This window comes from Urocitellus parryii, chromosome 1 (assembly GCF_045843805.1).
Source record: "Urocitellus parryii isolate mUroPar1 chromosome 1, mUroPar1.hap1, whole genome shotgun sequence".
Classification (NCBI taxonomy): Eukaryota; Metazoa; Chordata; class Mammalia; order Rodentia; family Sciuridae; genus Urocitellus; species Urocitellus parryii.
The window spans coordinates 90,903,876-91,048,054 of NC_135531.1; the positions used below are offsets into that span (position 1 = coordinate 90,903,876).

Sequence of the window (144,179 nt, forward strand, 5' to 3'; positions counted from 1 at the left end):
TATGTTTGAATGTACGTATGTCCATATATCATATATGGTGAGCGCTCATGAAAAAATGGATCCAAATATTTTTTTTTTATTCACGTGATTTAAACGGTTTAATTTAAATTGGGTAAATAACTATTAAGAATTGTTTTAATATGTAAACAAAAAAGGAGGTTAACAGATCTGTTTGTTTACTTTCACCTTTCCTTTTCATTATATTTAATAATTCTCTTCAAGATAATGTAAATTGTTAAGAAAATTGTTTTCTTTTAGTGCCTTCTGGAATGTTACACATTTTTTTCTTTAGCCATTATTGCCAGAATTCCTATCTTCATCCCAGTGCCAGTGAAGACAATGTAAATTGTTAAGAAAATTTTTTTCTTTTAGTGCCTTCTGGAATGTTACACAATTTTTTCTTTAGCCATTATTGCCAGAATTCCTATCTTCGGTGCCGGTGAAGACAAAGATAAAACTAATCTACAGTTTCTGCAATAGCCATCACTGAACTGCTTGCAGAACTTGCCTAAACTATGTGTCACTTGTATGCATTGTGAACTCACTTTTATGCATTGTGAACTATCTGTTGGTGCAGCGACTTGTGGTAGTGTTGGGGTATTTTTGCTGATGATGTCATCGGTGGTACAATTTTTCCAACAAGAGCCGTCACTTGGCTTGGTGTATCTTCCTCCCTTCTGCTTGTCATGACAAAGACCTATCCACAGGTGTGCTGTATACTGGACTGGTAGTCAATGACGGGTAAGATCCAATTACAATGGTACCAACCTAAGACAGGAGGCTGACGCTCTGAGGTCAGCTCATCCGAAGATGGGTAAGGACCATATGTAGTATTGGACAACCTAACACAGGCACGGTCCCTAAGCCACATGCTTGTTGTTTAAACAGAGAGGGGGAGATGTTGAGAGCCACAGCCAAAGGGGCCCCAGCAAACTTCCAGCTGCCAGCAAACTTCCAGCTGCCAGCTGATGATTGGCTCACAGCGGCCCCAGCAATATCTAGCTGATTGGCTCCTCTGCGGTGATGTTCATTGGGCTGTTTCCCTGCCCTTTCAGACCACGGAGCTGCTCATTGGGGGACTTCTTTGGCTCCGCCCACGCGACCCAGCCAATCGGCCTCAAGAGCAAGAGGATTGTGGGAGGTGGTGAGGTTTGTGTGGGTGAGAGGCTTGTGGGAAGCTAGTGGTGGCAGTTGGGCTCTGAGGGTTTTTCCTGAGGAGCTGTTTTGTTTGGCATTTGTAGTTCTAAAAATAAAGTTAGTTTCTTTTGACAAGTGGCTCCTGAATTGTGCCCAGCCAGACTGCAGCAACTGGAGTGAAGTTTTAGCACCTCTTTGATAAAGAAGACCTTATTTTTGTTTACATTAAAGATCTGTTAAATTGAACAAGATATCTATCATCTTAGGTTTATAGATGTTCCCCATAATAAAAAAAAATCTAATTTTTGCCCTACATATTATTCAAGGTATTTAAATTGCATCATAGAGAGTTTATGGTTCATATGGTTCACAACTGTATGAGGAAACTGCTCCAGAAAATTATTACCTCAGAAAACCAAGTCACAGGGAATGAAGAACTATATCACAAGTAATAATAAACACAGTCATTATAGAGTGCTCACCAAATACTGTGCCTATTATTTTCTCATTTATCTATTATATGATAGAGATACTACTGTTGCCACATATACACAAGGGAATGAGCTTGTAGAGATAAAACAAGTCTCAACATTGCACAGCTAATAAGCAACAGAGCCAGCATTCAAACCCCAGTTTGTGAACTTCAGTGCCTACATCCTTAACCCAGTGTGATCCTACTGTTCCATGCAGCATCCTCTAATTATCCTCTAAATAATTCCTTGGGAATCAGTCCAACTCACCACTATCACTTAATAATATTTTATGTTAAAATCCTGTGATTTTGAAATTGGAGCTCTTACAGAACCACTGGTTTAAATTCAAATGGTCCAGAGCAGCCTCAATGTCACTGATCTGAAATGGACCCAAATTTGTCTATTGTCCTTTGTGCCCTTGGTGGTGAGTGGGTAAATTCTCAAAAGATATCATTTAGATCCTCCCATTAGTGGCTCGTCCTTACAACACATGAAAATCATCAGGGGTGCTTTAAAGAAATACCCATTTCTACAGCCCAGTGTCAGAGCTTTCAATTTAATTGCTGTAGGTTTATGGTAAAGTTCCCTGAGTGATTCTAATTTCTCACCTTATTTCAGAACCATATCTTAGAGCATTTCTCTAGATGGACACAGAGGTGGGGTTGTGAAGATTCTCTCCATCTCTCAGAATCCTGGAGGTTGAATAAACACATTGCCTCTCCCAAGACTCGAAAGTAGCCTGAGACTTGAGAACATTGAGCCCTACCCATTAGGTGATATTTAAAGGATAATCAGTGTCAGTCCCCATTGCTTGTTTGTGTGCACACAAGATTCATGCAGTGAAATCATCACCTCTAAGGTAATGGTGATAGGATACAGGATTCGGGGGGAAATGATAAGATAATCATGGTGGATCTTTGATGAAGGCATCCAGTGTCCTTATAACACAGTGACAAGGGAGTTCATTTACCCCTTCCTTCATGTGAGGAACCAGCAATAAGGTGCCATCTATGAGAAAGTGGGCCCTCATCAGATACCAACCAGACAGCTTCCTAACCCTCCCTCATGGACTTCCAAGACTATCAGAAATAAATTTATATTGTTAATAAGCTACCTAGTCTAAGATATTTTGTTATAGCAGCCAAATGGACTAATACAGGAATAATAGGCACCTGTTTTTCCTTTTTTCATTTTCTATTTCCTGGCCATGCTCTCACCCCTTCTTTCTTCATCTTGCTTGTCACACTCTCCCAGCCTACCCCTTAGGTCTACCATTGTCAATCATGGCTTTAGACATTCTAAAGGGAAAACCCAGAAAGCCGAGATTGTTACCCAGGTCTAGAGCTCATGCCCTGGATCAATTGTCACTGACTTAAACTCCTCAAATCTGAATTTGTGCTCAATCAGAAAGAGAAGTACTTAAGAATCACTTTAGCTATAATAGGGTTTGCTAAACATGTGAGGAGTTAAAACATAATGATGGATGGTTTCCAGGTTGCATAAGCTTTAGGAGAACTCACTTTTTGGCAAGATTTTTGTTTTCTGAATTATTTGTCATCTGGCCCTATTTATTATATCAAAATATCAAAAACAGTCCTCTAAAATCTAACATAACAAAAAATTCAGCTATTCTTCCCCTTCCCCTTCCCCACATCTCCCTGCTGTTAACCATTTATTCTGCTCACTTTGCACCATCACAGTAGATCATGACCAGTATTGGAGAGATGGGTGGGTAAAAATGATACTGTAGTTACATAGGTTTGGAAAATTCTAGTTCAAACAAATAAAAGAGGCATTTTATTGCAAAATTTATCAGACATAAAGTTAGTATGCATCATAATTCTCCAAAAATGAAATACTTTCTAATAAGGAGATATTTTTGCAAATTTCATTGGCTACACAGGGTAAAAAAAAAATTAAAGATTTCCTTGTTAGGCTGATATTCCCCAAAAGGCACTTGAGAAGTGCTGCATATGGTTTTATCATTTGTGATAATAATCATATGAGTTCCAAAATGTCTCCCTAGAGAACACAGGGAATGTGTGCAAATTGCCCTTGAATTAAAGAAAATTATTTGTTATTTTCAGTTATACATGACAGTAGAATGCCCTTCACTTTTATTGTCCTACCCTCTTTGTAGCTCTAGGCTTCGTCTAGGGTAAATTGTTTACTTTTTTATCATCAAGAGTCAGGAAGGTAATAGAGACTTATGTGATCCTGCAGTTTTTGTCTTAAGGAGCTGAATGTTGTTTTAGGTTCCAAGAACCAAGACAGGAAGAAAATTCCAGGAAATAACAGAGATAGGGCTAAGAGAGGATACTTGCAAGGAGGCAGGGGTAAAAAGAGGATAAGTGAAGTGATGCTTTTTTATGTACCATTTAAATTTATTCATTTATTTTTGAACAGGTTCATTCTTGCAAGTAGTACCAGATTCAAAATATACAAAGACTATACAGTTAAAAGTAAACTCTTAATTCCCCCTATTTTCTTATTTCCTATTTAGTTTGTAAGCTTTACCTACAGTTACTAGTTTGTTGTGTACCATTCCAGAGAAACTCTGTAATTTAGAAAGTGAATATAAAATTAGATAGTGATAGATGGATTGATAGATCTGGATAGATAATTATTCTGGTTCGCTCAGGATAGTTCCAAGTGATGCCCGTTGTCACAGAGTAACTATTAACAATGCCTTTTTTGATTTTGAAAAAATGTCCTGTTTGTACTAATTTACTTATAAATATGCATATTGTTTATTTACACAAGTTACAATATCTAAGATATGAAAATAGTGCAAGTGTCAATGCACAGGTGAATGTATAAAAAACATGGTGTAGAAATACAAAAGAAACTTTGAAATATGCTACAACGTGAATGAACTTTGAGGATATTATGCTAAGAAAATAAGCAACTCACAAAATGATAAATACTACAAGATTCCACTTACATAGGGCACTTAGAATGGTCAGATTTATAGAAACAGAAAATAGAGGAGTGGTTCCCAGCAGCTGAGGTGAGAGGGAAATGCAGAGTTGTTGTTTAATGGGTGTGGATTTTTCTTTTTACATGATGAAAAAGCTGTGAAGATTGCTTTCACAACATTGTAAATATACAAAAAAAATGGTTAAAGTGGTAAATTTTATGTTGTATGCATTTTACTCTAATTAAAAATAAAAATGAAACAATTCTATCAGGTATATATTAAGCTGACAAAAATAAAGACTTGAAGAATGCCCCTTGACATTCTAAATTGTTAGATTACTTCACCTAGATGAAACTTTTTTTTTTACATAGATAAAGGTGGTGAAGGAAAATACACACTCTCTGTTGACATGAGTATAAATTTCTGCATTCATTTAAGTAGGATAATTTTATAATATCAATCAAAATTATAAATGCATACACCCTTTGCCTTGAAATTCTGCATTTTAGATATTTTGCCTAGAGAAACATAGTAATTCCAATTCCCAATGATATATATGTAAATATATAAATATATGTATATGTTTTATTCATTCAGTATTGTTTGTTAGAATCAATTTCTAATCAAAGACTAAGAACAAATTACAAACAAACCAACATATCTATAGTCATCTGATCCTTGACAAAGTTGTCAAAAAAATACATTGGAGAAAAGACAAGTTTTTCAACAAATGATACTGGGAAAACTGGTTATCCAAGTGTAGAAGACTGAGACTAGACCCTTATCTCTCACCTTGCACAAAAAAAAAAAAATCAACTCAAAATGGATCAAAGACCTCAGAAATTATGCAACTCCTAGAAGAAAACACAAAGTCAACACTCCAGCATATAGGTACAGGCAATGACTTTTTCAATAGGACCCCTAAAGCTCAGGAAATAATGCCAAGAGTAAATAAATAAGATCAAGTTAAATGGTTTCTGCACAGCAAAGAAAACAATTAGGAATGTGAAGAGAGAACCTGCACAATAGAAGAAAACCTGTCCTGGCTACTCTTCTGACAGAGGGTTAATATCTAGAATATATAAAGAATTCAAAAAGCTTAACACCAAAATTTAAATAACCAATTAACAAATGGGCAAAATAATTAAATTAACCATTCTTGAAAGAAGAAATACAAATGGCTAACATATATATGAAACAATGTTCAACATCATTAATGATTAGGGAAAAGCAAATTAAAATTGGGCTGAAGTTTTACCTTACTCCAGTCAGAATAGCAGTCATCAAGAACATAGGCAATGATAAATGCTGGAAATGATGTGGGGAAAAAGGCACACTTTTACACTGTTGGACTATAAATTAGTACAACTACTATGGAAATTCCTCAAAAGATTAGGCATGGAACCATCATATGACCCAGATATACCATTCCTCGGTATTTATCCCAAAGAATTGCAATCATTGTATTACAGCGATACATGCATATCCATGTTTATAGTACACCATTCACTATAGCCAAACTATGAAACCAGTCTGTGTAGCCACCAATGGATGAACAGATTAAGAAAATGCATATTTACACACACACACACACACACACACACACACACACACACACACGGAGTTTTATTCAGCCATAAAGAGAATTTTTTCTTGCAAATTATGTCTATTGCAGGGAAATGAATGGAACTAGAGACCATTATGTTAAGCAAAATAAGCCAGATTCAGAAGAGCAACAGTCAAATGTTTTCTTTCATATGTGGAAGCTAGAGTGAAAAAAGTAAAGAAAGGTTGGAGAAAGGCAAGGAATCTCATGAAAATCAAAGCAAGATCAGTAGAAGAAAGGGGGATAGATGAGGTGGAGAGTGGAGGTGGGGAGGGAAAGGGAAATTGCTGGTGAGAGTTATTGGTCAAATAATGTTATATTTTGTGCATATGTGAATATTCAACAATAAATCCCATTGTTATGTACAACTATAAAACATCAATAAAATGTGGAAATAAAAAATTAAGTGTATGAAAAAGAAATACAAATTCACCTAAAAAATATTGTGCATATATGAGATATATAACATGATGCTATGGGATCCATAGAAGCAATAAAATATCTATTACAATGAAGTAAATGAATATATATACATTTACATATATATATATATATATATATATATATATATATATATATATATATATATTTCCACCATCCCACGCAGTTACCCACGGTTTTGTGGAAAGAGCAGCTAAAGTTTACTTATTTGGTAGAAATCTCTAATATATTTTAAAAATTGTAACTTCCTAACACTATGTTAGGAAAATAGGGAATAACTCCTAGTACAAAAATGGGTCTGCAGAGACAGAACAATCTTTTTATTCTATGTTAATTTTAACCTAAATACATATTATTAGGCACGTTTGCATTATGAATATTATGTTAGATAATACCATATTAAAATGCCCAGCATAAGGCTGGGGCTGGGGCTCAGTGGCAGAACACTTGCTTGACATTTGTGAGGCACTGGACTTAACTCTCAGCACCGCATATAAATAAATTAAATAAAGGTCTATTAACAACTAAAAAAATAATTCTTTTAAATACCTAGCATAGCTCTGACATAGGATAGGCGCCCAAGAATACATTTTGGAATTTATCAAATGCTGCCTGTTTTATGTACATATAAGCCGGCCTTTGGCAAACATTACAGAAAAACTTGGTTACTTGATTTTGTTTTGCAAAACTTGGTATTTCTTGTTGTGTCCTCTACTGAATTTAACATCTCAGACTTCCCAATGGGAGCAGGGGAAGGATCATGTATACATTCTAAAATTATTCTAAAATCAAGACGCTGATAAAATAAACTTAGTGCATCTATGCAATGACTCACAATGCAGTCACTAAAAATATTTATATAGACCTATGTACTGAAGTCAAGAAAAAGGTTCAAGATATATTTCTAAGGGAAAAAGTAAAGTTGCTGGAGAGTGTTTAGTAGAGTTCCACGTGTTTTCAATTTAGATCCTATCCCTGAACACTCATTTATGTAGACATTTTTCTGAAAAGTATACACAAAAACGTTTATGGGGAATAGAAGAGACATGAAATAGACTAAGTAAAAGGAGAGACACTGGTTTTCTGTATCTTTGTGTCCTGTTTCAATTTTTTTACCATAAGATGAATGATTTTTATAACTTTAAAAAAAAGTTAATTTAAAGTAAAACTTAATCTTTTAAAGTAGATAGCTATACTATAGCTCACAAATTAGAAGACAATATGATAATTAGCAAATCCTAGAGCAAGCAGAAGACAACACAGGGTGTTTCAAAGGCTAGACCTGGAGATGAAAACAGAATTTTTACTTACTTTATGCTAGTTACATGAACTAGTTTCATGGCTTCTCTTAATGCAAGGGAGTTGGGAAATATAGTCTAGTCCTCTGCAAGAAAGGAGAGGACAGAAATAGGAGAGAAAACACAAACCAGCATTTGCCACATATGACAGGATTCTGAAGCTTCACCAGAGTCTCAGATTGATGAAAATGTAATCATATTTAACCTCTTCTGCAATGATATAATACAGCCTAGAAGAAAAGGGTATCAATTTATTTGAGTCCCTTTCTTTACCTGTATGTTCTTCTTGGGTCCTGTCCAAGCTTTACTGGTGCTTAGCCTTTAACTAGTGAAAAGATGAAGAAAAATAAACAAGTGTTCATTTCCCATCATACTTAAGGAGATTGTGGTGGAAGAACCACAGTAATATTTTGTGTAAGTTGTAGACATCTGTGAAGGCAACATGACAATATGTACAAAAATTGTGAATGCGGAACTGGGGTTGTGGCTCAGGGGTAGAGTGCTTGCCTAGCATGTGTGAGGCACTGGGTTCGATTCTCAGCACCACATAAAAACAAATAAAGGTTCACCAACAACTAATAAAAAAAGATTTGAAAAACAAAAGAATTGTGAATGCATACACTTACTGACCAGAGATTCCACTTGTAGACATCTCTTCTAACAGTACTTCAAGTAAAAGCACCCTTATGTATTGCTTACCATGTGTCAGGAGGAACAAAGGTGCTTTTGTTTTTCACACAGTAATGATTTGCAGAGATGGGATTTAAGCCCATGTAATTCATCTCCAGAGCCTCTGCTCTTAACCAGATGTTGTCTTTTTTGTACACATAGGCATGTTCAGCAAAGGACTGAAAACAATCTAAATGTCCATCAATAGAGGAATAACTAAGTAAGTATCTTAATATCTAAACCTCCAACAGAACAATACAAAGCTACCAAAAATAATAAAGCAAGATATATATATGAAACACTCCCCAAGGTATATGGTTTATCAAAGACTTGAATGCAAAACAATGTTTACTGTAAGCTATCATTGTATAAATAATTTTGAAGTAGAAAAGAGCACATAAAGTTGTAAGATTGATTATGAATTTCTCCTTAAGGGAGAAACTAAGAATTTGGTGAGAAAGTTTCTCCAAATGCCATTTAGAACTATTTGAAATTTTAAACAGGTGCTGATAATGCCCATTTGAAGTAAAAATAATTAGTTCACTAATGTAAAAACATAAAGAGGAGACTGGAATGATGAAAATTCAATATGTATTGGTTTAATCTTTTCTATCCCATAAGCTTTATTTGCCTAATCCAGCTAGAATCGGACTTGATGAACTGATCGTCTTTACCTTTGCCTTCCTCCCATAGCTGTGAAGAAGCAATTCACAGCTAAATTCAATTACAATTATTATATCAGCACGTTACACAGATCTGATCTATTGCTTAAGTATATTTATTTTATTTTCACACTGGCCATTTTTGTTATTCTGGTACTATACTGGACCACAGTCCTAGCTGGTTCATTTCAAAGCTCTTCATTCTAGCTCCTGGGATTTCCCTGGGCCTGATTCATATTCTACTTAATTTAAAAAAATATATTTTCTTCCTGTGAGTTCATTATCAGTATAGATGCAGGCTTTTCCCTGGAGTTAATAGGATATGAATCAGAACTGGGTAAATCCCTCTAGATTAACAGAGTAAGCTTTTTATTTACATGCTTTTGAGTATGTTGTTTTTTAAATTACACAAAATTAGAAAAATAATTTTTACCAGCATTTTCAGGACTGAAGCTTGGTTTTAGTGGGAATAGAGCAAACAGAAGGTCAATGTGAGGGAGAGAAGATTAGGAAGTCTCATAGGATTGACCTATTGAACAAAACCTCATGGCAGCATTTCTCTCTTTCAGCAAGTATTCCAGCCTTTGAACTTTCTGAACAACTCTTCAGACTCTTCTCGTCACTTCCAACTATCTGATTGCACAAGCATCATTCATATGTGATAGGATGCATTTCTTTCCCATTTTTTCATATAGTATTTTACTAACTTTCCTCACAAGATGAAAATCTCCAGTACTTTATGCTCTAGTCTTTTGAATGCTGTAGCAACACTCATGAAGCTTTTTGTGTAATTTTATGTACATTTCGTTGAAATGCAGGTTCTGATTCAATAGACATGGGAATGGGAATGGGTAGGCCTGAGATCCTGCATTTCTAACAAGCAGTGCCAATACTGCTGATCCACAGACCAGACTTTAATGAGAAAGGCCCTAGCTGATCTTAACATTAAGGAGCCACAGCAAGCAGTACCATTATGAGTATGTGCAAAGGTGCACATGACCTAGGGAATAAAGGTGTACAGCAATATAATAAAAAGTTGTTTGGAACATCACATACAGAAGCAGATAGCATTTTGGTTGAAAACATGAGATCTGGAGACTGAAAACTTTATTTCAAGCTACCAGCACCATCACTCACAATCTCCATAACCTTAAAAAAATAACCTAACCACACTAAGCTTCTGGTCTTTCAGCAGGTAAGAGTAACAATAATAGGTGACATTGACATTTTTGTGAGTTTAAAGGGGTTAACTATGGGCAATTTTATACAGTTTGACCTAATAATAGCATTTCTAGAATGGTAGTATACATTAAAATGCAAACACGTATGATAATCATAGCACAGTCCTAGGCACAAAATGAATTCTTGTATTTATTACTTTATTCTAAATCATGTTTGTGTGCACACAAGATACTAATTTTAAGAAAAAAACTGTAAGTAAATAGCAGAAAGATCAGTTCAGTAGAAGAAGGAAACAGGGGGAAGGAAGTGGAGAGAGAAAGGGGAATACTAGGGCTGAATTAGAGCAAATTATATGCCATGCTTTTATAATAATGTCAAATAAATTTGAATGTTATGTATAACTAAAAAGAACCAATTTAAAAAAAAGAGAGAATGAAGGTGGGAAGCAAGTTGATATTCTTGTCCTTTACCATCTGGGAAATTTCTTGTATTATTTTCTTTCTTCTTTAATTTCCCCTATCACACCAAAAATGTACCTAAAATCCCTAACCCTAGTGTCAGATTGCTTGAATTCCATCAGTCAGTATGACTTTTGAAAAGCTATTTAGCTTCCCAGTGCTTCTGCTTTGTCATCTTTAAAATGGGGACATAATAGTTTGCCTCATAGGATTGTTGTAATAGTATATGAGCCAGTATTTGTAAAGTAAATGCAGCAGAATCTGGCACAAAAATATGTTATATGAACCGATAGAGATATAGGTAGATACATACACACATACTCTGACTACTCTTGCTTGAATAACCTTTTGATAATAGGCTAGTTCCAATGAAATAATTTTTACTCACTCATGAAACAGTTGGTTTATGATCAATAAAAACAATGAAGGTTTCATGTATTCTCTCTTTTCTCTTGTCCATTTTAACACTGGTGAAAGCAAAAAAAAAATAGCTACAGAAATAAAGAAACTGAAATCTGGGAGAGACCTTAGAGACAATCACTTTGTATCTTTCATTTTATAGCTAAGAAATTTAATACGTGGGAAAATAAAGTTTTTTCAACTACTTGACTTCAAATACATTACATGGGTATGGGAACAGACCAGGAAACTACCCTGACATCCTGAAGCCTATCATTTCTACCTATCACTCTCAGTTTCCTTTCCTAGGAAACCTTCCACTAGGTGTTATCAAGTAATAGAAATTACTAGTCTCAATTTTACTTTTTTCTCTACTTATCACATTTGGGAAACACAGATTAAACTAGTTGCAGCCTGCAAGATGTATCTACTGTAGTTGTATTTCAGTTGCTCATATGACTTATATCCATGAACCTAAAAGTAGTTCTGAGACTCCAAAAGACCAGCGGAGAACATTAGAATCAATGTGTGTAAGCTTAGGGATAGTCTGGACTGGACCCAGTATTGAAATTTGGAGAGATGATCCTAGCCATTCAACACAAGCGCCACTTAAGATATGGGTCAGAACTATTATCTTTCCCTAAATGTTTTGTAATACACAATTGGCTTAGAGAAAAGTAATAGAAAACACAATTATAGGAAGGAAAAGTTAAAGGTAAGGAGGTAAGTTATTCAGTATTTGGTTTCCTTGGAGATCTTGAATTGACTGAGATCAACATAGTAGCATACATGATTCAAATTCATAAGACTTGAGAGAAACAGCTTGGATCAATGGTTCTGCAAATAAAACACAACTCATGAAATTGTAACAAAACCTTTCAGTCTTACTCAATACAGAGCTAAAGGGTTTAACCTTTACTTTTACACTGCTTTTGGTAGAATGTTGTTATGTTAATTAAAATAAACACAGCTGAGGAATCCCCTTCCAGTAATAATTCTACTAATGCTAAGAGAAAAGGTACAGGTTTTGGAAGATAGCTAGCAGCCTCCACTACATCCACAAATAGCATTTAATTAAATAATACCCCAGTGAATCATGCTGAGACTTAAACATCATCTGAAAGATAAATTTATTTTAAGATTTATATCTTCTAAGTTTTTTGGAAATTGATTTATGTCATATTTCATATAATTACTTTGCATCCAGCGAAGCTAATTCCTATAATCCTACCATTTTTCAACCATCAAATGTGGTTTTGTTGTTGTTGTTGATGGTGGTAGTAGTACTGGGGATTGAACCCAGAGCACTGTACCACTGAATTATAATCCCGGTCCTTTTTTGTTTTTGAGACAAGGTTTGGCTAAATTGCTGAGGCTATCTCGAACTTGGAATCACCCTACTTCAGTCTCCAGAGCCACAGGGATTAATTATAGTCAAGCACTACCACACGCAGCTTTGAAAATGGGGTTCTTAATGAGTAGTTCCAGACCACATTGTTCATTTTTTTCTATGTCTTATAATATTTATTCATACCAGTATCTCTAGCATGTCACACTATATTTATATTCTGTGCATAATCTGAAATACCATAATCCTCTGAAAGATGCTTTAATGTCAATAGTACTCAGCACAAAACTTAGAAGGTACTTAATAAGTACGTGCTTTGGAGCAAATGCATCTGAGTCAGAAGCTGTATGCTATAAAACAGATGGAATAGCTGCTAGCATTCTATTAGATAGAAGGTTAACAATTTACTGCTAATACTGCACATTCCTATGTCACAAAACAGGAGTGGAAGTAAAATAAAGATCAATACCATATAAGACCACAAAGCAGGAGCTGGTCCAGGAAAGAAGCAAAGTCAAAGCAGAAAAGGTAGCAAAAACCAAGAAAAGAAGAAAATAGACACAGAACTGAAATAGCAAATGATAATGGTTCAACTCGATGTGAATTTTGTGTAACCTGAAACTAATGTTAGCTGAGTCAATCTTAAAGTTAATAAAATTGCAAGAAAACAAATCATATTTCAAGGAATAGTAGGTTTTGGCTAGATTATCAGTTTGGGTAGTAATTTTCCTTGACTGTTATCTGTCTTTTTGGCAGGAACTAACCCTCAGAATAATCCAGAAAGCAAGAGGGAGATGGAGGGAAGGATGAGTGCAGTTTGATCTCCATGGAGACAGGACAGAAAGGCAGATAGACAAAAGGGTGGAGGAAAATGTTTGGGTCACACACATTAAAGCAGTTTGAATCCAAAGTGACAAAGGGCCCAACAATCAGATGCAGCCTGTTCCATTTTTGTCTACATAGTACTAAAGCAATGTCTGCCTATAGCAGAAACGTAGCCAACATTTGAAATGAAATGAAACATAGGGGGAAAAAAACAGCAGCAACTCAATAGTCAGCATTAGGATGAAAACCAAACTGAAGAAAAGAAACTTTTACAACCAAGTAAAGTAAGATAATATCACACAATGAGATAGAATTTGTGATTCCAAATATGGCAAAATAACCAAAGAAAACTTCAATGACAAGCGTAATACAATACCTCACCAATGCTTTTGGGTAATAATATTAATAGATTACAGAAAAATGTATTCTGTTATCTTCAAGAAAAATATATTTCCATTTTATCTAGGCAGGCTGCCTGGAGATGAGGAAAGATACCTAAATTCTAATTCTAGCTTAGCTATTGAGAATTTTTGGTCAACAATAAGTTTAGTCTTCCATATACATGTATATGTGTGTACATATGTGTGTGTATACATATATATGTTTTTGAAAAATATGAAATTGAAAAAAATCATATTTATTCAGAGTAAAGTGTGACACTGAAGTTTAACAAATATTATTTTTAAAAAATTAGTTGTAGATGGATGCAATATCTTTATTTATTTATTTTTATGTGGTGCTGAGTCTAACCCAGTGCCTCACATGTGCTAGGCAAGCACTCTACCCCTGAACTACAAACCCAGCCCTCAACAAATATTCTAAGTGAAAGAGTGATTTTCTATTTGGCTCATCTTAGCAGAAAGCTGAATTGGAAGGAGAAATCATGTTTATATGATCAAATACATATGATATATTTCTGAAAATCTTTGTTTACAAATTTTGAACAGTGTTCTTCCCTTTTTAAATTATATTTTATGAACATTATCCAATAGCTCCACTTAGTTTGACAGTGACATTTAAAACTTACCACGTTCCAGAAACTGTGCTATGCCCAAGCAACAGCTACTATCTCAGACATCCTGCACAATCATTGTTATTATTTCCATTTCACACAAATTATTATTATTCTCGTTTAACAATGAGAACTCTGAGGTTAACAAATTTTAAGTAAATTGACCAAAATCACACAGCTAGGACAGAGGTGAAATTGGAAAGAAGGTTGTGTTAACTCCAAAGCCTGTTGTCTTTATTTGATACTATTCTGGCCCTCAAGAACTTTTATCTGAGTATTGATCAGAGCATGTATATAAGGGTGCTACCAAGAAGATAATCACTCCAAAAGAACAGTGGGAACAAACACCAGAGCTCCCATAAGGCCAGGATTAATATGTGACCAAGGTGGAAAAAAACTCATAATTGGTGGATCATCAGATAGAGTACACCTAAAAATTAACCCTAGACTACTCTGAATCTGCCTAACAAAACTTAAATACAAGCCTCAACACATGAAAACTTTCCTATTAACTGTCTCCTAGAAAAATATTGATGTGAAACATTTGATTTTGTATCAATCACAAGAATATTGATGCAAATCATGACAAGATAAAATCCACAATCTAACATCCAATCCAAAAGTATCAGGAATGCAAGAAAGAAGAAAAATATCACCCATAATGAGGGGGGAATCAAAGAAATAATCCAGAAATGAAACAGATGATAAAATTAGTGGAAAGGACATTAGTTGATGTAACTCTATTCCAGATGTTTAATAAGATTAGAGAAAAGAGTAATTCAGGCATGGTGGTGCACACCTGTAATTCCAGTGACTCAGAAGGCTGAGGCAGGAGGATCTCAAGTTCAAGGCCAAATTAGTGAGACCCCCTTTCAAAATAAAAATTAAGAAAGGCTAGGCTGAGATGTAACTCAGCAGTGGAGCATGCCTGTGTTCAGTACCCATTATCCCCTGCCCCTGCCCAAAAGATAGAGGGGGAAAAAATATGGATCTTGTTAAATGGAAACAATGGAAGATATAAAAACAGTTGCAAATCAGACTTATAGAAACGAAAACTAAAATATCTGAAATTATAGATACCCTATATGATATAACTAGAAGGATAAAAATTGAACATATTCTATATGCTATTAGCACTGGGGAAAAATGGTGCACTTGAGGATATAGCAATAAAAGAAATGCAAAATGAAATATATAAAGAGAAATATTGAAAAAACACTGCATAAGAAATCAATGAGCTGTGGGAAAACTTCAAGATGCCAAATATGCATTAATTGGCATTCTCATAGAAGGAGGAATAGAAAAAATAGTTGAAGAAATAATGGCCAAACATTTTCAAAATCTGATGATAGTTACAAACCCAGAGATTAACAAACCATAACACACACACACACACACACACACACATACACACACACACACACTCAACACATAATAAAAACTGCACTTTGGCCCATCATAATAAAATTGTTTAGAAAAGTTTGAAGAAATATATGAAGTGATTTAAAAAATATTAAGAGCAGGAACAAGAAGACACCTTTATACTCTGGTTTGGATAAGTGACACTAAAAGACCCACGTGTTAAAGGCTTGGTTGCCAGGCTGTGACCCCAGAAGAAAGAAGGTAGATCATTTGGGACATCTTGGTGCTTCACATCTGCCATGAGGTGAGCAGCTTCCTTCACCACGTGCTCCTGCTGTGAGGTGCTGCCTCACCTTAGACCCAAAAGCAGCAGGCCAATTGACATGGACTGAAACCCCCTAAACTGTGAGTCAAAATAAACCTTTTCTCTTTTTAAGTTGGTTATCTCAGTATTTTGTTAGTGATTTTAAAATGACTGACATACCTTATGTACACTCACTCATGCCACTGTACAACAGCAAATTTCTTTTTGAAATAATAGAAGCCACTGAATAGTAGAACAAGATTATTAAAGCACCAAAATAAACTATACCTGGTAAAGGGTTTTGAAAATTGAAGGGGGAAAAAATAAAAATAACTTTTTTCAGACATGCAAAAGTAAAAACAATTGACTACCACCAGACCAGTTCTAAATATACATATATATATATATGCATATATATATATATGCACACACATATATATGTGTGTATTAAAGAAAACATTAGGAAAATGATTGCTAGAGGGGAATATTAATTTATACACAAAACAATGTAGAACACAGAAAATAATGACCACATAGGTAAATATATAATGTAATTTTAATCTTTAAAAAATCTATTTAGAAAATAATTTACTATTTAAACAAAATAATGTATTGTGGAGTTTATAAAATACATAGAAATAAAATATATGACAACAATTGCAGAGAAGCCAGGTGGGAGGAAATAGATGAAAATACTTATGCTGTACATTAAAGGGCATAACATTACTTGATCAGAGCCTATGATGCCTCAAAGGTAAATACTTACTATCAACTCTAAAGCAGACACACACACACACACACACACACACACACACACTTATAGCTAATAAGCAAATAAAGAAATAAAATGGAGTCTTAAAAATACTGAAATAGTTAAAAATAAAACAGGAAATAAAAGGTGGGAAGAAAAAGAAAAGATGTGAAAATAGAAATACCAAATGGTAGATTTAAAATCCATTCTTAACAATCACATTAAACAGAAATAATCTAAATACCTCAATTAAAAGGCAAAGTTGGGGCTGGAGTTGTGGCTCAGTGGTAGAGCATTCACCTAGCATACATACGGCACTAGGTTTGATCCTCAGCACTACATAAAAATAAAATAAAGGCATTGTGTCCACCTACAGCTAAAAATGCATGTTAAAAAAAGGGCAAAGGCTGCCAGATTATGTAAAAAAGCTAACCTATGAGAAATTAACCTTAAATATAAGGTATACATAAGTGAAAAATAAAAGTATTGTTAATTTCAATGTATGATAAGTACCATTTCAAAATGGATTATCAAAAAATTAAGAGGTAACATCTGTTTTAATAAAGAAAGGTAGATGCCTGTCTTATACCTTATCTTAGAGTAAATTCAAGAAAGATCAAGGATTTAAATATAAAAAGTGAAATATCAATAGTACTAGGATGAACAAAAATTGCTCCTTTTTTTTGTAAACTTAAAGCCTTTTTAACTACACTAAAAAAGAAGCCAGAAGAAAAATACTGATGAATTTTATTAGATTTATTTTTAAATCTTCATAGCAGAAACTATCGTACATAGGCAGGGTCAAAGACAAATCACAAATAAAGTATTTGTAATTCATATGAAAAACAAAGTGATATTTCCCTAATTTGCAAAGTTCCTTTCAAATTAGTAAGTAAATCATCAACAACGCTTTACAACATACATCCAGCAAAGCATTTAAGCAGAAGCTCACTTATAAGTAAATACCGATCATCCTTATGAATAAACATATTTATTATAGATTTCAAAGCAACTGCAAATGTCAACTCATAATTTTAAAAGTCAAATTAAAATGACATTGAAATACAATTTTCACCTTTTAATTGGCAAATTTTAGTTAACTTGATAACTTATTTTGTTGAGAGGAAGCTTTTATACATTACCTGTGTTAGACTATTTTACTGGTATCTCTATAGGTAATGAAGATAGATACATGGATGATAGATAGATAGATAGATAGATAGATAGATAGATAGATAGATAGATAGATAGATAATATCTCACCAAATTGCAAATGAACATACCATTTAACCTAGGCATTTTACTTTTAGAAATTTATCTTACAAATAATTCACATATGGATAAGATGTGCTAAAATTTGAATGCGCAAAGTTATTTACTAAAGCATTACTTTGAAGAGCAAAGATTAAAAATAGTTTTATAAAAGTAGAAAATTTTAAATTTTGACTTCATACAAATGGATACTATGAAGCAAATAAAATTCTGAAAAATTTCTTATGAAATAAAATGAAGCAATATCTAAGATACTTTGTTATTTGAAGAAAGAGAACTCAGAATAGTATATAGCAATTAACTATTTGTGTGAAAATAGTATATAAATAGATTTATGTGTATATATATATATAATTTGCTTATATATATATATAACATTTATGAGTATGCATACATACGTGTACATAATATATCTGGAAGAGTACATAATGGATAGAATTTTAAGGTACATTTTCTAAACACATTTGAATAAAAATCACAGAGACATGTGTGGAAATGATAAACATTAAATTTACATCAATAATAACATTTGGAAAGGAATAGACCATGAAATGATACACAGATGCTTCAACTATATCTATAATTAATTTGTAAATAGTTCTTTTTCCTTTTCATATAACTTCAAACTTAAAAATATTTATGGCTTAAACAAAGAACTCCTATATACCCTTTGCCTATTTTTTATATCCCCCACACTTCCCCTCTTTCTCACACACATATTTTACCCCTAAATAATGACGATAGTATAATGACTAAATCAGAAAAGTTAACATGAATATGATTAGCTAATCCACAGTCCATTACATCTTTTTAAAAAATCTGAAGAAAATATGGCCAAATATTTAAAGTATTAGAGTTGGTTAGTAGGGATATAGAAATTTTACCATTCTTTAAAATTTTGGTATCGTTAAAATAGTTCCCATTTCTTAGAAGATCATAAACGTTATTTAGGGTAGTATAATTATTTAGCATCTAGCCCATGTTTTTTATCAGTTATCAATATATATGCATTGTTTGTCTAACATGAAGAAAAATTTTATGGTCTCTAGAATCTGGACTCTAGTTTCTACCTAAGGAAATGCTTCTCTCTCTTTTTTCTTTCCTTTTAATTTTTTTTAAGTTATAGAACATTGGGGTTCATTTTGACATAATTATAAAAGAATGGAGTATAATGTGATCTAAAAATTCAGTTACAGTATTGGTGAGATTCACTGTGGTATATTCACGTACATACACAGGACAGTTAGGCAAGATTCATTCCACTGTTCTTCCCTTACCCATTCCCTTCTCCCTCCCCATCAATCTCCTTCATATAGTCCACCTATTTTTCTTCTATTCTAATGGAATTCCCCCATCTACCCCCCCAATATTTTGATAAAATGCTTCTTTTTTACAGTACATCAGATACATTCAAATGCTATGAATTGAGTACCTGTGTTCCTTTCCTCAAAATTTGTATGTTGAAACCTGATTTCCAGTGTGATAATGTTTGGAAGTGGGGCCTTTGACATGTAGGTTCTCGGGGTGAAGGCTTCCTGATAAGATTAGTACCCCTAAAAGAAGAAATACCAGAGCTAGATGAACTCTCCTTTTTCCATCATTTGAAGATATGGCAAAAATAAGGACATTTTAGTGGAGTTGTGCAGCACCTTGATCTTGAATTTCCCAGCCTTCTGAACTATGAGAAATAAATATCTTCTGTTTAAGGGACCCAGTTTATGGTATTCCATCATGGCAGCCTGAAATAAACAAGACACTTAGTCTCACTCTACAACTGAAGAATGATGATCCATAAAATCTGTTACTTCAAGTCCTTTGCAAAAGAAGGTTAAAATGCCCAAGTTTCTGCATAATTACTTAGGACAACTGTTTCTCAGGGGCATTTGTACCACATACTCCTTGAGACATCTTGTGGTGAGCAGTTTCCTCTATCTACACATGAAGGAAAACTATATACTCAGATTTTTATGTTTTAATTCATAAAGTGCACAATCAGTCCTCTCCTAAATACTGAAGAGCTTTTCTGTATGCTAATCCTTCTAACTCTTCTCAGTAGGGAAAACAGATGGTCAAAAGTCAGGATAAAAATCTTCTTATCCTATACTAACTACTACTGTTTCATTCACCACTTTGTTTTAATTGTTAGCTCTCATGGTTCTTTTTTGTAAAAATCAAGTATTTATAAAACAAAATGACATAGGCTACTGTCTGATTTTTTATTTCACTATAACTAATAGTTGCTCAAAAAGTATTAAATAGTTTTACGTTACATAATATAAAGTATAAACAATGTGCTATACCCTAAGCAGAATGCAGATATAAATATCAAAATATGATTTCAAATTCCTAAGTCTGAAATTATCATGATAATTTAAAAACTGTTGTCCTCTATAAGAAATTCTATAAAGAAAAGTAACCAATAAGAATGTTTTCACTTCGACACAAGAATACACCAGAACCATAAATGTAATTCATTGTATCAGAGAAATTTAGGGGTTTAAAGGAAAAGTAATTATTTTTTATTAAAATTATAAATTGGTACATAATAGGAATAACACCCACACTACAACAAATCCTTTCTTTCATACAAGTTAAGCATAGCTCATATTTTCTGAAATTCCTGGTTTTGCAAAATAAAGCATAACATATTTATTGTATAACTGTTTTTAAATGACATATCATGTTTTCAAATGCAGTTTTACAATGAGATTTAAGCCTCTGAAACTTCTAGAAGCACATGAAGAAAGACTTGGGAAAATGAATATAATTAATGTCATTAGTGGCATTTGATGTGAATTAGGAGTTTATACTACATATGTTGATGTACAATGGCTAATAAAAAGGGGTTAATTCATTTGATTGAATGACTATAGGAATGAAAAATGTAGAGGTTTGGAGTCACAGAACGCTTACATGATGTTAACCTTTTTAAATAAATGATTGTAAACAGTGTAGGTGTCAACAGCCAAACTAGACCAAAGTTCTGTAAACTTTTTCCATAAAAGACCCAATAGTGAGTACTTTAGGCTTTGCTGTCCAGGTGGTTTCTGTCACAACTACACAATTCTGTCTTTGCACTGTGAAAGCAGCCAAAAATTATTTTTAAGAAATAATTCTTAAAAAGGACATAGATGCATGCCAGTAAGTCATTATTTATTAAGACACACAGGTGGACAGCATTTAGCTTATTTATAGGCCATGGTTTAATAAGCCCCTTCTCCATACTCTCAGCATGTTTTCTGAGGGTGAGACTCCTACCTAGGATAGGCCTCAGGTCAAACTCTTAGACCCCCAGATTCTTTTCTGTCCATTTTTCCTCTTTCCAACTTTCCACATATTCCCCCTTCTTCTCTGTTTCTTCCTCCCTCTAACTGCATCATCAGTTGGATTTCTTGGCAGCCCTTTCTCAGAAGCATTCATTGACTCCATGGGAAGAGAGCAGACCTTAACGAGGCTCATGAAAATGGTCTTTAAGGGAATGTTGCACTTGAGAGAGGAAATTGCTTAACCCAAAGATTATTAGTGATAGTGGGATCTGCATATGGGAGATACTTAGCCTGACACACACCAGAGAAATGAGAAATAAGCCAGTGGCAGTCACCTGACTCACGTATTAGTCACTTTTCTTAATATCCTTTTATAAACAAACAAGGAGGACTAAACTATGAAACAAATAACACAGTGGAGTCCCATAGGTATGTAAATTTCTTGTAAATCCTGACAAATGTTTTTACTAGGAAGAGATGTCATTTGGATAAAAGAGAAAAAAAAAGTGCAGAATTTCTTTTTTTAAATGTTTTTATTAGTTCACTCTAGTTATACATAATATTGAGTTTATTTTAACATAATCATACATTTATGGAATATAATTTGCTTCACTTCAGTCCCCAGTACTTCCTCTCTTCCATGTTGCCTTTTCTCTACTCAACTGGTCTTTCTTCTATTTATTTATAGCTTTTAAATTAGTGCTTTATAGATATACATAAAGGTAGAATGCACTTTGGGATAGTCATATATATACATAGCATAATTTGGTCAATTGCTTTCCACCATTCCTTCCTTATAACTCTCACTTCACAGTTATGATAAAAAAGCTTTCCTAAAAATTAAAATTTAATTATGCATCCAGAGCCTCTGTTTCCTATGCAAAAGTTACAGATTTAGTAAAAGCTACAAGGTAGACATAAGAGATGAGGAAAAGAATGTTAGATGACAACTTCCTGTGATGAAACACTGATTAACTATTATAAGTAGCACTATCAGTCAGGAGAACAAAGAAAAGAATACAGTCTAACTGGATAATTGTAGTGGAATTTAATAAATGGACTATTTTTTACAATGGATATATGAAGTGAAATAAACAATAATCATATAATTTACCATAGAAGTTGTACAACTTTTGAAGGTAAAGGGAAACTTTATTAACAAATTATTTTAGGCCAATGTTCTGACCCAGTGAATATAATTCTTGGAATAATACAGGAGCTGTTATCACCCCCAGACCTAAAATGATAAAGAGAGGGAATTGTTACCAGAATCTGGCATATAGCAAGATGAAAAGGGCAACTAATTGTAACTGTGGTTCTTCATGGAAGAATGTATCCAGTCTACAGTGAGCCACCAGGAGCAAGAGAGTGAACTAAAATCTCGATTTTATTGTCCTCCTTCCCTCTGATCTTTTTCCAGTGTCTCCTGTTAGCTGATCCCAACCAGATAATGGAGGTGAAGACAGCCTGCCCATGCAGTCCTTGGGGCAACTTCCCAGAGTATAAAACAGGACGGGAAAAGAGAGTATAATACAAAGGAGAAAATAGGAGATATCCAGTATAATAAATATCTTCGCAAAATATCCAAAACTGGAACTACCTTTATCTCTGACCTTTTCTACAGCTCCTTTAGGGCATTCTAAATAAGCTCTACTCTTATATTCTTCTTGAACAAACTTCTCTCTATTCATGCTATTATATTGTAGGAAAAAGTAAAGTAGGCAAGATCTTCTTTTAACCCCTACTAGCTAAGGAGAAGACTCTTTCTTTTCAGAGAAATGAATGCAAGCTCTGGATTTGCATGAAGAATTATTTAGCCTCCTTCACTCCCTAATTCAAAAAGATCTGCCAACATTTCTCAGCAATAGGTTGATTATGAAGTCATCATCAGTCTTAGAATAAAACAAAATGAAAGAGATGTTTTTCACATTTGTCATAGGAGATTCTCTGACTTTACTTTCTGGTCCACCAATGTCCCTGAAGAATCTAGAAGGAAATATGGGGTTTGTTGAACCAAATCAATAATTCATGTCAACATCAAAGCTTCTTAGATCTAAATGTATAATGCAAAAAAATGAGAAAAATCAATATGCACTGTAGTCATCAAAAACTACACACAGGCCCCTTATCCCTGCATGTTACATTAATACCATGACAAACTATGAACATTTATGGTACACTAATAAGAAGGAAACGATGTTCTCTTTTATAAAGTGTGGCCAAGTGGTAGAGTGACATATTACTAGTATCCTGGAGTATCTATAACAAAACACTTTATTTCCAAGCTCAGAAGACCGATCTGCTGAGAAAAATCCGTTGTTACATTGCCTAAAACATAACCAAACCAAGACTGGTGTCATTGACTTTTCTTACTACATAGGAGATCTCTCCCATCTCATAGACAACCTGTCTGCTATCCCTTCCATTTCTAAATCCATTAATTCTATGATTTATTAGGGTTCTTTAAAAAGTTCCAAGTTTCTTGGAAACTTGGAGCTACTTCTTTTAACCTAAAATGAGTTTTGCATGAGGAATATACTACTCTAAATATGCAGGAGAATTCAAAAAAGTAAATTTTGTTTTAAAAAGGGGACGGAAAGAATGGAGGAATAATATAAATATGGAAACAATTATTAAAATAAGAAACAAAAATGATAAGAAAGTAAATGAATGATAGATCTTCCTAGGAAAGGTAGGAAAAAGGAGAGTTACATCATGGATCATTTTCATAGGTAAGAGTATTGCCTAAGCTCCCTGAGAAATCAGAGTGCTACAAATATGTCACTTTTATTTCCCAACATATGAAAGAGAAACCATTCTTAATCAAACCTAGGATTTCCCAAGCTACACATATAGATACTGTTCACACCTTCAGCATTTGAGAAAATGAAATAAATAAAAAACTCTGGGCTGGGGATGTGGCTCAAGCAGTAGCGCACTCGCCTGGCATGCGTGGGGCGCTGGGTTCATTCCTCAGCACCACATAAAAATAAAATAAAGATGTTGTGTCCACCGAAAACTAAAAAATAAATGTTAAAAAATTCTCTCTCTCTCCCTCTCTCTCTCTCTCTCGAAAAAAAAAAAAAAAAAAAAAACTCTTTAGCTCACCAGTAATTTTCACAAAGGTACCTTGGCCTGAAAGTTTGCTCCAAGTGAGGCATAAATGGACTCCAGGAAGATGGTAACAAAGAGATTTTTTAAAAAGAAATCTTGGGGCTGGGGATGTGGCTCAAGTGATAGCTCGCTCACCTGGCATGCGTGCGGCTCGGGTTCGATCCTCAGCACCACATACAAACAAAGATGTTGTGTCCGCTGAAAACTAAAAAATAAATATTAAAAAAATTCCCCCCCCCTCTCTCCCTCTCTTTAAAAAAAAATCAGTCCTAATATGGGCTGAGAAAAAAACTATTTAAAAAAAAGAAATCTTTATAGAGAAGTCCTTTCAATAGGAAAAACTTTTTTGCTTCCTGACAGTAATTCCCCATAGGAGATTAATATGCTTTGACCTATCAAGTATCTATTACATAGAGCACAAAAGACTGAACCTTGTGGTTATGATGACAACCACAAGCTTACAAAAAAATTAGTTTCTCCTAGTGAATTTGTATGCTGTAGACTGTCATAGTCTGCCCTTTGTCATGACTGTGTGAAAGCTCAGAACTCACTTTTGAGCTCAATTGTCTCAACTTTCCAGTTCTTCATACTTTTCTATGGTCTTCCCTGTACCGGATCTTCATCTCCTTCATTCCTTGATTCCATTCTTCTTGTTGTTATCTGTTTTGTTGTGGTTGGTTTGGTTTGGTTTGTTTGCTTTTACCTTATAGCACCTACACATTTATTGCAGGTCACTTCGAATATTTTTGGAAAAAGTAAGTCAATACTGATCAATGATTATAAAATATTTCCTGATTTTAAAGAGCTCACAATCTAATAAAAATAGAAGGTTGGGAAACATTATTGAAATATTACTATGCAGTCTATAGACACTGTAAAGGGAAGCCCAAAATAAATATAGTTTTATGAAGAGTGAAGTCACATTCAGATAAGTGACCACTTTGAGAGAAAATATTAAATGAGATGAGCTTTGAATGACATGAGTCAACATCTGAGGATGTGAAGTTAGGAAGAAGAAAGCTCAAGACATGTTTAGAACACATTACCTCCAGATAACATTTGGCAGAAATGTAAGAAAACGTAGGAGATAATGCTGCAAAGACATTGGAACCAGCAGGTGAAGGATGATTGAAAATTTTAAAGCAACTGTGAGTCTGCAAAATGTTTCTGAGCAGAAAATTATAAAATTGACGTGATTAATAAAAGGTCAGAAAACTACATATAAGCAATGCCTTCCAGGGTACCTGAAGAGGAGGCACCTGACTACCATATCTCTACAAAGACCTATATAGATCATGGACACAATTTCTTAAAGGAGAGACAAAATAAGGGAGGCAGCCCAATTATACCTCCAGAAAAATGCAAGTCCAACCTCAGCATGAGCTGCTTTCTGTCTACCGTGCCCCATCAGCAATCAAGAGATGCAGCTGGAGATTCTAGTGGAGACTGACACTCTCTGGCCCTGAGATGAGGGTGGCACAAGCAGTCTCCAGGCCCTTTCCTTTGTTCCTTGGAATATCCCAAGTTAGTGAAAAAAATCTGGGTCTCTCACTCTTGTCTGTCTCTTCAGTATCCGGCTGCCACTGCAGGGCAGAATCATCTCTGATGTCACAACAGATGAATCAGGCTTTGGCATCATCTCACAACACTCTGAGAAGTTGGTGATGATGGATAGGGATAGGACGATGCATTCCAAAGGATGCTACCGTGATGTAAGATTAATACTTGTAGGGTTCCAGAAAAGTCAGTCTTTGAAATCATCAACGAATCAAAGGCTTTCCAACACTCCTGACATTGTTACAATCTGTATTACCCAGTTCTAATACCAGTGACTGTGACCAGCTATATCTGTATAGCAGTTGAATGCCGCCTTCTATTTAAAAAGAAATGAGTGGGGAGGAGGGAGGGAAGGAGGAAGGGAAAGAAAGAAAGCATTCACCTCCCGCTAGCATTTTCCCGGATTCTGTGCTTTTGCTGCATCGTTTGCCATTCCGGGCTCTTGTCTATTCCCTATGGTCTGTGACATTTGCAGAGACTCACGTGGAGTGGCCAACCTCAGCTGCTCAGGGCGATGACGCCTAGGAACTTCCCATGGACCAGGACGTTGCAAGCTCTGACACGCAAGGGAAGGGGGAGCGAGCTGGCTGTTAGGAGGGCCCGGGGCAGCTCAGGCTGAGTGGGGTTCATCTCAAGGGCTGGATCGGTGTCAGCCTTTTCCTCCCTTCAACCCTGTACTGGCGCCTCTCCAACCCAGAGGCTGGCTGATAGATATCTTCTTGGGCGCTCTCTGAGTCACTTGGCTGCGCTTAGGCTCTTTCCTGGATGTCTTTGCGAGTACAAATCCAAGCCCGCCGTCCCGCTGCTTCTCCTGTTCCTAAAACCAGTGCCGAACTCCCGCCGGAGGTGACCAAAATTGTGCTGCTTTGCTAGAGCAAAGTGCCTAAGACGCAGGGAATCCGAAAGCTTGCGCCGCCTCTGGGAGAGCTGCGCGCTGGACAGCATCTTGGCGATCTCAGGGCTTCGAACCCTGCTGTGTGGTCTGACCTCACTACTTGTGTGGTATCCACACTCTGGCCGGCCCAAGAATGGAGCTGTGAAGGTGGCTGGGCACTGGAACTTGGTTTCAAAAATTTCTGACGAAGAATATGATCGAAGAGACCCGAGCCCATAAGGCATTCCCAGTCGCCAACTATAAGCGCCTTTTCCCAAAATTGATAAAGAGTTTTTGAAGAGGAGACCCATTATACCTTTCCCCCCATTATTTCAGCCTCCCTCCCATAGTTCCTGCCCCTAAGATTCTGGTCAGGATTCCACATTTAATGCCTTCAGGTAGAAGCACTATCCCAGGCTGAGGCTGCACCCACTCTCCAAAGCATTCCCCCAAGAAAGCACTTGAGTTTCCCAGTAGCCAAGAAAGAGGAAAACCAGTAATTGAAACTGGCCAAAGGAAATGCTCAGAGGTGTACAGGATTTGTGGACATTGGTATCAAGTCCTTAGAGTGGCTGCTGGTTTCAGAAAGTCTTTTTCCCAAAGAGAAAATGTCAGTCATAAAAACCATCCTGTAAGACAAAGATGAGTGTATCAATTTCTTAAAGAACATTCAAGCAAACATCAAGTTAAAAGGAGTAAGGTGAGGGAAATTCCTGATGATTTTACTAATGTTAAAATTCCATAGATTTGGCTAGTACTTTTATTTCACATCATCAATTCAGAATTCTATAAAGGAACAGAATGACATCAAAGAAAATCATTGGCCTAGGAGAAAAGAGCCCGTAGGCGTTTAGGTGTTATATATGTGGAGCCAGAAAGCTCTGGAGCATCAGGGAGACTCCAACTTAAGGCAACAGCATGGGTGAATATGGGCTTCACGTGGACGGGGAAAGAGAGGGGAAGACTAGTGACTGAGCACTGGCCCCTAAGTCAGGCCTTGCAGATCTAAGGCAGTTCAGTCTTGATTGGGAGAGTTCAGTGTGATACTGGGGTGGAATTGGGTCTTCAAGTACATTTCCTGATGTATTATTGTTTGTTCTACCAGCTTTTTTTAGGAAAATCTTCATCTTGCATTTGGTAGGGCTGGTGCTAACTTACAACTTCACTAACTGTGACTACGAGAAGATCAGACAGGCATATACGCATATCATTTTCTGTGACCTGAAGGAATATATGAATGGGGTAAGTGAAAAAATAATTTTTAAACAAATATATTCTTATCAGAAGGGTAAGTATACATACATGAAAACTACAACTTAACTTTCAAAGAAAGAAAAATGCTTTAAAAATTATTTCATCAAAATTTTTTTGTGAGTGATTTTCAAATATATTGGCATCTAAAATGACTATCTATAAATTAGTGTGTTCTAAGTGTGCAGAGGCTGATGAAGAACAGATACTGATAGATAGGTAACATTATGCATCACAAATGCCTTCTGCAGAAGTGCTGCTCTGATTTGCAGTAAAAAAAAAAAAAAAAGACAATGGATAAGGGCTTGAGAAAGAAGAGTAAAAGAGAGGAAATTCTTGAGATAAGCCTAAGGAGTGAGAATACCAAGGCATTAAGCTGTGCATCAGGGCTTTCTAGTGTTCTAGATGTTTCAGGATCTTATTATGGGACATGATGCACTTTGGGTTTTTTAAGTGTCTGGTAGGAATCATTTTCTTGATAACCCAAGTTTCTGGATAGAGTGCATGTATAAAATACAGGAATGACTACAGGGCAGATGTGGACATCCTAAGAATGATGTTATCATTCAAGCAGATAGTGCTGAGTGCAGATGTGTCTGCTTTGGTGTGTGTTTGGTGGGGGAGGTATCTCGGAACCTCTGATTCCAGGACCCTTTGATGTCCCTTTTCAAACACTGACAAGTAGCATCTGAAGACTCAATGTTTGATTGTTTTGTCAATGATATGACAAGCAAGTACCAGACAGAAACTTCTTCCAGAGTACCTTTAAAGCCTGGCAACAAGGGACTGGAAAATGATTTTTCCTTTGGGCTTAAAGTTTTGCCCTCTTCTTATTTTTCTTCTCTTTCTTCCAGACCAAAAGTACCAGCTTCGAAAAAATCGAATCCTGTTACAACCCAGTGAGTAGAACCATCAGTGCTTCTGGCTTTCTCCCAGAAAGACGCCAGGCGTTCCAGGGAGGGAGTATCTTGCGGAGTGCAGATCCCCGGGCAGTGGCGGAGCTCCACAGTTAGTCCGCCGGCCAGTAGGGGACAATTTGGGCTATCAAAGGGAGGCTGCGCCCAGCATGGGAATCCACTTCGGTGCCAATTCAGGGAGAGGAAGTTTCTTTCCGAGCGAGCGAGCGGGATTCCGGGAGAGAGTGCTCCTTTTCTCACTGGGAGAAAAAGCACATTGGAAACTGGGACCGGGAATGAAGTTAGCGACACCTCTGCCTGAGGTCCTGGCGCTTCTGCTCTCAAGTGCTCTTGGCAGCGAACTCTAGGGGAAAGGGGCGGAGTGAACGTGGGTGACCTTTCCTTCTACTCCAGCGCCTTTTGCTGCGCTCTCAAAGTCCCTCCTTCCTGTGGGGTGGTCCCCTTTCCCTCTCCTCCACCACGACCTCTTCCTTCTTATTCAAGACATCTTTGTTGTGTCTTCCGTTCCTCCCCCACCTTCCTCGCAGCCCCTTTCATTCAATTTATACTAACTCTCCCCCCTCCTTTTTTTTTTTTTTCCTTCTTCTTTCTTTCTGGTGTTTTCTCCCTTGTTCCTAACGTCGCGGCCGGTGAGCAGTCAGATTGTCTCATTAAAATCGAGCACCATACCTTCAATCCCACCAGTGACTGCCTGTCACTCTCCGAGTCCTCCTTCGCCTTGAAAACGAATGCTACCCTCGTTCTCCATTGCTCAGGCTACTCAGGAATTCAGGTAAGCGTTAGGCATGGGGCACTAGCCTTTTTAATACCTGGGGACTAACTTTAATTCAACCGGGGCGTTAGTGATTTTCATTCAGGTTTTATCTTTTGAAGAGCAAAGAAGTCAGGTAAAAGTTGTGGGTTGTCAATTAATCTCACACTGACTGACTGGGTTGAATTATGGTTCTAAGCTGTTCCTGGGTGGTTTCAAGGTGTGATCAGTGAGCCTCCTACATCAGAATGTCCTGGCTGCTGTTCAAAATGTCAATTCTCAGCGACACAATCCAGACCTTTAAAAATCAAAATTTCAGCCTTATGCCAGGCTCCTTAAGGAAATTCTTGTCCATTTCAAAGTTCAGCAACCCTGCTTGGATTTATAACTTAGCAATTGTATGCTTCTTTCTTAAAATGTTACATTATATATTAAATCTCTACCCTATGTTTTGCTTGATTGCTTGCTTGAGTGGGACTGCAGTCTCTTTAACATAATAAATTTTTGCAATACAGTCACATGCATTTGAATGAATGTGTAATTTTAAAGATGGAGACATTATAGTGGAGAGTTAGGAGTAGGAACTCTGGAGTCAGCCTGCCCGACTTTGAATCCTAGCCCTTTAACTTAGCTTTTAACTGAAGATCTGGACAAGTTTTTAGCGTCTATGTGCCTCAGCAAAATAAGTAATCTGTTCTTAAGTCCTACATAGGCTGTCTGTAAGAACTAAATGAGTCACCATATATAAAAGCACTTGGAAAGATGCCTGGTACGTAACAGGTACTCAAAAAATATTTCAGTTGGTGAATAAAGTAGAAAATTTATATTCTTGAGATAATTTTAAGAAAGACAAAGATAGACAATGTAGATATGCATGATTGATGTTGATTAACCCAGTAGACTTAACAAATCTGCTATCCAAATGTCTAAGTAGCCAAGACTGTCATTTTTTTATGTCTCAAGGATTGAATCATAGGTTTCAACCAAGCTAGGAGTTGAAACCACCTGTATTGAGCTTAAGTGAAAAACTCAAGACCAAGCAGTCATATGAGAAATCTGTTTGGCTCTATGTCTTCCTTCAAAGGGAACTCTGACAAGCCTACAAGTCTACAGATGGTCACAATAAAATTCACTCATATAAGAAGAGCACAAAGGACAGACTTGATCAAGTTCTTGAACAGAATATTTTTGAAAAAGGGAGAGTCTGGAGAAAATTATTTCACCCCCACCCTAGCTCAAACAGAAAGTCTGAGACCAATAATAATTAATTAGGATTTAGCAGAATTAGACTGTAAGATTCTTGCTTGGTAACCCAGGATTCTCTATCAATCTGTGTGTGCCCAGGAAGGAGGCTCAGCCTGTCATTACTCAAGGGTTAAGAAATGCACCAAAATCTTGTGCAGAATAAGTCTTCAGGGTGTCTGTGGCACATGTAAGGAGTGGTAGGGATGGGGAGCAGGAATAATTTGGTTTCAAATAATAGACTAGTTTTCCTGAATTCTAGTAAGACACAGAAGTCCTATCCTTTGAGAATTTGTGCTCTTGTCAGAGAGATCATGACATCATCAATTTATTTATTCACTTAATCATGCAAAAAGTATCCAGTGTTTCCTATGTATAAGTCACTGTACTCAGTGCTGTGGGGAAATACCAATGATGCAACCATAAGAAGAGTAGGTGAAAGCCAAGTGAAATGACACATACTCTTAAGCATTAGAAGTTTCAAAAAGAAAGATCTGAGCAATTTGCAGAGGTTTTGTGGAGGAGGTGCCGCTTGGTCTTTTAGCAAGATTATGTGGGTGGAGAGAGAGAGAAGGGCTTTCCTCTGCAGAAAGCGCTCACACACTCAAGCAGTTGAGAGGTGGATTTTCTGGGAGAAGATGACATAATCTGCCACTCAAAAGTTGTTAAAGATAGTGAAAATTAATTTTTTTTTTACTATTGATTCTCCTATTCAACAGAAAAACAATACCCAGGAAATGAAACAAGAAGGAGTCAACAGTAACTGCCTCAACCAAACCTCACAAATACTAGGATGGTGGCGTCGTTTCTCTCGACTTTTAGGAAAACAAAACTATTTTAATTCCTGTCCTAATTTATAGCACCAAAAGAAATAATTTTTATTAAATATATAAAATGTTAACTCTGTGACATTTAAAAGAGCACTAATAGTTATTCTTTAACTACAGAAAGGTTTCTTAACTTATTTTGGGGTCAGTCTGTATTGTTTAATGTGGGTTATTTAATGTGGGAAGTATTGATCCTCTAATGTCAGGGGACACTTCTGTAACATTGGTGACTGGCTTCATGGCACTAATTCTCATCTGAAACTGTACAAGCCCTCCACGGGGGGGAAACAAATAAGTATAGTAGAAAGAAACTTAAAAAAGAAAAGTGTTGGATTCAATGACAGCATCTAACCCTCTGTTTTAAAAACAGGCATTTATTTTACATGTTATGATTCTTTTCCTGTTCTCATACTAAAACTCTATAGAAGAAGAAAAGCAAAGCAAATGAGAATGTACAAATCATGGAAAGTATAACGAAGCAATTTGAAAGAAGTTTCAAGCGAAGTGTTATGAAAGTATTCTAAGCCAAGTTTTAAAAATTATCTAACAGACCAGAGTAGGATATGCAAGTAGATTCTGAAGACGTACCTTTGTTACAGCTATTATATATATAATAAATCTTAAATTTTATATAATGTATTTTTAATTTATTTTGTGAGCACTTTTGAAAATGTACATGTTGCTTTATAACTGACATTACATGTTTCTTAATAAAATAATTTTTGAATTAATTTTGTCTGAATATTCTTTTAAATTTAGTTACAGGCCAATTTTCACACAGTTTTCTAAGAGACACCACTTTTCTTCAGGTCTTTACCTCCCCTCATGCTGAGACCCTATTGATCACACACCCCTTTGTGCTATGCCTGTTGGTCCTGCTTATAAGAGAAAATATCTATAGAGAGGTACCTAAAAGTATTTAGAGACAGATGATTTTCCTCAGTTGTGTCATTAATCCTTCCTTCTTTCTCTTGTTGAGCTTTTCTCACACCTGGAAGAGACAAAACAAGAAAAAGTTAACTGAAGATGATAAGTTCATTCTTGAATACCTGATGCAAGCTGGGCCATAGACACCCCTTCATTCATCCTCAACTCAGAATCTTCCAACACTGATTGGAGATAAAACCGTAGCCATAGAGTCTAGGCATAATAGAGCACATGGGAATACACTGACTTTTTTCTTTTGAGTAGAAATGTTCCCCTGAGCACTGCCCTAGTGTTGGGGCTAAGCCACAATAGAAGAGGGGAAGTTCAATGTCCCTAAATACATCTTTCCCACCAACAAGTTAAGAGGAAGCTCATATTATGTATCCAATCAGCATTTAAGGACACTTGCTGAGGGTCAAGGTTTCAGCTGAATACTCAGAATATGGAAGGAAATAAAACACAGTCTTTGCTAGAGAAACTCGAAATGTAGATGAATAGGCAGTTTTCTTCTCTCAGAGGAAAATCGGGACATGCTCATTTCCCAAAAATCTTCCTCCAAATTAGCCTTGGACCAGGACCTTAACTGCCATCAGAAAAGAAACTCCTTAGAGTAATCTTTAATTTTCTGGGCAAAAGGTTGAGAGAGGGATGGCACTTTAAATCTATGAACTCCATCTTAGTAGGGATTCATTGACTCCAATTTTTTTTTTAATGTGAAAAACATTACTGTCACAAATTTTCTCTAATTTTGGGCCTAATACCTCTAAAAGAAGAGAAGAAAGAAAGATTGAGGAGAAAGAAGATTATTCAAAGTCATTCCATTAAATGCAATTTCTTTGTGTCTTCTGCTTTCTCTTTAAAACTTTTGGTAATTTATGTATTTTATTCTGTTATGTATTCCATAGGTATTTTAAAATAAAAACAATCATTTGAATTGCTTATATCATTATGTAAATATCATGTAAAATACCATATACCATATTAATCTAGTAAGAACTTTCACAAATGTTGCAAAAATATGGATAATACATTCCTATTTTTTGAAATATATTAAGGTCTTCAAGGTAGAAGAGTATATAGTCAATGTTATCAGTGTTCTATGGTCATGAAAAGAAAACTGCACATTCTGGAATAACTATAAGTTACACACAGTTGAATATATACCTATTGGGACTGACTTATTAAATATGCTGTTTACATAATTTATGTCTGTACTTTTTTGTCTACTCCACTCAGAGGCTGAGAGAGCTGTGTTAAAGTCTCCTCCTGCCATTATTGTTTCTTATTTACTCATGTCCCTAAAGTTTTGCTTTTTAATTGAGACCACTTTTTATTTCATTCCTGAAAATCCACAAGAGCTGTTTATTGAAAATTGTACTCTCTACCACATAATATTTCCACATTTTGGTGTTTCTGGATCCCTTTGTTATAGATGTCTCTTGTATTAAAAAAAAATCTAGTATGTCTGTGGTGGAGGAAGAGGTTGGGAGGAGAAGGAAGGAGGAAATCCAAATTGAGACATATTTACTTTAGCACTGTCATTGTATTGATATGTCTTCTGTTTTCATATATCTGTACTATTGGCATAATTTTGACCTACAAACAAGTCTTTACACTGAACATTTCTTATGAATTTTGTGCTATCATTTCTGCATATTGGGATTCTGAGAATTGAACGTTGATTCTATTATTTATCATATAACTCTCTCCTAGTTGTCTATAGCTTAATTCAAGTTATTGAAAAAAAAAATTGATCAAGACCCAACTCTGCTCACTTCAAAGGAGGTAACTTCATGGGTTGTTAAAGCATTTGTCCTTGCTCTTTGTTTTAAAGTTTTTCTTGAACTTTGCAGAACCCAATTTCCATTTCTTCATTATATCCATATAAAAATAAAGGTCAAGAAAAATTTGTCAAATTATTTCCTGATGTCAAAACATACTAAGCCCATGTTATCCCCCAAATCTATAAATCAAGTGAACTTACCCTCAAAACAAATGTTTATATATCAGTTGTATTCCTCTCTAAATCTTACAAACCAACTCTGAGAATTATACCAGAGAATGACATCAAGTTGATCTGGGTCTTTTTGTGTTTCTTCCTTTCCATTATTCAAAAGTACTAACTTTTCTCACGTTTTATTTCTAGCTATAGTTTTAAGAATATTTTCTGGCTAGTGTTGCAATTTCTAAATACAGCTGTGCTTTTTGACATCCAGTATTTATAGTATATCAATTAAAATGTTTCATTTATTATTATGTCTAACACAATAGTTTATATATGAGGATAATAAATGCTAATTAGCTTCCTTGAATATCAGGTTCTTCGTGGGCTGTTAAAGAATTTGTCCTTGCTGTTTGTTTTAAAAATTTCCTTGAACTTTGCAGAACCCAATTTCCATTTCCACCTCTAAAATAAAGATGAGGCTTATGGCATTGTAAGTGTTATTATGAGAATAAAATACATAATAAATATAAAACCTCTGGAAAATGGGCAAGAAAAATATTTTAAATTTACCTACTTGAATGTTCATTTCATTATAAAGTTGAAAGATGGGAACTGCACATTAGTCAGCTTTCTGTCACTGAGATAACCTACTTAAAGAGGAAAGACTGATTTTTGTCTCATAGTTTCAGATGTTTCAGTCCATAGTGATTGGCATGTTGCTTTTGGGCTGTGGTGAGGCAGAGCATCATGGTGGGAGCATGTGGCCAAGCAAAGCTGTTCATCTCATGGTGGGTGAGAAAGTGAAGAGAGAAGAAGGGCGGGGATCCCACTATTTCCTTAAAGAACACCCTATGACCTAACTGCCTTCTATTAGGCTCTTCCTTCTAAAAGTTCCAACACCTCCCAATAGCCCCACACTCCAGACCTTGGGTAACACTTATCCAAACTATAACAGACTGTTACAGAGCCTCGAAAAACTCTTCTTACTTTTTGGTTTAGGATTGCTTTGCAGCAATGGAAAAAATGGTTGAAATATTTAAGCACACAATTATTGACAGTTTTTCAATTTTGAACTCTACCAAATTGGACAGAGTAGCAAAAGAGAGAGGTGCACAGAGAAAGAAAACTGGGAATCTGTAGAGGGCATCTCATGAGGGTTTATTCAGCTGAGTACTTCTCAGAACACACACAGGAGAAAAATACCCAAGAAAGAGGAAACACACACACACACACACACACACACACACACACACACATCAAAACTATTAGAGGGAATGCTGCCCATTGCTCACTCAAGGGCAGGAAGATTGTCTATTCCCTTTTTTTCCTCACTAGGCATCAGGTAGGGCACTCTTAGAAGAGTCTTACCTCAGTAATGGAGAATAATTAATCCAAGACTAATTGCTGCAATGATCCCACCCAACAAATCTTAAAGGCAAGACTTGAAAGGATCAGTTTCCAAGTCACTTAGCTGCATTCCACAACAAATCTCAAGAATATTTGTAGAAATAAAAAATAATTAGGACACAACAAGGAAAAGTGCACAATGTGATGTACAATGAAAAGTTATCAGATATGAAACCAGTAGGAAAATATATCCCATGATGGGGGAGAAAATGACACTGACTTATAGCTAACACGTGTCAGAATTAACAGGTGAGGACGTTAAAATGATTAACAACCGTATTCAAGAGGTTAGAGACATACAAGATATTAAGAAGATTCAAATCTAACTTCTAGAAATGAAATATACGGTGGATGATATTAATGGGAGATTAGATATTTTAAAATATTAGTAAAATAGAAGATATGCCAGGAAAAACTGTCCTTAATAAAACAGAGGGGGAAATAAATTACACAGGACTGTGAAACAAGCAAGTGCCTGATATATGTAAAATAAAAGTACCTTAGGGAATGAAGTAGAGAGGTGCAGGAAAAATGTAGAAACAAACAATAACTTCAGGTTTCCAAATTTGATGAAAGCTCCAAACTCACAGTTCCAAGAAGCTCAATAGAACAAAAGAAATAAAGGAAACTTCAGTAATGCTTATTATATTCTAATTGCTCATAATGAGAAACCTTAAATGCAGCCAATGGGTTATGAGTGCCTTTGTGATATCCTTTTCAGGATATCCTCTCCAAGGCACTTTGGTGTTTTTTCTTTGACTCTTTCCCCTATACCATTTATACATTCTTTCATGATAATAGCATTATATCATATATTAAACAATTGAATTTAACATCCGACAGCTTTGCTGACTAATTTCTACCTGTGACCTTGCAAGTAGTATGGTTGCAAGAATATTTGTTTATATTTTCTGCCATTACTGAAATAAAGGTAAAAGGTTGTCATTAATAAAACTCACATTTGTTGTGTAGCATTGCCATTTAATTATTTTGTGCTATCTTATTGAATCTTCGCAATGATCCTGTGAGTTAGTTCTGTTCCCATTTTAGGGATACAAGAGAAAGCTCTGTGAGTACAACATCCAGTTGTACTTAACCAGTAAGTGCAATATCTGACCATTTCAAAATCTGTGCAGTTTTCATTACCCGGGGTTAAAACTTAAGATTTTTGAATAAGAAACGCTGCCAAGTGGCATTTGGGCCCATTGTATAATAGACAATAGTCATAACCTCAATACACTTCACCCTAACTCTCAATTATTCATCCATTTTCCCTCCCCCATAAGGAAGAGGAAAACTTCAGTAATGCTTATTATATTCTAATCACTCATAATGAGAAATCTTAAATGCAGCCAAGAATTGATCCCAGATCCTGCAGGACCTTGATTAGTTGAAGTTAGTCTGGGCCATCCTAATTTTCTTGCTGGGCAGAATGGAATTCTTGAGCAGGGTAAGCACATAACCACTTTTATTTAAGTGTAAAAAATTTTTTGAAACTCTGCATTTTTTTTTCACTTCTAAGAAGAGCCCAACAATGACAGGTTTCCCCTTTTGCAGGGTGTGAAAAAAATTTACAGAGTACCATTTTCCTTAAGTATTGAGATGAAGTTATGAATGTCAGAGAAATAAGAACCTGAGGCTTTAATTTATAATAGAGGGATTAATCTATGTTGAGTCACCCTATCTCTTGATTTTCCATTCTGTAAGCTAGTTAAGCAAAGGGTTGGCTTGCTTGTTGTCTTTCTGTGTATAGTTATTGTTACTTACTGTTGAAAGTTGCAAATCAAGAAAAGGTAAATCAAACTTGATTTAAGGAATAATATAAGGTCAGGCTCTGATTTCATGGAAAACAAGCTTGAAATCATGAACTGGAATGATGGGGGTGCAGGGGAAGAGAGCATGTGAAGAAGATGTCATTCTGGCCTATTTTTCATTGTTTCCTGTATGGTTTGAATGTGTGCACCCTCCAAAATTCATGTTGGAACCTAATCCATATGGTGGGGTATTAAGAGGTAGGATGTTTAGGGGTATTCAGAGTAGGATGTTTGGGGAAAGTTATTAAATTAATGAGGCTCACTTTCATAAATGAAACTGTGCCTTAGAAATAAGGACTGGAAAGAACTAGCCTAGGCTTTTTTGCTCATTTTCTTGTGCCATGTGAAGACATAACATTTATTCCCTTTTATTTTTTGTCCCTTCTCCCATGGGAGGACACGTACTATCATCTATGAGGAAGAGGGCTTCACCAGACACGGGCACTGCAGGGACCTTGCTCTGGTCTTCTCAGCCTCCAGAACTGTGAGAAATAAAGTTCTGTTGTTTATAAATAAAGCAGTCTCAGGTATTTGCTTTAACAGTGCAAACAAACTAAGAGTCAACCTATAAGCAATTCTCATGTCCATAGATTATTGCCTGGGCAATTGGAGCTGAAGCACTCCTTTCAATGATATGCTTATGGATGAACTGCTATTTCCCTTTTACTAGCCAGTCTTATTATGAGGAAGAGATGGCAAAGGATATCCCATTATGTTGATTATAAACTTAGAATCGGTTTGGAGCAGATACTCAGATACAAGGATATATGAAATAATTTGGGGTGAATAGATCAAATGGATATGGCGTTTGAGGATGCTCTGGTGATATCTTGTTTTGCTTATGTGGCACTGGAGATTGAAACCCAAGCTTTGTGCACAGGACAAGTGCTCTACTGCTGAACTACATCCCCACCTCTGCTAATATCTTTTGAGTACAGCCCATATTTCATTCTGGTACAATATCTTACACAGAATTAATTCTGGATAAATATGCTGAGAAAATGAATAGATGAATTAAAATGAAATCAAAAGTTAAATACATTTTTCTCTCAAATAAAACTTTTCCTTAAAGGCCTTCTGAGTAAAAAACCAAGTTGGCAGAAGCCACAAACAGATAAACTATCTGATGTTACCTGATTTCCTCTCTCATTATTTCTGTAAATATGCAAAAGGAAAGGAAAATGATTGGGTTCCCAAATTAATCAGTGTCATTGCAGTCTGTCACCAGCTTCTTTTCCAACAACCTGCCAACTCCTCCCCTCAAAAAAATTAAACTTATATAGAAAGAATCAAACATACACTGAGACTTTATTTTGTGTTATCTCTGGGCACCCAGATGAGAACGTGAATAATTTGAAAAATCTTAAAATCCTGTGATAGGATATTTATCATTTGTGAACCTTGTAGCCCAGTTCTTACTTTTAGTAATGCAACCCCTACATTTTGTAAGAAAAATTTATTTTTATAATCTTTCACATGGTCCTCCAGAATTCACATATGTTTTAGCTAGATTAGGATGAAATGGCAAGCAACTAGTCAGTCCCATTGGCTTGCCACCACAGGAGTTAATTCTCACATTACAAATTGGCAGCTGCAAGCCAGACCTAGGTCTTTCCTACATACCCTCTTATTCCAGGATCCAGACTAAAGAAGCAGTCATTATCTGGGGTATGCCTTTCTCATGTAACAGAGGCTAAGAATGATGAAGAGGATTGGCAGTAACATGCAATGACTCTGAAAGTTTCTGTTAAGACATGCTACATGTTCGTTCATGTACACCGACCAAGTCAAAGGCATGTCAAAGCCTCCCTATCCCCACCTCACCACAAATTTACTGATAGTATCCGGACAAAGGATAGAAACATGAAATCTTACACGGGAGAGCATAAATAGTGGGGACTCTAAAGTACACAACTCCTCACCCTGGAAGGGAATATGATTAATATAGAAACAGCCCACATTTTTAGCATTTTGTTACTTAAATGTAGCTTTTTTGTTGAATATTTACCAAGTACCTCTTTTGTTCCAGACAGTGTTCTGGTTGCTTGTTATATGTATCGATGAACAAATAGAAACAACAACAACAACAATAACAAAAACCTCCCCTCATGGAGCTAACCCATACTGAAATAAAATAAATATTGAAATAAAATAAATCTAATAAACAAGTTAATAATGCAGTAAGACATTATTCTCTTTTTAAGTTTGAATAAATATTTGCAGATACTTAGCATTTTGTTTACTTCTGAAGTACATCCCAAACATGGGTAGAAATGTGCACTGCTATTGAGAAACTCAGGGTGAAAATGAAAGTACAAATGAGTACAACATATCATGGACCCAAACAACAAGCTATCATTCTGTTAGTATCTGCTCTTTAATTATCTGAACATTCCAAGTGTTCAAGACTTTTATGTGCCAAGTGTTATAAAATACATCAAGATTTTCTTGTTCAAGAATGTACGGGTCAGATGTTCAAATTAGTTGACCAGTTACTCTCATTTTGTAATAAAATAATAACATTTTAGAACTGGAAGAAACATAAGAGATTATTTACTTCTGCCTGTGTTTATTAGATGTTGTTGATAACACCCTTTTCATCATGGTCAAGTATAAATATGATCACAAACATTAGTCACTTAATCCAAACCTTATTAAGGTGCCAGAAAGAATTTTTCATAAATGAAAGGCATATGAAAATAAAATAACAAGAAGTTATTTTATATGTTGAATTTTGCTCCTGGGTTCTAAGGTCACCATACTTTTAGTTCATGTTCTAAAGCTCAGAATCTGAAAATCTTCCTTTCATTCGGGCAGCTGGTGGCTGAAGGGTGGAATCTGATATTCACCACAGCAGAATCATGCTTCTTCAGCGTTCCAAGGCCCTTAGCACAATCATCTGCCTAGACAACCATTTCCAAGATGACGAGATTTGTCTGCTTTTGATAGCAGACCTCAGGGTATTAACCCAATCCTAGTAAAACTTACCTTAATCATTTTTTCCAGGCATCTGTACTTATTCAAATTACCCAGATAATCACAATCCTAGTAAAACTTACCTTAAGTAAGGCACCTGCACTTATTCAAATTACCCAGGTAATCAGTTCTACTTCCCAATGAGTCTAAGAGTATTCTTCTTTGTCACCTGTAAATGTCCCATTGAAGTTGTCACCCAAGGAAATCAAACATATGGGCCTCCCCACTGTATTATTGAGCTACCTCTATTCAGGTTTTCAAAATCATGATGATAAAATCTGCTCCAAACATATCTGTTGTCTCTGCAGAGAAGCAAGTCATAAGCACCAGTGCCAGAAGAAAACCAGGCCCAGACAGATACAGTGATATCCTGCATCAGATGGTCAACACCTAACTTCAGTATTCTTTCTATTACTCTGTTCTTTCTTTTACTCTCTCTTTCTCATTTGATTAGGATGCTGTCTTATAACCACATCTGTTTGAGGAGGATACCCCATATGACTTGGAATAAGACAAAGTTAGTATGTAGGGTTCTCCTTGGCTGCTGTCATGGAGAATCACCACCTTTCCCACACCTGTGGCACCCAGCTGGGCCACACTGATGTGCTGGTGCAACACACCATATAGGTACAGTCTGCCCACTGTCAATTTACCTACTCTACTCTGAGGCTGGCATGCTACTTCCAAGAAAGATCATTCTCTGCTTAGTCCTCTGCTCCCTGAGATGTCTGGATCCTGGTATGAGAATCTTTATTCAACATAGGCTATTCCCTAAAAATATTCTATCTCTGTAAAATGGCTAGTAAGAATAACAACTTGACATACTTGTCCACTTTCCTACTAATGCTTCCATTAATTTATGTCAACAAATGCAAGCATAATGCAGACTATTTTACTTCTCACATACTCTCTTTATTACTGAATATGGATAAAACTTCTGGGATTTCTTAAAGTTTGCTTCCACTTGTTTCCTACCTTTGCATACTAATTCAGAACTAGAATCCTCAGTTATATACTCTAGGCCAAGGCAGAATAATATTAAAATGATTATGACACTACATCATCCATTTTCATAATTAGGAAACAAATTCTGATAAAATCAAGACTATTATACTTTATGTAGTAAGTCAAGAGAAAAACCATGATAATTTTGTGTTGCACAAAAATAGTTTTTACATAGAAACACATAAAGAGGAACAGCTGAAATTGATAGACTAGAATGGAGTTGACTTAGAATTTTTTAATATATGCCAAAGAATATATGTAAATATATTAACCTTTCATCTAGGTTTTGAAGTTGCCAAGCATTCCATAGCTCATAGTTACATTGTTGGGACATTGGGGTGATTTTCTCTCCTGTTTTTTTTTCCCCCAAGATATCTATTTAAGATCAGAAAACTGATTTCTAGACAGGATCAAACATGTAGATTTAACTCCATATTCAAGCTGACTTTTTGTAAAGATAGTCAATTCATATGAATGAAAGCCTGCTTCCAAAATTAAATGTGCAATTATGTTTTCTTTATTTGTCCTCAGTAAGAAGGAATTCTACATTCATTTACTCTCAACCCTGTCATTTTTCCCTAACATCTTGTTTTTTTTTCTTTTTCTACTCTAACTGCACCTTAATTTTTGCTATAATTTCATATTGTGTGCATCTTCATAAATTTCCTTTAAAATGCTCTGTAATAAATTAGAGTAACAATGTGAATATTCTATGTGGTAAATAAAACAGTAATATACTTATTCCTTTCCTTTTAGGATTAGGAATACTTCCAAGCAGAAGTCACCAACAGAGTTTCCTCGCCATGTGCCTCTCCCACCACTGCCCCCATCAACACCAGTATGTATAAAATAGCATATTAAGCCAACTACAGTTTCTAACATGCAGTGTGGTTGCTCATTTGGAAGATGAACCACACAGATGCTGCAGTGATAACATGCTTCTTAGTATTCAAGAGATTTAACAAAATACATAAATACACATGGAACAAGAAAAACTGTGACAATTATAGGCCTGAGTGCTCATCTGTAAGATACCTCTATTAATAATATCCTTATTTGTATTTATTATGAACATAAAATATGCTTGAAGTGTTTTGACAACAAAGCATGACAGCACCTGCCCTCTTCTATTATGAAGATCAAATACACGGTAAAGAAATATATAAATTCTCAGGCAAATTTTTCATAAATTCCTTGCTTTTTTCTCACATGCTTAGTCTCTAAGTGGCAGAAAGGCCTGATAGTGAATGGAGAAGAAAAATCTCTACTGTCATCCATATAACATAGCATAGTTTTTTGAATGAAGGTGAAAGAAACACAGTGACTTTATTGGTACTAATTTCATACCAGATATTCTGCTCAGGGAAAATACCTTGTGGAATATTTAAATTAACACATGAGAGACCATGTCCTCCAGAGAAATAACCTTTTAAAAATCATTGGGAGCCTAAAGTTTTGGTATCCAAGTCAGAGAAGTTCTCAAGAGCATAGAATGTTAAGGAATATTTCTACTATATTGTCTTCTGACACAATGTCCTATTACCCCAGCTTATTTCTGTGGAATGCTCAGCTATGAGTTCCCAGTATTATTAAGAAAAATGTAATTTTTTTAGAACAAAGACAATTGTTCAAGCCTTACTACAGAATAGGATAATGTTACATGGGAAGGTGCTATTGAAAAACTATTTCATTTGTTGTTGTCTAATAAGATAAAATTTCTAAAATGGATTTTTTTGAAAGGCATCACCATCTATTTCCATGGCAAACTTCCATAAAGGCAGCAACATTGATAATTTTTTTGCACTGTGTCTGCAGCTAGTGTAAAATAGGCAATTAGAGAAGAAGCCAATCTCCTGTTGGCCAAAGGCAAAACTGTGAAGTAAAATGAGTATTTTTTTTTAATTAAAACAGATAGTAGTATTTGGTATATTAAAAAGAGGATTTCTATAAAAAGTTGAAATAAATAGTTTGTTGCTTAAAAAGTTTCTATATCCTGTGATACTTAAGTAACAATTCTCAAAGAGTTTGGCTAGCACAAGCATTTTCTATAGTTTCCAGATTTGAGATTGAAGTTGCTATTAAGTAAATCTCTCATTTATGCCCTAGATAACAATATTTTTTTTTTGCTGATTCTCTTTTTCTTTTTTTTATTGGTTGTTCACAACATTACAAAGCTCTTGACATATCAAATTTCATACATTAGATTGAAGTGGGTTATGAACTCCCAATTTTTACCCCAAATACAGATTGCAGAATCACGTCGGTTACACATCCACAATTTTACATAATGCCCTTAGTAATTGTTGTATTCTACTACTTTTCCTATCCCCTACTATCCCCCCTCCCCTTCCCTCACATCTTCTCTCTCCTTGTTAGATAACAATATTATTGCAAAATGTTTAAGTGGTATTATTGAATCAGTGACAGCCAGATGTTCTCATACATTTTCCACAACCAGAGGGGAAATGGACAGTCAGGAAGAATTGCTTCCAGAAAAATTTAAGACTCAGTCTTGGACCGTCAGTAGGAGAATTGATACGTAGCACCTTCTCTTCCACTAACCAGTTTCAGAATTATAGTCCATAGTAGTTTACTCATCAATGAAATGAGGGGGTGGGCTAAAAAATCTTGAAACATCTTTGGATTTCTAATGTAGTCAATCAATACAATGAGAATGAAGTACAAATTTCAAATTTTGTTAGAAAGATAAGCAAAAGAATACTGGGCACATATTAATGTGTAACAAATTACTCTAAAACTTGGTAACTTAAAACAGTGATAAACATTGTCATACAATTGGACTCAGGTATTCAGGAGTGGTTTAATGGGGTGGTTCTGGCTCACATTTCTTTGTGAGGTTACAGTAGATATGAAGCCAAGTCTATAGTCATCTGAAGGCTTGAGCAGGGTTGGAGAATTTGCTTCCGATCACTTTAGGATCACTCACTTGTCTGCAGGGTAGTGTTGGTGGTTGGTGGGAGGCCCTCAGTTTCTTGTTGTGTAAGCCACAACATAGCAGTTGACTTCCTTCAGAGTTAGTAACCCTGCTATAGGCCAGAAGTTTTGATGTGTTTTATGATTCAACCTGGTTACATAGGGACAACCCTTTTCAGTGTGAGAGGAACTTCACAAAGGGATGGAGCTAAGAATTACTAAGGACCAACTTGGTGATGGCTCATTATCATAATAAACAAAGTGAGTAACAAAAAAGAAATGTAATGCCAGATTCGTGGGACCCCAATAGACCTCCAGGAGCCGAATCCGATGCAGTCACACAAGAGTCTTTATTGCAAGCTCAAGCCTGGACTCACAACCATTCCCGACGAAGCGGTCCCAGGGAGTGAGTCCCAGTTCAGTGAGATTTTATAGGTTTTGGGGGGATACTCTATGTGTCACAACATCATACAGCAAAACATTCCATACTGAAGGAAAATCAAACAATTCTTAACGTTGATTAGCTCATTCACTGGCAGGAACAAGTTGGGTAGGGGTGATTGGCTAGTAAAAGAGGGGGGTTCATTTGAACTGATTGGTTTAGGCCACAAGGGGTGTACGTGCTAAAATACATGGTTTCCCAACATGATATCAACCACCATAAACTACTTGGGGGTCATCTGGCATCCCAGGTATTTTCCCCTGTCTTATGCTGATTGGAGGTTGCTAGGGGGTTTGCTATGGGTCCTCACCTAGCCTAACTGAGTCAGGGACACCTGGCGCCACAGACCTCTCCTGTTATTTACAGACAAATAACTCAGCAGGGTGGGTTTGTACTTAAGAGTGCTCTGTGAGTTTTTCCAAGGACAAGGGTCGGGCCCCCTTCCTTAGGACAGGACTTGAGGTAGAAGCTGGTGTTATTTATTTATTTTTTAAAAATGGAGCCACATTAATTTCTCAGAAACTGCCTGTATTATATAAAGGTTTAGAAACAGTCATATATGACTTTTTTAAAAGAAAGTTCAAAATAACATGACATAGCTATTTATTTGCCCCAATATTCTGAAGCACTAATTCATTAAATGGAATTGAAAATGATCATTTGTCAGTTATATAGTACCTCTACCACAGTATCCTAGACCTTTATTCTCACCTTTTCAAATTCTAAATTTGTGATAGTGTCTTTGGGGTTTGTATAAGTAAAAAATGATAACAGCTAGTTTCCTTTTTTTTTATCACACATTCTCATGCCTAGCTGGCAACTTAATAGCAACTAACTAAAGTAACACAAGTGGTGAAATGAACTCTGACTGAATGCTAAAACTAGAAACCCACAATGAGCCCATAATACCTGTCTTTCAAATTATCATAGTGGAACAGCTAACATGCATATTTACTGCTACCATACTACTAGATTTTCCATTTCAGGTTTGATCCTAAAACTTTTGTTTCACTATCTGTAAGTCAAAAAGCATAGATGGATCTGTTTGTCAAACCTAAATTCCAACTGTTATACTGAAGCCAGAATTAAATAGGCAGTCAGTATAGACAGGTAAATCGAGTCAGGCCAATTTTGAGTGAGTCCAACAAGTTGGAGACTGTCCAAGGATTGAAATGTTAGTTCCCTCAGAGCCCTTCCTCCACCCTTATCAAGAACCTGCTCCTGCTCCAACCTGTTGCCAAGGTAACCTGTCCCAGGAGTTGCCCCTCCCTACAGGGAGCTATAAGGTTGTTAATGTGTCCTTGGCTACTCCATCCTGCCCTTCCCCCTTCAGCCTACAGGTTTCCCACCTTTGGGCTGTCCCACCTAGCATTCCTGGGCCTAGTCCTGAGCCTAGTCAAGTATGCAGGAAGGAGAAAGATAAGGGGGGAAAGGCAGGAGACCAGAGGAAGCCTAGGACATATAAAAAGGGCAGAAGACCTCACTTCTTGGGATACCAGAATACCCCCTATGGCCTATGGCCCCCTTCTCCCTCCAGGGAGAAGTCTGTTACTCCTTTTTAAATAAACCTTTTAAAATATGTTTGCCTGGGCATGCTTCTCTAATGTTCAAATTTAAACATTTGAGGGAGCAGAACTAGTCACTGGTAACTGGCAGTATCAATACTACCATCGTTTAAGTGACTTTGGGAAAGTTAGGTAAACTATGGGAACTTCAGGATCTTTATCCAAGGTGAACATACACCCATTACGTGGCCCAGTGTTTGATCTTGATCTCTAAACCTGTTAGTCAGGCTTTGGGCACCAAATAGTTCTGGAACTTTGGGAAGTCATCCAATGAACCCATTTCCTCATATACAAAGCAGCAATATAAATTTTGTTCCTTCACAACCTTATTTTGAACATATGAAAATAATAGACGTCAAGGGCTTTATAAACTCCTGGTTAGGAAACATTTCCAATTCCCCTTCTATCGTGACGGGGCAAAATTGTGACAAATGTAGTCGAGGGGGAGAAATAAAGAATGTCCACGCATTTCTGCCCCTTTTAATGCTTTATTCACTCAAATTACTCAATACAATTTCACACGATAGGTTTTTTTTTTTAAATGTAATACTGTTTATTTAACTTCAAAAACATTTCAGCATTCTAAACATACAAAAAATAACATAACATTGCAAATTGCATTTAAGTACAGAAGGTTCTTGAACTTTCATTGATGCAGTGGCTCTTTGCTGACAATGAAGAGTTCTACAGTTTGTTTGAAAACAAAGTTTAAAATCTACCGTACTCAACTAAAAAAAATTCAAACACTTCTCATGCCAGCTGACCCCCCTTTTTCCACAACTAAGAAAGGCAGCAGAATGCTATATCACTATATACAAAAACAAGACAACCTAAAGCTAAATGGATGCCCACTGCAGTGTCAACAGGTCCAGCCTTGTAGTGCAGGCCCTGAGCTACAGCCCCTCCAAAAGGCATCTTCCCCCCACAGCCTCAACGCCAAGCAAGGAGCATCAAGAGTTTGTCTCAGTTGTTTTGTTCTTTTTACAGACTATAGATATGTACAGTTGATAACTGAGGATTTCTAGCCAATAACCATATAGTTAACACCACCTTACAAATTAAAAAAAAAAAATACCAGAAACATCTTCAAATGCCTTGTCACACCAACAGCAAAGTGCACAGAGTGAGGAGTACACAAGAGTGCCTTTTCATTTTAAAAATGTTTGGAAATCTGTACAACTTTGATACAGTTTTAGAGTGCTCTGGACACCCAGGGCCACTTCATGCAAACCACTGACAATTTCTAGAGCACTTTGAAAGACTACAATATGATCGTGATCAAATTCTGAAATTAAACTTAATGAGAGTAACAGACACATCTCAAATAAGATGTGTCAATCATGGCGTTCCCCTGCTCTAAGGTATTCATAAGAAGACAGGTAAACAGTTTTTTATTCATCCTCCTCCTCCTCTTCTTCTTCTTCCTCCTCTTCTTCCTCTTCCTCTTCCACTTTTTTCCGGGCAACTTTAGCAGGACCCTTTGTGCCATCAAACTTTCCTTTAGACTTATAGTCAGCAACATCCATCTCGTATTTCTCCTTTAGCTTTGCAGCCTTAGTGATGTATGGCTGCTTTTCACTTTCACTTAAGTTATTCCACATCTCACCCAGATTTTTTGCCACATCTCCAATGGAGATACCAGGATTTGTGGACTTGATCTTGGGGCGGAATTCTGAACAGAACAAGAAGAATCCAGATGGTGGTCTTTGGGGGCATTAGGGTCCTTTTTCTTCTTGCCTCCCTTAGCTGGTCCATAGTCCTTCATTTTCCGATCATAGCGTACTTCATCTGCCTTTGCCATTTCATCAAATTTAGATTTCTCTTTCCCAGACATTGTCTTCCACCTCTCAGACCACTTCTTGGAAAATTCTGCAAAATTGACAGGGACTTCTGGATTTTTCTTCTTATGTTCTTCTCTGCAAGTCTGCACAACGAAGGCGTAAGCAGACAGCTTGCCCCTTGGTTTCTTGGGGTCACATTTAGCCATCCTGACTGTATTGTTCGCTAGTCTGGGCAGCGCAGGGCACAACTCTCGGCTCAGCACTCCCTAGCCTCCTGCTAGCTGCCTCCACGAGAGCCGACACTATAGGTTCTTAATCAAGAAAACGACAATCCTTAAGGCTAGGCACTGCAATGGACATAATTCACAGCAAACAATTCTAGATTAATTAATTCACTGAAAATAATTCTAGATTAATTCTAAGCACTGCAAACACACTTAACCATGACAGGCTAATGACAGACATTCCCTCTGCATGTTAAATTCAAAAGTCTTAAGCCTTAGGCTTTATGTCCAGCAGATGCACACTCACTCAGGCCACGGTGATCAGATCTGGAACTAAGGTAGGCTTTTCCTGGTATGGAGTGGATGACTGGTTGAGGAGAGGGCGGTATGGAGAAGTTATGGCTCTCACCAAGGTCCAGACGAGGCGGTAGAGTTTGAGAGCCATGAAGACCACACAGAGGATCAAGAAATGATGACAAGTGATGAGATGTCAGGTCCTCATTAGGCTCTCCAGCTCCAGTACATCCTTGTTTCAGCTGGTGAAATCCCTTTTCATTAACTCTATTATTTACACTAAATTTTGGGGCTTTTGAACCCCCTTTCAATCCATATCAGCTTCCACCATATTTCTCCATGACACCATTTACCCTGGGGTCAGAAACATCTGGTCTGGTGGTCTCTACCCTGATCTTTTCCCCTTTCCCTCTTGTCAGGCTAGGACAGCCTGCCAGAGACTTCACTCTGTTTATCAGGGAGAGGGGAAGTAATGTGTTTGTGGTCTTACTGGAGGGATCTGTTGGCTGTGCCTGGTGACACTGCAGGTTTCAAATTGGAGTTTTTGAAATGGAGTTGCTTAGGCTCAGGCCTAAGGCCATCTTCACAGCTTCCCAAGCTCCCAATATATTGAAAAGTATTTATTCTGAGTATAAAATCAATATTTGGCCGGGCATGGTGGCACATGCTTGTAATCCCAGTGACTTGGGAGGCTGAGGCAGCAGGATCATGAGTTCAAAACCAGCCTCAGCAATTTATCGAGACCCTGTCTCTAAATAAAATACAAGAAAGGGCTGGGATGTGGCTCCATGATAAGGCACTCCTGGGTTCAATCCCTGGTACCAAAAAAGGAAAAAAAAAAAAAACATTAAAAAAAAAGCAATATCTGCCTGCTTTATTCACAACTCGGAAAACTTTAAAAATATACATCTGGTAATGAAAATTATATATATTTCCATGATTAAGTGGAATATTAAAAAGCAAAAATGTTTTCTATTATGGAATAGTTCCATCTTATACCAAAGTATAGCATTATGAACGCTCCAATTCCCTAGCTTCAACAATTATTAATCTTATTTCATCAAATCCGGCTTCTCATTTAAAATTATTTTGGAGTAAATCCTCACACATTTTGTAATCATTTCATCTGTAAATATGTATCTTCAAAACATAGGATCTTTACTACTATCATAGACTTAAAATTTAACTGTAACTTCTATGTATCATCAAATATCCAGTATTCGGATATTCTCGATAATCTCGGGGGTTTGTACTTTTTAAAATGATCATCATCATCATCATCATCATCATCACAAGCTTATCCTTCCAGGGCGCAGCGATTCCCGCTCCCCAACCATAAGGTTCCACCAGCTACAGAGCCAGAGCGCACGCAGAACAACGTGTGGACACGGAGGCCAGCGGAACCAAAGTCGCCCATCTCCTGCGGGCTGAGGAGGGAGCTCTTTGCATATTGCACTAAGGGCAGTCCGCACAAACGCCATTGGCAGCAGGTACCGGAAGCGGTCGCAAGTTTCCAGCTCTGGCAAAGGTTCTTCTCGAGACGTGCTGAGGTGCAGCGTGCGCGGTTTCCCTCTGGACCGGAGCCGAAAGGAATTGGGACCGTGGCAGAGATGGAACGCCACGTGGAAGGCCGCTCGGCGAGCTCACTGTTCGCTGGATTCCGAGCCCTGGGGCTTTTTAGTAATGATATCCCGCACGTGGTGCGGTTCAGTTCGCTGAAGCGCCGGTTCTACGTTACGACCTGCGTGGGCAAGAGCTTCCACACGTATGACGTGAGTGATTTCTTTGCCGGTTTCCCGAGAACTACCCTCCTCGGCTCCCAGCTCTGTCCTGGGGCATTCCCGCTCTCCCCTCCCACCCAACGAGGATTTCCCTTTCTGCTCTTCTTTTCCGTAACCCCACCCAGTTCTATTTAGCCACCCTCATTGAACCCTGGTGCCGCTGCTTTAGCTCTTGCAGTTCGGAGGGAACCTGGCTAAGGAATGAATACTTGAGAATGTCTCAGTGTTAAAGTATCATATTTGTTTAGTAGATAATTATTGATCCTCCCAGAGGATGCGAACATGAATAAGATAAGCCCTTAGACGACTCGCTAGACACTTATTGTGTAACTGACGACACAAACTGGGTTAGAAATCCGGACTGAAATACATTTAGGAGGACTGGAAGGGTGAGTTGATGATTTAAGGGACTCTTCACATTCGATGGCAATCCAGTTTCCCCGAACTTCCCCTGAGCATCTGTTTTCAACCAACTTTGAATATCTGGCGCCGTTTCACTCTAAGCTTTGCAGCAATTTCTTTGCAAGGTAGTTTTTTACTAATTTTGTAGCACCCTTATATAACTTAGGAAAGTAAGTATTAGGAAACTAAAGTTACATGCTGCTTATTAATGATGGATTCCCCCTTCCCCAAATTTACCACTAATTGAAATAGTATTTTGTTGTTCTTTCTCTTGTCTTCTCCAAAATAATGTAAGTTGTGTGGAAAGCAGGAATATGATGAAGGTGGTAATAGCCAAGGTTATTAAGCACTTTTTCTGGAAAGCATGGTGTAGAGTTGTTTTCCTTGAAGAACTGTGAAAATTAAAGAGGTTATTAACAAGAAGAGTGGGAATTGGGAGCTAGTTGAGTAAATGTAAAAAGAAAAGAAGGATGGGGTGAGGTGAAGAGAGTTGGGTTTCTGGAAGCCTGGGATGGTGATGGAGAAAGTTGGGTCAGAATGACATAAATCATGTGGGAGTATTTATTGATACCATTCTTCCCACTTCTTTCTTACTTGCCAATTTTTGGTTTTGCTAAAGTTTTCCTCCCTGAAACATAACTTTTGTAATTTTCTCATTTAAAGAAAACTTTTTCCACCTTTAGAGTAAAAATTTAATGAGCACATTTTTATTTAAATAAATCCTCTAGTAAATAAATGGATAATTTTACTGCCTTTATTGTGTAAATGGTTATGTCAAATTTATATTTGTAGCTTGCCAACATTCCTTTTTCCACATCACTGTACCCAGAAAGACTTAAAAGTCTCAAAATTCTGTATCTCCTTTTGAAATCATATGTTTGGTACAGTGTCTTTCCTAACATTTTGTTAAGCACAAACACATCCCCCGCCCCTTCCAAAGAAATCCTATTGTTAGGAGAGTAACATCTTTAACATTTTATAAAAAAATTTACTATTATTTGCACATTGAAATTTAGTCATAAAAATGTGTTTTAAGATGTCCTTTAGATCTTGTGATGCTTTCTTTGGAGGCGGGTGGGGATGATACATTTTTTTAAATTTCTGTAAAATGGCATAAAATGCTTATTACCTGAGGACTCTGTGTTTGTTACACCAACCAATTTTCTGGGCTATGATCTCTGAAACTAAAAATAACTTGGGGTAAACACAATGGCACTAATGATCCCAAGTCATTAACTTGTTCTTCAAGGGCTCTCTCCTATGGCCATTGTTGTATTACTGCCCATTGTGAGACATCCTGCATATAAGCATTTGTACCTGGACAATAGACAAGGTAAAAATAGCTGTTGATGTTGGTAATACCAGCTAACATTGAGCATTTACTACATGACTGCTGTACTCTGTTTTACATAAATTTGTTTGCAAAATTGAATTTTCATAATCCCATAAAGTAGGTACATATCTTAATCCATATTTGGAATCCATATAAGGAATTTGAGGCACAGGGAAGATGAGTAACTTTCCTCAGGTCATACAGATGAATTAGTAACCATATATTGGAATTAGCAAATTAGTCTCTAAGCCAATTCAGTCCACTATTTGTTTCTGCATGACCCATGAGTTATGAGTGGTTTTATTATTTTTCTAAAGAGTAGAGGGAAAAATCACATTATTTCAGGATGTGAGAACCAAATAAAAGTACCTACAGATAAAAGTTTATTGAATATACCCATGTATATTTATTATGTCCGCTTTCCTGCAACAGTATAAGAATTGGGTCAGTACAACACAGACTTTATGACTTGCTAATCCTAAAACATTTACTCTTTGGCTCACTACAGAAACCCTTTGCCTACTTCCATCACCACTGTTGGTGAAATAGTTGAAAATATAACTTTCCTGATAATGAAATTTAGGGTCAGTGAGTATCTTTTCTAGGAGGGACAGCATAGCAGATTTACCTATGAGGTTGTAGCTTAATCTTAAGGTGTTAGGTTATTATAAAATTGTTTTCCTTATGAAAACTTAATCTTTTTTTTTTTTTTAACAGGTTCAGAAACTTAGTCTGGTTGCAGTAAGTAAGTGTGAATTTTATTCTGAATTTATGGTGGCTTAGTATCTTTAAAATTTTTTTGACATAAGTTTAAGGCTTCTGGAATATGTAAAGAATCCAGTGTGTGTGTCTAATAAACCTCTATAGGGGGCAAAAAAAACCAAAAAAACAAAAAACTGTGACACTATCATCACTATCATGTTTTGCTTTCAGTTGTCACATGATTTATTTATTTATTTATTTGGAGTAGTTCTTCAGCATTTCTTTGTATTTTACCACATTGTGATTAATTCTTTTGTAGAATAACCTTCAGTTTGAGTTTTTCTGATACTTCTTTATAGTTAGATTCAGTATTTTGACAGGAGTAACAAAGAAATGATGCTGAATTCTCAGTGAATTTTATAAGTAGGCACATGCTATTCCTGGCAGTGATAACTTTGATTGTTAAGGTGATATCTGTCAGGATGCTGTGTTTTAAAGTTACTAGTTTGTCCTTTGTAGTTAATAAGTATTTTGTAATATGATGCATTCAGACTCTGTAAATATGCTATTGCTCTTCAAAGTTTCACCTGCTGCATTTAGTCAGCATTTAATGATGAGACTTGCCTGAATTTCAGTTAGTGATATGATGGTTATTAAATAGTCGTTTTGTTTTTTCTATCATTCCTTCTACTGTAAGGAAGAGTCTCATTTGGATATTTTTTTCAATGGGGGTGGTATTTATTTTTCTAAGAACTGTTTAATAGCATAAAAGGCCTGCCAGAGCTAACAGGTACTAATTTTACCTTAAAATGTGATCCTTGTAAGAGAAATACATTGTGTATGTCTGAAAAACAATTTTTAAAAGATTAGAAGACAGAAGACAGAATAACCTAAATTGAATACAAAAGTGAATGTTAAACCTATAGAAATAGTATTATGGAAACTAAATCCCCAAGTGGAGTATGCACATAAAAAATACTTACGCTCATCTTCTGTCTACTCATCTCCCTGACCCCAAAAGAGAAAGAAAAGGGGGCACCATGATTTTATTAGTGAGAAATGAATCAAGAAATCACGTCCCATAAGAAATGGCTAGAGGTAATAAGCATATTTACCTTGGAGATAACCGAGTAGAAACTGTATCGTCTTTAATTATTTTAAGGCTCAACATAAAGAGTATATATGGAGTTCTTTGGGGTTGGTCTAAAGGGTTGAGTTAGATGTGGATCTGAGTTTTAATTTAGTTTTATATTTTTCCTGAAGTTACTAATAAACTCTCTGTTCTTGAAGGTGTTCATAAGCGGGCCAGATACCCATCTGTCAGTTCCATGTATTAAATGATGTTTTTTTTTTCCAAATACTTCACAAAGCTTCTTTTTATCTATTTATTTAGCATTATGTTGTTATGTTTGCAAATCTTAATGTTTACAACAGTCAATATTGAGATTAAAATTTTATACTGATTCTCAGCTTTCTTTCTTTTTTTAAATACCTTTATTTATTTATTTATTTTTATGTGGTCCTGAGGATCGAACCCAGGATCTGGCACATGCTAGGCGAGCACTCTACTACTGAGCCACAACCTCAGCCCTCAGCTTTCTTTTTTATTAAATATATTTTTAATTATTATATCCATTAAAAATATTATATGTATATTGATGGTTTCTATTACAAGATCTTAAAATTGTATTTCTTTTATGTTTTAGGTAACTCTGTTCCACAGGATATCTGCTGTATGGCAGCTGATGGGAGGCTAGTTTTCGCTGCTTATGGGAATATTTTTTCTGCATTTGCCCGTAATAAAGAGGTTTGTATCACTGAACTATTTCAATTTGTACCATTTTTTTTCTTTCTAATGTATGCTCAGTTTTATAGAGGAAGAGAAAATTTGATTTCACCTTTATATGTGTATTTATAAATACACATATGTATGTGGTCCATATGGAGACACTTTAATGAAGGAACTCTGCTTACAGGTATGGGCTGGGTTGGGGGAACAACATAGGGGGAGGAATGCATCAAAGGCTATAAACTTGGGGAAGCTGTTACCAATCCTCCGGCCAAAGGGCAGAAGAAGTAGTGTTATCGAAGCCTGGTGAAAGCTGAAACTATGGAGAAGGCGATGTAGTGATGGAGGGATAAGTTACTGTGAGGTCAGTGCCTCTGTGTCAAAACAGGAAGGTAAAGCAAAGAAGTACTTTATATTCCCCTTTCTCATCTTATCTGGAAGGCAGTTGGTGATGGAATCTTAGAGGTCAGCCTTCTAGAAATACCATTTTTTTTAGTATAAACGGAATTACAATGGTCGAATCAGCAAGGGATCTAGGTATATATGCATACCTTTTTCCTAAACTCAGTAGGGAGGCTAAGCCCTAGAGTTCTCATTTTTATGTTCTTAGTCCATGCTTTATTTCCTTATTGAACTGGCTAAGCAGGTGAACGTGTCTAACTCCTTAATATTTGTTCATATAATCTTGTATGCTAAAAAATTGGACTACATTCTTAACATGAATGTTTTTAGGATTAGAAAGCCTTTTTTGGATAATATTACTTGATGAATGACTATTAATATGAAATTATTTTAAACTTTATAGATAGTACATACCTTTAAGGGTCATAAGGCAGAAATCCATCTTTTGCAACCTTTTGGGGATCACATTATCTCTGTTGATACTGACAGCGTTCTTATTATTTGGCATGTATATTCAGAAGGTAAGAATTAATAATTTATTTGTTTTGTCTTGGGATTGTATGTGTATAGTTAAAAATCTATGTGAACATAACTTCTACACCAGAGGTTTCACATGCAAAACAGTCAAAATAAATAAACAAAATAAAAAAATTAACATGTATAAGAGAAAACATTCTAAATAAGAAGTAAATAAGCAGTTTTTGTCAGTTGGTTAACTACTTACAACTTGTTTAATGTGCTAATTTCAACTAATATATTTTCCATTGCTGTTCTTTAAAATTAGTGACTTGTTTTCTCTGTAGAATGGATTTTGATGTATGTTCATACCTACTATTTTTATCTTTCAAAAGGAGATGCTAATAGTAAACTTGAAGAATCTGTAAATAAGAAGGAAAATATACATTTTTTTTTAACTTCTTTACTCTGTTTACATTTTTAACTTATATATGTCTTGATTATCTATTGTTCAATGCAGTATTCTTATTTTTAGTCAACATTTTAGAGGTTGCCTTCTGGGAGTTATTCTGTATTCTCATACAAATTGCTAATGCTTTTCTTTGTTTAATCTTTGCTCAAGTAGGGGTAACAGAATTCCAAAAGTGCTCCCTTCAAGGTTAGATTTTAAAAAGCTTTATAAAGTTATAAGATCTGGCCTAGATTTATAAAGTTATAAGATCTGGCCTAGATTTTTTGTTGCTTTTAGAACAATACATTGACCTGGAGTTTTCAGGGAGCTATTTGTAGTGAGACAAGGATCTTTTAAAATAGTATTCAAAGTAAAGTTTGTATACTTTTCACCTATATCTGTGCATTCTAACCTGGGGTATACATACTTCTGGGAGTATGAAGTACACCTTCAGTATTCAAATTTATTGGTAAACTTTTGAAAAAAAAATTGTTTCAGTACTGAACAAATTTTGAAGTGAAAAACAGAATTTAAACTGTAATTTTAATTATAATAAATGTAAGATTTTAAAGAAGTTTCTGATCTTGCAGCAAGTAACTACCTGCTGGGCTACCTTCAAGGGTGGATATTAAAAAGCTTTATAAAGTTATAAGATCTAGCTCATAAAGTCTCAGGCACTCTTTTGATGCTGATGCCTAGATTTTTTGTTGCTGTTAGAACAACACATTGACCTGGGTTTTTAAGTTCCCAGTGTTTTAAGTTCTTTTCATCTCCTGAGTTAGAGTCTTCTGAAGAAATGTGTGAGAAGCACTGTTTTTGGTTTCACTAAACTTCACCTCTTTTCACATCTTCTAAGTAGCTCGTTGAACTTCCCAGATATTTGGCTCTTCACTTGGAGCATTCACTTCTGCCTCTTGATCAGATTATAAAAATATTAATGTTGATCCCTATGATCATTTTTTAATCCTGTTTTCTTTCCTGTAAACCAATTTAAGTAGTGAAACTTCTAATAGTATTTATGGTAGAACTTGTAGGTAATATTGACAGCCTAAATGACATTTACAAGTTGCCCCTATCACATTTATCTTGGTTCTTGGGGGTTATTTATAGGTTAGTTTATATGTCTGATTTATATTAGCATAGAAGTCTCTGTGGTAAACTTACTTTAAATGGTAAATATATGGGTATATGAAATAAGTGTCAAACTATTTTATAAAAAAATAATTATATGTTATTTGTAACTTTCACTTTTTGTAGAAGAATACCTACAATTGACTTTCGATAAATCAGTTTTTAAAATTTCTGCGATTTTGCATCCAAGTACCTACTTGAACAAAATACTTCTGGGCAGTGAACAAGGAAGTCTGCAGTTGTGGAATGTAAAATCCAAGTAAGCACTTTACTTAAATAAATAATGTACTTCTCATCTTATCCGCATCTACTACTTTCTTCTTCCTATTTATTTATTTATTGGTTCTGGGGATTTAACCCAGGGGTGCTTTACCCTTGAGTCACACCTAGCCCTTTTTACTTTTTATTTTGAGGCAGGGTCCAAGTTGAGGAAGCTGGCTTTAAACTGGGGATTCTCCTGTCTCAGCTTCCTGAGTTGCTGGTATTATACGTGTGTACCACCATGCCCAGCTTCCTAAAGCATTCTGCATCTTTCAGTTCTCTCTGCCCTTATATGTTTATTTGGAGGGCTGACAATAAATATGGCTGTGAGAAGTTATCACTTAATGCCATCACATATTTGAAAAGTGTCATGTGGTCCTGGCACAAAATAAGCAACTTCCTAAATTCACATTGAATAGTCTAAACTATTGACTCAGTAACTAGTCAATAGAAAGAATCCATATAGCTATCCAGACAGCTTTATAAAGTAATATTATGAGATTAGCATTAGATAGCTTCTAGATTTTTATAAATGAAGGAAAGAGATGGCAAAACAAATTCGTGTTAATTTAGTGCTACCATTTAGAAATGATTTCAAGGGAAAAAAAAGTACTTTGATCAACAACCACCAGTATAATGAATATTTATTATAATGTTATTAATATAACTGGAAGGCTACATTAATGATTTTAAATACCTCTTCTTGTTACTTGAACATTTATCTAGAGAGAAAAGGCTAACTCAAGTTTTGTATAATGTTAAAACAAGCAAACAAAAATATTTAACTACCTAAATTATTCTTTCCAAAGCCCTTGTAAATTTGAAAGGGAAGGTTGTTTAGTTTTGAATCAATATTTCAGTTCAGTGGCAGATACCGCTGACTGCCAACTCTGTGCTATGCTCAGGGATGTTGACTGAGATGCTGTCTCTGCTTTTAAGGTTCTTTTCTTAGGCTCTTTGTGATGTTTACATTCTTTGTGTACTTTATCCATTATGTAATTATTGCAGAGACTAATTTGTGCCCATTTGCAGAATTTAATATATAATTTAATATTTTAATGACTAGTATTAAAATGATTTCAGATAGCTCTGCTCCATAGACTGACTTAATCATTCATGGTCTGATTCACAATATGAGAGCAGCATAACTGTTTCCATAAGACAGTTCATATAACATTCAAGTACTATTTTAGTTAAAAATCTAATTATTCCCTTTAGTGATGATATTTCTAGAAATATATTTCAGTAAAAAAAAAAAATGAGATCTGCCTATATTCCAAGATTTATTGTCTAGATAAAATGGATTTTACTCACATATTTTTTCTTCTACTCAAACATTTAAATTTTTTAATGAGGTGGCTTTGCATAGTAATTTGCAGATTGGGAGTCTAGAACCTGCATACACACACTCTTTTTTTTTTTTTTTTTAACTCTTTAACTACATGACCTTAATTATTTAGCACTTTTTTTTTTTTTAAGTTTCTTTTTCTGGAAAAAAGGTGATAATATTTACTTCATGTGATTATTTTGAGTATTGAACATGGTAATATGTTCTCAGAATAATGTGGGATGAAGAATTTAATAAATACTACTGTTACTAGTTTACTTTTAAATATATAGTCAATAGTCGATTTTGTTTTTCTCTTCCACCTGCAAAAAACAAAAACAAAAAAACCCTAGCTTTCAACTCTTTTTTTTTTTTTGTAGTAAGCTTCTGTATACATTTCCAGGATGGAAGGTTGGAGTGACTGCTCTTCAGCAGGTTAGTAATTTTTAGTTAAACCAAATAGTAGATTCATTTAGTTTCAGGGATCAGCCTGTTTTTAGACCTTAAGACAAAATAATATAGTTTATAACTAACTGTTCCACTAAGGAAATAATGTTTTAGAAGTACACTGACAATAAGGAGTAACACGTTTGCCATTTAGAATTAGGCTCTAAACCTGTGGTTATTGTGGGACCTTGTTTACTAATTATTTTGCAAGCATGTAGTATAGAGCTTTATAGAGAACAGAAATTAGTTGTTCATTGATGCAAAGGAGACTATAGGTTTTACAGAGAAATTTATCAGGATGTTGAGATTTCCTATTTGAAATAGTTGGGGACAAAAATCCTAAAGATTTTTTCATTGGTAGACTTAGAAAATTGCTTTTCATTTTTATGAGTCAGCAAAACATATGTATATGAATGAATGTATGTCTATAGAAAATCTGGTGAGTCTGTTGGTTACACATGTAGCCATTATTCCTGATCTTTCTAATATTCATTGCCCATTTTATTTGCACTCCCTCATCCCCTCTCACTGTCATCAACCATGCTCTGCCACACCTATCCATTATAAGACAGAATTATAGTCATAGAATGTTATGGCTGGAGAAGATTATAAAACATTTTTTTGCCTTTTAGTGTATTTTACAGGCTTTTCCTGTTTACTATGGATAAACAATTCTTTACTTCCTTTCCAGTTACATGTGTTGCCATACTTATGACAAGCCTTCATATATTTTCTAGGAGGTCTTTTTCTCTTTCACCTAGTCAGTGATTTGTTGTGATTGCACATGTAAACTTTTCTTTCTGTGTGACTTTTTCTTAACAAGACTGTTTTGTTCTAACAGTTGAGAGGGGAATTGACTGGCAAAATTTAAACTGGGAAGTAATTTGGAAAAATCGTTCCTAAATACTTCCATTTGAATAGCAGTTAATATTAACTCTTAGCATTAGTTAATAATAGCCAGAATGGTAATACTTGTGGATTTCCCCCTGCACACCTTTAAGAAGATACTTCATTTTCTCTCATATTAACACATAAATAATAGTGTTGATCATAAAGATTGTAAGGCTGTGTTGCTTAAGAAAATAGAAACTTATGAGTAATTTAATTTTCAGGCACCAGCTGTGGATGTTGTTGCTGTTGGTCTTATGTCAGGTCAGGTTATCATTCACAACATTAAGTTTGATGAAACATTAATGAAGTTTCGTCAAGACTGGGGACCCATAACTTCGATTTCATTTCGCACAGGTAATCTTTACCATATTTATTCATGAGAGTTAAGAACACCTGAAATGCTTTACTTTAAAATCACAGAAATTGTTTTCTTATAGTTTAATAAGTATTAATGAAACACCAAAGTAGAACAAGGCAAAAAATATGGGAAGACTAATAGTGTATAGTTTTAACTTTATAAACTAAAAGGGAGAGAAATTTGTCAAGTTTACTTGTTTTGGGGCTTGTGTTTTTTAACATATATTTTATTTTAATAACAGATGGTCATCCAATAATGGCAGCTGGAAGCCCATGTGGCCATATTGGACTTTGGGATCTAGAAGACAAAAAATTAATCAATCAAATGAGAAATGCACACTCTACAGCAATTGCTGGACTGACATTTCTCCATAGAGAACCTCTTCTTGTCACAAATGGTGCTGACAATGCTCTCAGGGTATTATGATTATTTTTGTCATTTTTCTGGTTCATCTGGCCTACCTTTTTGGTTATTACAAGCTTGCTTTTTAATGTATTAGTACCAAAATTAGAAGATGAAAGGAATATGGGATGAAACATTGTTATAGATAAATAAAAAGTATAGCAGATGACATTGCAATGAAGTGGGAAAGAGTTACAGCTTATTTCTTTCCCAATCCCCACTTCAGGGTCAGTGGCCTGCCTGACTGCAGATCAGAGAGCACATGGTGTAAGAACCTTACTATTTAATTTCTTGGCAGATATGGATATTTGATGGCCCCACAGGTGAAGGCCGACTTTTGAGATTCAGAATGGGCCATAGTGCTCCTCTTACCAGGATCAGATACTATGGACAAAATGGACAACAAATTCTAAGTGCAAGTGAGTTTCTATTTTCTACCCATAGTACTTAAGTAGGTATTGAGAGCTGGACGCATTTTTAGATTGTAATTTCTCTTTAAAATGTGCCAAACCATAACACTAAGCTTTTTGTAGAATCTAATTTTATAACCTCTGTGATTCAAATGGCTTATTGTTTTGATGGAGCTTGATGAGGAATTTTCTTTTTATATCAATAGGTCAAGATGGAACTCTTCAGTCATTTTCCACGGTACATGAAAAATTCAATAAGAGTTTGGGACATGGTAGGTCATTTGCAATATAGAATAGAAGTTGCTAGTCACAAAAGAAACTGCAAGATTCTGGGAGAACTGGAGGAGGTTTCATCAATATATTTCCTCTGTTTTGGATAAAATTAAAACCTTATGGAGGAGAAACTATTAAGATGCTAAGATCAAAATCACTGTAGAAGTGTTTGGGGTACTGCTTACTATAAATCTGTTAAAAAATGTTAGGCATCTTGGGTGATAAAACATACTCTTGCCACCCAAAAAACATAGCCTAATGTGATCCATCTGTAGAGTGCAGAATTTAAATTATGGGAACAATTTTAAAGAAAGCATCAAAATAAATAGCATCTCATCTTTTTGCTTTAAAGGGCTCCTTTATTCTCTTCCTGGTTTCCAGCTTTTGAGAGGTTTCTTAAACAAAAATGTTTTTTAGTTTCATTAATGTTTATTTTTTTAAGTAAATGTTCTAGCTATTCATAAAAGTGTGTACTTCCAGGTAACTTATAGGATTCTTTTTTAATTGATAATCTAAAATAGTTCCTTTTGGAATTAAATTGGAGAGATTTGATATCTTTAAGAATCTTCTCATCCAGCAATGTGATATATCGTTATTTGTGTTGGTTCTATCACATTATTGGCAAATAATATGATTACCTCATTTTTTCAGTTATTTATACCTTATAATTTGCTTTTGCATCTTAATTACACAAACTTCAGAAACAAATAATATTGATAATAACAGTACCCTTGTTGTGCTCCTGACTTAAATGAGAACATCTTGAACTTTATAGTTATGTGACAGTGAAGAACATTTTTTTCCCCCATGAAGAAAGATTCATAACTATGATTCCCTCTTCCCCAACCCCAGGATTAATTAATAAAAAGAGACTCAAGCGTAAAGGACTTCAGAATACCATGTCAGTAAGACTTCCACCTATCACAAAGTTTGCAGCTGGTAAATAACTTCTATTGTTTTGTACTTCATTATTTCCTCCATTTAAAAAAAAATATATGTTTGCAAATTCTAATAAATGTTCAGAGGGTAACCTTAAGCATGTACTAATCTTGTGTGAAGATTGAAAATGAGTTAATTTTAACATGAACTTATTTTTTAAATCTCAGGTTTTGTTCTTCTCTATACCAGCTATTAATAAATAATATTTTATAGCCCTTCTTTTTATCCTATCATCTGGTATAATGAAAGTCACTAATGTAGAAATTTATAACAGAGAGCAAATGTGAAAAGATGTGGCCATGACCAATCAAGATCTAAGTACAATAGTAGTATACCATATCATAGAGCAGAACTTCTTCAGAAGAAAAGCGTTTAAGAAAAGTATACATATATAATGGGATGATTGAGTGAAAACTATCAGGAAATAACTACATAGGCACCATTTCTATATTATGGTTATTGTTTCAAGGTTATTATAACAACCTGATCACTACTTTGGTTTTTTGATCACCTTTCTATTTGCCTTCAGCCTAAGTGATGTTTCTAAAACATATAGCTGACTCATGTCATGTTCTTAAAATCTTTTCGTGCCCTTTATTACCTTTAGGTAGACTTTTGCCTCTTTAACTTTCAATATCCTTGTAATGTGGCCCCAGTTGCCTTGTCCTCTCGCCTCTCCCAGGAACACATTTCACTTACTTGCCATCCTTGGTTTTGCTCAACTAGTCTTGGGCCTTTTGTCTATAGGACTCCGCCTACCTCTGTACTAGAAGTTTTATTTGTTTATTGCTCCTTCCAGGAAGCCAGGAGAGTTTTACTCTCCCAAAATCTCCCAGTAAAACTCTTCCTGAGTGCTCATATAAAATAGTCATGCAATTATGCTTTCTCATTCTTTCTTCTAATCAAAATCTGTTAGTAGATATTGTCAGTTAATTTGATTTAGCCATTCAACAATGTTATAAGGTGTCAAAACACATTGAACACCATAAGTATGTACAGTTTTTATCAGTTAACCTGTTAGATAGGAAGCTCTTTCCAGAGATAGCCTGTTTATTTTACCATTGTATCCCTAGTACCAGATATTAAGGTAGAATATTAGATACTTAATTAATAATAGATGAGCAAATGAGTGAGATGATAAAAAGCACTTTGATTTATGATTTTAATTATGTTTAGAGGAAGCTCGAGAGAGTGACTGGGATGGTATCATTGCTTGCCATCAAGGTAAGCTATCTTGCTCAACCTGGAATTATCAAAGGTCTACAATAGGTGCTTACTTTCTCAAGCCAAAAGAATTGAAGAAAGATGACATCACTGCAACAGTAAGTGAGCTCTTTTATTAAAATCTTTTCTCCTTTAAAACTTATGTGGTAATTTTATTATACTCAAGTTTACTAGTGATATTGTTGGAAAGAACATGTTTTACCATTTTGAAGTTGTTCTCTAATATTGTAAAGTTTTTCAGCTTGCAGAAATTTATTTAGCTACTTGAGGTAGTATCTCTGTGTGGTTTTGATTTGCATTCTTCTGAGGAGGTATAGTGTTGCATCGTTTCACGTAGTCATGGGTCATCTCTAGATATGTCTTTATAACGGTGCTTTGTCTGTCTTGATTATGTTAACTTTGTAATTTTGAAATCAGATAGTATGCCTCCTCCAAGTTTGTTCTTTTCCTTTTCAGAATTGTTGGATATTTTGGTCCCCAAATTAGCATGTCAGTATCAGCAAAAAAAAAGACAGTTGGGATTTTTTTTAATCAATACATAAATTTGAGAGTTACCATTTCTGGTTTCCTAACAATTTCTGTCAATAATGTTTGTACTTGTCAGTGTATGTCCCACTTCTTCTTAATCCTAAGTAAAATTGTTTTCTTAAGTTTATTTTAGGTTTTTCATTGCTAGTGTATCAAAAGATATAATTGACTTTTGCCTATTGATCTTGTATCTTGCAGTTTGCTAAACTTGTGTACCTGTTCTAATGATTTCTTAATAGATACTTCTGCTTTTGAAAATGCTGACTAAACGTTTAACTCAACATTTGACTCAATTATGTACACATTATTATAAGTACATATGTTCTAATCTCCATAGTATGAAAAGCTGGTCTTAAGCTTTTATGTAATTTCCTAAATCATAGAGATTTATCTTAAGCTTCTTTAGGAAACTTACCTACAGAGTTCTGAGTAGTGTTTGTAGTAGTAGTAGAAAGGATAATTACAGCTAACGTTTACTTTAGTCTCTCTGCCTAGTGTGTACTCACATTATGTTTACATAATCCTATGTTATAGTCTATTGTTAGCCTCTTTTTATAGAACATAAGACTAACCCTTAATGTAATGAGTAACATGCCTAAGATCAGTAAAGCTAGAAGTGACACAGCAGGGATTTGAACCTAAGACAACTTATTCTAGAAACTGTGATCTTACAACCTACTGTGATCACTCATTGAGCACTTAATATGCATGTGTACAATGATGCTTAACCAGTGCTGATTCATTTGTCTAACATCCTCAGCTACTTGGAACAAAGCCAGAAATCATTAAGTAATAAACAGAAGTAATTATTATAGAACCCATGCAATAAAGTGTAATTTATTACTCAAGGGTAACCTTCACAGTTTTTCTAAAATACTTTGTTTTTGAGTGTATTTTTTTGTTTTTGTTTTAATTTGTTTTATTAGTGCATTATAGTTATATTTAATAGTGGGGTTCATATTGACACGATCATACATGCATGAATTGTAATTTGCTCCGTCCTCAATACTTCTCCTATCACTCTCTCCTCCTTCCTCCCCCTCCCTTCTCTTACTCCCTTTCTTCTACTTTACTGATCTTCCTTCTATTTATTTATTGTTTTCTTTTTAATTGGTGCTTTATAGATTTACAGGAATATGGAATTCACTGTGAAATATTCATATATGTACATAGCATTATTTGGTTAATTTCACTCCATAGTTCCTCACTTTTCCTGCCATACTCCTTCACTCAAAGGAATTCCTCACTTTTCCTGCTATACTCCTTCAATCAAAGGAAATCAGTGGAGTAGCTAAAGGGAACTTTATTTTAATTTAAGTAGTAGGCTTTAATTGTTTAGAAAAATTTATGTGCAGGAAACATTTTATGTCATGCTATAGAAATATGTCTTCACTTGCATAGTGGCATTTGTCACTTTTATGTGTAAGAAAAGTAATAAATCAATTCGCTTTTCATGTTTTTTTAAAAAATAAAATTATTGGTAGATTTGGCTTTGGAAGCTATGAAGCACAATACAATATTATTTTCTTTTTTTTTAAATATTTTTTAGTTGTAATTGAACACAATATCTCTATTTTATTTATTTATGTGGTACTGAGGATCGAACCCACGGCCTCTCACGTGCGAGGCGAGCACTCTACCTCTGAGCCACAACCCCAGCCCTAAAATATTATTTTCTTTGTTATTTGCTTTTGTTTTTTTCCCCTGTAAAGGCAGTAGATATTACTTCTTGTGGAAACTTTGCCGTGATTGGTCTTTCATCAGGAAGCGTAGATGTGTATAATATGCAGTCCGGGATACATCGGGGAAGTTTTGGCAAGGATCAAGGTATTGAATTTTCTTTCTTTTTTTTTTTTTTTCTTGTAAGTAAGTTTTTGATGAGTTATCCCAACTTCATTTGGCAGATTAATTTCAAGATTTTTCAAGAATATAAGTAGTGGAAATCTAGATATTTGGAAAGAATTATTTGTATTGTTCCAGTAGACACTACCAATTCTGATTTCTTTTTTTCTTGTCTACTTAAAAGCTCATAAGGGATCTATTAGAGGTGTTGCAGTGGATGGATTAAATCAGTTGACAGTTACAGCTGGTAGTGAAGGATTACTCAAATTTTGGAACTTTAAAAACAAAAACTTAATCCATTCTATGAGCCTTGATTCATCTCCAAATATGATGCTGCTACATAGGGACAGGTAAACATTTCCTTTTAATGATAATGGACTTGCTTTTTAATGTTTTTGGTAAAAGTTCATAAGTACAGATTTGTCATATGGGGAAAATCAGACTGTTTTAATAAAGAACAACATATGGTTTAATTTAATCAAAGGCATATTTGACTAATACAAGATTCCAGAGTTTTGTTTGCTTAACTGGTGCATTTATCTTGCTAGTGGCATTCTGGGACTTGCCTTGGATGACTTCTCCATTAGTGTTCTGGACATAGAAACTAGGAAGATTATGAGAATGTTTTCCGGACACCAAGGCCAAATAAATGACATGGTAAAACAAACCTTAGCTGTTTAAACAACTTTTTCTTTCTTTCTTTCTTTTTTTTTTCTTTTTTAACTCCAGGTTAAAAATGTTCACAAAATTAAATCTGATATATTTTAATAGCCTTAAGCTTATCATATTAAGAGATTTTATAAATAGATAATTTGCTGGTGAGTTTTCAAGGAGATTTTAAAGGAAAACTTACAATTGAAAGAATTAAAATTTTTCAGGAAATTGATGCTATCAGAGTAATTTATCCTTTTCTCTTTAAATCTGTGTAAGACATTTTATTTTGGAAAATGAATGCTTCATTGATACGTATCATGTTTGACTTAATATAAAAGTAGGCTTAGAGAATGTATTTCTGTTTTTCTTTTTACACAATAAGTTAATAGTAGCCTTGTATATCTGTTTTATTGTAGTTTATTATAATTTCTAGAGTTTATATGAAGAGTCTAAGTAATAAAAATGTAGTTAAGTTTGCCATTATATTCTTTAGTGGGATGTTTGATATCGTAAGAACTAAACTACTTTTAAAAGCATGTTTCAATTAAAAGATAAACCTTAAAATAAACTTGTCATTGAGGACTATGTTAAGTATATGTTGTTATTTGGAATCAGTTGCAAATGGAGTAATTTACTTGAAAAGAGAAAAAATTAAAATAAAATCCTAACTACTGAGTGACAAACCCATCAGCTTCATTTACTTATGAGTCTAACATCAAAAATCAGAATTACAATGCTTACTCCTTTCCTTAATATTAAAAGAAAGAAATGGTTAAGAAAAAAATATGTTCTGCAACTAGGAGATTGGCAAAATTACTCATCAACAGAATTTGTTTTGATAGCATCTATAGAAACAAGGGTGGAAGTGGTGTAATTATGATGAAATGACATTTTTTAAAACATCTGTCGGTATTAACTTGTTCTTCCTATTTTTTTTCTTAAATTTTACTTTATCCTAATGTGTCTAGAATTTCTCCTTCTCAGTAATAAGTTATTCCTGATCATGTAAATTTGTGAGCATTTATAATATGACCTTCTGAGAGTTATTTTTTACTATGATCTACTATCTGCACCATCTCTCTATAAATTGAGCTATTTATACCCTGAGGTTTGAGTTTCCATGATATTGCTGCAGTCTGATGAACAAAATTAGCATTCAGCTTATTTCAGTATCATTTGCTAATATTAATGATCATAATCCCTTTGCTGTGTTTAGACTCCTTGATGAATTATGTACTACCATTATAAATGTTAAACTTTTTTTCCTTTGGGGTCCTTCACATCTGATCTAAAACTCAGAACTTCCGTATTGCAGGCGGGAATGGTTATTATTTATTATTTTTATAGCTGGAAAAGATAACTTCTTTAAGGTGGCATAAATAGTCCATTATTTAAATTTATTTTAAAAATCTTTCCAATTGTAGTTTTGAATTATATTTTAGAAATAAAGCATCATGAAGGGAGAAAAAGTGAGTTTTTAGTAGAGCTGCAGATAAAAGCAGAAGGACTTTAGTAATATTTTAAGAGAATTTTTATTCTTTACTTTTACGGATTCTTAGCCAGACAGCCTAATATATAGACTCTTCAAGGAAATAAGAGTTTTTGTTGCTTTCAGAAATACTTTGTAACTGAAATTAGAGTAGCAAAATACTTCTTATTGAACATTCTACCAATAACATTTTTAATATGATTTATCTTCAGAATTTGTTAATTATCTATAAACAAGTAGAAGATTGTGGTATGAAAATTGGGCTGATGCTCTTAATCTTTTAAACTTTTTATAGTTAATTTGAAAACTTAATCCTTATAAATTTCAGATCAATTTATATAGAAGTATTATTTTCTTTTTTGTAAAATAAGGCAGCCTGAATTTTACTTATTTATTTTTTCATGAAACCTGAATTTTTTCAAGTCTTGTATTTTTCAAGGAGTTAAATACATATTCATATACCCATGCATACAAATATATATTTATATATATATAAAATATTATTTTTGTTTGTTTTATTTCAAGGCTTTCAGTCCTGATGGTCGTTGGTTAATAAGTGCTGCAATGGATTGCTCTGTTAGGACTTGGGACCTTCCATCTGGTTGGTGAGTTTGCTTTTAAATTCTTCAGATGATTCCTTGGTCATTGTCTTAACTTGTGACTATTACCTGTAGTTAATGGATCATGTGGGTTCTTTTAACATGAATGTATTTGGGTATTTTTCTAGCATAACTATATTTTATTCTTGGAGTATTTTGAATCTTAAAACAGTAGGAAGTTGAAGCATCATGAAAAATTATTGAAAAAAATACACATCTCTCCTAAAATGTTCTTCTGCAACGTAAATCTATAGAAATGAGTTGTATGAATCTTAAGACAGCACATTTATTCTTCTTAATACCCCAAAATAGAGCTCAGACTTTAGGACTGCAAACTTTCTGGGTGTGTTTTCGTTTTTTGATTTTTGATTTTTTTTCATATTGAATTTAATTAAAAGGTCAAATCCCTAGCTTTCCTCTTTATGCTATATCTTCTCAAAGCATAGCAGTATCAGAAATCTGTTTCATGGAGTGAAACTTAAAACAAATCCAACATTTTCTCAGGAACTAGATAACTTCATATGTGAAAGTAGTTTGACCTTTAAAAGGGAAAAACCGTGATGTTCTCACTTCCCTTTAAGTTTTTTTTGTAGGCATGAAGCATACCTACCTATTCAGCATATACACTATATTTAGAATAAGCACAGCTAAAGTGTCACTAGTGGGTCAAACTCTAATGACTAGGGACTTTTGTCCACAGGTGTGAACCTCTTTTACTTAAAATAGAGTAAAGCATAATCTGATTTCTGCTTCAGCAAAAGTAGGTATTTCCTAAATTTAAAACTTACTTTTTATTGGTCCCTGGGATTGAATCCAGGACTTTCACATTCTAGTCAAGCCCTCTACCACTTCTACCACTGAGCTGTATACCCAACCCTTTTGATTCTTTATTTTGAGACTGAGTGTCACTGAGTTGCTGAGGCTGATTTTAAATTTGCCATCCTCCTGCCTTAGCCTCTCAACATACTGAAATAACAGGTATGTACCACCACACCTAGCTGTAAAAACCTTGTTTTTGAAGACACTAATAGAAATATTGGTAGTATGATGCTTCTTGGCCTTTTATTATTATCTAAAATGAACAATATATAATTTGAATTAAAGTTAGAAAGTTGTACAAATAATAGAGTTGACATAATGTGCTTACTATTTTCCTTTTTAATAATGTTGGTTCACATTAGGTGAGAGAAATAGGTTAATGTTCAGTAAGACTAAATTGGCAAAATGTTTTTTAAGTGGCAAGTTTATCTTTGGAATGAAAGAATTAGGATCTGAAAGTAGCATTCAAAGCCTCCAAACTTTGACTCAGCATTAACCTTTCTGCTGAATTATTATTACAGAAAGGAGTTGAAAAGATTTAAGCTTGAAAAATTACCTCTAGATAGGGAATAAGGGTGGAAGGGAAAGGGAGGGAGAAGAGGATGGTGAAAGGAGACCTTCATCACTATACAATATACATGTATGAAGATGTGAATTTGGTGTCAACACACCTTATATATAATCAGAGATATGATAAATTATGATATAATGGTGTATTATGAATTGTAATGCAAAAATAAATAAATATTTTTTTAAAAAAGATTTAAGCTTGATAGATTTACAACTCTTATTTTTAGGTGAACACAAGCCATTTTAGATTAATACAGAGGCATGAATACAACTAAGTACAGCACAAGAACAAGAAATGAGCCACTTAGGGTTGTTCAAAGAAAATATAATAAAATCTACTGTTATTGCATATATGTACATTTTTACTAAAGAATAATAAGTAGTTCTTCGGTAAAAATTTGAAGTGCAGTAATGAAACATGTTGACAAACAATATCAAACAACTAATGCTGCTTAACTGCAACTAAACTAAAATTTGTCATGCTGCTATGCACATTAAATGCCTTTATTTTCTCATATTCTAATAAACACGGATATTATTATTGTTATACTGTTTTCTTCTGTACAAGTGGGAGAATGAAGGTTCAGGAAGAAATTAAGTGATTGGTGAGTAGCAATTTAGTTTGTAAATGGCAGAGCAAAAAAGCAGAGGAGAATTAGTTTAGCCAATAGTTGCTCAGTGGTTTCATATTCTAAGGATGCATTGATTTTCTTGCTGTGGAAGACAAATAATTAAAAAAGCAAGAATTAATATTTTTATCATACAACCCTAGGTAACTATTGAGTGTCTTTGATTCCCCTCTCTTTGGTCTTTCCTATATTAAAAAAATTTTTTTTTAGTTATACATGGTCATAATAACTTTATTTTTCGAGGCAAATGCTCTGTCACTGAGCCATAATCCCAGTCCCCTTCCTGGCTCTATAATAAGCAATTTCATCAATTGTATAGCATGCTAAATATTTACAGAATGGTTATATTTGTTATTTAACCTAAAAAGTGAAGCAGTCCATCTTGCGAAACTATCAAGTAAGCTTCTGGAGGTAGTAACATAGACGTACACACAACTGGAATTGTGATCTAAAATTGCGTAGTTATTGAATGGTTTATCATAAATTATTTTAAGGACTGAAATTTGTTTTTGTTTTTAAAATTCTCTTAAACAAAATTTAATATTTTTTAACCCCTGAAGTTACATTGTCATTTACCTACCTACATGCCACCACTTTTTATTTCTGTTTGTTTTTGATTTATTGGAAATTCAGGTTGAACTCTTTGGAGGAAGATAAATACATAAAGTTAAATACTTTTATAATTAAATTTTGCATTTATTCTCACTTCTCCCCCATCCTTACTTTCTGAGGAGTATAAGCATGAGAAAATTGGAATAAAACATTGTTTTGCAATTGTCACTGAGGCAAAATTACCTCTCTCTGCTGCTCCTTAATGATTCCTGTGGAAGGTTATTCCATTACTTTGGAGATAGACTATGTGGACACTATCAATTTTTCCAGAATAATAATCAGAAATAACTTACTTAAGGTTATCTGTATATGCAGGGCTCTGATCTTGAAAATCTGATTCCTCAGAATAGGAATGTTATTAATGTTTTTTCAGAAAATAATTATACCTGCAACTTTTCATTTTGTGGGATTCTCAGGAGACCATACAGTAGTTTCAGCTCTGGGATAAAGCCTGCACACCTAGGTTTTATGAACAAAATGACAGTGTAAAATATGGTGCATATATAGAAGCTGCCACCTCAGTTGGGAATTTTACATAATGGAAGATCAGTCTACCTGCAATCTACAACTATAAAAATGAAGTTACACAAAGAAATTGTCCCCCTAAAATGTTATAGTGTCAAGTAAAGTATGTTTGCTCAATATTAATTTTTTTCTTAGCAGACAGATAGATTCTAAACATGTTAGGAAGTTTCACCCCTCACATACTTAAATTTTTGCTGAACAAGAATGTTAAAGACAAGGAAAAATTACAAGATCTGAAACTGCTATATTTTAATTTTCATTTACATACACTGAGATAATATCTTCTGCTCGGTTGTTTGGATTAAAAGAATTAACATAAATAACAGTCTCTGGCTTGTAATACAAGTGTTTAGCAAAAATTTCCTTTCCCCACCTTCCCTGATTTCCAAGAAAAGCCATTCAGAGTGGCCTTGAGCAGAAATCAAACAGATTGTTTCTCCCCTGTACCCCATACTTGAGAAATGACAATAGTTTCAGCAACTTGAGAGATTTTACCATATGTAAGTCACTTAATATCTCCACTGGAGAGCCTTTATTTACATTTGAATCTTTCATAGTGTGTTTCTGAATCACCAGTGTAGACATACCTTCTTTGTGTGTATGTATGTTATCCCATTGTTTGATGTACCCTAATTTTCTATAGTTAGTTTACTAAAGTTAATGTGGTTGCGAATGTAGACTGGTTGCAAATCCTGACTTAATTTCTTTCTTTTATCCTGTCAAGTTTTGAAATCTTATTGGGCTTCAGTTTTCTTAGGATGGACCTGCCTTATGGGGCTGCAAGGATTAGTCCAGAATACTAACAAAAAAAAAAAAAAAAAACAAAAACAAAGTTAACTGCTTTATGTTGTTCTTATAGTTTGTATTTTTTGATGTAGATTCTGAACTTTAGTCATTTGATTTTTATCTTTCCGTGGATAGTGTATTGTGTTTAGTAAATAAAGTGGTTTTAAAACAGCTGTGTTTAAAGCCAGTATACTCTTCCTAAAGGTATTCCTGCTCATAACCATCCTAAGGAGTCTTCCTAGCAGGTTGGGAATGAGTGCAGGTCTTTCTCTTTGCTTCTATTGAGATCTTTTTTGTTAAATGATTGCTACCATAATTCACTGATATTCCTGTTCTGTAGTTCTGACAGCAAATATTCTTATGAAAGTGAAGATTGTACCATTGTGTGCTCAAAAGTGTCAGTGACTTCCTATCAGCTATAATATAAAAACAAATTCAGATGTTTGATGTTCAAGATTCTGTATGCTTCCACCCAACTGTACTACTCACTCACTATACCCAAGTACTTTTTTTTGTTGCCTTCCACATTTCCCTCAGTGAGGAAATGCTTTTTCTACCATCAGCATTCTTTAAAATCCTGGCCATTCCTAAGGCTTAGCTCAAACATTGTGTTCTCTCTGAAGCCTCTTCTAAAAGAGTCTCCTACCTGGGTGTGGTCACTCCCCTTTCCTTTTCAACTTTTAAAACCCCTTTAGCACTTTAAAGCTGCAGGACTAGTTTCTATAAGCTGCTTTATGTTTAATCTCTGAAGACTGAAGGTTCGTACTTTTTCATATATAGCACTGCTACCTATTTGGAAAACAGGTAGAATTGCTCAAAAGTTTTTCTGTCATTATTCTCTTATTATTTACTGCCATTTTGTTGCCTTAGCCTTTTATTGTTCGCTGGAGTAAAAAAAAAAAAAAAAAGATACAGGAGAGTACTGATAATAGATTTATTTTTAATGTGTAATGTCTTTAAAATTGCCCTTAAGTCAATATAACAAAATTTGGTGTTAGAAAAATAGAGCATTTTTTCCTGTATTCTCCCTAAAGTTAATTAGTCTAATAAGTAGTTTTGAGTCTTTCTCATTAAGAGATTATTTTCACATAGTAACTTAGTTAACAGAACTGTATGTGTGATGACTTTCTGGTGGTAGGTAATTACATTTTTTTTCTGAATCTCATTCCTTATTCTTTGAGCAAATAATTTTTGTGCATTATATCTTTTTTAGTAAAGCTTAAGTACTTTAACATCTTAATTCTTCTTGCAGCCTTGTAGACTGTTTTTTGTTAGACGCAGCTCCTCTCAATGTTACTATGTCCCCTACTGGAGACTTTCTAGCCACTTCCCACGTGGACCACCTTGGAATTTATTTATGGTGAGTTTTTTCATACAGTACTGTTTTAGGAGTAGGAGAAGAAAAAGGATAATAGTGATATTGTCAGAATCATGGTTATTAAGTTGCCATTTAGTTGTGTTTTTTTTTTCTTAATACATGGAAATGTCAATACACTGATAACTCACTGTAAATTTTATGACTGATTCAACATTTGCTTGTTAATTTTAACAGCTTTCCTCAAGTGCATATTCTAAATTATATGATCATATTTGGCTTTTTTTTTTTTTTTTTTTTTTTTTTTTTTTTTTTTTGCAGAAAAGGTAAATGGATTTAAAAGGTTAGAAAAGGAATTTAAAAGGTTAGAAAAGTAAAGTTTCCACCCAAGCCCTCACCCTCTTTCTAGTTTCCCATTATGGCTGTATGACTTTAACTAATCCCTTCTGAACATTACCTACTTTATCTATAAAATAAGGCATAATGCTTTCTAATATTGATCCTAGTAGGAAGACTCTACTAACCTTGTAAAGATGATTTATGGTGATCTTCAAATTCTAAGATTGAACTTTAGGCTGTGATTATTCTAGATCCCCTGGGTCTAGAAAAGTGTAATCTTTGTCTTGAGTTCATATATCTAATTCTTTTAACTCTTATTCTTGGGGAAGAGGAAAAAATTGATTCCTTTTCTAATTCTAGTTACATGATGTTATTACATTTTTAAGATAAAAAGGTAAATTTGATATGTAATGGAAATAGATTTTGGCCATCTTAATAAACAAAATTATTATTTCCCAGAATCAATGAAGCTTCAACCATTAAAATAAAAGGATAATAGTAGCTATGATACCTGCCATAGGAGAATGAACTTCTTTATATAGAACTGATATTAATTAATGTTAATTCAGGACCTGAGAATCTAAATTTTTTACTTCTCATTTGAGATTCATAATATGTGAGTAGAAGAATCTGTTCCTGCTTTGGGATAGATGTCAATATCTTGGTTACAGATCTATGGCTCACCTGCCAGGTCAAGTAGCAGAAACATGGCCACTTAAGTGCATCACTCTAGAAAAGGGAAATCTATGACTTTTCAGCAGCACCGAGAATTTGGTCAGCATATTCCGTCTCTGAGTCCATCTTTCCTTTTATAATTTCCTTAAATGAAGTTGATATTTATTAAAATAATATTATGGAGGTTATTTTACCTTATGAAAGTATTATCTACTTCTGATCTCTTTTAAATGTGTTTTTGTACTACTTTAAAAATAGAGATTCTGTTAATTTCTTATACAGTATTTTTTTGTGATGGCATCTTTGACCTGAATGAATGCATTTTTAATCTTTAAGGTCTTTTCTTAACTAGTTGGTGATTGTAGTCTGTGGCCCAATTCAAGATGTAAAGATTATTAGCAGATATTGACATTTCTGTGAAGAAACATAACTTTTAAAATATTATTTCTGTTTTGATTTCTCAGGTCTAATATTTCCCTGTATTCAGTTGTCTCATTACGGCCACTTCCTACAGATTATGTTCCTTCAGTAGTGATGCTTCCTGGGACTTGTCAAACCCAAGGTAACCACAAAATAGTAAAGTAATTTTGATATTATTTTAAATCTAGTTTAAGAGCTGTTGCTATAGAAGGCAGAGCGCAATACATTTAATCAAAGTTTTTAAACTGTGATATGAAATATTTTAAATGACTAAAATTTATGCAAAAATATAATACACATAGTATCTATACGATACTAAATAAAATGCTAGTTGAAAGCATTTTAGTTCTTATGATGTGAGTTGTAGTTAATATGAGAAAATAAGGAAATGGGATAAGCAAAGGAAATAAATGAAAAGAGTTTACAAGGCTATATTAACTGATCATGTTACAGAATATAAATGGATTTGGAATGATTGAATTTTGTTTTTATGATAAAATTCTCATTTCACATTAATTTCTTTTACCTTAAAAATATGTATTTTTTAAAGATATAGATATAACAGAAGAAAATGTAGAACCAAGTGACGAAATGATAGAGTATGATTCACCAGAACAGTTGAATGAACAATTGGTGACTCTCTCACTTCTCCCTGAATCACGGTGGAAGAACCTTCTTAATCTTGATGTTATTAAGGTAATGTTATAATACATTTAATATTGAGCTTCAAGCACACATTCCATAGGCAGGGCTTTTGTTTGTTTGCTTGTTTGCAGAATTAACTTCCCCTACATTGAAGGCATTAGGAAGAGAGCAGTTAACATAGCAAAAGTAATGCCACTTAATTGAATGCCATTTTATCTATTCTGATTATCCCAAAGTAATCAACATTGATAGTCCTCTGTAGATGTTTGGATGCGGCCTAAATATAATCTATAATCTACAGAGCTATTGGAAGTTGAATTTTTTTTAATTCAGTCTAATAAATTACTTTCTAAGCTTCTAAAATGAGAGGGGAAAAAATTGCTACTATAATTTGTGTATCTACTGATACGTGTTTGGAGGCAAGAAAATTTCACTAATTTTTTAAGCTTTTTAATTAAGCATCTGTCATCCCATAACCTACTTTGTTAACTATAAAAAATTTTTTAGAGCTTTTGTGTTAGGGTCACAAACATAAATTAACATGACATAGGTACTAGATAATGTACTGAGACTACAGCAGTTACAGTAAACTGAGGCTCTGTGTCCTTGAGGAATTTAAAATTTCACATGAAAAGTGATTATCTGTGGTATATGTTAGTGAAGTGTATTTTTATGGCCCCTAATTGTAAGTCGAAAAAGCAATTGAAAAAAACAGAATAGAGTAGAAAATTCCAAGTTATCTTCTGATGGTACAAGTATTGTTTTGTGAAACTTGATTCAATTATGTATGTGTACACACATACACCATCACTAAGCTTATGTGTGTAGTAAGGCACGACATGAGCTGTGATAAAAAGTTTTAGGAATACTGATTCAGATACCTAAAACAAAATGTAGTAATTATTCTAATAATTTAATATCAAGGAACACTGCTACAGGTATCTATAATTTAGAAAAGCCCAGGTTAAGAGTAGCTGTGGTTACGTGACCAATGTAATTCCATATCATATACCACAAAAATGGGAAATTATACTCCATGTACATACGATACTTGTCAAAATACATTCTATTGTCATGTATAACTAAAAAGAACAAATGAAAAAAAAAGAATAGCTGAGGTATTGGTCAAATGGATTTTAGCATTCTAATCTGAAAAAGTTCATCTTTTTTACTTTTTGATATTTGTGTTTAAATTGATTTGGAATCAAATATTAAATATTAGAATCTGTTGGCAGGATAACAACTTACTAGTCTTTTTTCATTTTCTCTTAATCAGAAAAAGAATAAACCAAAGGAACCACCCAGAGTACCCAAATCAGCACCATTTTTTATTCCAACGGTCCCTGGCCTTGTACCCAGATATGCTACACCTCAACAAAATAATGATCCCCAGCAGGTAAACACCAAATTGAAACATTATAAGTATATGGGAGACTTCATCTCATCCCAGTCAGAGTGGCAAGAATATAAACAACAGTAAATGTTGGCAAGGATGTGGGGGGAAAAGGTATACTCATACATTGCTGGTGGGAATGCAAATTGGTGCAACCATTAAGGAAGGAGGTATGGAGATTCTTCAGAAATTTGGAATGGAATCATCATTTGACCCAGCTTCCCACTCCTTGAGAGGGGAGGGGAATATTACTCACCCTTAAAGAAGAATGAAATTATGGCATTTGCCAGTAAATGTGTGGAGCTGGAGAATATCCTGCTAAGCAAAATAAGCTGATCCTCCCAATCCAAAGGCCAAATGTTTTCTCTGATATGTAGATGCTAATTCACAATAAAGGGTGGGGGGCTAAGGAAGAATAGAGTTACTTTAGGTAGAGGGGAGTGAAGGAAGTAGGGAGGGAATAGGGGTAAAAATGTTAGTGGTATGAATCAGACATTATTACCCTCTGTACATATATAACTATAGGACCGAAGAATGAGAAATTATACTCCATCTGTAGATGATGTATCAAAGTGCATTCCATTATCATGTATAACTAATTAGAACAAATTTTTTTAAAATATGGGGAGTATATGTTTGCATATATTTTGTATCATTCTTTATCAAGATTCAGTTTTGTAAATTATTGATAGTTTGTAATTATCAACATTAATTTTTGGTGATACCTATGTTCTTTGAATAATGTGCGTTTGTTTTTGTTTAAGTCTAAAGTTGTAAATCTTGGGATCTTGGCTCAAAAGTCAGATTTCTGCTTGAGACTTGAAGAAGGACTGGTAAATAATACCTGTAAGTTAAACTATAAAATATTTTAACAAGTATCTGCAGCTTATTTTATGTGACAAAAAATTGAAGGAAATATTAAATTCCTAAAAGAAAGTAGCTAAAAGGATATAGTAAAAACTAAAAGGATTGAAATTTTAATTCTAATCTGAACTGATTTACCTTTTAAATTATATTAAATGAGTCACACTAAACTCAGGTGATATTGATATTGCAAAAATCCATGGAAAACCCCACATACTTTCTTCATGAAAAATTAGATTTTCTGGACTGAGGTTGTGGCTCAATGATGGAGTGCTTAAAGGTACACTGACAACTAAAAGAAAATAATTAAAAAAAAAAAACAGATTTTCTGTTTTTTTTTTTTCTTCAATTTGGAGAAGGATAAATTTTGACAACTTTTATAATGAGGATCTTGGTGTGTATCAAATATAACGATTTTGTTGTAGGTAATTTTCAAGCTTTTTGTTTTTATTTATATATTTGATTTGGAATGCCATTTTCAGTACAATAGAGACTTGTCTTAAGTAGTTTTATATTTCCATATTATCTTATAGAAATTTTATAATGTATTGAGTTAAATGTGCTAATATATTTAAAATTTGAAGGTGATAGTCTATAGCTAATACTAATGAAACTATTAACTGTAAGCAATTGTAAAGATCATAAGTAGTCTCCTGAAACATTTGATCTATCCTGTTGGTTTATGATCCTAATGCTTTTGTTTTTATGAAATCCATATGGGCAAAAGTGAAAAGATGCCCTTGAAAGACTTGTGTTTTGGGGTGACAAACAACAAAAACACTATTATTCAAAATATACTGAGTGACATAAAAATAATATTTTTTATAGCCTTTTGTCATCGGTGGTGTTTCAAAAAGCTAAAAGCAATCATTGCCATTACAGTATCAAATCTCATATAAAATGGTTTGTTGAGTATATTTTTGTAGAGTGCACATGAAACAATTATGAAGTAGGTTTGAAGGATCAGAAGAAGGCCTGGCGCCTTTCCCTTCTTATATATTTTTGTATTGTTACTATTTCTTAGTTATCATGCACTTTTACAATTTTATAATAATAAAATGGAGAAAGCAAAAAAATCTCTATCTTATACCCAGTGGTAATTATTGTTAATAGTTTGTTATGTACCTTGATAGTCTTCATGTGTTAGAATTTGTTCTAATTGATTTGTGAGCACCTTGAAGTGTGTGTCATGAAGCATTAGATTTTATTTAAGAGCAGGAAAGAAAGTTTAAATTACTATAAATTCAGAAAATTTAGTGCTTTCAATATTTTTACTGTATTGATTTTGTTATTTTTGCTGATTTTCACTTATTGGAAGTTTATTCTACTGCTTAACATAAAAAAATTAACACTCAAAATTTCTGATGCTATTTAAATATATCTTGTGTGGGGTATGAAAGAAAAACTGTAGCTTCTTAGTGAATGTAGTTAATAATGGGATTCCTTTTAAAATTTAATGTAGATGAAGCCGCTCTCAGCCTTCTGAAAGAAATGGGCCCATCAGGAATTGAAACAGAGCTAAGGAACTTGTCTCCTGACTGTGGTGGATCTATAGAAGTCATGCAGAGTTTCTTGAAAATGATCGAGATGATGTTGGACAGAAAGCGTGATTTTGAATTAGCCCAGGCATACCTTGCATTGTTTCTAAAAGTAAGTCTAATATTTTCCACCTTCCTTCCTTAGCAGCATTATCTAGTAGAACTTTCTGCAAAGCTGGGAATGCTCTACATTCACACTGTCCTATCTGATAGCCATTTGCCTTCTGTGGTTGTTGAATATAGAAAATATGACCAGTGTGACTTAGAAGACTGAATTTTTAATTTTTTAGAGTTTAAATAGTCACATGTGGCTAGGGACTACTGCACTGAAGTAGTTGGACCACACAGTTTGGTAATCTTTACTTTTTATTATAATTTTATTACAATTTTGACTGTACCTTTTAATTTTCCTATGTCATCATTTGATCCAATATACTAAACCATTAACTTTTTCTAAGTAGTTATATTTTATGTTTTTCTTGATCATAAAGAAAAAGTCAGATTTTATATTTGTTTTTTCTACTGCTGAAATAAAAATATTCACCTCTATTATAGTTGAAGGAGTTTCAAGTGATTTGACACAACAGTTGCTTTTATGATTAACAGAATAGAGAGAATAGAGAGCTTGTGTTTTGAAGGTCTTCTTTAATAGTCTAATGCATTGAAGGATAGATGATGCTCATTTTTAGTAATACATGATTTTTTATCTGTCTCATTAATTATCTAAAACTTATTTTCACTTGATCTAATTATTTTAAAATTATTAAAAAGCTAGACAGTAACATACAGGGTTGAACAATAGAAGTGCCACAGATTATATTTGTATATTTTTCCACATTTACCAAGTTTAGTTAGAGTTAGTGTTAGAAATAGGACTTTGGTTCAAGACTTTTGTTTGAACAACGATGACCACTTCAGTTCTGCTGAGGGAGTGACAGTCCATCAAGGAAGTCATGATTTAGAAAAAAATATGAACAAGTGGGAAATCAGAGAGAATAATAAACCAGCATTTAAAGGAAAAAATTAGATAGTATTTCCTTGGGCTCCTTGGTAAGGAAAAAAAAATCCAAATCAGGTAAAATTTTAATTTTCTTAAATAAAATATCTATCATTTTTCTTTTCAGTTACACCTTAAAATGCTTCCTACAGAACCAGTACTCCTAGAAGAAATGACAAAGTTGTCATCACAAGTGGAAGAAAGCTGGATTCATTTACAATCACTCTTCAATCAAAGCATGTGTGTTTTAAATTATATCAAAAGTGCTTTGTTATAAAAAAAAAACCTTAAGTGATTAAAGAAAGCAAAAATTTTTATTAGATGGGTTCAGTGTGAAAAAAGTGCAGCACTACATGAATAGTAAATAGTAAATAATTCAATACTTTAAATGCTAAATACTTTCTTGAAATAAAATTTCCCCTACTTTTGTTTGGAAAGCCTTAAGAATCAGATAACTTACTTTGAGTTCCTTCATTTTAGGTACTTTTATGGCTTTTTGAATTGTTGTTATCAGCATGCGTTTTTTAATATGTTACATATAAGAGATACTACATATTTAGTGTGAAGTACTGAATTAAGTTAAAGATGTCAGTTGTAAGGGATCTGTAATATAGTTATAAAAATGCCCTTATGAAGAAAAAAGGAGTGTTTCTTTCCTTGATAGTTTTTGATGAAATCATGGCTCTTATTGCTGGAAGGCATTTTGGACATCATCTAGTACTGCCTTCATATGTGGTTGAAGAAGAATCAGTATAAGGTCGCTGGGATCTCAGTGATGAATCTGAATTTCTAATACAGGCCCAGTGCTTTTTCCACTGTCAATCATGAAGGAACTTATTCTTGATTCAGAAGTATGATGGGTACTTGCCCAAGGCAAATTGTTATAGAAAAAGATTGAATGGATACCCATAATAGGAAAGGGGAATTCCAATTTCTATTGAAGGTTGTCCTTAAAAGAGATTTTCCTTCTTTACGGATGACTTGCTTTATTTGGGAAGAAACTACTGACTCTTCTTTTCTGTCTCAACTATTGCAAAACCTGGAAGATCTGGCAGTTTTCTCTTTCCTCATCATTTTCCTTTTTATGTTTCAGTACTTGAGCAATACATAAGTTAAAAATAAGCAGTTCTTAAAATTAAAAGCACAGTGTTCTAAAAAACTGCTTTTATTTAGTACACTCAAAAGTAGTGTCATTCCTAAAATGCAGCTGGTTAGATTTAGACACCAATAACATTCTTGTTAAATAGTAGAGTTTGTATTACAGACTAATCTCCTCCCAAAAAAGCAGTCCTTAAAAGGAATTGACTAAGAAGGAATTTAATGTTAAAGTGTTTTTATTTAATAATGTAGAATTAGTAAACTAGGGAAGTAAGTTTGTGTTCAGTTTTGGTTATCTTTTAAAATATATATCAATTTGTTAAAGCCACTAACTGAAATGTTAATAATGATTTAAGTTCTGCCTTTAAAAACTGACCTGAGGTGCTGGGACTATAGCTCAGTGGTAAAGCACTTGCCTGCCTAGCCTGAAGCACTGGGTTCAATTCTCTGCATCACACTAAAAATAAATAAAGTTATTATCTATCTACAACTAAAAATATATTTAAAAAAATTTTAAAACTTTCTTGAATATGATTTCCCCTGTTCTCAACATAATTATTGTAGAAATATGGCAAAAATACAGTATGCAGTTGTATACCTTGTAAAGATTGTAAATAGCTAAAACAAATGATAATAACTATCAACAGAAAACATTTTTTTAACAAATCATGAACTGAATTTTTTTATATTTTCAAATAAGAGTATTGAGTTGAATACGTTACTTTTATTGGAGATATCTTTAGGTAGTATTACCCACATTAGTTTGGCAGGTTATCTTCCAGAAGCTTTTCTATGCATTTACCATCAAAGAGGGAGGGGAAAAGAATATAAAGTATAATTTTGTATATATTTTTTAAAAATCAGTCTGTGTATATTGCTGTATCTTTAAATTTTAAATTAAACTTAATAAGTGACTGTATTGTACTTTTAAAAATGTCAGACACATCTTTTTTGACAAATCTTCAATCTCTGTATATAACCACAGGAAATAAAATGTATAGTTTTGGTTTTTTACATAAAGATCTTTACATCATTCTGCAACTTGCTTTTACCACTTGTTTTTTATTTTAGTACATTCTCATTGAACTGATCTTTATTTTGCATCATGTCCCATAATCTGTTTGGCCTAAAATGGACACTTAAGTAGTCCTCCCTTCTAATTCTAAACAGCTGGAGTGAACATCATCTTATGTGAGTCTTTATGTGCATGTAATAATTTCTCTGTAGTAATTGCTTAGAATTCAAATTGCTGGGCCAGAGGATAAGCATTTTTAATTTAAAGAGATACTTCCATCCAGTTGGCTTCCAAAATGACTATCATGTTTACAGTTCCCCTCAGCTAAGAATGAGCAGCTACTTCCCCTTCTCATGGAACTCTTTAAATCTTTATAATTTTTATTAACCTAATGAGTGAAAAAAATTATTTTAATTCAGATGAGCATCTTTTCATGTTTGTTTTAGACCATATTTTTTGGTGAGTAATCTTTTTCTTCTCATTTTTTTATTGAATGATTTGTCTTTTTATCTCATGGATTTGGTTAAGTTTTTATAAAACTTAGATATTGATCTATGTCTGTTTCCAATGTTTTTTCCCAGTTGACTGCTTGTCTTTAACCTTACTTAGCATTTCTTTTTTTTTTTTTTTTTAAAGATAGGAGAGAGATTTAATATTTATTTTTCAGTTTTCGGTGGACACATCTTTATTTTTATGTGGTGCTGAGGATCGAACCCAGCGTCCCTTGAATGCCGGGTGAGCGCGTTACCGCTTGAGCCACATCCCCAGTCCAGCATTTCTTTTTTTAATAGAGATTTTATATTTTTATATAGCCAAATTGATCAATTTTGTCTTATTCTAAGATATTAATCATATTTTTTATCTTTTTTATATTTGTTCATTTTGCAGTTGTATTTTCTCCTGCAATGTGCATCTGTGTGAGTTGTTAAATGTCTAGATCTTTATCTGTAATTGGTTTGTGTGATTAAAGTAAAGGTATAGACATGCCTTAATTCAAATGTCTTCAAAAATAATTTATTGAAAAATTAATTCTTTTGTCTCTGATTTGAAATTCTGCTTCATTAAATGTACTAAAATCTTTTATTGAGTTCTTTTATATTTCTAATAAATGTATTACTTTGATGATAGTTGTGGTATGGTTTCAGATTTAGTGGGGTAGAGCCCTAATGTTTTTCAAAAATTTTTTGGCTACTGGTGAGCGTATTTTCTTGAAGTTCTGATTTGGATTGTATTATATTAGTAGGATTGATTTATAGAAAACCATAATACGAGTGTTTTTAGTTAAGCACACTGTTTTTCTTCATTAAATCAAATTACTTGTGGGCAAGCATTTCTTGGTTTCATAGATTTTTAAAATATAGATTTTTTTGACAAATTTATTTCTGGGGTTTTTATTTTTGTTATATTGAAATCTCTTTTTCTAATATATTTTGTAAATGGTTATTGCTATTATAAAAGCACTTTGATTTTTATATGGCTCTATTGTGACACTGCCAAATTCTTTTAAGAGTCTGTGGATGTATTCTTAACTTAGAAAATCGAAGAGAATCCCATTCTATGATTGCTGAGATTTTATTTATTTTTTTAAGAATATAATTAAGGTCTTTTTTTTTTTTTTTTGAGAGAGAGAATTTTTTTAATATTTTATTTTAGTTTTTGGTGGACACAACATCTTTGTACGTGGTGTTGAGGATCGAACCCGGGCCGCATGCATGCCAGGCGAGCGCGATACCGCTTGAACCACATCCCCAGCCCTGAGATTTTATTTTTTATCAATTATTCATAGTTCATATAGTTGTTTAGAATCAGGATTGCTTTAGCTGGATCTGGCACAAAATGTCAAATACTGACAAACAGCAGAAGTTTTTGTTTTGTTACTGACTTCAGGGGAAATGCTTGTAAATGTTCTTTCATGAAGGATGATGTGTGCTCTGAGTTTCTGGTAGATATCCTTTGTTAAATTCTAATTCTGTTTCTAACTTGCTGCTCTAAAAATTTAAACTACAGGTATGTGTAGAGTTTTGTCAAGTGATTTTTTTTGAGCTTGAAGGATCAAGATCTTTAATTGGTGTAATATAATGAATTTTAATCACATATTTCCTATATTGAATCATGTTTAATTCCTGGGATAGTACTATTTCTAATAAAGATATAACTGTCCATTTTTCCATTTCTTAGAATTTTATCTATCTTTGATTTTTTTTAAATTTTCTACTCAAACTGGGAAAAGCCCTGCCTAGAGTCTTTATTACATCATGATTTTTTCTATTTGATTTTTTCTGTTTACTTACTATTGAGTTTTTTATCTTTTCTCAAGATAATATTGATTTATGTTTTCCTTACCAATCACAAGATTTACTGAACTTTCCAATATATAGTGTAAATTTATATATAGGTTTATGCCTTTTTTTATTAATTGTTGCTTACAAGTGAAGGAAGCCCAACTCATACGTAATAATGTTTGCAAAAATCTAGCAATAAAATTGGCTTCACCTGTTGCTAGATTTACAGGTTCCTTGGAAATCAGTTTCTCCAGTTCCCCTTTTTGCTCTCCTCATTATTAACTAACTGCTCAATCAAGATTTATTGAGAACCTACTATGTTCCAGAATTTCTTATTAGTACTGGGAATGTATCCATGATCAGAACTTGAGGCAAAGTAGCTCCCAACAGTTCTGAATTTACATATTCTTCCGAAACTAACTAGAAAGGAGTTCTCTTTAAACAAGTCCTAAACAGATTTCAATGTGCCTACTTAAACTTTGAACCTATCACTGTGGCCAGAGAGATTCGGTGCTTTATTAGCTGGGTTTGGTCACATGTGGAACTCTGAAAAAGAGATGGAAACAACCAAGCAGAGCCACCTGAGTTGAGAAGGTAGAATAACTACCCACGGAAATGGGTTCTGTGAGTAGATGAAGGGGAGAGGCAGGCAGAATTACAAAAATTGCATCTGTCTAAAAATACATTTCTTCCTGGAGAAAGTTTTATACGAGGATCTGGGGAAGCATTTTTAAAACTGTGTGTGTACTTACAAGTTCTATATATTCATTAAATAAAAGCACTGAGTAGAATATTTGAAATACATACTTTTTTGTTTCGAGGAACTAAATTAGCATTGTCAAATCAGAGAGTACACCAAAATCCAAGGCATTGAGAAAATTTTACTGGTGTGACTGGATTTTTAAATTACATTTTATATCATCTTATTTAGGACTCTTGATTGTGAATTATAGAAAATTTTAGTGTTTAAGCAGAAAGGAAAATTTATTTTAAGAATTTAAAGGCACCTTCATAAGGGTTAAGTTATTTCATTTTCTGGACCTTTTTGTGACCAGGATTGAAACACTGAGAAACAAAAGAAATATTCTTTCTTCAGCCTTTCTTTGCATGCTTCTTCATTCCTTTCATTTCAACTCACTGATACACACCCACTTCCTAGACGCCTGGATTAGGTGCTGGGGATTAAGATTCCTCCTTCCCACATACTCAGTATCTCACTTCCCTCTCCAAATAAAGGACTGAGAAGGGAAATGGATCCCTTTTCTTTTTCCTTTCCTTTCCCCTTCCCCACCCACTCCCTCCCTTCTCCTTCATGACCTCCCCCCAAACTTCTCTCCCTATATCTCCTCTCCCTCTCTTCTTCCTTCTTTCCTCTCCCCTCCCCTTCCCTTTCTTTCCTCCTCCTCCCCCTCCCACCATCCTCCAAGGATAATGAGAACAAAATAGGGAAGGCTTTTCCCCTCCCACTTCCTATAGTCACCTCTCTTGTAGTCCTATTGTGCTAAAATGGGGATTACACTTTCAAAGAATAGAAAGGTATCATCTCACTTAAAAATCCTATTTTGAATGTTTGAAGATGAGTGTTAGCATAGTATTTTACTTTTAAACCCTGAAAACAAAACAAAAATACTGGTCTCCTTCCAAGAAGACAGTTGCTTCACGTTTTCCGAGAAAAGATGACCCCTGTCTGGTGACAATTTTAATTGGTGATTTTGTTTTCCCCCAAAATCTAGTGGTGTGGGGACTTATGATGAAATTTAGTTATGAAAGAACTATAGAGATGTTTTTAGTATCTATGCACTGTATGATGAATTCCAGTTTTAATTATACTAATTTCCAATTTGAATAGAATCTACTAAATATCTCCAAAAGGGCATGCAAAATATATATTATTTAGTTTTCATCTGTGTTTTAAAGGTATTTGTTAACTTCTACATGTAGAAGATGATTTAATGTTCACTAAAAAAAAATAATGGTATAGATCCTAGCATGTAGTTGTTTTTAATTTTTTACTTCTAGACTGACACAATACCTTTATTTTATTTATTTTTATGTGGTGCTGAGGATCAAACCCAGTACCTCACAGGTCTGAACCATGACCCAAGCCTCTAGCTTTTAGCAATACCATTTATTTGCTAACTATGGCCAAGAATGGATATTTCAATGCAGGTTTTGCTATCATTTTTATTTTTGTCTGCTATCTCTAACTAAGTTCTATTCTTTTTAGCTCATTTATTTTAGGTCTTTTTCTCATCTGAAATTTCCATGTGGAGCCACTGTCCCATAACTTTGGCTCATTTCCCCCCATTAGAGTAAATATTATGCAAGCCTAATGTCGAATTAATGGCAAACAAATGGGATGTGGAAGTCTGGACCCACCTTCCTGCATGGATTGAGTCTCTAAGAAGTGTTCACTGCCCCAAGGGCTCAACATCAGCACACAATGTCATGCTCCTACCCACCTGCCTGACTGCCTGCCTGCCATCATTGATTTATTCTGTCTTTTGTCAAATACTTAGCACTTGCTCTGTCTTACGTGCAGTGGTATGTATTTCAGAAAACAAAACATAAAGACCCTAACCATTCATACATTCATACCCTGGTCTCCATGCCTCTGACCCTCATACATACTCACATCCTATATTATATAGATATATGTAGCTGGCCAGATTTCATTTCTTTCTGGAAGGTGGTCGCTGGAAGCTACCTGAGTCATTGGACCTTTCCTAAAACTCCAGACCATCACTTGATCTGACTACACACTCATTTGGATATAAGCCTGTGACTCTGGTTCTCTGAGAGGAGCGATGGTCTCCAGGTGAGCACTGGGCCCTGTTTTCCTCTCTATGCACCCACTGATACGAATTGGGAGAGCAGATGCAGGGAAATGCCATGAGTCACCAGGAACTCCTCCAGAAAGTGATGGGAAGGGCAGGCTTGGCAGAAGAGATCCTCACCTAAGCTGTGTGGTACGTGCCTGAGATTTCCCAGAAGTCATGAGGAATGTTGGGTGGAAAGTTTCACTCTCTTTCAGCAATGAACAGAAATAATCCACTTGATTCCATGTGAACTGAATGAAGAAGAGAATCTCACATTGGCTTATCTCTAAGCCTTACCAGATCTCAAAGAAGGAAACTACCACTTCCTTTCCTCCTGAGAAATGGCAGTTACTCTGCAAATATACTACATCTTACATCACTTGAAACCAATCTTATTTCTAAAAACTGCTGATTTTTTAAAGCTCTTAAAATGTTTTATGTAACAAAACTTCAGAACTAATAGCATTGCTCAGAGGCACTTAAGTAAAACTGAGATCACAGGGGAAAATGGCTTCTGCTTCCCTCTCTGGTCACTGCCCCACTGGTCCTGTCCACTGCTTGAGTGCACCTGGAGGCTTCTTCTGTTCCCACTGCTCTGCCTCTGCTCATTCTGCCACCCTCAGCTGAATTTCCACATTTTCAATAGAGCTCAATTCAACATATGCACATGACAGGTGTTCCATAAATCCCTAATTAAGCAGTTTTTGAAGAGTACTCCTGGGTTCCCTGCAGTTCCCTGAAGTCTATTTTAGATGGTCAGCAAATTATTATGAAAAAGTATTTTTGTATGAAGAATAGATTACTTGACTCTTTTTACTCTCAGTGTTTCAAGTACAGGAAATATCAGTAGATATAATCCTTTACATGGATTGATGGGTACCTTAATTCATAAGGTCTTGGGGAGTCCTGAAGTAAAGGATATTAAGGATCACTTCCCTTTTTGGTTAAAGAGACATCCTTGCTGGGAGGTGGTGGCATGTGCTATGTGGTACCCAATTCTCATCTTTGAGAATGACTTAAATTTAATGACTTAAAATACTTAAGATATGGAACGTGCATCAGAACTACTCTTAGATCCTGTAAGTGGACCAGTGGTATTAGGGTGGCTTTCATGTATGAAGAACATCAGATTTAGTTGGGATCTGTGGGTTTTGAGTTTAGTTAGGACTAGGTGGTAAACTTTAGGATAACTGATAAATCAAAAATGGTAAATTGTTAATATAATGAAATGTGTCAGTCTGGATGCTAAGAATCAATGTCAGCTATTTTGAGCAAAAAATAAACTTATTAAACAATGATTAGGGATCAGTCTACATCCCTCATAGCCCACATGGCTGTGAAAAAGGTACTTTCATGACTGATACTGAGTGGGTGTTGGGACCTCTGTCCCTGAGCTCTTGGAAAGCTGAGAGGTACAGCCCCTGCCCTCCCTGGAACAAATGCTACAAAGACCTCCAGAGGACTCAGCTCATGCCTGTATCCAGGGCTGAGAGAGTGAGGTTCTGGGTTCCATAATGAGAATACTAAGACAAAATATAATTCCCCCAGCATAGAATGGGTATTGCAGGATATTGGGGGCCAAAAGTAAGTCTTCCTCTTAGCTGCCCAACACAAAACTTTCTTTCACACTGAAACTTCCTGGCAACAGTAACAGCATCAATAATAAATATTGTCCTACATACAAATAAAAAGCACACTTTCCTGTAAAAGGAGAACAATTTTGTATCAGTTAAGTGTATTTTCTAAGACTAAGTAACAACTAATATTGATTTTTCACAAGAAATTTATTCTTCTTATACATCAAAATATGGAAGTAGGCAGTTGTTCACCATTGGTTCAATTAGTGATACTGCACAAGACAGGCTTTTTCCCCCCTTTTTTTCTACTTCCTCTCTTCACTTTTAAGACAAGGTCTTCCGTTCCTCACGTCAGCCATTTTGTAGTCTCAAGATGGCTGCCAAAGCTCCAGACCTGAGACCTCATAAAGCTGTCCCAAGCAAGAAATCCAGGGTGATAGGGAAGACATAAATTCAGGGCTCTATGAGAAGCAAAGACAAGGCAGAGCTTACTTCTGTATTAGCACTGGACACTGCCTTTTGGTTCATAATGCCCCAGACTCAGTGCTCATTATCTACTAGAGATTGTTTCTGTGTGAGTTTATGGATATACTACAATTTAAACCAAAGAAATTTGGTGTATATTCTATCAATGGTAAAACATTTTAGTATGAAATGAACTAAATGAATAATAAGGGGTAAAAATGGTCAAGATAATCCCAACATTCTTGATTGTAGACCATACCTGAGTAGCATTGATGGATGAGTTCTTCTAGAATTGTCAGCAGTTTGTATCTTAGAAGAGTCTAGGGGGTGACATTTGTGACAAAGCCTGACCAGCCCTGTTCTCTTGTAGACTTGATTTCTAACAGTAGCCCAGACTCCAGGCTTCCTCCAATACCAGGTGGTCCCACTGCTCTCCTTGCCCCAACTACACAGATTGTCAGTAATAAGCATAGCAGCTGCAGAAATGAGTATTAAAGCAATGTAAAGAGAAGTGAGGTTCTGAATTGCTTTGATGCTCTGGTGATTTAGGGTTCAAGCAAGCCCATGCTCTTTCAGCAAGAAGTATTAAAGGCAATCTCAGACCTAGTCCAGGATGTCTGAGGAAAGAACTGGTGAGTCAGCCTCCTCTCTCTCAGTAGCTCAGACTATGGAGATAGAAGATAAAAGAAGGGTTTAACTGAGTGATGACAGACAGCAGGCTCCATCTCTTTCAATTGAATGTGTCAAAGGACCTAATGTTAGAAAGATGGGAAGGTTTTAGAACACTTTTAGCGGGGGTATATTGAATTAAAAATCACCCCAATGTTATCTTCATGAAAAATATGCTACATTCAGATAAAAAGGTTTACTTTTGAAAATAAAAATAGATGTCTAAATGCCACTTTCCATTAAGAAGAAGTCTCAAAAGGGAAATGACATAGTTTAAAGAAAGAAAACATGCCACATGACTTTCTAAGGACAATTGCTGCTGTGTTTTTAAATGAATTCTGAAGAAAGCAAATATAGATTACAGACTGTAGATTGTTTCATGTATTTCTCATTAAACTTAACACAGCAACTTAAAATGTGTTTCTTTCTTCTTTTCCTTCCTCAAACTGAGTGACCTCTAAAAATGCCTCTTTAAAATCTCACAACATTTGGCACTTTTTCAGCCACCAAAATGTTGTTGGCTTTAGAAAACTGAACTGCCAATCAGAATCAGAATCCCATTGAAAGTAGTTTGTGTTCCACAATTTTTCCAATTTTAAGGGTTGATCCTTGACTTGGATCAATACAAGAAACCTCCTACATGAATGAGGCTAGAAAGCATGTTAAGGATTATGATCTTTATCATATTTATACACATTTCCCTTGGTATCCATGGAGGACTGGCTCCAGGCCCTCCCATGGATATCAAAATCTTTGGATACAAGATCTTTATATAAAATGGATATAACCTACCTTTGCATATAACCGATACACCTTTCCATATACTTTAAATAATCTCTAGTTAGTTATGCCTCCTAATACAGTACAGATACAATGTAAATAGTTGTTATACTGTATTAAGTAATAATAACAAGAAAAACATCTGCACAGGTTCAGTACAGATACAATATTTTTTCAAATATTTCTGATCAACAGTTGGTTAAATTCATGGATGAGTAACCCATAGATATAGAGAGCTCATATGTGTGTGTGTATGCATGAAAGTTGAGAGGCACAGCCCCTGCTGTGTGTGTGTGTGTGTGTGTGTGTGTGTGTGTGTTTCTATACACACATATATGTATATGCAGTTTTGAGTTCACAGCAAGACTGAGAGGAAGGTAATGAGATTTCCCATATACCTCCTCCCCACAAAATGCATACTGCCTCCCTATTATCAATATTTCCTACCAGGGTGGTTCATTTGTTACAACTGATGAATCTGTACATCATTATTACCCAAATATCCCATGTTAAGGATTTCGATCTTTATCCTTTCAGTATGGAGAAACCATTGATGATCATTGCTCAGCAAGAGGGTATTATCTTCTGATCTGCTTTTTGAAGAGTTCAATGACTACAAAATGGAGAAGAGATTAGAGGATAACAGAGTGAGAGAGGGAAAAGGGAGATGGATGAGGAACTAAGGTGAGACAATGGGAGCCTGGATCAGGAGGTAGAACAGTGATGGAGAAGACTGGATACGCTAAGGGGAAATTTATGGATTAGACTACAAAAATCCACAACAGACCGTTTCCTGTTACAATAAGAATACCTTGCAGTTTTAATGGAAATAACTAAAAAGATAAAGACAAAATATAATATCATATGTACTTTTCAAGCCATTAAAACATTGTGGATACATAGAAAGTCTAAAGGAACTCTTCCAGAGAATGACAGGTGCCTTGTAGATGAGTGAAGATCGGGGCCATTACCTTTCCCCAGGGTGGTTGCTAACAGGCCTGGGCAAGTCAGGACTGAGCCTGAGTCAGGCAGAGACTCTTCTGGGGTAAGATGAAATCAGTGAAGTTTTAAATATCTGTGTGTGGGCTGATGAGACCAATTAAAATCTGGAGGAGTTTCAAGGTAAAGTTCATTCTCACTGCCTACAGATTCTCCCTGCCTACCGATTCTTCCTGGGGAGATGTGTACTGAGCATGTAGTGGCCCAGGAATCTGGAGCTAGGTGGTAAATCAGAGTAGGAGATCCTGGAAATAAATGGTATTGAGATCCCAAGGTCCTGCCAAAGATGGAAACCGGCAATACACAGCACCTAACCTGCCCTGAAGACACTGGAAATCAGAAATAACTTGAAACTATTAGAAAGATGTTGAAGAAAATATGAATAAACTGGATGAAGAGATGGACAATTTTAACAGAAAATTGAAATTCCTGAAAATGAGCAAAATGATACCCTGAAAGAGATAGTAAAATATCTGTAGTTAAGAGTCCTTGGATGGGTTTGACAGAAGATATAATATAGAAAATCAGGAAATATGGTGAACTAAATAGTCATGAAGACATGACATACCACATGGTGTGGGGGGCAGCCAAGAAGATATTGAGGAGTTAGAAAGAACAGGCTTGGTAATGGCTGAGAAGACATGGGCAAAGTCAACTCCTGTGTTCCTTTTAGTAACACTGGATGGATGATTCTAGTGAGGATTTCAGGGAGAGAGACAGAAAGACAGAGAGACAGAGACCCCAGAGAGAGGGGGAAGAGGGTGCATATGTAAACCTCACGTGCATGCTTCAAGGTAGTGGAGCATGAGGTGGAGTTGAGTTTGAAATGCCCTTGAGGTATCCAGATGGATGTTCTGATTCCTCGGATTTCAATCTCTCCCTCTCTGCACCAAGCTAGTCTACTTCTCATCAAGACTAATTTTCTCTTATAGGCAATATTTCCTGACTACCACCCTCACCCCAAGTTGGATTAAGTCTTCCTGCTCTGTGTATTCATTAAGCCCCCAAGAATCTGGGTACAGATGTGGTAGCCACTGAGCAATTGCTTCAGCTGTTTCATTCACCCAGGGTGACACATATGTGCTGTTCATGGATTTTATGGATTGATATACAAGTGAAGAGAGCTAGGATAATCATACTATCACATGTATATACGTTATCAAAAAATTAAGGAGGGATATTTTAAGAAATGTTTTGGGGATTACAGGCATGCACCACTGTGCCCAGGTAGGAGTCTATCATTTTAACAGTATTGCAAATCTGCCAACATGTCCATACTTACCAGGACCCACTATGTAAACATTCATTCCTCATCCTGACACCACCCTTCTTCCGAACGGTAGGAATTTGACTTGACCTGACTACAGCCATGCAGGTCATAACTGCTGTTTTGCCCACCAAGCGATGGCGACATGTTTTCCAGACCCTATACGATAAATGAAGTCATCAAGATAGCCAAGTGCTTCAGCCCCACCCGCATGTTTCTTAATTACATTTAACAACAGGTTTGTTCTGGTTGGCTATGGCCCTTCTTCTGCATTGGGGAGTGGGGAATCTTCCTGTCTTGCTGCCACCCAAGGCCCTCCTCCTCCTCCTTCTTCTTCTTCTTATATTTTTATAGCTATACATAGTAACTGGGTTCCTCTCAACAAAATCATACATGCATAGAATTTGATTTCAGTTCACTATCCTCCCTTTTCCTTCTTGTCCTCCCATTCCCTCCCCTGTTCTCCTTCCTCTACTCTGCAAGACTCCCTTTAGCTTGTCTATTTATTTATTTTTAATTGCTTCTTTTTACTTATGCATAAAAAGTAAAATTCCATGAGGTATATATATATATATATATATATATATATATATATATATATATATATATATATACCTCCCCTGTTCTTGGATAGAGAGAATCAATATTGTCAAAATGACCATACTGGCAAAAGCAACACACAGATTCAATGCAACCCCCATCCAAATACCAGTGACATTCTTTACAGAATTAGAAAAATCGATTCTTAAATTCATTTGGAAAAATAAGAGGCCCAGAATAGCCAAATCAGTACTGAGCAAGAAAAGTGACTCAAGAGGCATCACAACACCTGATCTGAAGTTACATTATACAGAACTGTAGTAACCAAAACAGCATGGTGTTGGCATCAATATAGACATGAAGACCAATGGAACAGAGTGGAAGACACAAGAGACAAATCCACATATCTAAGGCCATCTGATACTTGATAAAGGTGCCAAAAAACAGATTTTGTAGGAATGATAGTTTTTTTAAACAAATGGTGCTGAGAAAATCGAATGGCTGTAGTAGAAAAATGAGACTAGATCCCTATCTCTCACCGGCACAATAGTCAAATTGAAATGAATCAAAGATCTAGGAATTAGACCAGAAACCTTGCAACTGCTAGAAGAAAACATCGACTCAAACCTCCATTATATAGGTGCAAGCATCAACTTCCTCAACAAGACCCCTAAAGCTCAAGAAATAAAACCAAGCATCAATAAATGGGATCCCATCAAATTAAAAACCTCCTTCACAGCAAATAAAACAAGAGTGTGAAGAGAAAGGCTACAGAATGGGAGAAAAAAATCTTTGCCCAGTGCTCCTCCAAGACAAATTTCTGTTTCTCTGTATTCATCCACCTCTTGGCACCTTCTGCTCTAGTGGCTCATTTTTGTACAATGAATTTTCCAGAAGCATATGCCATGCCTCAATGGACCATATACCAACACTGTCCTTCAATCAACTCACTCACTTCTAAAAGGGAACAGTCATTAAGGATCATTCAAATGACTAGCTTTTATATTCTTTCCCTAATGCTTACAAGGATTTTTGATCCTTTCTATCATAACTATGATCCCACAGAAGTAAGGAGCCTGATAGGAATGTGGATGACTTACTAAAGGCTCAGTTATGTTTGTTTTTTTTTGGGGGGGGGTGTACTGGGGATTGAACTCAGGGGCACTCAACCACTGAGCCACATCCCCAGGCCTATTTTGTATTTTATTTAGAGACAAGGTCTCACTGAGTTGCTTAGCACCTTGCCATTGCTGAGGCTGGCTTTGAGCTCATGATCCTCCTGACTCAGTCCCCAAGCCACTGGGATTATAGCCGTGTATTACCACACCTGGCTCAGTTATGGTTCTGAGGAAGTATTTTAGTCAAAAAGAAAATAAAAGTTGTCTTTCCACACATGTGTTGGACATTTAGAGCTCTAAGAGAAAGTTGCAAAAAAAAAATCTTATCTAAGAATTTATATTTATTGACTTCACTCAGTAACTTTAAATAAATTGTCTCATTTAATCCTCCGGTTACTTCCGAGAAGTGAAGTAGTTTGACCAATTAGTAGTAGACAGTCTTTCTGTCCTTCTGTCTCCACAGGCCATCAGGTAGTATAATTAACAATAAACAAGATAATATTTTAACATTGCATCAATGCTGGGGTGTCCTGGGCTGGGGTTATTTAGTAGTACCAAGACCCTCTACCTTGGAGGAAAGGTCTGTACTTGTGCAAATAAACAAAAGAACCTATTAATTTGCTCATCAACTGGAGAACCCTTTCACTGACCTGGTGCCTAGAAGAAGATGACTACAATATTTCACATGCGATTGCCCTCTGGACCTGTTTGTTTGGGAACTGCCTCAGAGAAACAACCTGGCTAATGGAGCACAGCACTCATTCATTACTGGGTTTGATCCCCTTCGCTGCCCACCATTGAAGTCCATGCAGAAATATAGAATTTTCTGGAAACTGATTCCTGACTCACCCATTCCTCTGGTGAACCTCATCATGTCCAGTAGGAAAAAAATGCAGCCAGACAGAAACTGATTATTTGGCCGTAGTTTTCTCTTTCAAGGAGGCAATTGAAACGTCAGAATCCTTGACATAGGGAAGGTACTGGCAAGGCTGTTGGAAAAGTCTGTGATGGCCCTTTCTTTTCCAAGTTTTCTTTTTGAAGTTTATTTTACTTAATTTTTACTCATAGATATCAAATGTTCAGGTCAATAGATTTTGACAATAAACTTATTCATATACGATCCAACAAGGTATAGAATACGCCCATCACCCAGCATGCCTCCTCTTGCCCCTTTGCAGTTAGCTCCCCACCCTTCAACTCACTCTGCAGAAGCAAGTACTGCTTTGGTTTCGATAGTCATATTTCAGTGTTGTAGTTTTTGAATTCCATATCCACACAGTTATGCAATGTATGGTCCCAGGTATAGCTTTTTTCATTCAACATAATGCTTTGAGATTCTTCCATGTTTGCTGAGTGCATCAGTAGTTTTTTGTTTTTCTTTTTATCACTAAGCTATATGCCTTTCTATAAACCTAGTATGCTTTTAACATTTATTTTTCAATTTATAGATATTTTGGTTGTCTCTAGTCTAGGGTTAACTGATTTTTTTTTTTAAGAATTCAGATTATGTAACTGGAGAGATTGAGAAAGAATATTTGAACAAGAGGAGGGTTTTTCTAACAAAGGTTTTTTCTGAAAACAGGATTGAGCTTGTCCTAGAACACAGTGAATTTCAAATGAACTTTCTCAAGCTCTCAACAATAAGATTTGATGGACGTGGGAATCTTTTCCTAAGGAACATGTGGAATCTCCTTTATTGAACAACCTTGATGATACTCTTTCTGATTGATTTGGGGGTGAGCAGCCACTTTTTTCTCCCCCGCAAGAAACCAGTTCAGTAGCTGCTGTGTCAGGTTGTGCTGTGCTGTCTGAACAGACTGTGCTCATTGGAGAAACGTCAGCTTCCTATAATACACTGAAATCTCAGCCTATGCTTGGTTCATATGTTCATTCACACACTTGTTCATTAACACACCCTGAGCTCTGCTGAAGGTTAAAGTTGAAGAAAAAAAACCCCAAACACTTTTTTTGAGAATATTTAAACATGCAGAGACCTCCCATAAGGGCTCAACATAAAAGTATTCTGTGTTATTGTATAGTATAAATTGAGATGCTTGCTCACAGGTAGAAACATTAACATTGATTATGGCAAAAACCTGGCCTGTTCTTTTCTTGCTTGGAAGGTCACTGGATCTCCTCATAGGGGTTGGATAGTCAGACCTGCCCAACTGTGGCAGCAATGTCCTGACATTTAATCTTCATTTCTGGCCTTTTCTTCCTTCTCACTAACTCTGCTCCAGAAAAGAAGGAATGATGAATCTGGGGGAGAAGTCAGCCTAGCTCCTGCCTCTTCTGAGAGTGCTATTGACCACAGCTGTCATAAGTACAAAGTTGCCTTCCCATAGAGTGGAGCCAGCAAGAGGGCTAAAGCTGTTCAGTTAATGACACCAGAGACTGGGAGAGCAAGTGAGTTTAACTCAAGAGTGAAATACCAGCCAAACCACTGGCTTAGCTCTAATGTTCTCTGGACAATTTTCAAGGGAAGTCAGTATATCCTCTCCAAGTATATCATCTTTTTAAAGTTCTGTCATGTCTTACCTTGATTTGCACTAGAATAGGAAGAGGGATTGTGATAAAATATAGACTCAAAAAACAAAAAAAGAAAGAAAAAAGAAAGAAAACTCTCATACAAATATTTGAAGAGTCCAAGTGAAAGAGAAAAGGACGGTCAAACAGATTCCAAGAGAATCCAAGAGACTGAAAGAATGTAAAAGACAGCTACAATCAGTTGCTAAGTTAGATATAAAACTGGTTGATATTTTGCCACTAAGAATAATATAATTAATATTTGAGAGAAAAAGGGCTGTATTGTTAATAAAAAAGCTATTTAATAAAGTTGTAAAGACAAATTTTAATAACAAGTGGAAAGTCTTTTAGCATATTTGCACTATAAAAACTTCTCTTCCTTTTTGATTTTTTACATTCCGTGGGGTTTTTCCTTCAGTTTTTAAAATTATAATTATTAACACATTTTAATTGTACAGGTTGATGGAATTCAACTGAGATATTTTTGTACATGCATACATCATGCATTGGTCACATCCCTTCTAACCCACATTCTTGCCCCAGCACCCTTCCCAGTACCTAAAATCTCCCCTTCCCCCTTTCCCTTCCCTGTCTCTAGAGACCATAATTCCATTATTTACTTCAACAAGTTTCACTTTTGGGTTTCCTTGAATGAGTGAGAACATGTAGCATTTGTGTTTCAGGGTCTGGCTTGTTTCACTCAAAATAATGTTCAGTTGCACACATGTTACTGTAAACAACAGAATTTACTCTTTTTTATGGCTGAGTAGTGTTCCATTGAGTAAATACACATGTCCTTCATCCATTTATCTGCTGAAGGGCATCAGGATTGATTCCATATTTTAGTTATTGTGAGCAGTGCTATAATAAACATCGAGGGGCATGCATCTTCTTGGTATAACAATTTCAAATCCTTTGGGTATATGTCCAGTAGTGGAAATTCTGGGCCATTTGGTAGTTCTATTTTTAGTTTTTTGAGTAATCTCCATATTGATTTTCCTATATTGTATTTACATTTCCATCATTAGTGTGTAAGAGTCCCCCTTTCTACACAACCACACTAGCACTTGTTATTTCTTGTCTTTTTGATAATGACCATTCTCACTGGGATGAAATGAAGATAAATTATTTTTAAAAAGACAAAAATATAATTCTTGAAGAGCAATACATTTCAAACTTTGGGATATCTTTTCTTCTAGAACGAAAGTATGTGCCTTTTTCCTGGGCAAAAAGTTTTGACAACTTATCATTCTTCTATAAAATAACAAACAACTTTGTTGAATTTACTAATCAAAAGTAAATACTCAAAATCATTTTTTCTTACATCATCTGAGGACCCTGTTACACATGAAGTTGCTTAGACATTGCTCTAATGGGCTGGGATGTGCTCGCTGGTAGTCTTTCCTAGCACCCATGAAGCCCTGGGTTTGATGCTCCAGCTTAACTTTGGAAAGGCATGCAGGAATGTTTTCTCCTTATTTTCAGCTTTGGATACTTTTCCTTAACAAATATTCTTTATCAGGACACCAAAAATTCTTAATGATAGTACTCATTCCATAAAGAATAGAAAAATAATGCTGGACTAGAATACGATCAACTGAAAGCAACTGTCCCTAACGGGACACCTTCAACACAAACTACATTTGTAAAACTAATCCATATGCTGCAGCATCTCTGTAGTGATTGGATGTTAATAGAAATATTAACCATTCAGATGAATAAGTTGCAATATATGCCTTCAGAAAAGATAAGTAAACTGACTTATTTAATGAGGTTATTTACTACCTGAGCTATAGCAACTGTTCGTGTAGGTGTTAGTCCCTACTTTTATTGCCCACATGAATACTGAGGGGTATCTGAAGTAAACCCTGGTTTTATTGGATATCATTAATATTTGGCTCTGCCGGCAACAATTGGACCAAAGCTTTCTATTGCTTCTTGAAATCACACTTGGACTGTGATGGTAATTCAAAGCCGCAGAGTCTTCTTGTAAATTTTATAGAATATGTAGTTGAAAAAATTGACTATAGTCTGTTGAATATAAAATTGGTATGAATTTATGAGAAAATGCCAGAAGAAATGCAATGTCCTTTTGAAAATAAGAGAATTATTACATAATGAATTATGCCTGAGAAGACAAATTACACTCTAGTTATCTCTAATATATACCTATGTGGTAAGTTTTTATTTAAATTGATTTATATATAAAATAAACCAAATCCAAACCTTGACATTTTCTTCTTCTTATGAAAAAGTGTAGAAAGGAAAATTATTACAGTGAAAGCTGACAGAGGGAAGATAAAAAACAAACAAATGGAAAAATTCATGTTGTTAAGCAGCAAAAAAAAAAAAAATGGGGTTGTAGACCATTTTGTGTTGCGATAACAGAATACCAGAGACTGGGAAATTTACAACGAACAGAAATCTATTGGCAGCAAGATGGAGGGAACAGCTCTGGGAGGGCTTTGGCTTTCACAATGCATCCTTCCATGGTTGAAGGGCAGAGAGGGCAAAGACGACACAAAGAGGCCAAACTCATCCTTTTATAAGGAACGTACTCCAGAGATACTAAACTCTTGTGGGAAGGACGTTATGACATTCACAAACGCAACCCACTTTTGACCTAATTACCTCTTCAAGATCCCACCTCTGAACACAGTTATGAGGACAATCAACCCTTAACATCAGGTTGGGAGGAGACAAACCTTCAAACCAGAGAAGCTGGTGGCCATTAGGTATGTTATTATAAAGCACAGAATATTGTGCAAACACAGTGACAAAAGGACCAATCCTAAATATTTATAACATGCTTGAGATACTCAATATTTGTGAGATCTTCAATCAAATGCTGACACCCATTCTAGCCCCACCCATTTTCTGCCAGATTAAAAACGTAGCTGCTCTGCAGGCTGAACCGTGTGCACCTGGGACCTGCCCCTGGAACGGCATGCCTAAGTGCGTGCTCACTGGTCACCACACCTCCGGGTATTTCCTACACCACACAGGCATTGACAGCATATTTCAAAAGCGTGGAACTCTATCATAGGCCTCGGGCAATTCGTTTTATTTTTGTATCCCTTTGTAGTTTCTTCATTCTTTTATCAGTCTTGCTCTCCAAATCATTTTGCATAATTCTTCTAGTGAGTCATCAATACTTGTGGCATTTATTTTCCCTTCATAGGTTTGGACCTGCAAGATTCTTCTTCACCTAGCTATTGTTTTATGAGATTTCCTCCCCCTCCTTTCCTTCCTCTGTTTTCTCTTTTCCTTTCTCTTTCCTTCTTGCCTCATTTCCTTTCTCTTTTAATTTTCATCCCTCCTCTTTCCCTCTCCATTTATTCTGGCTCTCTTTTATTGTTCCTCCTATATGGCTTCTTTTAAGTGGCTTAATGGGATAAGTGCAGCAAAATATTATTTATGAAAATAAGTGAAAAGTCACAGTCAGCTATTTGAGTCACTCAAAGGCCAGGGTCTTTGTGTGACCTTCTGTCTTTGTCATCGAGTCTTGAGGCACCACCTCATCCTTGGTAATTAATAAGCTTAAGTCTTGAAGAAGTTATATAGGTCTCCATTTGGGAAAAGGGAGAATAAGAACCCAGGTGCCACTGTCCACGCATCCTATCAGCTCTTGGTTGGGCAGGAACAAGGACTCCTACTCCAAGGGGGAGTTCAGCAGCTCCTTGGTTGGCTGCACCGAGGAAGGTCCTCTTATTTATTGCTCTCCAAACAAACATCCAAGGGAGCGCTGTAAAGACATCCATCTGTGGAGGCTGCACAGCTTTCCCACTTTCACAACTCATTCCCTGTGGGTGAAATGGTGTGTGGGGGGGGCTCTGTTTCTTCAATGAATTGGTAATTCCATGGTGTTTGACATTTCCTTAGAAGCTCTTTTCCCTCTGAAATTTAATAAGCTTTCAGTGTTTTCAGGTCAATTCCATCTGTGAATAGTCACAGCCAAAGGTCTTATTTGACCATTGAATTAAAGTCTGAGAAATATGGGTTCCTAGTTAACACGCTCATTTCTCATGCCTCTCTCCATTTAGCTTGGTTGTCATGGGCAATGTGAAAGTGTGAATTTGGAGGAAAAGCAAGACCCGTTTTTTCCCTCTTCACCATCAGGTATGCTCTCTAACAGAAACCTGAAGAAAGGTTCCTGTTCCAGCTCCAGTTGAAAGGCTTCAATTTAGGAGAGGAAAGCAGTGTGCTTTCTTCTCAAAGCTGGAAGACTAGACCATAGGTGTCTCAGGCAACTTGGCTTGCAGACCAGTTGCTAGAGTGACTGGTTCTAGTGTGAGTTCATCTCTTTCAAGGAGTACTTTGCAAAACGCAGCAGTCAGTAACCTACACATTTTAAAATTTTCTTATCAATTCCCCTAATACCACAGCTGCCGTAAACACCGTCTGAACATGAAATCAAATGTCTAGTCAACACATAAGCATTCCCAGCTTGAAGTAGATGAGACCTAACTCTCCACCTTTCAACTCTCTTTACCAGAAAATTCACACCTTAAAATCTTTTGGGTACAACTTTTCATTTCTAGATGACACATCATGCATGAGTGAATAATGCATATGCAAGTAGCAGAAAGTCTGTACCACTGTCTTCTCCTGTGGAGTTGTATTACTCTGCTTAGACTACTATCTCTATAGACTGGGTGGTTTAAAAAACAAATTTATTTCTCACAGTTCTGGAGGCTGCAAAGCCCAAGATCAAGATGTTGGTCAATTTGGTCTTCTAAGATCACTTGCTCTTCTTGTAAGACCACCAATCCCACCAGTTTAGAGTGTCACCCATATTACCTTAATTATTTCCTAATAGCCCCATCTTCAAATATAATCACATTGGAGGGTAGGTCTTGGACATATGAATTCTACAGGTACAAAAACTCAGAACGATGACATGATTTTCTTCATATAAAGATCCAGAAGAGGGGCACCCAGGCCGGGCATAGCAGCTCCATGAAGACAGCACTGTCCCATGTTCCACCTGCCCCTCTGTCTTGCTGTACAAAACATGTGGCTTCTGTTCTAAAGACCACAAAATACCTAGTTTACATCTGCTTGCCTTGATAGAAGAAAGGATGAAAAGAGCTACATGTTTATCAAAAACAAAAATTTCCCCTAGAACTTCCTCCCATACTTACTTACATCCGATTGGTAAAAATTTTAAATATGGAAAATGTTGTCATTTCTAATTGAAGAGATGGGATCCAGACATTCATATTTGCAGCTAGGGATAATGTTGTTTGGTACAGAACTGTGATTCTGTTAGTTAGGATAAAGGACTGAGTGGATTCTGAAGTGGTACTTCAAACAGATCTCAGGGGTTGTTACAGTGTCCCTCCAAATGGGCTGACAATAACACCCAAAGCATAATTCAGTAAATACAAAAAGTGAATGAAGAGGGCTTCTAGTATTGTGGGTTTATAACTCTTTCAAATTTTAGCTTAATCCATGAAAATATTTTTTTAAATATTTATTTTTTAGTTGTAGTTGGACATAAAGGTATTGCACCTTTATTTTTATTTATTTATTTATTTTTATGTGGTGCTGAGGATGAAACCCAGGGCCTCACACATACTAGGCTAGCACTCTACCACTGAGCCACAACACCAGACCCTGTCCATGAAAATCTTTTCAAGTTTTCTCCATAAATGTTATTTCTGTATTCTTATTCTTCATTTAGTTTTGTATTAAAGCAGTTTGATCTAATACTAACTTCCATATTCAGGCCTGTCATTAGATCTGGGTACCAGTGCTAATATTTACTTACAAGAGCCAAGACTCTTTGGAGGATGGTTGAATCCATGTGTTAGGATCTGAAAAACTATGCCTTTTCTCAAATAAATCACAAGTCCCTTGGGCCCAGATGTTACTGTTCTCAGAGGAGTAAATTGCAATATCACATATGGCCAGTAGATGGCAACATCATCTAACACTTGAAGACTCCTGATCAGCAAACCTTTATTATTTGAGTCCTTGAGTAAGGAGTCATTATTTTCTATTCCCAGTTAATTTGAGTTTCTACTAGTTGATCTTAGAATAAGAAACACATGTTCAAATGGTTACATCAAATACCAGAACTCAGTCACATATTCATCATTTAATTAATGGTAATTAATTCCATTAGAAAGTCATATTCAAGGCAATGGCAATGACTTGTTATACACAATTTTCCAGATGAAAAGACTACCTTGTAAAGGAGCCAGAAGAAAACAAATTAGATGAGTTTAACTGTTGTGGCCTCAAAGCCTTAGGGCCTATTTTCAATCTTGTTCGTACATTGGAATCATGTCAGCAGCTAATAAAAAATACTGAGGCCTGGTTCTCATCCCCAAAGATTCTGACTTAATCAGTCTTGGGTGTGGCCCGACAATCAAACCTTTCAGTAGCTTTTCCACCATGGCTTGAGGCTCCCATTACTGTGTAATATAATCATTCTCTTAAAATGGCCAACATCACCCAAATCCAGAGCAGCTGGTCACATACGGTTTGAAAGAAGACTTTCTCATCCCACAGATTTTTTTCACAGATAAGAAAGTCTTCTTTTCTCCTTAGAGAAAAGCCAAGATATCTGCCCATCTACCATCCTGGGCGCATTTCCTCTTTGCAGAGAGAGAATAAAACAAACCACAAACAAGTTATGACATCACACTCTTGGTTTGGTCAACGTTGCTGTTGATTTGTTTTACTCCTTGCTTTTCAATTGAGTCTTTGTGGAAAGGGACAGAAGGGAAGAAAGCATTAGAATTTGATCATCTTGAGGAGAGAGTGAGCAAAGGTTAGGGTTAGGGTTAGGGTTAGGTGTTGAAATCGGGTGAGACAAGTATTTGACATCTTCATTTCACTTGCACTGATTACTCCATTTCTACACTCGGGACGTTACAAAATGGCATGGGACTCCCCTTAGTGCTGCAACATCAGCACTTGAGCAGATGTGTTAGTTACACCCTGAGTTATAACTGATCATGATCACAAATATGACACTTATGAATGACACAGACATTAGGTACCTCAATGGAGAGTGTGTGGTTGACACTGAATCCAGTCTGATCACTAAACTGAGGTCCAAGAAGTAGGTATGGTGATGGGCTTGGTGACTCACTTTGTGGTGCCGTATGTGCAGAACAGGTCTTTGTGCTAAACTTTAGGAGAATGGTTTTCAGCTGTGACATGAAGACATACTTTTCAACATCAAAAGTAACCTTTCATTGACACCCAAAGGTAGTTATAGGAGTTTCATACTGGGTGCTGAATTTGAGTGACAATCCCACATACCTTGATAGTACCATCCAGTTACTCAAGCTTAGAAAGTCACTGTTAGTACTCTTGTTGGTTCACAGGATGGGACCTATTAAAATGTGAACATCCTTCCCAAGGGGAAAAGTTCACTTTTTGAAATGTTGTCAGTTATTGACTTGGTATGGAGGCCCCTTCCTAGTCAGGTGACTAAGTAGGTATCAAACAAAAAGAAGACTCAAAAGTCCCAGAACATTAATAAAGGGAGGGAAGGATTCTAGGGTCCCAAAGCACAATTCTTCCCTGAGTGCCAGAAAGTCCAATGTCATGGGACTAAGTTCCATTAAGATAGAGTCTCTTCAGGAAGTGACTAAATAGGAATCACCAGATGTCTTCCTATCGGCCTTTCCCAATTGCTATGGTTTGGATAGAAAGTGTCTCCCCAAAGCTCCCGTGTTAATGCAGGAATATTCAGAAATGACATGATGAGCTTGTGAGACTACAACCTCAACAGTCCGTTCTAATTGGAATGGATTGACTGGGTGGTAATTGTGGGGCATGACTGGAAGGGGTGGGTCACTTGGGGTCCGCCCTGGAACGGTTCTTCTGCACTGTGGGCCCTTTCTCTCTGCTTCTTCCTGATCCCAACATGGAAAGAGAAGTTTTCCTCTGTTATGCCCTTTAGCCACCTTGAACTCAGAGCAATGTAGTTGCCCACCATGGATTAAATCTCTGAAACTATGAGTCAAATAAACTTTCCCTCCTCTAAGTTGTTCTCATCAGGCCTTTTGGTCACAGCAATGCAAAGTTGACTAACACACCAATCTATTTGTCATCTAGCAGGAAGAGTAGTTTTGATAAAGTGAAAATAGGATCATGCCACTCCTCTGAAATCTTTCAATAGCTTCCAGCTGTTCTTATTATAATTGATTATAACAGTTCTCATTCCTACAAGGCCTACTTAATTTTCTGCCTGTTTTTCAAACCTCTCTTTGTCACTGTGATCTCTAGAGCAAGGGCTCCAGAAGCATTTTTTAGTATTGAATTTTTTTGGGGGGAAAAAAGTGCCTGCATACTTCTGTCTCCTTGGTTGTCTCTCCTCTGTTCTTCTTTTGCAGGACCCATCACTCTGCCTGGCCTCGTGACATCTAAACTAGCTTGTTCTAGAAGCTAATCGCTCCTGACCTTGCCTTGTCTTTCATTCCAAAAAAGCACAAATGCAGACAGAGCCTGAAGACCCCAATTCAAAACCCCCCTCCTTCCCTAAACCTGGCCTTTATTTTCTTGTTAAGAATGAAGAAAAGAGATTTACAGGGTTGCTGTGAGAGTTACATGACACAAAATAGAAAGTACTGTGATATCAATGTCACAGTCTTCTTTAAATTTGTTTCTTTCCTTTGTTACCCCAAACCAACCTAACCTGAGTTCCACTCCAGAGTTCCTATGATTGTTGAGCATCCAGTCTTCTTTCTGAGAGCAACCTGATTTTCTTTAGGGGGAATTGTCTCTTCTGACAGTCTTGGTGCAGCTGCAAATCAGAAGCTTTATTCTCTGAGTACTTGACCTGAACTAATCCAGTTTTTTTTTTCTTCCTGGGCTTACAAAGAGAGATACATAGGAAAATACATGCTGTCTATGTAGCTAGAGCTGCTCCTGCATCTGTTCCGATTCTGCTTTGCACCTAATAAACTTGGTTCTCCAAGTTGGTCTGACCCATAAGCTACTTGCTGTCCTTTTAATACATTCTTTTATAGCTTAAGTGGCCAGAGTTTTTTTCTGTTACTTGAAAACCAATAATCTATGATTTTTAGTTGTAGATGAACACAATACCTTTATTTTATTTTATTTATTTGTTTTTTATGTGGTGCTAAAGATAGAATACAGTGCCTCACGCATGCAAGGCAAGTGCTGTACCATTGAGCCATGACCCCAGCCCCTAAAACCAATAATCTTAACTCATAAGCATTCCTCTGTGAATTTGTAAAGTCTTCCTGCATTTAACTTGCTTTGTTATTTGTGCATTTGCAGAATTAGATGCTGTCTTTGAAGACTTTGCTCACATATTTTTGTTCTTCTGTGAAACTTTCCTTTTTACCTTCAGTTGTAATTAATATTTCCATTATCTGAATTCTATGACTGATGACACTAGTCAGTCATTATTCAAATATAGTTCTCTCATTTTCCCTTTAAGATTTCAGTAGAATTGAATCAGCTTGCTGAATGAGACGACAGATGGCTGATCCAATGAACTAAACTAAATAAAGGAACAAGTGCAAAACCCCTACCAGGTAAAAACATCTTAACAAGTAAAAAGTCTTTCACCATGATATGATTTATATCCACCTACATAAATCTTAGCATAAATAATTATATCTGTATCAGAAGAATTATCATAGACATACTTGGTAAGTTTTTTCAGAAGAAGGGACATATGGTATGTGTGTGTGTGTGTGTGTGTGTGTGTGTGTGTGTGTTTTCAAATTAGGAGGGGGGAGTAAAAGGAAAAGTTGGAATTTTTGAAATTTCTTACCTGTTAATTTGAAAATATTTGATTAAAATTGGTTTTTATATTGTTGGCAGAGTAGACAAGCTTTCTGATTTTTGTAATAAGAATCTGTACTTATCTAGCTGAATGAACTGGATGCTTTATACACAGCCTCTTTAGGACTCTGGTTTTATTGTTCCCATCTTGTAGATAAGTTACAATGGCTCTTGAAGCTTAAATGACTTTTTTTGTTTTTTTTTTTTTGCTTAAATGACTTTGAGTACCATATTATAAACGTATCAAAGGCCCCAATTCCTGTGCTCTTTCCACCTAACCTCATTGAACTATTGATTAATGGTAAGAGGAAACAGAATCTAAGAGGACTCATCATAGAGACTGGCACGGTCCAGTTAGTTGTGTTACCTTGGGGAGGTCACTCAATTTATTATAGGCCTCAGTTTCCTATTTATATTGGGTTAAAGCCTATAAAGTTGTTGCTTTTGTAGTGTAAAAAGATCAGAGTTCAATACTATGAACAAAATGAGCCTGTTGAATCACTATGATGACATGACACGTTGTCCATTATTTTCCATGATTATTATTTGCATTACGGTCTGAATGTCCCCCCAAATTCATATAGCAAAACTGAATCACCAATGTGGTAGTATTGAGTGGAGCCTTTAGGAGATGATAAAGTCATGAGGGATGAGTGACCTTACAGAAGGGCTAGGGGAAAGCAGCAAGGTCCTTTATTGCCTGTCTTCTGGAGTCAGCACTAGCCTGGGAATTAGACTTCAGGGCTAGGGTAGGAATGTTTGTCGCTTTTGCCCTTTTTCATCCCTTCTGCACTGTGAGGATGTCACCTTGATTGTGACTTCCCGGCTTCCAGAACAGTAAGAAGTAAATTTGTGTTTTTAGTAGTTATCCAATCTTAGGCATTTTGTTATAACAGGACAGGCAGAAAACATATGGATAATCACCGTGGTCACCATGAAAATGCTCTGCCATGAACCATGGTGAGGACCGTGCAAGGTCAGAGACGCCCTTAGCATTGGCACAGGATGATGATTCCACCCAAACAGAGGCACAGCGTGGGGATCTTCTGCTGTTCTGTGCCAGGTCAGGGTCTTCACTCTTACATACCAAAGGTGGGGAGGCAGTGAATCCTAGAATAGCACGGTGAAGTCTTACTTCATCTGATCACGTGACAATTTTAGATTAAGGGCAAACAGGAAGAACCCGAGGGAATTGATCTGAATTTCATTTTCCTCTTGCCTTTTATCCCAATTACAGGATCATTTCCGGGAGAGGCTGTTTCATGGAAACGCCATGAGTCTCTTTGCTGTAATCAGGACAGGAAGCCTAATGTTTTAGGATTCTGTAATTATCTTTTCCATCAGTGTTTTCTCTGGGGACTGGCTTCCATATGCAGAAAATTCTCCTCAAGGAAATGACACAATGTGAACAGTGTGAACCTCCCCTGGACCCAAACCCTGGCAGTATGGTTAGAATTCTAAGATTAAATTCGGACAGTTCCAGTGAGAGGGAGCTTGCTCCTTGCTGTTTTGGAAAATGCAAAGATTTCAAACTGCCTTGTAGATAATTGCTTCATAGTGGCTAGGGAAGAGATTTAGGCAAAGAAACAGGTAGAGACTCTGAGTCTGCCTCTGTTTTCATGTACATAATAGGCATCTGGATTTCTTGCTAACTGGCATAGAGAGCTCAAAGGCAGGCCAGCAACAAGGCTGTTGTAGAAATTAAAGATGCACTGTTTTCTGTATGCATCAGAATGGTGGGTGTAGTCATTCTAACAGCACGTATGTTCCCTGCCTCAGGGTGTTTAAAGTTGACATAGTCGCTCATGTTTATAGGTAATATCATTGTTTTAGGGTAAGGTAAGTGCTAAACTAGACAAAGCCACTGAGTGCTAGTGGATTACAGAAAGAGGCCACTCTTTGAAGCTGCTGGCTAAGTTGAGTCCTGAAAGTTTGAGACTGAGAAAAAAATAGCTAGATAAAAAGAAGGAGCTAAGACACTCAATGCAGAAGGGACAGCAAAGACAATGAGCCCACATTAGGAGAGAGAAACCGAGAGCTCAAACTGAGGTGGTGGTTTTGATTTCAGAGATAGATTAATCTATCTATTAATTATATCTTTTAAAGTACAGAAGATACAATTCAATAATTTGTTTGATTTGGAGATTAGGGGAGAAACAGGAGTCAAGGTGAACCCCAAGGTTTTTCTAACAATACCTCTAAACAGATATTTGTTTAATTGAGTTGGCAAATTTGTGAGTAGTATGTGGGTGTTAGCATAAGGTGAAACACCTGTAAAAATACAATCAATATTACTTTAATGGCTTGCCAAGGATGGAACAATTTTTTTCTTTTAAAAACTTTACTTTGATATAACTATGCTTACAGAAATATACTCATATTGGTTAATAAAATGTAATCTAAGTTTAATTTATCTTATATAATTTCCACCAAAAACTTAGTACATGGTTTAAGATTTTAAAAAGGATTCAAATCTGACATAACTTTCCTATGTACATAAATGAATACACTACAGTAAATCTCAACATCATGTACATCCACAAGACTGGGATCTCCATATTTGTAAAAATATGTCAAAATAGATGCTACTGTCAAGAATAACTAAAAAAAAAACAAATAAAAAAAGAAAATGATTTGCAGTCTGTTTTTTTTTTTAAATCTGTTACAAATGTGTAAAAGATAATCCCTCAAATGTTAGTAAAAAAGGCAGCAAGAACCTTGAAAAGGTCTGCCTCAGAAAAATAACACATACTACACTGTAAAAGCTTATCAGACAGGTATAGCAAGACATTGTTACAATGTTACAACGAAGTTGGGAAGCCCCTGGGAGGGAGCCTGTGTACACCTGTACATGGAACTATGGAAGCTATCTGATTCGAAGACGGAACTTTAAATAAGGTCTATCCAGGTCTGTTAAACATCCATCCAAGGTCAGCATTCCAGGTTGGCGAGTCTGCTTCTCATTCAGTGACCCAGGTTGCTGATCGGCTCCTCCCTTTCCTAAAGCCTCATCATCATCTGTATGTTTGAGTCTGGGTTTCACAGGCTTCAGATATTGCAAAGAGGAAAAAAATAATGGAATATGGAGGAAACAGGTCTAGACATCTTAAGTGTCAGAGCTGGAAGTGATAATTTCTCTTTGGAGGAGAAATTATCAATGTGACCCTAACTAAATTTTACATGCCAAGGAAGCTTCATACCAGACTGAATTCCTATTTCTGTAGAAGAGAATAATGGATTTTGTTGAACAGTGACCAATTTCTGCAAAAGAAAATGGCTACAGATGTATGTCTAGGAGCTGTTGAACTATGAGAATAAATGAGGCCAGAAGAGAGTGAGCACAGATCAGAAAAGAACGCAAAGAAAGAAGCACTAACATTTTTAAGAGGAGCCCAGGAAGGAGATCAAGACCTGTACGCAGATACGGGAGTACAATCAGACTTTTTGGATAAACACTTGTCATTCTTTTAGCCTGACCAGCATTTCTTTCTAAATATAATGAATTCTTCATCTCCCAAATTTTATTAGAAGAATCTATCTTATAGTATAAAGGTTAAATGATGCCTGGTTACTTCTTTCCCAGCTTTACTTTTATTGAGAGGCAAGGATGTGTCTTAGCTCTGCCAGTCAGATGCATCTGACCAATCTGTCAATTGCAAGTTAGTACCTTGAGTGTGAGAAACTATGGGGAATCCACTGGTAGCATTGGTGTTTGCAGGAGATAAAAATGCTTGGGGCAGCCATGGCACTAGTACTGTGGCAGCGCCTGACATCCTGTGCTGGTGATGTTGACAGAACAAGCTGAATACTTTGTGGTTATGTCAGTAATGGTGGTGGCATTGGCATCTCAGGCAGGACACTTTGGGGGGGGTATTTTACATATTGCTCCTGCATGCACAACTTATGAGCACCTTCTCCATCTTTTTTTTTTCCTGAAATTTTTAGGTCAATGCAAGTATCATTAGAATAAATAATTTTTCTTAAATAACCAAAATCTTTCTATCTTGCTTCCAAATACTAGATACAACAATACATCTTCCTTAAAATGCAAATTTTTGGGTTTTCCTTTCCAAGTTAAAGGTCTTTGAAAATGTTTCAGAACGTTATCTAAAAAGAAAAGCACTTTTCCCCCAGAAATTATTAGAGATATAAATTTCTTTAGAAAAATATGCATGTGCATAATGTAGGTCATGAGATGTAGGTTGTGGTAATAATTTATGGTTGGTTACAAGAACTCTTACCATATTCAGGAAGGCAAGCCCAGAAATCATTATGGTTTAGAAAATGTTCTAGGTTTTGTTTTCAGTAACATAAGGCTGGTGGTTTTTATAAAATGGCACGGACATGGGTTTAGATCTCAAGGGAAGCTGCATGTGTGCTTTGGGCTGTGATTAAGTGATGGAAAGTGCAGAAGAAACTTGAAGCTGCTTGTTCTTTCTTAAGGATGCAAATTTCAAAAGTGATTTTAATTTTTTTTCATGTCAGTTGATGGTTCTATAAATTAACCTATTCCCATGAGAATAAGTTATATATTTATATAATTAAAGACTTAGCATTTCTTTATCTCTAGGCTTAGCTGTAAAGATAAATTCACTTTTTGACTAAAAGGACACATATTTAAATAGAGATCAAAGATAACTATTAACTTCATCCAAAACTAGAAGTCTTACAGCACTGCTGTGCATTCTAATTATTTTAAAAAATTTGTTCCTTGTACTTCCCACTTCTTATCATCTTGGTAACCCACTTCTCTGCCTTCCTTTATCAAGAGCTTTGTGACTGAACATCAGCTTCCCTGTTTCACATTCCCACCATCAGTCTTTTCTAACTTATCTAACCATCCTCTTCACTTTTCATTCAAAGAAATGAAATCATATGAGGGTTTCTTGTGTATGCTTATTAACTCATCAAGCCTGTCTTAACTTTGAGGTTGGGGTCTTTACTATGTTTTGATTTTGAATGAACAAGTGACTGACTGAATGAGCAATTTCCAAGCCATGGCTGAGGTCCACCTAGGAAAGACTCTATTCATTAAGGGAAAAAGACATTTCATTTCAGCCAATGTTACCTTATGCCTATGAATTCCAGAGCTGAAATTTAGCCCATTGCTGCTTTCTCATAGGGAAAATGAGAACATTATATTTATGCTCTAGTAATTAAGAATGGAAAGGGTTTATGCCCCAGGGAGCTGAATCAGTACTTATTATAATTTAATCTGCCTCTGTCCTATCAATAAGATGAGGTGAGGCTTCAGTCCCCAGAACAACACAGCTCTGAAAAGAGTCGATGCTGCGCACCTGTTGCATAGCTTTCCATGTTTCCCAGCAACACTCCACTAGTTTTGTTCTCCCAGCCTTAGAATTGGGTTAGAGCCCGTGGCAACTTTTTGAGATCACATAGGACTAGGTGTTGTTTTGACTCCTTCCAGTCCTTTTCTTTGCCTAAACATTTCTGTATTTTGAGAATTTACCAAATATTTTTTTTATTCTTAACTGTCTTCCAAATACCATCTGCTTTCTAGTTATTTATAATGTTTATTTTTATTATGTGAAGATATTTTGAAAGAATTTTTAAAGACAGAAATAGGCTCCCCCTAGTTTATTTTTCTATCTTGTTAAAGATTTTTTTTAAGCTTACCTAGTAACTTGCTGGCAAAATGAGAATATAGATTTGTAAAATTTGCCAAGTCAACATGAAAAAAAATGCCATATAATATTGTGACTTTCTTTAAAGACCCATATACAAGTGTCTAACCTAGGGAAGTACGTTGACAGCAACAAAGACTACTCCTTCCTCCAACCTCAGAGCCAGAATCTTGAGATAAGCCTGCTGCCTGTCTTTTGTTCTTGCCTGGGTCATTGTTGAAGACACTCAAGAGTCATGATAATGCAGCACTGTTGGAACACCAGGCAGTAAATTTTTATTTTCGAATAAGAAAAGAAATAAATGAAAGACAAGAGCAATCCCCCTTCTCTATCTGTTACCCAATTGATAAGAGTGCCTTCTTCCATAGGCACTCTTATCAATTCACCTACTCTCATTAGAAGACCTCCAATTCCTATGTCTGCAGTCCACACTACTTTCTGAACCTTTTGTCCATTGGACAGTGGAACCTAAACACCTAACACTCTCCAAAATCAAATATGGAATAGCACTCATTCTCTATGAAAATGTGCTTCTCTCTTTCATTGATTTTTCCAGTAAATTCTCCCAGCAGCCAAAACAGAAACTCCATCTTCCTCACTTATTCCAGGGCTTATCAATTCTCTTTACAATGTGTCAGGTATGTATATTTACCTTGCATTTCCTGGGCTTCCATTTCTTGCCTAGATGACTTCAGCTGTCTCCTAAGCGCCTACATTTTCCCACACGTTTCCCATTTGAAAGATCCCTCTTGTCTCAGTGCAAATCTGTTTTGTTAGTTTCCTTCTGAGCATAAAAAATATTCCATGATTTGAACTCAGATGCAGCCAATCCCACTCCTCAGCAGCCACCTCCCCTCCCAGGTTCCATGTTCCAACTCCACAGAACGTATTGGGTTTCCCAGCTACCTGCCATTTACCTGAATATGCCACTTAACCCTCTGTCTCAACTTGTGATTAACTCCAACTTAACTTATGAGGAGATAAAGAATAATTTTCTCTGAGAAGATTTTCCTGAATTCTACCTCCACTCCTTGTTGAGCTACTGTGCTCCTAAAGAATCCTGTTTGGCTCTTTCTGGAACTTCTTATGTACTGCTTAGTTATTTATGATTTAAAAAATTTTTAAATGTCACCAAGGCAATACATGCACATGATGCACATGATTTAAATAAGCACTTTCTTTTTTTTTTTTTTTTTAAAGAGAGAGAGAGAGAGAGAGAGAGAGAGAGAGAGAGAGAGAGAGAGAATTTTTTTGAATATTTATTTTTTTAGTTTCGGTGGACACAACATCTTTGTTTGTATGTGGTGCTGAGGATCGAACCTGGGCCACATGCATGCCAGGCGAGCGCGCTACCGCTTGAGCCACATCCCCAGCCCTAAATAAGCACTTTCATGAGCCTTTTTATGAAATGTAATGTCCTCCTGCCCAAAGTCAGCTACTTCTCTTTGCTTTCTTTTTTACTTCTAACTCAGCATCACCAAGTGACCAGCCTTTACTACTTATACTGTCTTGTCTTAATTTTTCAGTCATGGGCTATTGTCTATCTTTATGCCAGCACCATATTATCTCAACTACTGTTGCTTTATAATAATAAATTATGAGTTTTTCTTTTTTTTTAATAAAAGTTTTGACTACATTCTTTGAATTTCCATATAAATTTAAACTTTATGTCATCTGGATGTATGTTTAACATTATAATAAAAACCTGATGGAATTCTGATTTATATTATATTAAATATGTATCTCACTTTGAATTTATATCTCAACACTGCTTAGTTTTTTTTTTCATTAGATCTTTATGGTTATACATACTAGTTGGGTTCATCCCAACAAACTCAGACATGCAGGAAAATTGATTTCAGTTTATGATCATCCCTTTTCCCTCCTGTCCAATACTGCTTAGTTTTTAGATCCAAAAGCAATGTATCTCTCCATTTATTTAGGCCTTCTTTAATTTTTCTATCAGAATTTGTAGGTATAAGCATACAGTTTTTGCATATATTTTGTTGTTTATCTCTAAATTTTTAATATTTATAAAATTTTTACTTAAACATAAATACTGTGCAATAACAGCGTGTCTTGAAAGTATAAAATTTGACAAATTTTGACACACACATGTTACCTTTGGAAACATTACTACAATCAATAAATTGCATGTGTTCATTACCCTGAAAGACTCCTTTTGTTATACCATTTCCTGTCTCTCCATCTCTCCATGCCCACGGCTCTGCTCACACTCACCTGCTTTCTCACACTTTTGAGTAATTTGAATTTTCTAGAATTTTATATAAATAGAATCAAACAGTATGTAATTCTTTGGTTTTTAAAACTAATTTAATTTTGAGAATCATCCAGATTGTTCGTGTATCAATAATCCATTTCTTTTTATTTTGAAAAGTATTTCATTTTGTGCGCATCTACCATTTATCTGTTCATTCATCTGTTGGTGAACATTTGTTTTGTTTCAAGTATTTTATGTGTGTGTGAGTAAATGGATATGAAAAGTTCTATACAAGTTCTTATGATTTTATTTCTCTTGGTAAATACCTAGGAAATGATTGAACTATTAATGTTCAAGGAAACTGTCAAACCATTTTTCTACAAAATTGTGAATATTCCAGTAGCTCAAGATCTTTGCCAACATTTGAATAAGTCTTGAAATCAAGTAGTGTTAGTCCTCCAATTTTATTCTTTTTCAAGGCTGTTTATTATTTTGATTGTTGTTTCTTCTTCTTCTTCGCTATTTGCAGTCTTTTTTATTCTTATATGAACTTTTAAATCAGCTTGAAAATTTTTATTTAAAATTCTACAGATATTTTCATGTAGGGTTACCTAGAATATAATCCTAATGTAGTATTGAGTCTCCTGACTGACGTATGCAGTATAGCTCTACTTTGATTTGGGCTATTTTAATTTCTTTTAATAGTATTTTATAGTTTTTGATGTAGGTTTTTGCATATATTTTGTCAGATTTATTCTTAATTATTTCATATTTTTATACTATTATATATGGTGCTTATATTCAATTTTCTGTTGCTAACATATAGAAATACAAATCTAATGCAGTTTATTTTTATTGGTTTTTCTTCTATCTTTCCCCATCCTAAACTCATTTATTATTACTTTAAAAACTTTCTATTTAGTTGTAAGTAGATACTTTTATTTTACTTATTTATTTTTATGTGGTACTGAGAATTGAACCCAGTGCCTCACACATGCTAGACAAGTGCTCTACCACTGAGCAACATCCCCAGTTCCTTATTATTATTATTATTTTTTTTTCCAGTGCTGATGATTAAACCCAGGGCTTCACATATGATGCCAGGCAAACCCTCTACCATTCAGCTATATCCCCAGCCTTCTAGTTGCTTTCTTAATAGAGTCCATCAGATTTCAAAATAGACAATAAATATAGTGAATAAATAGTCCTAGTTTTTCTTTCCAATTCATACTTTTTTATTATCCATTGTAAAAGTAGAATTACCTGTACAATGTTGAATAGATGTGGTGAAAATAGATGTACTTGTCCTGTTCCTCCCTTTAGAGGAAAAGCCATCACACTGAAGAAAGTTGTATTCTCATCTTAATTCTCTGAGTTTTTTTTTTAATTAGAATTTATTTTTTATTTGTTCTAATTAGTTATATATGACAGTAGAATGCACTTTGACACATCATACATAAATGGAGTATAATTTCTTAGTGATAACTTTGTCAAATATTTTTACAAATCTATTGGCATAATCATATGAATTTCTTTTTTTATGAGTCTATTATTTTGTTAATTAATTTGAATGGTTTTCAAATGTCATTTGTATCCCACATGGTCATGATTATTGTCTTTTAATTTACTGTTGACTTGATTTACTAAAATTTTGCTTATAATTTATGTACACTTGTACTCATGAGTGATATTGGTCTATAGTTGTAACTTCTAATGTTGGTAGGGGTATCAGACTGATGCTGACTTCAGACAGGTATTTTCTTTTCTTTAGTATTCTAAAAGAGTTTTGTGTGGAAATCTGATCCCTGGATATTTTGTTGGATAAAAATTTTCCTGTGGGTCTTTTGTATTTCTACAAGTCTTCCTGAGAATTTCAAGAATTAAATGCCCTCACCATACTACCTGGGCCATTTCTCTGTGCTGGCTTATATTTAAAGCAAATAATCTCAAGGTATGAGGTTATATCTCCCTCTGAGATAGAGGGAAGACTTCATTACTGTTCACTATAAAAGTAGTGGATTCCCCAAGTTCAGTGTCCCTCAGTTGTAACACAATCTCACTATGTGTATAGAGTCCATCTGGATCCCTCAGCGTTATACCCATGGGAAGTGAGGCAAGGAGAAATGATCACACATGCTAATGCTTAAGGTACTTGTGCTGTAATAAAATAACTTTCTAACACAAAAATCTTTTGTCATCTATCAGAATCCGTAGAACAGGAACAAACTAATAGTTTGTTAAGTAGGGTCAAATCTAATCTTGGGCCCTATTTACTTTAGGGAAAATTTTTAAACTGCAAACTCAATTTTTTTAATTGACATGACTATTCATGCTTTTTATTTTCTCGAGAATGAGCATGACTTGTCTTTGCATATATACATATTAGTAACCATGACTAAACCTCAACCAATAGGAGATAAGTGATATGAGATTCTGCTTGTTCATAAATACAGAACGTTGCAGTTTTGTTTGGTACTGCTTTACCTAAGGTTGAATGGTCTCATCTAAGTTAGGATGCTTTGTTAGTATCTCTAAAATGATGTTTAATAGGATTTTCACCTTAGAGATTGCTCATGTGAAGCTCCTTTCTTTCTGTTCTCTTTTTCTACAAATTCTATCTACCTTATCCTTGGAATTACAACCCCGTCTTTCCAACTCAGCGAGATGACTGGGGGGCCTTTCAAATCCCTCTTCTCTGAAAGGCACATAGGAAATGCTTTTTAACATGAAAGAATTACTTCTTGTTACTCAGGTTTTATTCCTCAGACTTATCCTAAATACCCTATAAGTTCTGCACTGCTTGCTTGTAATTCAGATGAAAAGGCTCCTGGTGTCTTTCCTTAAGGTTATAATTTATGAAACATTTTATATGTATTATTACCCTGAATAAATCAGTATTCCCAAATTATTAAAGAATATAATTCTATCCTTTAATTCCTTGAAAGGCTATTGGCCCATATAAGGAGACTATGACTCTTAGACTGGTATAGTTTAACAATATTTAATTTTTAAAATGAGGACTGATAAATCAGGAATACATTCTGATTTTTCAGGTATTAGGCATAGCACTCTTTGCCTCTAAGAGTGTCAAGTGTTCCTGAAAATCCTGTGTAACCCTTTAAAGACCTAGGTATAATGGTCATATCTCATCATCTCAATGTGAGTAGCTTGGAAGAGCAGGCCTGTTCTAAAAGGTTAATGTTCTTTATTCCTCAAAGAACTGTCAACCCCTTGTGAAAAAATCATTGCATTCTCCATATCAATGTGCTTCAGTCATCAATACAACCAGTATTTCATCTAGGGAAGATAGAATTTGGCAGGAGCAAATTAATTTGTATAGCATAGCCCAAGAGATCATGAGTAAATAAATTACGTGCCTTTACAAATAAAATACGTGCATTTTAGAGTGTCATATTTTCTTACACTGCAGATTTTCCCCAAATCAAAATGGCATTAGAATTCAGGAAAGTCACAATTTTAGCATAGCTTAAGTATAGCTGCAAGTACTTCTTCCAAGAACACAATGCCATTGTTTTTTTAAATTTTTTAAATTTTTTTTAGTTGTAGTTGGACACAATGCCTTTATTTATTTATTTATTTTTACGTGGTGCTGAGGATTGAACCCAGAGCCTTGCACATGCTAGACAAGCACTCTACCACTGAGCCACAACCCTAGCCCCACAATGTCACTGTTGACACAGAGCATTAATCCAAGTATGTTAGTCAGTAAAAAGAAAAAATGGAAACATCCATGTCATTTCACTGATGTGAAAAAGAGTTATATTATGCAAAGTCTATAAAAGCCATTCAATTCAGGTGAGAGGAGCTGGGTGTCATAGGGCCTTTGTCACCAGTTTTCTGAGCGTACATTATTAGATCCAAATCTGGAAAGGTTACCATTTTTCATACTTTTTTGATAGCCCAAAGAGGGCACTGTTATCTTCTTATGAGAGTTTGGAGCATCAATCAAAATGAAGCTAGTAAAGCAGTAGAAACACGTCCATACTTTTCTACACTTTTAAAATATTGAATAATTTTTTAATATGTAATAGAGTCACATGATTAAAAATCATAGAAATATAAAAAGATGTGTATTGAAAAGTGCTGCTCCCTTCTTCATCTCCATTCACTTTTGCCCTTCCCTCTCTCCTGCATCTTACTTTTTTGTGTTATCTTTTAAATGCAAACACAAGCAGTTATAAATGAATATTTGTTTTCTTCTCCTTGGAACACAAATGTTAGTGCATATGTGGTGTTCTGAACTTTATATTGTTTTTAACCTAATATTTCCCACCTAATACTTCATATTTTTCTTGATATCTTTTCACCTAAATATTTAGCATTCGGTTGTATTTTTATATATGAATATATTATAATTTAGTAAACCAGTTTACTTTGATGTATACTTAAGTCATTTTTTATCTTTTATCATTTAAAAAGCCTGCAATGAGAAACTTATCCATATTTCATTTGGCATGCATACTAATTCAGCTTCAAGATATATTCTCAGAGTTTTGACTACTAGGTTAAAGAATAAATGCATTTGTAATTTGGACAAATACTTTCAAATTTTTATTTATTTATTTATTTATTATTGGTTGTTTAAAACTTTCAAATTTTTTAAAAAATTGGCTGTGTAGTTTTTTACTCCTAATATAGCGATATTATCAATACTTTTCCATCATAAAATATTATCAAATTTGCATTTTTCACAATATAATAAGTGAGAAATGATATTTTACTATAGCTTCAATTTACATTTCCCCATTTATGAGTCAGGTTAAACAATTTAATACATAAAATAATAATTGGCATTTATTTTCCTGTGAATAATCTATGCTTATCTTTAACCTATTTTTCTATGACTTTATTGATTTTTTTCTTATTTATAGTGTACTGAAGAAATATTTATACTTAAAGAGATTGGCTCTTGTGTGTTACAAATGTTTATTCCCAGAGTGTCATTTGTTTTGGGCTTTACTTGTGGTATATGTTTGCCTGGAGATGGTTTCTTTTTAAATCAGTAGTTCTTTCATGGATTTTGAATGTTGAGTCTTAGAAAGTATTTTCCAAAACCAAAGTAATAAGAAAATTCTTCCATATATTTTGTTCATATATTTTTCACTTATATGCTTGATTCATTTGGAATTTATTCTGATGTTTAGCTTGAGTTATGGATATTATTTTATTTTTCCATATAAATCTCAGTTACCCAAACATCATGTGTTTAACAGGCCATATTCTTTTGCATTTTGATTTGCAACTTTATAAGCTGATCAATCTGTGAATTTAATTCATTTTTGAACTTTCTATTCCATTCAGTTGACAGAATAGAAAGTGGGAAGCAGGAAAAGATTACCACTAATCAATCTGAAACCAAGCAAGATTTGCTACTTGTTATGGAAGATAGAAATATTTTTTAAAACGTCTTTCTAAATAAAACAAAAAGCTAACTTCACAGAGCTTGAGGAAGCATGCAGGTTTAGAATAGGCTGATTTCTAGAATTAAGAGATTTGAAGCACTGGCTAATATTTAACATGGATTTTAGGGAAGAGCTGATTTTCAGAGCGAGGGTACTGAACCAAACTTGTGATTGAATGATTGGAGCTGGTTCAAATCAGTGTTGTGGTTACTTAATTGTAATTTTAGACTAGAGACAAAGAACCATTAAATTTGTAATATAAGGAATTTTCCTTCTTGGTTCTGTTTTCTGTTTAATGTTTCATGTCGTGTGCCAATTCTAACCAGGAATATCATTTTTTAATAACCAGAACTGTCATAGGTCTCTATTAACATTTCATGAGTGAGGTAATTTCATAACCATTTGAGCCACGAATAGCATGCCTAGTTTCTGCACAACCCTGGGTGAATTTTTCACTGTTTTATTTTGATCATCTGTCCCCCACCACTACTACCTTGTTTCTGAGTGTTGTGGGAAGAATAAAGTATTGTTGAATCTTTTGGGCTTTACAAAATCCACATTTTGCTACTTGTTATGGAAGATAGAAATATTTTTTAAAACGTCTTTCTAAATAAATTTTGTACAATGTGTGCCTTAATCCTGTTAATGGGCAAGAATATTACAAACCTGGGAATGAAGTCCTGCACTGTCTCTTGCTATTAACCATTATGCCAATGTTTGCACATAAATAAGCAGTTTGAAAAGTACATACAATCATTAAAATATTTTAGAATCAATACTTCTTACTGGAAAAAAATCAAGCTAAATTTCAAAAGAAGCATGTCTAATAGAAAGGATGAGTTATCTTGTCAGCTTTTCCAACACTACAGTAATGACAGATGAACAAAGAGTTCTAATACTGTTGAGCAATGTGGGAATGTTCAAAGTCATCATAGGTTCAGAATATTTCAGGTTTACTAAGTTATTCACAGATCATCCATCTGGGTTTCATCTTAATAAATGTTATGGCTATAAATTTCTGTTTTCATTCTATTTTTCCACGTAGGTCTATACCTTCAGCTTATTTCATCCTTTACCACCATCTTACTGAGGTTTCAGTTGGAAATGAAGATAAATGCACATATTCATATGCTTTCATCAACTAGAAAGCTGCCCATAGCATTAAAGTTATTATTTTACTCATCTGTCTCTTTGACTAATTTGAATATCCCCTGAGAGAATACCTATGACATTCAATTTTGTAGAATCAGAGCACTAGCCCAAGATAAACCACCATAGGTTCTCACTAGATAATTATTTTAATTAACATGTACACTGCAAAAAATAGACACAACTGAGAAAAGGGACTTTTTTTGAGGCTTCATTTATAGGGACTTTTCCATCAGAGTGTGTTTGGCTTTAATTGAATTATTTGTAACTGACACGAGGGGCTAGTTTTTCTATTCAGTTCTCATTATGTATTTTAATCAGCTTATTGTCAATATAAGCATCTTGCTTAGATTTTAAATAAGATTAAATCTCACTCAGAAAGAAAAACAGAATATGGCAACAGAGCAAATTGCTGTCATTATATGTCAAGAAAAATAAATCTCATTTTATGATATGTGGCACACTATAATAAATTCCCAGCACTGTCATTGTTTGTTTTCCCAGAAAAAAAATGTAAATGTTAAATTTCAAGAACTGCTTTCTATTCAGAAATAGTTGTTGATGAAATGATTAGCTTTTTCTTTCCCTAAAATCAGTGCACTGATGCACTCCCCATATCAAAGTCCAATGTCCATTCATTACAATGGACTGTGCATTGGTCTCCATTCAATGTAGAAAATAAGAAAAACTATGGATGCATACTTATATACAGTTATACTGACATTTATTGAGTTATATGAGCAAGACCCATATGACTTTAAGAATAAAAAAAACTCACCATATTTTCATTTACCACTGAATGCAAAAGTGATACTGTTAGGGAGTGGGGTTGTGGCTTAGTAGTAGAGTGCTTGCCTTTTATGTTGGAGGTGCTGGGTTTGGTCCTCAGCACCATATAAAAATAAATAAATAAATAAATAAATAAATAAATAAAGGTATTGTGTTCAGCTACAGTTAAATTTTTTTTTAAAAAAGTGTTACTGTTAGTAATATTAGAAGTGAATATTACAGCTGTCACAAAGGTGAAAATTTTATGTTGACTTTTAATAAAGCATTACACTCATCACTCCATTGGTTCTGTCTTTCCTCCCTTCTGTACTTTTTCTCCTCCCATACTTTGAATAGATAAGCTTAATCAATAGTAAGTAACTTGAAGTACAGAGGTGTGCAGTAAAAGTCTCTCTGGCCATCACTGGCCTCTTGTTCCTCCCACTGGCAACTGCTGGGGCAGTCAATTGATTGTTATTCATTCCAGATGTATTCTCTCCTATATACTGGTATACAGGCAGACATTAAATTTCTATTTTTCTCACATATTTGCATATCACATATATTTTTTGAACCTTCTTTTTTGCTTAATAAGGCACCTTAGATTCCACATGAATATCCATGCTGTTTGACAGCAGTGTGACTGCCATGTCATGGCTATAGCAACCTTTGACATATCCTACTGATGAAAGTGTAGGTTATTTTCACTTCTTTGTTACTACAAAAAATAGGGTGAGGGATTGGGAGGGAGAGCATAGGAGAATTAGATGAATTCTAGATATGGAAGAGGGGTGGGAGGGAAAAGGAGGGGGCAGGAGATTAGCAAGGATGGCGAAATGTGATGGACATCATTATACAAAGTACATGTATGAAGACTTGAATTAAAGTATGTTGAATTGGGTGTCAACATACTTTATATACAAACAGAGATACAAAAATTGTGGTATATATGTGTATTAAGAATTGTAATGCAAAAAAAAAAAAAGAATAGTGTTACCTTAGATTAGGTAGAGGGAAATGAAAGGAGGGAAAGGCAGGGATGTGGGGATAAGAAAGATAATAGAATGAAACAGGCATTATTACTGTATGTATGCATGTGACTGTATGACCAATGTGATTCTACAATATGTATAATCATAAAAATGAGATATTATATTCCATCTATGTATGTTACATCAAAGTATATAAGTGCATTCTACTGTCATGTATAACTAATTAAAACAAAAATTAAAAAAATAGGGTGATATATATCGTACTACACAATTCTTCACATGTAAGTAGCAAAATCTGTAGAACAAGTTTTCAAATGTCTACTGTTGTAACATAATATATATGTACTTAATATTTTAACAGACATTTCCAATGTGCCAGTTTATAGTCACTCTGGCAACGTGGATTCTTTGGTTTTCCCTACCCTTATTGGAAAATGGAATCTCATTTTATTTTATTTTACATTTATTTCAAATAAATTTCAGCATTTTTTTCATGTATTTAAGGTCCACTTGCATTTGGCTTCCTGTTATTTGTCTTCTTATTTCATATACCTGTTTTTCCCTTGGGTAAGAAGATCATTTGTACATGTTTATTACTTTACTGGGATTAATTCTTGTTATCTTTTCTGTTGCAAATAACTTTTACCTGATTTTTATTTATTGTTTGTACTAGTTTATGTGAAGCATTTCATTGTTAGGGGTCAAATTATATCTTAATTGTTTCTGGAGTGGGAGACAGAGAGAGAGGGAAAGAATAGGAGAGTACAATAAGTTTCTCATAGTTTCTTTTAGTACTCTCATCTGCCTTAGTTTACATTTTTAAAATGCTCTACCTCAGATACATTCTGGTCTAAAACTTGACAAATGAGTCCAACTTTTGTGATGTTGATCATATACTTTGAAAATTCTGTAGTATTTGTAGCATGGTATATGTGTGTTACTAAGTGTAATTTATAATGCAGGACACTTAGTATTGTATTAGAAGACAGATACTCCCCAGGAACAAGCGTGAGCTCTTCTGGTATTCTGATCTCCATCAATACATGCTTTTCTAATTAATATAACAGATGTCAAAAACTGTTTTTGCTTTTAAAATAAGTTATTTTAAAAATAGTTAAATGTTAGCTTGAAAGAAATTAGAAATGGAACCCCACTGATGAAGTTAAAGATATTTAAGATATTTGGATGGTTCACAAATATTTTAGAGATGCCCTTTACACATGCGTGAATAAGGCGTAAGAATCCATTGAAGCCATAGTGCATCCCTAGGGATTGAGCTCAAGTCTTGAATCCCTGAAATAGTTCTGCATCAAGACATTGGTTTACAATGTTGGCTGAAGCTGATTATATAATGATGCTGATGATATGGGTAACGGAACTGTTTCTCAGAAACTTTGCTAGGTCTTGCTTCATGTGAATCTCTTATGCAAATTAGTGGTGAGAATGGCGCCTCAAACTTTGTTCAACTGGGACTTCATCAAGTTTACAAAACAGGTTATGTCTGGATTATTCTGTGCCATTTGGCATTGATTGTTTGTTGTGTGTGTGAGAGAGACAGAGAAAGAGGGGAGGCGTATGTGTGAGAGAGGAGAGGAGACTTGGAAGCTTGCTTTCTTTTTTAAACAAGGGGATAACATTGTCCATCTGATCAGAGGTTTTTGGTGGCTGTTATTATAAACCCAAATGAAACTGTTCATAACCCTTGTGGGCTTAGGTCAGTTTGTAACAAACTTGGTTCAGTGCTGATTTATAGTTCTCATGTTCTAATCTCATCTGTTAAGTAATCCGTATTTCCCCACTGATTTGAAATGACATTTCTCACATACTAAATTTTTGTAAATATTTGGGCCTATTTCTGAATTCTTCATTTGGTTTATTTAATCTATGACAGTATCAAACTTTTAATTATTGTAGTTTTATTTTTTAGAAGTTTCTGGATTATTTCTTACAAGTTCATTCTTTTATATAAACTAAGAATCTTGTCTCTACTTACTCCCACCACAGAAATCTATTGGTGATTTCTTCCTTCCTTCCATCCATCCATCTCTTAAACAGTGTTTATCAAACACTATAAAAAGTTAATTCCTTCTCAAACCACTCTAAAAGGTAAGTTCTAATATTATTTTCATGGTATAGATAAAGATATTGAGTCACTGAGAGGTAGAATAATTTAATTGAGAACATACTTAATTCATAAGCTAATTTAAGAAGTCATCTTTATTATTTAAATTTTCTTAACCAAGGAAAGGCATTCTTGTCTACTTGCTAAAGGTTTATCTTATATTTTCAGGAGGTGATTTGATATTCTTCTCATAGGTTTTATATCCTTTTAGAGTTCATTTCTTAGTTGGGAGGGGTATTGTTTCCATTCATCACATGATAAAGAATAGTCGCATGTATATCAAAATTTGGCTTTTGGTTTTCAGTGTTAGTTTTGTATACACCCAGAGTACTATATTCAATTATTATCCTTTCTAGAAAGACAACTTTATGATCTACTACTAATATGTTTTCTTTGTCCTTCTCATTTCTTATAGTTCATCTTTCTGGTGTCTAATTATTTCAGCTAGCACTTTCAGAACCATACTTACCATTCTTTGTACAGATGTTCTCACTGCATGATTTTAGGTTCAGAGCACTTAAACAAGGAGACTCTTAAATATTTGAAAAGGCTTCCACTGCAATTGTATAATCCAATTGCATGGGTTTTGCTTGTCTGTTTTAGGATTGTAACTCCAAAACCTAGTTTAGTCCCTGGCATATAATAGGTCCTTATCAATTTTTATTGCATACAGAAATCAGCGAATGGATGAATGAATACAAATGGCTTATTTATCCGAGTGAAGTATTTGGCTGTTTTCTTCTTAATTTTCCTGATTACTTTTCTCAATAAGCTTCTTTTGTGGCACACTTTTTGCCCTCAATTTTTTTCTTTTCATGGTTTTTGTGTTTTTCCTGCTGTCTGGAATCTTCACAAACCATTTCCAAATGCTCTGTAGCCTGGTCCAACTTATCTATAGTTTCTACCTTTCTTTCAAATGCTTATCAGTCTCTATGAAGACAATCTCTACTGTTGCATTCCAACTCTCTGGGCTTATTCCAGTTTAGTGTCTTCATTCTGAATTCCTTTTATGGCTTCCCAATATTCTTCACATAGATCTATGTCTATTCAAACTCTTCATACTCTTAAGATCAGTGCCAGCCTGCTCATAAAAATTCCCATTTCTACCAGACTTTATTCATATGCATCTTTCAAAATGCCTACATTAATGGAGAATAAAAGATGCCTTAATATTAATTACATACTGTTTGTGTTACTGTTCATGATTCATGCTTATCTATTCCACCATCCAAAGGAAATTATAAGTGTCTAGAGGGCAGTGGTATTAGACTGTTCAGTATCCCCCACAGCATCTCAAACAATGCTTAGTATGGAGGAGTCTGGGAGGTGACAAACTGGTGGCTATAAATAATTAAAGCTCAGAATTCAAGCTCCCGTTCGCCTGCTTCCCGCAGACAAACAGCTGCGACTCAGCACTGATCCATCCGGCTGAAACAACTGGTCGGCCCTTCTGATCCTACGGAGGTAAATGCCTACCGAGCCTTCATAGGTAGTGGCCACAGGTTTGAAACGGGGCTTGGGAGAGACAGTAAGGACCCACCAGTTGCATTGGTCACCCGGCAAAGGGAAACGAACTGTCGCCATTTGCAAGAGATACCACCATGGCAGAGAACTGACGTCATCAGACTGCGGCGGAGGAGATAACTTCATTGAATCCTGCAGCTACAGGTGTGTAATCCCCTAGCCTTCCCTCTCCACACATCGGGGAAACCTTAAGGGCCCCTCCCAGCTCTCCCGTGAGTGCGGAAGCCAGACCGAGGGAATTAGAGGTGGCGCAGGACCCTCGGCGCGGAACTACCGCTCCCACCAGTGCTGACAGCTGAGGTCTCTTGCACCAGCTACCGGGGGCGTGGCTACCGGAGGGGCAGTAAAATTCGCTGAGGATTCTCAGCCCCAAGCTCTACAAACTTAGGGTCTGAGGGAATGGCAAACAGGGAGAGTGTGCCCAGTCATTCATGACAACAGGACTCCCGGGAGCAGCAGACCTGGCGTGTACCCAGTATTGTGGTGAGGGCACCCGTGAGAGGGGCCTGGCTAGAGGAAAAGTGGGGAAGACACAAGAGGAGGCCCTAGGCACTCAGGATTGGAGACTCGCCCAGTCTGGGAGGAAGAGCTGCTGCACAGGGATTGGTTCCCGCGTATTGACAGGAGAAACTTGGCCTGGTGGGCACAGCGCCACCTACTGGAAGAGAAGTTAATCAAACTCTAAGACTGCATTTATTAGTTTTTTTTTTCGTTTTTCTTTTCTCTTTTTTTTAAATTTTTAAATTTTTTTTATTTTGATTTGGGTTTTTCTTTCATTTTCATTTTTCTTTCTTGTTTTTTATTTTTTTTTAATTTTTTTAAATTTTTTTCTTCCAAGTTTAATTTTTTTAAATTTTTTTTTGAATTTTTTTCTTTTTTTATTTCCTATTTATTTTCTTCTTTTGTCTTTTCATTTCTTTTCAATTATCTTATCCCCCTTCCTTGAATTCTACCTGCTTACTCTCATTCTCTTTTTTTTTTTTTTTTTTTTTTTAAAGAGAGAGTGAGAGAGGAGAGAGAGAGAGAGAGAGAGAGAGAGAATTTTTAACATTTATTTTTTAGTTCTCGGCGGACACAACATCTTTGTTGGTATGTGGTGCTGAGGATCGAACCCGGGCCGCACGCATGCCAGGTGAGCGCGCTACCGCTGAGCCACATCTCCAGCCCCCTACTCTCATTCTCTTTAGTGACTTCTTCCCTTCCCTTCTAATACCTTTCCTCCCAAGCATCAAATAAATTTATAGGAGTAAACAGTAACTCAGCAGTCAAACAGAACAAGAAGTAACATGAGCAGCTTCAAAAAGCAAGGAAGAAAAGGAGTACAAACAACACAGGACAACCTAAATATTCAGGAGGACCTAGAGTCATCAGAAAAATGGTCATATAAAGAACTCATGGAACACCTTAGACAGATGGAATGGAACCTTAAAGAGGATACGAGACAGCAAATTCAAGCAGCGAAAGAACACATTGAGAATGAGTTACATAAACAGATAAAAGAAGAAGTTAAGCATCTTTATCAGGAGATAGAGATTATAAAAAATAATAAAACAGTAATTCTAGAAATGAAGGAAACGATAAACCAAATTAAAAACTCAATTGAGAGTATCACTAACAGAGTGGATCAAGTAGAAGCCAGAACGTCAGATAATGAAGACAAAATATATCATCTTGAAAAGAGTCTAGCCAACTCAGAAAGGCTGGTAAAAAATCATGAGAAAAACATCCAAGAGTTATGGGATAACATAAAAAAACCAAACTTACGAGTCATTGGGATAGAAGAAGGTACAGAGATTCAAACCAAGGGAATGAGAAACCTGCTGAATGAAATAATTACAGAAAACTTTCCAGAAATAAAAAAGGAAACAGATATACAAATTGAAGATGCATACAGGACACCGAGCACACAAAATCACAGTAGACCAACGCCAAGACACATTGTTATGAAGATATCCAATATACAGAACAAAGAGAAAATATTAAAAGCTACAAGAGAAAGGAGGCAGATTACATTCAGGGGTAAACCAATTAGGTTAACAACGGATTTTTCATCACAGACACTGAAAGCAAGAAGGTCATGGAACAATGTTTTTCAAACACTGAAAGACAATGGATGCCAACCAAGAATTCTGTATCCAGCAAAATTAAGCTTCAGGTATGACAACGAAATAAAAATCTTTCATGATAAACAAAAGTTAAAAGAATTTGCAGCCAGAAAACCAGCATTGCAAAGCATTTTGAGCAAAACACTACACGAGGAAGAAATGAAAAACAATAACCAAAACCATCAGAGGGAAGTGCCTCGGTAAAGACAGAGGGCGAGGGGAAAGATAATCATGGAGAAACAAACTAAATTTTTTTTTAAAAAAGGATAAATAATCAAACATGGTTGGAAGTACAAACCATATATCAATAGTAACTCTGAATGTTAATGGCTTAAACTCTCCAATAAAGCGACATAGGCTGGTATCATGGATTAAAAAAACAAATCCAACAATATGCTGCCTCCAGGAGACACATCTGATTGGAAAAGACATACACAGGCTGAAGGTGAAAGGATGGGAAAAAATATACCACGCACACGGTCCTCGTAAGCAAGCAGAGGTGGCCATCCTCATATCAAATAAAATCGACTTCAAGACTAAGTTAATCAAAAGGGATAAAGAAGGACATTATATACTGTTAAAAGGAACCATTCACCAACAAGACATAACAATTATCAATATCTATGCACCAAATAATGGCGCTGCAGCATTCATAAAACAAATACTCCTCAAGTTCAAGAATCAAATAGACCACAACACAATAATTATGGGTGACTTCAACACACCTCTCTCACCAATGGACAGATCCTCCAAACAAAAGTTGAATAAAGAAACTGTAGAACTCAATACCACAATCAATAACCTAGACTTAACTGACATATATAGAATATATCAACCATCATCAAATGGATATACTTTTTTCTCAACAGCACATGGATCCTTCTCAAAAATAGACCATATATTATGCCATAGGGCAACCCTCAGTAAATATAAAGGGGTGGAGATAATACCATGCATTTTATCTGATCATAATGGAATGAAACTGGAAATCAATGATAAAAGAAGGAAGGAAAAATCCTACATCACATGGAAAATGAACAATATGTTACTGAATGATCAATGGGTTACAGAAGACATAAAGGAGGAAATAAAAAAATTCTTAGAGATAAATGAAACTACAGACACAACATATCGGAATCTATGGGACACAATGAAAGCAGTTTTAAGAGGAAAATTCATCGCCTGGTGGTCATTCCTCAAAAAAAGAAAAAACCAACAAATAAATGAGCTCACACTTCATCTCAAAGCCCTAGAAAAGGAAGAGCAAAACAACAGCAAATGTAGCAGAAGGCAAGAAATAATTAAAATCAGGGCAGAAATCAATGAAATTGAAACAAAAGAAACTATTGAAAAAATTAACAAAACTAAAAGTAGGTTCTTCGAAAAAATAAATAAGATCGACAGACCTTTAGGCATGCTAACGAAGAGAAGAAGACAGAGAACTCAAATTACTAACATACGGGATGAAAAAGGCAATATCACAACAGATGCTACAGAAATACAGAAGACAATTAGAAATTATTTTGAAAACCTATATTCCAATAAAATAGAAGATAGTGAAGACATCGATAAATTTCTTAAGTCTTATGATTTGCCCAGACTGAGTCAGGAGGATACACACAATTTGAACAGACCAATATCAATGGATGAAATTGAAGAAGCCATCAAAAGACTACCAACCAAGAAAAGCCCAGGACCGGATGGGTATACAGCGGAATTTTACAAAACCTTTAAAGAAGAATTAATACCAATACTTTTCAAGTTATTTCAGGAAATAGAAAAAGAGGGAGCTCTTCCAAATTCATTCTATGAGGTCAACGTCACCCTGATTCCAAAACCAGACAGAGACACCTCAAAGAAAGAAAACTACAGACCAATATCTCTAATGAACCTAGATGCAAAAATCCTCAATAAAATTCTGGCAAATCAAATACAAAAACACATCAAAAAAATTGTGCACCATGATCAAGTAGGATTCATCCCTGGGATGCAAGGATGGTTCAATATATGGAAATCAATAAATGTTATTCACCACATCAATAGACTTAAAGATAAGAACCATATGATCATCTCGATAGATGCAGAGAAAGCATTCGACAAAGTACAGCATCCCTTTATGTTCAAAACATTAGAAAAACTAGGGATAACAGGAACTTACCTTGACATTGTAAAAGCTATCTATGCTAAGCCTCAGGCTAGCATCATTCTGAATGGACAAAAGTTAAAGGCATTCCCTCTAAAATCTGGAACAAGACAGGGATGCCCTCTATCACCACTTCTATTCAATATAGTTCTCGAAATACTGGCCAGAGCAATTAGACAGACGAAAGAAATTAAAGGCATAAAAATAGGAAAAGAAGAACTTAAATTATCACTATTTGCAGATGACATGCTTCTATACCTAGAAAACCCAAAAGGGTCTACAAAGAAACTACTAGAACTAATAAATGAATTCAGCAAAGTGGCAGGATATAAAATCAACACGCATAAATCAAAGGCATTTCTGTATATCAGTGACAAAACTTCTGAAACGGAAATGAGGAAAAACACTCCATTCACAATATCCTCCAAAAAAAATAAAATACTTGGGAATCAACCTAACAAAAGAGGTGAAAGATTTATACAATGAAAACTACAGAACCCTAAAGAGAGAAGTAGAAGAAGATCTTAGAAGATGGAAAAATATACCCTGTTCATTGATAGGCAGAACTAACATCATCAAAATGGCAATATTACCAAAAGTTCTCTATAGGTTTAATGCAATGCCAGTCAAAATCCCAACAGCATTTCTTGTAGAAATAGATAAAGCAATCTTGAAATTCATATGGAAAAATAAAAAACCCAGAATAGCAAAAGCAATTCTAAGCAGGAAGTGTGAATCAGGCGGTATAGCGATACCAGATTTCAAACTATATTACAGAGCAATAGTGACAAAAACAGCATGGTACTGGTACCAAAACAGGCGGGTGGACCAATGGTATAGAATAGAGGACACAGAGACTAATCCACAAAGTTACAACTATCTTATATTTGATAAAGGGGCTAAAAGCATGCAATGGAGGAAGGATAGCATCTTCAACAAATGGTGTTGGGAAAACTGGAAATCCATATGCAACAAAATGAAACTCTATCCCTTTCTCTCGCCATGCACAAAAGTTAACTCAAAATGGATCAAGGAGCTTCATATTAAATCAGAGACTCTGCGTCTGATAGAAGAAAAAGTTGGCTCCGATCTACATATTGTGGGGTCAGGCTCCAAATTCCTTAATAGGACACCCATAGCACAAGAGTTAACAACTAGAATCAACAAAGGGACTTACTCAAACTAAAAAGTTTTTTCTCAGCAAGAGAAACAATAAGAGAGGTAAATAGGGAGCCTACATCCTGGGAACAAATTTTTACTCCTCACACTTCAGATAGAGCCCTAATATCCAGAGTATACAAAGAACTCAAAAAATTAGACAATAAGATAACAAATAACCCAATCAACAAATGGGCCAAAGACCTGAACAGACACTTCTCAGAGGAGGATATACAATCAATCAACAAGTACATGAAAAAATGCTCACCATCTCTAGCAGTCAGAGAAATGCAAATCAAAACCACCCTAAGATACCATCTCACTCCAGTAAGATTGGCAGCCACTATGAAGTCAAACAACAACAAGTGCTGGCGAGGATGTGGAGAAAAGGGTACTCTTGTACATTGCTGGTGGGACTGCAAATTGGTGCAGCCAATTTGGAAAGCAGTTTGGAGATTCCTGGGAAAGCTGGGAATGGAACCACCATTTGACCCTGCTATTGCCCTTCTGGGACTATTCCCTGAAGACCTTAAAAGAGCATGCTACAGGGATGCTGCCACATCGATGTTCATAGCAGCACAATTAACAATAGCTAGACTGTGGAACCAACCCAGATGCCCTTCAATAGATGAATGGATAAAAAAATGTGGCATCTATACACAATGGAGTACTATGCAGCAATAAAAAATGACAAAATCATAGAATTTGCAGGGAAATGGATGGCACTAGAGCAGATTATGCTTAGTGAAGCTAGTCAATCCCTAAAAAACAAATACCAAATGTTGTCTTTGATATAATGAGAGCAACTATGAACAGAGAGGGAGGAAGAGCAGGAAGAAAAGATTAACATTAAACAGAGACGTGAGATGGGAGGGAAAGGGAGAGAAAAGGGAAATTGCATGGAAATGAAGGGAGACCCTCATTGCTATACAAAATTACATATAAGAGGTTGAGAGGGGAATGGGAAAATAAACAAGGAGAGAAATGAATTACAGTAGATGGGGTAGAGAGAGAAGATGGGAGGGGAGGGGAGGGGGGATAGTAGGGGATAGGAAAGGTAGCAGAATACAACAATTACTAACTGGGCATTATGTAAAATTGTGGTTGTGTAACCGACGTGATTCTGCAATCTGCATTTGGGGTAAAATTGGGAGTTCATAACCCACTTCAATCTAATGTATGAAATATGATATGTCAAGAGCTTTGTAATGTTGTGAACAACCAATAAAAATTAAAAAAAGAAAAATAAATAAATAATTAAAGCTCATAAACTTGATTTTATGAGTCAAAAAAGTACTTTCAAAATTGAGCACGAATGCCTTACGTTGTGTTTTCTTCCTTTCATCATAGCTTCTCTATGCTATTGTAATTAGGCTGGGCTTCCCTTCCACATTTATGCTACTTGCCTGGCCTATAACAGGCTTGTTTGTGGTACTGCTCAGTTTCAGTATGGATTGACTAATACCTGCATAAAGGGTAAATGGAGTGTTAGCTGGATGAGCCTAAAACACAGTTGACTTCTGTCTACAGTCAGAAAATAAGGTTGGAGAATGGGTTTGCCCTGACTCAGCAAAAGAACTTTTGCTTTTATAAATAAGTGACAGAGAGGGTTAACACTTATACTGTATGCAAAGGCAGCTGCAAGATTATTATTCACTGGACATGTTCATACTTCGAACAAAGATGGGATCTAAAAAATGACCTCTTCTAGTTCCTAGGAAATGACCTCTTCTAGTTGCAATATCAACTGGAAAAACCACTTATTTCATTTCTAACTGCATCAAAACTTTACTGTTCCTTTTCTTCTTTGTATGAATGGAATCATGTGGTATGCATTCATTTGTCTGACTTCATTACTGGATATTGTGAGATTTATTTATATTGTTGAACATAGTTTTACCTAATTTATTATCATTTGCATATTGTATTCAATTGTTTGAAAATATTATATATATATTTTTTAAATTTAGCATTTGGGTAGTTTTGATTTCTTTTAAACAGAGTTTCTATAAGCATTCTTCTACATAGCTTTGGTGACGTTATGTATGTATGTTCACTTTTTATGTACCTAAGAGTGAAATTGTTCTGTAAGCATATAGAACATGCCTATGTTCAGCTTTAAGATACTGCTAAATAGTTTTCAAAGTGACAAAGTCATTTTTTTTCTCTCTCTAGCAGCATTTGAGTGATCTCATTTCCCACATCCTCACTGACATTTGGTATTTTCTTTTTTTTTTTTTCCAATTTAGTCAGTCTGATAGATATACGGTGGTATTGCATTGTGGTCTAAATTTAAATTTACATGTCCCTGATTCTTAATGAAGTTGATCTCATTTTTATGTTTACTCACCACTTGAATGGAAGTATCTATCTTTTATCCATATTTCTATTTGGTTGACTGAACCTTTTTTATTGATTTGTAGTATTCATTTAAATTACTGAACATGAGTTGTCCTGACTATGACCTGACCTTTTTAATTCTCTTAACAGTAATACAAAAAGTCATCTATTTTGAATAGAGTTCTATGTATCCACTTTTTTCCTTTTGCTTTTTGTCCCAATTTAAGAAATATTTGCCTAACCTCATAGGCTTAAAAATATTCTCCTATGTATTTCACTACTAGGTTTGCATTATTACTTTTACTTTTAAGTGTATAAAGCATCTGAAATTTATTCTTTCATATGATGTGAGGAGGAAGTCAAAATACATCATTTTTTCATGCTAGGGATATAGTTCAATTGGTAGAGTGATTGCCCAGCATGCACAAGGCCCTGAGTTCAGTCCCCAGCTACACACACACACACAAAAAAAAAAAACCCAAAAACCAAAAACCAAAAAACATTTTTCACGTTCAGTTGACCATATGTTATTTATTGAATAGGCTGGAGTGTCATCTTTGTCAGAAATTAACATGGTTTTTCACTTTCTACTGTATTCCACTGATCTATTCTCTTATCTTTGTTTACCAGTACCACCTTGTTTTAAGCAATATACCTTTTATTAATTTGTTTCAATAATCTTTGGTAATTTTGAGTATAGGAATCTTGCCCATTATCTGCTGAAACTGTTCCTAGGTGTTTAGTGGGTGGGTGCTGTTTTTTTTTTTTCTTCCTACATGTGACCAGTATATAAAAATACAACTAAATTATTTAGATTACACTTCTTTAAAAGAAGCATTGTAATGTTTACAGGAAGAAATAACGTTGAAATCTTGCCAGTGGTCTATGCAGACAATTTATATACATTGCAATGTATTGATGTTAAGAGCACTATAACAAAGATTATTAACATGTAATCTTAATGAAATTACTTATGGTCTTAGATCCCAGCTCCTTTAATCATAAAACGAAACTATAATACCTAACTCAAAAATTGAAAAGAGGATCATCTAGGGCTGAGGATGTGGCTCAAGCTGTAGTGCGTTTGCCTGGCATGTGTGCGGCCTGGGTTCGATCCTCAGCACCACATACAAACAAAGATGTTGTGTCCGCCAAAAACTAAAAAATAAATATTAAAAATTCTCTCTGTCTCTCTCTTAAAAAAAAAAGAAAAAGAAAAGAGGATCATCTATTTAATAAAAATGGTAGTACTTGGCAAAAGTAGATATTCTAAAAATACTATAATTATTTATTCTAATGTTTGAAGATAGAAAAATTATGTGTGTGTATATATACATCATATATATATATTTCCATTTATAAAGTCTTTTCCCTAATTAGTCTAAAATTATGTTATTTTATACTATAATTTTTATCACCTTATTTTTGTAATTAGTACTAATGGTTGAAAAATATTTTTAAAAATCTTGGAGATTAGGGGCTGGGATTGTAGCTCAGAGGTAGAGTGCTCACCTGGCATGTGCAAGGCGCTGGGTTCGATCCTCAGCACCACATAAAATTAAATAAATAAATAAAGATATCTAAAAAAACCAAAAAAACTGATTAAAAAAATCTTGGAGATTAAATGCTAACAAAGATTGCAAGACCATAATTTAATAAAAAATTCTAATAGAACATTATAAACAAAGCTATGAAATAGTTTAAGGTATGAAATAGTTTAAGGCAACTTGAATAAAAGTTTAAGCTATGAAATAGTTTAGGGCAACTTGAATATAATTATGAAACAATTTACTATTTGTAATAAGGCAAAGGAAAACACCACATTTTATATATTCATAAACATGATGTTACAAAACGTTTAATTATAATTTGAGTCTTTTAGGAGGATTGCATTCTATATGTTGCAGAAATGATAAAAATTAAAATAGCAAATAGTTCATGGGGGTACATGTTACCATTAAGATGTAGAAGCATAGTATCAATATTTTCGGTTTCTTAGATTTTTACCTCTTGGCTTCACCCTTCTTCATTCCTCTCTATGATCCTGGGACTAGAAATTTCCATACTGCATTTCTTCCCTGCCACTTATTTTCCTGCCAGAATGGGTCTTAAGAGGCAGAATGCAAAACCTGAGGCAGGGAAATGGACTTGCTTCTTCCTATTTTTCCCCACTCCTGAGGTTTCATCACAGCCAGAGTTCTTCATCCTGGGAGCACCAGTTTGCTCCCCACACTCCCAGAGCCAGCCTTATTTGCCCCCTTAGAGGATATGAGCACCAGCTTGCAGGTGCCCACGACAGTCTTCCATAGACTTTGGGGGCTCAGCTACGCAGAATGGCTTCCAAGCTCTCATATACCAACACCAGCTGGTCAATTTTAATAACCTCAGCCTTTCCCTCCAGCTCTCCAGCTAGGAGCTGCTTCCTGTAATTCCTGTGCCTATTATTTAAGTGCTTCCCTTAGCCTTCTCAGTTGTCCAGTAATTCTTAAACAAATTCCTTAAATTAAATTGGCTCTACTAAAATAACTATGTGGTTTCTGTGTTCACTACTGGACCATGACCAATAGATTCATTACATTTTTTTAAGACAAGAAAAAGGTTTACACATTTTGTAAGTTTACCCATGAGATAGCAATAAAATATGCAAAATAGAAAAAAGAAATTGAATTGCAATCCTAATTTTGGAAGATTGGAAGAGAAATTTACATTTGAAATAACACTGCTGGAAAAAAATTAAAACATGAAACGACTACATTTTGTTTTAGTGAGTTTCTATTGAAGCATAAAGGCCTAATTACTGAAACTTTCAGTTTGTTTTTCATAATTTTTGATAAACTGCATGTTCTCCATTAAAATTTTTTGAGAGATGCTCATAGCTTTTAGTACCAATGATGCTTTACTTGCATTTCTTCACCTCAAGGTGGTCTCTGCAAGGACCCTGGCTGAGACCTCAGGGTGGTAGAGGCCCAAGAGGGCTCCTCACTTGCTGTGTCTCTGGTTAGATTCTCCAAAGACTCCACAATAAACTGTGAGATATAACCTTAGGGTCTGGCTTTAATTGCATTTTCCCCTAATAAGTCATTTTTATTTTATGAGGTTCAGATGTTCAAGACAGAAAGGAATTAGAAGTACACAAAATCACTGACATTCTCCAAAAAGAGTTTGCTGTAATAGATGCCTCTGCGTTCAAGTACAATTTGTTACAGCACACTTCTAAAGAAAGAACTAAACTGGATGTTTCCACCTACCCATTAATCCAAATAGCATCTTCCTTTGTGAAATATCCATTTTCTCTGCTAAACCATGTGATCTTTCCTCAGTGATATTAATAGGACCATTCCTATTTTTTTTTTGTTATTGGAAACATTCTTCAGAAATGTGAACTATAGATAAATTTTGGCAGAGATTTTTATCAGGAGACCTAAGTGTTTATGCATCAAACATTAATGTTCTTCTTTCTCTATTTCATTCAAATATTTCTGGAGGTTTTATAAAATATTTATATATACTACATATGTCCAATTCAAGCCCAATTTTTAGGATCATTTTAGTTCCACGTTTTTATTGGTGCATTATACTTGTACACAATGATGGGATTTGTTGTTGCATGTTGGTACATGCACTCAATAGAACAATATCATTTGGCCAGTATCACTCTCCAGCCCTCACCCTCTCTCTCCTGGCCTCCTACCTTTTTGTCCCTTTCCTCTATTAATCTCACTTGGATTACACCTTTTTTATCCTTCTCTAGGCTCCACACATGAGAGAAAACATAGGACTCTTGATTTTCTGAGTTTTGCTTATTTCCCTTAACAAGATGGTCTCTAGTTCTATTTTCTTGCAAATGATATAATTTCATTTTTCTTTATGGCTGAATAAAACTCCATTGTGTACATATACTACATTTTCTTTATCCATTTGTCCATCCATGGGCACCTAAGCTGGATTCATAGTTTGTTAAGCCTAATTCATTTCAATACTAGGTAGCTAATAGCAACATTTAAAACCATTATTTAATCCAAGATTCCCAGGAATATGGTGGGTTATAGATTATCATCTATTGAATCAAGCAAAGCATGTGTTGGGGATAATACATTGAAGCATAGTTCCTTTTTTGTTTGAATTAATTAAGGCATTAAATGATATGTAAAAATATGAATTGTACATATTAGTAGGGTAATATGCAATGTTTGAATATATGCACACATTGTGTATTGTTTAAATCAAGTTAAAAATATCTATTTCCTGAAATATTTGTCATTTCTTTTATGGGAAAAACATTCAAAATCCTTTATTTTAGCTTTTTGAAACATATAGTTTGTAATTGTTGATCTATATTCACTCTACTGTGCAAGGGCACGTTAGAACTTCTTACTCTCATCTAACTGTAAGTACTCATTAATAAATCTCTCCTGTCCCTTTCTCAGCCACTCTCTCTGGCTTCTGGCCACCATTCTACCCTCAACTTGCATGACATCATCTTTGTCAGAATCCACTTGTGAGTGAGATCATGCAGTATTTATCTTTCTGTGCCTAACTTTCTTAATTTAGAATAATGGTCTCTGGTTCCATCCATGTTGTCACAAAGGACAGTATTTCATCCTTTTTATGGCCAAATAGTATTCCATTGTGTGAATGTATCCTGTTTTCTTTATCTGCTCACCAGCTGCAAGGAGCAACCAGTATTGTATTCTTTGCTTCTGTGCATTTCACTACTAATTAAACTACTAATAATACTACATTATTCTACTTGTAGGAAGTATCTAAATAACCAAAGTTATGGAGGCAGAGACTACAATAGTGGTTGCCTATGCCTGATGGTTGGGAGAAATGAGGAATTATTTAAAGGATATAAAGTTTCAGTTATATTAGATGAACAACTTTTAGAGATTACTATTGTACAATAATAGTACCTTGAGTCCACAGTGTTGTATTGTGCAATTTAAAATTTGTTAAGAGGGTAGACCTCATGTTAAATGTTCTTACCACAAAAAAAAAATAAATAAAGCACACGAGGAAACTTTGAGAAGTGTTGGATACATCTATGACCTTGATCATGTTGATGGTATCATGGGTGTTTGCATATGTCCAAACTCATCAAGTTGTACACATTAGATATGTGCAGTTCTTTGCATATCACCAAACCTGCTGTAAGTAAATAAACAAATATAGTTATCACTGTCCAATCACTGTGACAACCAAAAATGGCCCTGAAAATCTATAGAATTCTCACTAGGCTGTAGGAAATCTCTTCTAAAAATTGCTTTTGTAGATTTTAACTATTGGCTTGTTAGCGGCAGACTCAAAGAATGAGAACATTTAGTAATGATCTTAAAGATAGCATAATGATTTTTAATGACCAGCATTCACCAATCTATAAGAAGTGAAGCAATCACTAGAGAATAAATAAAAAAATCTGAAATTCAGAGATGCAATGATATTCTCATGTAATCCAAACATGACATATCTTAAAAAGAATTTATATATAAAGCTGTAGTCATAGGTTTTTGTGAATAATTTTGTGTACAGATTTCATAAGCAACTTTCTATGTTAGCATTTTACTAAGGCACTATTTCAAAGAAAAACAGGATTGTATAATTCACAGTTCTATTTTCTGTAAAATTCAAGGTTTCTTAATGTGAACTACTCTAGTAACTACTACATATTCAAATCACAACTGAGAGCGACAACAACAAATATATCAGAATAAGTTCAGGGGAAAAAACTGAAGGTAGATAAATCTGGAGGAGGAAAGGAACACAGTAGGGAAATTGTTGACTTTCCTAAGATATGGAAGAAGCAGGGAGAGACCTGAGTCGCAAAGTCAGTCTTGGGGCCACGCATAGCATTACAGTAGCAAGTGAACCAACTCCTTCAACCTGCTGCAGCAACTGTTCTGAAGGACCTGAGAACACCTGTTTCATACACTCACATAATGAGAGAAAATGACTAATTAGCTAAGTGTTTTCCCCAGACATCTACTTCATTAAAAATATCTGATGAATGGCATCAATGATCTAAAAAAGGAATTGCATTCCCTGTTTTGAAACATTTTTCTATTTAGTGAAATCACATGTGCTTTTAAGAGATCATTTTAGTATTTGGTATTGGTGAAGGTATTTCCTTCCATGAGGAAAAACTTCAGAAACAAAGATTTGACCTTGAAGAGTGTCCCAGTATGGAACTATCTGCCCTCATTATGAATTCCTCCTACAGGCAGAAACTATTGTTGTTGACCTACTTTGTGACTGTAGCATCTACTGGAAAAGAAATTGGGTCAGGAATACCCCTCACAGCGATTCTTTGCCTGTGTTAGTTACAGTGGCCTGTCTCCTTGTTGGTCTCTCATTTTCCATTCCCTCATTCCCGACAGCTCTTCTCAGAAAGAAGCTTCTTGTCTACTCAATGGGACTAATTCTTAAATTGACCTGTTAAAATCTCCCTCTATAATTTTTTTTGTTATTTTTAGAGTTAAAACAGTTGTTACATAGCATCACTGTGTAGTTTGGTACATTTGAGTATCTGCTTATTACATCTTCAAAAATTGTGCATTCTATCATTACATAATGAATTTTTGTCTGAGGAGGGATGGTATTAGTATAATAAAGTGTACCTTGCTCCATATGTGTTTTCCTCTGATTCTTTATTTTTACATATGCCTGGTAATTATGTCTCTTTTTAATGTCATTTGTAGTTATTGCTTTAGGTATATTTCTTTTTCTTCTTTTCCCTTCTCCCCGCCCCCTTCTTTTGGTACTGGGGATTCAACCCAGGGGGTCTATGCCACTAAAGCACATCTCCGGCCTTTTAAATTTATTTTTTGAGACGCATTCTTGCTAAGTTGCTTGGGGCCTAGCTAAATTTCTGAGGCTGGCTTTGAACTTGGGATCCTCCTGACTCAGCCTCCAGATTTGCTGGGATTATAGAAGTCCACTGCCACATCCAGCTAGGGATATGGATATATTATTTATGATATATATATATCATAAATAATATATATAGGGATATAGATATATATTGTAAATAACTGTGTTGGGTTTTGCTTTTAAACAGTTCAAACACAATTTCTCACAAATTGCAAAATATGAATTGTTTACTATTTCCATTGAGGACCCTACTAGTTACTCATCTGATTCTCTCCTCCTGCTTTAACCTGAATGCAGAATTTTGGGGAGGTGGAGTTTCTGTAAAAGTATTTCTTTGGACTCGGGACCTCAGCCTGACTAATGATGCACACGCAGACACTAAGTGGGGTTTTGGGGGAAATGACTGTATACTCAGTTGGTATTTCTGTTGCCCTTCAGCTGCTGCTTATCGAAAATGTATGTATCATGCCTGGAGGTGGAGCAGTCATCTTGTGGTCAGGATGACAAAAGCCACAAGAAAGGGGACACAGCAGAATGTGGCAGTGCAGGTCCTGTTGATACTCAGGAACTGTGCTGAACTGCCTGCTTCAGTGTGTGAGGAGAGCAAGTCCCCGTGTAGTCAACAGATCTCACTTGTACATAATCCTAATGATCACACTGCCCCCGAACAAGGCACATCTAATCCCCAGATGTTCCCCACCATTATAGGAATTAGATGAATGTCCTAATTCTCTACTCGCTCCATGCTATGATTGGAATTTTTTTTTCCCTTAACCCCCTCCTTTTCATTCTCAAAAACAAAACAAAAACACATTTTTGGTGAAATTATTTTATGCTTTAGTCCTATACTATTATTTTGTATTATTTTGAAGAATGTAAGTTCTGTAAGTTTTATTTCAAAGTCCTGCGTTATTTCAAATTGTTCTACACACACACACACACACACACAGAGATTTATCTTGTTCAGTGCATTTCTTAACTACTTTTTTCTTTCTTATTCACCTTTCTGAATGTTAAGATTTTCATTTGATTTAATTTCTTTGGCTAAAGTGTTTTTTTTTTTTTTGACTATTCTTCTCAGATAAGATGTATGCTGATACTGTCTGAATTCTTGCTGATGGGGTCACAGTTCTTTTCTGTCACAAGCCTGTAAATGCTATTCAAATGCCACCTGGTTTCCAGGATCACAGATAAGAAATCTGATGTCAGTTGGTTTCGTTTTTTCTTTTTTTAACTAATCCTTCCTTTTGTGAAGCTTCTGTTGTTTGTTTTCTTTGAGATTCAAACATTTTACCATGATACATACAGGTGTTTTCTTTTATAAGTCTGGCCTGCTC

The 144,179-nt window shown here is 35.3% G+C and overlaps 2 protein-coding genes and 1 pseudogene across 2 annotated transcripts; 2 read left to right on the plus strand and 1 right to left on the minus strand.

The window, feature by feature from the left end:
- The first annotated feature begins 27,538 nt into the window (after nucleotides 1-27,538).
- On the plus strand, nucleotides 27,539-32,141 carry Tslp (thymic stromal lymphopoietin). The gene is made up of 5 exons (XM_077795658.1): nucleotides 27,539-27,561; nucleotides 28,001-28,172; nucleotides 29,036-29,189; nucleotides 29,626-29,870; nucleotides 31,811-32,141. The coding sequence occupies exons 1-5, from the start codon at nucleotides 27,539-27,541 to the stop codon at nucleotides 31,949-31,951; spliced, it is 735 nt and encodes a 244-aa protein (XP_077651784.1). The 3' UTR covers nucleotides 31,952-32,141.
- Nucleotides 32,142-48,324: 16,183 nt separating this feature from the next.
- Nucleotides 48,325-48,926, minus strand: LOC113184573 (high mobility group protein B3 pseudogene; annotated as a pseudogene).
- Nucleotides 48,927-50,761: 1,835 nt separating this feature from the next.
- Nucleotides 50,762-83,982, plus strand: Wdr36 (WD repeat domain 36). Its single transcript, XM_026391310.2, has 23 exons — nucleotides 50,762-51,004; nucleotides 53,466-53,493; nucleotides 55,157-55,257; nucleotides 56,045-56,162; nucleotides 57,806-57,938; nucleotides 59,648-59,702; nucleotides 60,827-60,959; nucleotides 61,205-61,380; nucleotides 61,664-61,784; nucleotides 61,982-62,047; nucleotides 62,901-62,987; nucleotides 64,164-64,309; nucleotides 66,452-66,566; nucleotides 66,766-66,931; nucleotides 67,130-67,238; nucleotides 69,250-69,329; nucleotides 74,517-74,624; nucleotides 76,058-76,155; nucleotides 76,564-76,709; nucleotides 77,935-78,054; nucleotides 78,816-78,897; nucleotides 80,378-80,565; nucleotides 81,578-83,982. Exons 1-23 carry the CDS (start codon nucleotides 50,843-50,845, stop codon nucleotides 81,725-81,727), a joined length of 2,688 nt encoding a protein of 895 aa, XP_026247095.2. The 5' UTR covers nucleotides 50,762-50,842; the 3' UTR covers nucleotides 81,728-83,982.
- Nucleotides 83,983-144,179: the final 60,197 nt, after the last annotated feature.

What these genes read in the sequence shown, in the direction of transcription:
- Wdr36 (XM_026391310.2), top strand. Translation starts at nt 50,843, where the DNA reads ATGGAACGCCACGTGGAAGGCCGCTCGGCGAGCTCACTGTTCGCTGGA. An exon ending in AAGTTTTGGCAAGGATCAAG is followed by an intron (nt 66,567 to 66,765) that starts GTATTGAATTTT and finishes TCTACTTAAAAG; the next exon opens with CTCATAAGGGATCTATTAGA. An exon ending in AAGGCCAAATAAATGACATG is followed by an intron (nt 67,239 to 69,249) that starts GTAAAACAAACC and finishes TTTTATTTCAAG; the next exon opens with GCTTTCAGTCCTGATGGTCG.
- Tslp (XM_077795658.1), top strand. Translation starts at nt 27,539, where the DNA reads ATGTCAGTCATAAAAACCATCCT. An exon ending in TCAGTCATAAAAACCATCCT is followed by an intron (nt 27,562 to 28,000) that starts GTAAGACAAAGA and finishes TGGGTCTTCAAG; the next exon opens with TACATTTCCTGATGTATTAT. An exon ending in GGCAGTGGCGGAGCTCCACA is followed by an intron (nt 29,190 to 29,625) that starts GTTAGTCCGCCG and finishes CCTTCCTCGCAG; the next exon opens with CCCCTTTCATTCAATTTATA.